The sequence below is a fragment of the Macrobrachium rosenbergii genome, chromosome 43, assembly GCF_040412425.1.
Source record: "Macrobrachium rosenbergii isolate ZJJX-2024 chromosome 43, ASM4041242v1, whole genome shotgun sequence".
NCBI lineage: Eukaryota > Metazoa > Arthropoda > Malacostraca > Decapoda > Palaemonidae > Macrobrachium > Macrobrachium rosenbergii.
Window position 1 is genome coordinate 46,676,581 of NC_089783.1, and position 125,432 is coordinate 46,802,012.

General features: G+C 37.4%; 3 protein-coding genes across 4 annotated transcripts; all 3 read left to right on the forward strand.

Moving 5' to 3' along the window:
• The first annotated feature begins 18,865 nt into the window (after positions 1-18,865).
• LOC136828861 (polypeptide N-acetylgalactosaminyltransferase 10-like) lies at positions 18,866-73,472 on the forward strand. Its single transcript, XM_067087139.1, has 12 exons — positions 18,866-19,189; positions 52,626-52,870; positions 58,014-58,189; positions 59,347-59,535; positions 62,095-62,272; positions 64,003-64,120; positions 64,680-64,790; positions 65,819-65,929; positions 66,479-66,589; positions 67,854-67,949; positions 70,519-70,665; positions 71,179-73,472. The coding sequence occupies exons 1-12, from the start codon at positions 18,881-18,883 to the stop codon at positions 71,359-71,361; spliced, it is 1,974 nt and encodes a 657-aa protein (XP_066943240.1). The 5' UTR covers positions 18,866-18,880; the 3' UTR covers positions 71,362-73,472.
• An 8,169-nt stretch (positions 73,473-81,641) lies between these two features.
• LOC136828862 (uncharacterized) lies at positions 81,642-93,788 on the forward strand. The gene is made up of 6 exons (XM_067087140.1): positions 81,642-81,930; positions 85,611-88,551; positions 88,745-88,890; positions 89,646-89,799; positions 90,293-90,484; positions 91,616-93,788. Exons 2-6 carry the CDS (start codon positions 85,982-85,984, stop codon positions 91,677-91,679), a joined length of 3,126 nt encoding a protein of 1,041 aa, XP_066943241.1. The 5' UTR covers positions 81,642-81,930; positions 85,611-85,981; the 3' UTR covers positions 91,680-93,788.
• A 13,864-nt stretch (positions 93,789-107,652) lies between these two features.
• LOC136828532 (uncharacterized) lies at positions 107,653-124,993 on the forward strand. Of its 2 annotated transcripts, none has more exons than XM_067086556.1 (5): positions 107,653-107,832; positions 115,365-115,665; positions 118,012-118,153; positions 119,380-119,551; positions 123,129-123,431. In XM_067086556.1, exons 1-5 carry the CDS (start codon positions 107,785-107,787, stop codon positions 123,342-123,344), a joined length of 879 nt encoding a protein of 292 aa, XP_066942657.1. In that variant the 5' UTR covers positions 107,653-107,784; the 3' UTR covers positions 123,345-123,431. The 2 variants fall into 2 exon arrangements, with proteins under 2 accessions (XP_066942657.1, XP_066942658.1); XM_067086557.1 differs by lacking the exon at positions 107,653-107,832 and adding an exon at positions 110,349-110,410 and having other exon boundaries at positions 115,354-115,665; positions 123,129-124,993.
• Positions 124,994-125,432: the final 439 nt, after the last annotated feature.

Here is a 125,432-nt window from a genome sequence, read left to right on the forward strand (position 1 = left end):
TAGCTGTTGCTACGAGAGGATTCAATAGTTTCGTTCACAATCCGTTTTCTAAAAAAAAAAAAAAAAAAATGCGACAGAAGCCAAAGTAATTTACTAAATCTTATAAATTCACAAAACTCACTATATAATTTTAAAGATATTTCCAAGCAAGCAAAACAAAACAAAAATTTTTGGGCGAGTAAGATTCCTATGCAACTGCTTTCTTCTAACGTTGATTTTTTTATGTAGGCTACCCGTAATGATGGAATGCATTAGCAATAAACATCAACGTGTAAAAACTCATTGCCTAAATTTTAAAAAGACGATGGATAAGGACATAAGCTTGTGCATTAAAATAATTATTAGCATAGAGTTTTGTAATTTCTAATGTTCATTTGTAATAATGAAAGATTTTGCTGAAAACAGAGACAACTTTTAAGGATTTTGGTTAGCTTGTTATAACGTTCGCTCATTTTAAAATACGCTGGGCTTATACCAGCTCGTTCTTACGATAACGAAACGAATAGATAAATGGAAACTGAAGCTAAAATAGCACACTAACATGTAATCGACTCAAATCTTCAAATTGGAAAATGGAGTAAACTTGAGTTGAATAATTAAGAATATTTATAAATATGGTTTTTTCATTATGAAAAGTTAAACTGAATCAGTGACCCTTATATAGCGTTCATTTTCACACTATAATTTTCGCATATAAACACTAAACCTCTTTTAAAATATTTCCTTTCTAAATGTCCTTGATTCTGGAGAGCCCCAAAAATCTCGATAGGAATATATCTGTCATCAATAGATAGCGAAAAAGATATTGAGAGAGAGAGAGAGAGAGAGAGAGAGAGAGAGAGAGAGAGAGAGAGAGAGAGAGAGAGAGAGAGAGAGAGAGAGAGAGAGAGAGAGAGAGAGAGAGAGATTTGGTTATTACCTAAGTTACCCATTATATTACCATTTTCTATTACTCCTAGTGCTATCGCTTATAGAAAATGAAAATCTTCTTTAAGAAAGACTAATAATTTTATATACGGCGTTTGGGAAAATTTTCCATTGCATTTTAAAGCTTCATCCTTTATCGGGAGATTTCCCCAATCCATGGCACATGAACATCTTTATTTGGTAACCTTTCTTTCACACTAATTTAGCAATATCGTTGTTCTCCAGATCATTGACATAAGCAGCACAGGGAGCGGTCAGTAGTTGGAAAGGTGACCAGGAACAAGACACCGAGTCTCATTTGAGCAGGATTGGATCACAATTCTAAGAGAGGCCTACACAGTGTGAGGTTGCTGTACTAAATCCAGATCCCCTTTACACAATAACCTTATATTTCGTTCACAGATAACATGAAAAATATTCGTATTTACAAAACAATTAATCATCATTTGCAAAACATCGGACATCTGACAAATGATTTAGCCCTAAACAATATTCTGTAATGTTATGTCTCCCTCCTATTGAATTAAATCACAAATTTTAATTTTAGTTCTAGTTAAATAATACAACGATTCCTATATGGTCTACCTAGTTGGCTCTCCAGTTTATAACATAAGGTTATTAAGACATGTAGGTGTGCTAGGGTTCTTTATGGCTTAGGACTAGACTTCTTAGATAATCTTTTTTTATGCCTTCTCTTTATCTGTTTCGGGCTTCTTATCTGTATAGGAGGGTCATTTTCCATACTGACTGCTGTCCTCGCTCGTGAGCCTAGCTTTGCACAAAGAACTATGCCGCTTCTTGCAAAGTTTATAACAAGCAACGGAAAAGTAATCACAGGCTGCGTTTTACCACAACCATGGTAAAAAAAAAATTAGTATATATGTAGTTATTTGATTTAAGTGGGTTACTATTCTTCGTAATGTATGTTAACTTCTTTGGGAGTACGGGTCGCAAATTTTATTGTGGTTAACAGTACAGTTCTAAGTTCGCATCGAGTGAATTCCAAAAGCTAGCAAAAAAATTAATGTTTCAAACATGTACAATCCTCTTCATTGCCATAATCAGTCAACATTTTTACATTTTCTCACCTCATTATCATATAATTATGATGATGTCACGAAGTAAGGTTATAGAATAAAAGCCAAGCTTAATAAGCTTAGTAACCTTTATGTGAGAAAACTAACCTTTAGAAGGTTAAATGACACCTTTTCGGAAAGATAACAGCTTGATGCGTGTAGTAGACTGGGCCATGAAAGTTTATGACATCATTATCGTGATATTATGACGTCACTTTACATCTGGAAACAGACATTTATTGTGTTCATGTCTCACACCAACCTCACCTAATCACAGTGGCGGATTTAGGGGGGCGGTCCCCCTTCAGTTATGAATGGCGCCCCTAAGAGTGGATTATTATAATTATCAAACATCAGTGCCAGCAAAAATCAAAACTTATAATAATATGTGAATGATCTAAATTTCAGTTTTGTTCAATAGGTATTCTCTAACTACTGAAACTGGGATGTAATGTATATCCCAATTTCAATCAGTCAGTAGAGATCTGTAACTGGTTTCTATCTAACAAGAATTATTGGTTACAGGAATATATAAATAAAGATAATGCCACGAAGGGGCATTGCCTTTATGAATATATATACACGTGTATGTATGTATATGTTACAGTCAACACGCGTAATCAGTCATTACGCGTAATGACTGAAATTTCAGTCATCATGCGTAATGCACTTAGGGACATTTGATCCCTCCAGGAGCTAGTACTAAACACGGCGAAATACATTTGACCCCCCAGGGACTAGTACTAAACCCGGCGAAACAGTGTAGGTGACTCACTGTTTCGCCATGTTTGATACTAGCTCCTGGAGGGATCAAATGTCCCCTAAGTGCATTACGCGTGATGACTGAAATTTCAGTCATTACGCGTAATGACTGATTATTCATGTTGACTGTAACACACACACACATATATATATATATATATATATATATATATATATATATATATATATATGTGTGTGTGTGTGTGTGTGTGTGTGTGTGTGTGTATAGATAGATAGATAGATAGATAGATAACATTCCCCAATGCCGACTGGCCTGTATCGAAACTTAATAACATGCAGTACACAAACGCCCACTAGCATACATTCCACAAACCTTGTCTGTGCGTGTATAGATTAGCGCTCATGGTATTTTCCGTATTTGCCCCGAACAATTATATAAAGGGAAAAGGAATGCCAGACCCGCTACTTCAATTAGAAGAGCAATTACCGAGGTATTTTTAGAGACATTCATCAAAGGAAGTCGTGTATAGTCTTATAGCGCGTCCTTGTAATTTCAGTGGATCGATGAACAATGACTTTTATCATTTCAATATCCTTTCGATTCCGCTTTGGATGTTTTTTTTTATCTCTGTCCTCTAATCAATATGGAATAGTTATTGGTAATGTCTATTTGAAATTTCACAAGTATACGGAGGAATAATCAAGAACAAAGAGAAAAGTCTCTCCGATATTTGCAAGATATTTGCTGTGGGTCAATTTAGTTTTGTGTTTTTCTTTGTTTACCTGGCGTTCTGCCCATACTTAAAATTTTAAACTTCATAATTCATAGTACCTTATATGAATAATCCAGCTTCGTACCTTTCGCTTTAATGCCTGAACTTCATTAGCATAGAGAAAAATACAAGGCATTTTAGACGAGAAATATAAACAAGAGTGCCTCGTAGACAATTATGGTGAAGGTATTTAAAAATACAGTACAAAATAACATTTTGTATGTTTACATTTGTTAAATTTTCCTAATATTCTTGATAAGAAATGTTGTTATTTATTTGTCAAAGATTTTTAGCAGAAATGCAAAGCCGTGACCGTTTTCTTTCGTGAAAGGTCCAGTGTATGTGTGTGTGTGTTTGTGTGTGTGTTTGTGTGTGTGTGTGTGTGAAGGCAAGAATTGTCAGGTTTGTGGTGGTATGTACTGGAAGAATATTTAGTAAAAATGTTTCTCACAATATAATCATAGACGAACGCGCTCATACATAACATTTATGTGCATATAATTATGTTAGAAGTATTATGATTGCATGTGTGAGCAAATGGATGTATTTACATAACACTTATATAAGACTGTTTACGCAAGTGTTCATGTGCTAATCATGAGAGAGAGAGAGAGAGAGAGAGAGAGAGAGAGAGAGAGAGAGAGAGAGAGAGAGAGAATTATATTACATATCGATAAAGGATTTACATTTAAAACTGAAATGTACAAAAGAAATTCAAATGACCTCCCTTGCAGTAAACATAGAGAATTTTTGTGCTTGCCATACGTAATGTTATCCCTCCTATCAATTATTCTAGTAACAGCAACAAAGAGTGAAGCGAACAGAGTGAAAAAGAATTCAGCATCGTAAATCAATACAGAGCCGCTCACCCATTCACGCAAATACACCCACACACACACACACACACACACACACTTCTCTTACTCATGCGAAGTCGAGAGACCGGGTCTGCTCGCGCACCTTGTGGTTGTGGAGGTGGACATCTACCGTTATAAACATGCCTGAATAAAAAAAAACTCTCGATGATTATTTGAGAGCGACCTTTAGAAAGAAGATCCAGATTCGCCAAAAGAGGCCACTGGAGGGAAGACGTCTGAGAGAGAGAGAGAGAGAGAGAGAGAGAGAGAGAGAGAGAGAGAGAGAGAGAGAGAGAGAGAGAGAGAGAGAGAGAGAGAGCGTTACACTGTTTAGCCCAGACTAATTCCGTGGGGAGTGGCTTTGTAACTTTGAGATACAGCACAACACGAAATCTATGGATTTATTGGAGCCGTTTCAAAGACAACCGTCTGCTACTACTACTACTACTACTACTACTACTACTACTACTACTACGGGATGTTATTGGAGCCGTTCTAAAGATGAATACCGTCTATTACTACTACTACTACTATTACGCTCTGCCGACATGACCAACAACATTGTCACTTGTCGGAGATTCCACAGCACCGTTTTTGCTTGACTCACCACAAAGTTTACGTCCCCCATTTACATACAATAATGTTCGTTACTGAACGCTTTGTGTATGTGCTACTCTCATATAAGCCCAGTCGCCTATACAAAAATGTAAAAGAGATAATAACTTAAATGTAAATTGTAGAATAAATATTATTAGATGTAAAATTAAATTTTCTAAATATGTCTTATCAAGATGCTGTAACATGAACACCTTCTTTACAGATGAATTTGTAAATACATTGTAAATAGTGCATATTATCGACATGTAAGGATTATTGTAATACTGTTTTCAAATCAATAAAAGAAAAAAGAAAAAATACAACAATGTAAATATAAAAATACATTCGTATTTTGCTTACGAATATATGAATATATATATATATATATATATATATATATATATATATATATATATATATATATATATATATAATAATCATATATAATGTAAATAATATATATATATATATATATATATATATATATATATATATATATATATATATATATATATATACATATATATATATATATATATAATCGACTAAAACTGAGGTTCTTAGTTGTATTTTATTAATGCCTACTTTCCCTTATTCTACCGTCAGCCTATGTTACTAAATCATATAACTAATGCACTTGTAATACATATAGTCTCTCTCTCCATATATACTTATGTAATGAGAGATATGATATAATACAAGTGCATTACTTATATGATTTTGTAGGTGAGGCTGACGGTAGAATAAGGGGAAAGTCGGCATTAAGGCATTAATAAGATATATAACTAAGAATCTCAGTTTTAATCGATACGCACTAATGAGAGGAAAGAGTAACTGGAACAAGCAATCAACATAAGTAGATATGAGAGAGAGAGAGAGACCAAAGTCAGTTTTAGATAGACCCATATATCACTAACCTTGTTGCAATAGCTCCGAAGACGTAGGCTGAACACGATGACAAGGGTAGTTTTTCATCACAGAGACTGTGACAAGAGTAGAGAGAAGAGATTTTTTCGAGAGGTGTCTTCTAAAAAATTATTAAAAGTTGGTAATGTTTAATTTAAAAGAAATTCAATAATACTTAGGGAAGAAACTGCTTAGAATTTGGTTTTGAATTACTGTGTTAACAAAGACCAAGAGAAAATATCCAACAGATTAGGTGCTGGAGGTAGGTCTAATCCATGGCTGGTCAAAACAAACAGGAGACGAAAACATTAGTTCAGAAGCAGCTATATTAATTACAATGTGACGTTCAATAGTGAAAAAAATAAAATGAGTAATGTAGCTAACGGTATTGAAAGACAACGCTACGGAGAGTAGTGTATGCTAACACAAAAGAAGTTCTAGAGAGTAGTGCATGCTGATGGAAAAGAAGTTCTGAAAAGTGGCATAGCTAATGAAAAAGTTCTAGGGAGTAGTGTATGCTAACGAAAAAGAGGTTCTAAAGAGCAACGTATGCTGATGGAAGAGAAGTTCTGAAAAGTGGCATAGCTAATGAAAAAGACGTTTTACGGGAAAGTTATGCTAACGAAAAAGTAAATCTGCACAGTAACTGCTGGATAGTGAAAATGTTCTGAAGAGTAATGTTGTACCAAGCTGCAGTTTCTGAGTGTACAGCTTTGCATCATGGCGTGAAGAATTTTGTCTGTGAAGAAGGTGTCTTTAAAGGTCGTAAATGCAAAATCTAGAAGAAAGGTAGAATATTCTGGGTTTGTATAGGCACAAAATGTGGTTCAGTTGAACAGACCTCAAAGACTGCGTGTGTTCAAGCGAGGTGGCGTCAGCCATCAATAACATGTCCTAGAATATAACAGGCACTGGAAATTATTCTTGCCAACTAGCTTGCTGCAGAAAAGTGAAAAGGCATTATTTGACTGAGTTCATTGCTTGCTCACAACATCCTAGAATTCATTATGTCTAGTTCTTAGGACGGAACCAAGGCATCTGAATATATTCAGATGTAGTAAACAAAAGCACAAAGGAAAACCTCACATTATAACAGTCACAGGATTATGAAAATCGATAATCAGGCAGTAAAGTATAGATCATAATTCTAAAACAATAAGAAGAAAAGAGAAAATAGAAAAGAAACCCTCAAAAATTGGTCTAAGGGAGAACAAGGAAAGCCACGAAACAGGGATCAGTCATCTACAATGAAACAATGGTAAGTCGGAAATGACAGTGAGTCCCCGATTGAGAAGGGAGGGATGAAACAATTGTATTGATATTATTAAAACATCATTATAAAAATAATGATATTAAACTGAATAATTTTTTTTACTTTCTTGGGGCCGGTTTGAAGGATTTTTTTTTTTTTATGAGATTGAGAAGTGATCACTGGAGCAGGTTAAAGTTAAATAAGCTGAACAGCCGACAAGAGACTAAAGGAAACAGATGGAAAATAAAAGGAAGGAGGGACTCAGCCTTTAATATTGCTTAGGAGAGGCTACGTAAGAGACATTGTAGGCAGTACCAACCTATATGTTTAAACTGATTATTATGTAGCACGTATAAAACAAAGATGATTGGCACAAGAGATAAGAAATTATCCGAGAAAACAGTACAACTTAGGCCTACGAGTTGATCTGAAGGTGATGTTAAATCTTCAGTAAGGATATCAGAGGAAATCTATCAGGAAATAGAGGATGGTAAACACAGCTGTATTCCACATTGCTCGTAGAGCGTCCGTAAAAGAAGATTCCTTGCAAGGATTAATGAAAATGTAAAAAATAAGGCCATTTGAATGTCCTAGATTAAAAAGCAATGAGATACCGCTGCTGCAACCGATTAGGTAACATCGGAAAGCAAAAAAAAAAAAAAAAAGTCCAGGGTACAGATGTTCACTTTCATTACTGTTATTCGATGAAAACTAACAGAATTTTAAGTATAATAATTATACATGGGTCTAATTTTGTATAATTCCCTCTACTCGGTGCTAGTGGAGACCTTTTTAGAATATGGATCTCCGTTTTAGTGTATACTAATGTTGTCATTGAAAGGGTGATTAGGTGAAAAAATTCAAATTGAACCAAAACAAAAACAAAAAGACGATTCCACTCATAAAGACAAGGAATTCTTAACAACAGATGTGCTTACACAAATGATTAAAGATGCCATTATGCTGTTGTCTAGTCAAACACAAGATGGCCGGGTGTTGGGGAGTAGGAGTGAAACAGCCGATCCAATAGATGAGTGTTGATGTAATCTGTAGGTTATCAGTTCAAATTCATGATTCTAGGTTTTCTATTCTCGCATAATTATTGATTACAATGTCTATCTGATACTCTCATCTGTTCAACTTGATAATGTTTTTAGCACCTGTTAAATTTCACGATTATTTTAGCGTTATTACCTCAAAAGGTCTGCTCTACTGAAGGATAACTGGACTTTTCTTCCAGGGAACTGACTCTCAATTAATGCAAAATTGAGGAATAGAGTATATTTTCAAGAACAATTTCTGGCATCGCGTCTACTTCTTCAGTGTGGAGGTGTTATGTAAAGAAACTGGGAGTAAAATATACTCTGTTCCCATAATTTGTGGATTTTCATTGTCAGCTTATATAGACCTTATAGGCCTACTTTATGGGGCAAAAGTATAAAGTTACTGAGAAAACAGAATATAGAGAAGGCTATAACAGTAAACAAATGAGATGTTTATTAAAGTTAATCTGAACTGAACTGTAAAGAAAAGAATAGCCAGTCAGAGTGAGAGTGAGAAGTATAAATACTTTCATGCTCAGTGTTCAAGATGGAAACGGTTAAATTTTCCTTGCTTTTCAAACCAAGAAGAGGGCACTTCTTGCCAGCAATGTTTAGTATTCTCCTGGAGAATTTTCCAGGACACCAGATTTAATGAGGAATGGTACGACTTCGCAATTTCATGATTTTTGGGGCCTCAGGTAAACAGTCATATGAATACCATATAATATATCCTAACTCTTCACAACACTTCCTCACTAAAGATGTGTCGTTTTTAGGAGCCATAACACCTAGACCACATTTTAAGCCGAACAATTCCCTTTCTAGACTGTCTTGTTCGTGCACAAGTTCCACTTCGTTGTCAATCGTTGGGTGCCTTCTAAAAACTGGAATAATTTCTGTTATATTCCATCACAGGATACGTAATCATGTGCCTCATGCAAATCTTATCATGTTTTACAAGTCTGTGTAACTGACTTAAATGGGACGCTTGATCAACGCAGTTGCTCAATATCTCCTTCTTTTAAAATATACAGTTTTTCCTACTACCATGATTACCACCATCTATCCATACTCTTCACCTGTAATTCAGGCTTACCAGGCAAAATAATAGTACTACTGTGCTACTTCTGCTACTATTAATAAAAGAAGTAATAGGAATGTTAAATACACACACGTATTTTACTTAGACAATAAACGTTTATTAATGCAATGATGTTCCTGGATGAAGTTACAGAAAAAGACATCTGGCAACAAAACGTTACAATCTATAGGCACATCGTATATGAAACAACCATGTCAAACTCGGGTACGTGGATACGACAATCAGCGGAATTATTCTAAGTGTTTTTCGAACCTAAAACACTGAAGCATTGATGCCCCATTAGGAGGGAACTTATCTTAGAAAAACTTTAGACTGATGGCTAAAAACACATTACCTTGAATTTGAGGGCAGCATACGGCCTACGCTTAAGAAGCTCGTTCCCCTGAAGTAGGTGGACTATTTGATAAATCCTTTTATTTATTGAACAAACGCAAAATGTTTTACGTAACCACTGGTCTCTTGATTATAGATATGCACTGACCTCAGAGAGAAAAAGAAGTTTTTCACCCGAAAAGGATTTGAATCTCGGAAAATTCTCACTTTATAAGGAGAAACAGTAAGGAAAAAACATTCTCAGAAATAAGTGACTAGAAATCCTTTATATCCACGGAACTGATTTCAGCGTAAACGCTCACTATAGCAGGGACTAAATGCCGTCTATCTAAAATACGCAGTTCATTGGTACTACGAGAAACTGACGTATCAGTTATTAAAGAGCACCCCATTTCAAGTCATTTTCAAAAGAGGAAGCTGACTTGAAGCTGTAGTATTACTTCTAAACAGTTCAGCTCTCTGAACAGACGAACAAATTACGGAAGCGACCGAACATTTTTGAGAGATGCTATATGCTAATGGCGTCGGAGTGGGGGGTTTGATTGTATGGGCGTTGTTAATGAAAAGGAAGGTGTGTTTAAAGAAAAAGCTCATCTCGATGGGATGCGTTTTAAGAAAGAAGTCGAAGACAATTTTTTTTTACGAGGGAAATCAAACAAGTGGAGTTGTTTTATTCATAAGGCGACAATTCATTCGAATCTTTCTTTTCGTTTATGCATTCAGTTCTTCATCTGTTTTTTTGGAGGAATCACAAACAAAGTCAGCGTATAATAATCGATAGTCTTACGATATTGCGATAAGGGCAAGAGTGTTCACAAATGCCCAAAATTTAAAATGACATTTGAATCCGTGTTCTATTGTTCGAATCCGTTTTCTTAATAGCAATGAAGCCTACTGTAGAAACGTGAATATAAAAGAAATGAACAGAAACTACTGGAATAAGCTTTCAGCATTTAACACGTAGGTTAATTAAGAAATGTCAAGGAGACTGCAGACGTCCGCCAAGGTTGACCTAATCTTTGCTAAGCTAACTTAACCTAAAGAGCCTCGTATCGATGTAGGCCTAGGACGCATTCGGTACGATGTAGGCACAGTATTAGGGCATCTTCTGCTCTTAAGTACTTAAGGCAGTGAAGAGGGAGAGAGTAAGTGGTTAGACAGCATGACAGAAATAACCATAAAATAAATGAGATGAAGTACAAAGCTCTAAAGGTGGCTCTGGCAGAAAACCCTGCAGTTGCACTGAAAAGTAAGGGTTGATGAAGCTGTATCGGTTATATGAGAGAGTAGAAGATACGCTGGCGAAAGGATGTTTGCATTTGAAGTCTAAGGAGGAAAGAAGAGAACGAGATTTATAAAGATATGAGAAAGGAGAATGTATATTAGAGGTGTTAGAACAAAAGGAACTTGACAGATATGGAGAAGGAAGTAAAGAAATATCCAGCTGAGAGAGAGAGAGAGAGAGAGAGAGAGAGAGAGAGAGAGAGAGAGAGAGAGAGAGAGAGAGAGAGAGAGAGAGAGAGAGAGAGTATGGGATGGAGGGTAACATACCACTGATCGATCTTCAGTAGCTGTATGAACTTCAAGTCGTAATGCTACGGAAGTTATTCTATCAAGGAGCCTTACCCTTGATTCAGCAGTTAAATGCTGAATAAGTTGTCTAGTGACCCCTTTTTACATAATTCCGCTTTACGGTTAGAATATACAAATTATATATATATATATATATATATATATATATATATATATATATATATATATATACATACATATATATATATATATATATATATATATATATATATATATATATATATATATATATATATATGACTGTGAAATATTTTCTGTTAAAACGGAATTCCACCACATATAAGGAACCATAAAAACGCCAAAATGTCGAAATTAAAGGCTATATTTCAGAGACTCTTTTCGCCTCAGACAAATAGTGAATCCACATTTTTTTTTTTTATGGGCTCCTTATATTTAATGGAATTCTGGTTTAACAGAAAATATTTCACAGTCATTTTTAGCCCATTATGGAATACATGTATATGTACAGGTATGTGTATATACATATATGTACATTTATATTTGTATGCACATAGACACACACACATATATATATACAGTATATATATATATATATATATATATATATATATATATATATATATATATATATATATGCGTTTATATATATGAGAGATGTGAGAGAGAGAGAGAGAGAGAGAGAGAGAGAGAGAGAGAGAAAGAGTTTCGAAACAAGATATAACCTTGAATTTCCTTTAACCACTGTGTCGTTACTCAGAATACATCCAGCAAATCCGGGTCACTACAAACGAAACAGCCGGATGAAGGTTAGCAGCGCTGACTAGCAAAATAAACCCAGTGGTCTATAATAATTCAACTTCACCAATGCTAATCGTCTAAACATAAGCTCTAATAATTAGAGGTCAGCAGTTTGTCGTTTGTAGTAAGCAAGCCCATAGAAAATCACATAATTTAGCGGACATATTTTGAACTCTGGGGTACCAAGGAACGTGCAGTGTCAAAGAACAGGCAGCCAAGTAAATTCTTCGAAACTCTCCGCTGATCGATAGGAAAAATTAACCCGAAGTATTATGCCTCTGCCTTGGCGTAATCAGCAACAGGTATACGAGAATCACGCCCCTTGAGGGCTTTACCTACACACACAACGCTTGAGAAAATAACTTTACTATTCGGTAAGTTCGTACATCGCTGATTCAAGTTTGAAAAGGAACGCGCCCGCGCCATCTGAAGCCCTGGAGTGTTTATCCATAGTGGATCCGATTTCATGGGTCTAATGATATCGCTCTGTCAGCGGGAGACGTCAGCATTTTTTTTTTATGTTGCAAAAGGCAATAACACTTGCTTTCTGCTGACGTGAATGACTAAGTGCGGCTTGCAAATATGTGGTTCCAGGGATCTCAGACCTAATACTGCATCCCTTCCAAAAGAAGTTAATTATTTAATCGCAAAATGTTTCTTTTTCAGCAGGAAAGCTATATATATATATATATATATATATATATATATATATATATATATATATATATATATATATATATATATATATTATGTATATATAATGTGTGTTTTACTTAGGATATAGGCTATATAGTAAATACAATTATCGGGAGAAGAAAAGTAAAGGAAATGGCAAAAGCAAACATGTAATGTTTAAGGTACATCGTCTTCATAGAGAATGTCTGAGGGATTAGACCGAGTCGTCTATAATAATTCAAGGTCACTAATGCTTAATGTCTCTAAATGTCCTAATAATTGGAAGTCAGTAGTTTGCTGTTAAAAAGACCATAGAAAATCTCATAATCTGCGAACGTTTGAACGCCGGGGTACGAATGAACGCTGCCGTATCAAAGAAGCACAAGCAACTAAGAAAATTCCTCGAAATACTCCGCTGATCGATAGGAAGAAATAACCCGAAGTATTATGCCTCTGTCTTGGAGTAATCAGCAACAGGTATACGAGAATCACTCCCCTTGAGCTTTACTACACACACAATGCTTGAGAAAATAACTTTACCATTCGGTAGGTTCGTACATCGCTGATTCAAGTTTGAAAAGGAACGCTCGCGCCACATGAAGCCCTGGAGTGTTTATCCATAGTGGATCCGATTTCATGGGTCTAATGATATCGCTCCGTCAGCGGGAGACAGTCGGCCTTTTTTTTCTTATGTGGCGAAAGGCAATAACTTTTGAATTAATAAGTGGATTTTGCGGATAATTGGTGTCAGGGATTTCAGACTTAATACCGTATCCCTTCCAAAAGAAATATTAATTTTTTTAGAAAATATATATATATATATATATATATATATATATATATATATATATATATTTCATATATATCTGTGTGTGTGTTTTCTTTAGTCCTTTTTTAAAAATTTGCTTTCTTTTTATTAAATTGCATAGAAGATTATTAGTCAAAGACATGATCCGTATTATTTTTCTCCTTTGACACATATTCTTTATATATAATGTACGCTTATTGCCATCATATGTTTTATGTTTAGTATCACTATGACCTTTCTTTGCGTGTGGGTGTGTGTATGTGTATTCCTGTGCCACGTAATTTTCGTTTCTGCTAAACTGCATACCAGTTAATATATTGTTTTCCTATTTGCTTCCTTAACTTTAACGATTACTAATGACAGGAATGTTGCAGACCCTAAGTGTATTAACAAGATATATTTACGGATGGATGATGAGTTATAACATGTAGACAGAAAATTGACAAGTGTAAGCAAGATGATGATTCTGAAAGCTCAAAGAGAAATGTCTGTATACTTTACCTTCAGTAGTGTTACTCTTTCTTTTTTCAGTCCGTCACCCCACACTACCCCATCCTCAGATCTCTCTCTCTCTCTCTCTCTCTCTCTCTCTCTCTCTCTCATGATATTTGACATACAAGAGTACTAAGAAGCAGATATGATAAAAAATTTCCGCTGATTTATCCCAAACTCTCTTCACTGTTGCCAACTTCTGTCAGTCTTGTTGTGGTACTACGGGGGTGACGTCATATCCTCTTCCTGTCGTTCCCTTCTTTGTTGCTGGCTGATGTATGGTCACTGGGTCTTTAAATTCTATGTGCACATGGCAACTTGCACCTGGAGAATGCTGGCATATTAGGAAGCAATTCGTAGGGAAACTGAAACAGTTTCCGCTATCTCAGGAATTGTGGAAACAACCTAAGGCTGGATAGCTTAGTGTATAGCCTTTATACCATAAACACACGAAAGCATTGTGAGTTGTCTGCAAGTGTTACCATGTACAGTATGTTTAGGAGACTATTCGTAAAAAACTGCTTTGCTTCCTCACCCTCCAACTGTTTTTGCTACGTCAGCGTACATAGTATTAACTATAGTTTCTACAAATATCACTTGCCTCAGCTTTCGTCCGTAAATAATGATATATTTTATGACCAAGGTACAAGCCACAAGTGTGCAGTGCCGATGTGTTGGGTCACTGGCCACGTAATTTTTACGTGCCAAGTAGAAATCTGCGTAAACTTTAAATTTTTCATCCAGTCTTTGCTCTTGTCTATTGTATACTCTGTATCACATCATAGCACAGTCCACGTGTGGCTTGGAATTAATCGTATATCAATATTTACTGAACGAAAGCTACGACAAGTGATACTTGTTAAAGTTTTAGTTAACGCTATTTATCCAGGTGCTACCGGTGCTGGAGGCTGAGGAAGCAAAACAACTTTAAAGAAAGTCTCATACCTACAGGGTGTCCATAAAGTCAGGGTTCAATTTAAATTACTTGCAGCTTGGTAACTATACATGATAGAATTTATCCGTAAGAAGGATAAGAAAGCTTGACGTGTCTAGTTTTTCTGCTATTCTGAAGTTTTACTCATTATTTGCTTTATCGAATATTTTCACAACTTCTGAAACTTCTTCAGAACTGCTGTTGACCCATGGCTTCACTAGAAGAGAAAGTAAACTGTGTTCTTTGGTTGGCTGAGGTAAAATGTACTCTCGCTGTCCAGAGAACGTTTACAACCCAGTACAGTAAAGAAGCACCACACGGGAGCTACATAGCCATCAAAAAAATGCATAATCTGCATTAATTCTTCCAATGAACTTATGACAGAAAGTAAATCGTGTATGATGATCCTCTTCTAGCAACATTTGATGCATTTGGAATCTGAACGCTTTTATTTTAATTATTTTTCGCAGAATCTTATGCACAGTAGATTTTGAAAGCCTCATCTCCAAAGATTTTAGTCTTAGACGCATTTTCGGACTTCTTTCAAAAGATTGTTCTATAGATGCTACGCTTCCTTCATCAACAAATGGTCTACCAGACCGTGGTTTATCAGTAACAGAGGCTGTTTTTTTTTTTTTTTATTGCTTCATCCACCTGGCTATGCAATTCGTGTGTGGTGCTTCTTTAATGTACTGGGTTGTAAACCTTCTTTGGACAGCAACAGTACATTTTAGCTCAGCCTACCAAAGATAGCAGATTACTTTCTCCTCTAGTGAAGCCATGGGTCAACAACATTACTGAAAAAGAAATCTCAGATATTGTGAAAAATATCTTTGATAAAACAAATAATAAATAAAATTTCAGAAAAAAATAGACACATCAAGCTCTCTTATCCTTTGTAAGATGAATTCCATCATGTATAGTTACGAAGCTACAAGTTTTCTAAATTGCACCATGGCTTTATGGATATCTTGTACATTATACACATGGAAACACACTTTCGGACGACTCACAATTGCCTTCGAGCACTTATGGTTTGCGAAGTGCACACTAGCTTACCCAACCTAGGAGTGTATCCTCCATTCCGTAAAATCTGTCCTAATCACACGTCGAAAATATAACGAGTGTTAAGGTGAATGACATTTCTGTTCTTTATGTTAAAAATGTTTATCTGCATAATGGTCGTTTGGTTGTTATAAAACAAATTTAAGTAACCAAGGTTTGCCTCAAATTCATGACGTCCAGACGGTCCCGTTGCGGTACAGATCTATTTAAGACACCACGTCTCCTTTCCTGTATCTGTCTAGACTTCTGTGAATATACTCTTCAGGGAGAATACGTTCTTGCGTTGAAGAAACGTCGCGGACAACTTGTCGCACAAGCATAACAAACAGGTTAAATACAAGTCAACGATATTGGTAGTCCAAACCAATGCTTCATACGAATGTCTATAGCTTCTGCCAAATATTCGTTTTCCACGTAAGGCAGCTTATTTGTTTTCATACACACACACACACACGTATATATAGTGCATATATACATGTTTATAAAAGAGTGTGTGTAAGTCCGCTTGTGTATATATGCGTAAGCATGCCGTTCCTTTTCAACATACTCCCTGAGAAATTTATACATCAGTCGTATCAAACACTTATAGCTGATATTCTACATTTCAATATTCTCGAAACTTCGTCATTCTCGTATCTTTTTCGTCAGTGTTTTCTGCGCTAAATAATACTGATTTCTCACCATATTTAGTACCAACTGTCCACGTGAAATCTTTTAGTAACGCTTTTGTCAAAGTGTCAAAGAAATTGATTGAGCAAATAAGTGTTCTTTGTGGACAAACTGTGGGGAATAATCCCTTTATTGTACAAAAAGTACAGCGCTATTTAGAGAGCTAACATCGTCAGAAAGTGCCATTTTGTATGTCACCTCTGTATTGTCTCAACTTTTTTTTGTACTTTTTAATTCTCAGCTATTATTAACGTTGTTATTTATACTGAGTAGACATTATTGTAGAAAAAGGCAAAGTGACAAAATCCTGCATGGCAACTTTCCACACACATATATTAAATTAAATCCTTTTTGTTTTCTTCATATTTAGTAATAGTTTAAAACTATGTATCTATTGGACATTCTTCCTCATTCGAGAAGTATGAATACAGATCATAGCCTGAATTTTCGAAGGTAATATTGCTATCACAAGAAAACGGCATGGAATTAGGAATTAACTTAGCTACCGAGCACAGGTGTATAGGCCCTCGATATCTGTTGACGTTATAGTACGACCCACTGATTAAATAAAAATTTTTAGACATCGGTAGGACCCGTGCAAAGGGAAAGACCGCATCTTTTACACGTTTTCCTAACATTGTTTCACACCGCCCTTCGATGCTATATCATGCTAATGACTTGTCCTATATCGCCTGCATCATTCTAACTCAGTCTGACCTAATGCTCTCATTAGCTAGGCCTAGTCTCTCCTTCTAGACAATTCATCTGCTGAGGAATAAACTATTACCGAATCTTAACTCTACATTGCAACTGACGAGCAATTCAGACAAGTAATGAAGCGTTGCTCCTACTTTATTCCTGAGTTTGCGCACAGGGTTCTGAATACTCGTGCAGTGACCCTAAAAGCCGATCTGGGGAAACTTATTTGGTTTGCAGATTTATGTGGACCTCATGTACCTGCTTTCTTCACGGACAGCGAACAGAGATCGATACCGAGCTGGACAGGCAAGGCTTGTTGTCCAAGTCTGCCTACTATTCCATTTACGTCACCGAGTGAAATCGTAAGACACATATGAAAAGGAAGAAGGATAAATGCAACGATGATAATCACGCGAACAGAACTATTTTCTTATGATGTAGGGTATAAATTAATTTTTTTTTTTGCCTCATTTGTGAAACCTTTCATAAACACATATATATGTTGTCACAAACAACTATATTTAAAATGGACACGAGACTAGAAATGGTCAAGGTGGAGCGGGACCTGGGGTCGTAGACCGATAAAAAACAGCTAAACATGAAAATTTTCTGGGGAAGAAGAGACTGACTATCGAAGCCTTAAGAAAAGATTTTTAATTTTTGATACCTCAAATAACTCTAATCAGTTGGTAAATACGGCATATCTATGGACATTTAAGGTCTGAGAAAATGTATTTGAAGATAAGGTATGGTTACATGACAGCGAAATAGCGCTAACGTAAAACGAATCGTGCTTTTAAATAAGATTAGTCTATATTCGAAAATAGGGTTACGATAATTATTGCATCTGAAAAAATAGACCAGGTTACGTACCGGCGAAATATATATGTAAATAGACCGCCCAAATTCGACAGCATTGTTATACTGATTAATATCTCTTCAAAAATGAGGTCTACTTGCACGGTGTCACCGAGTACAAACAAACATTCGGACACTTCTAAAGAAATCACATAACCCGATCTCGTTTAATATTTCATTAACGCATCTGGGTTAGCAAGTGAAGATTGGCTAAGTCTTTCAATTTCAAATTAATGACTAATTACGTTAGATAACGGAAAATTCATTACGAAAACCAAGCTGTGATTGGAAGTACGTGGTTGGCTTACGTGGCTCGGTATTGCATCTTGTAGTATTACTGAAAGCCCTTTGAGCTGTTATCATAGCTTTTCTTAGAACTTTATTTCTGAATGAACTGCATTTATCTCTTATCTCTAACTTCGTTAGATCAATACGATCTCAAGGTAACTTTGGCTGTGGGCGAGCTTTCGAAACCTTTACAAAATGTAAATCTTTGGATCTCCATTTATATTGCTTTCCTTACTTTAAAATCACCGTCATTAAAACAAACTGTTCATCATATCTAAGTAAAAGATTAAAGAGATTAGAGAACGAACGTTTACCCCGTTCACGCCAACAAAGTCACAGGTCAATTACTGGTTACACAGGTGTGCCGCTGTGGTCCCTTCTCGTACGTCTGGCAGAAAAGTTGCTGGGGCGGGAGGGAGTGACGGCAGCCCCCGAGGAGGAGGATCCTTCTATGGGAGGAGTACAGTACGTCTCTTATCATCGGACTGGCAGTAAACAAATCGTACCGTTTCCCGAGACGTTAGTGCAAGTTAGTTACTCATTAGCCATGAGAGTGTTAAGAAGGCACGTCTTTCGCAATCTGTATATCTTGTTCCTGTTGCTCTTGTTTTGTTATTATTTACACAAATCCCACCCGACGAATTTGGGAGAGGAAGACGACTGGGAGCACGTCAAGAAGAAATTGGTCTCCGAGGCTGACATACAAAATGCTGCCGCCGATGATACCCGAAACGAAGATAACCAAGTTATTAACAAATTGGTAAGTTGCGTTGGAGTCATGTTCCCGTCTTATCAGTTTTTGAACTTGCCATTTTTTTTGTATACATGACACTTCACTCCACTTTTCTGTATGCTGTTGTTTTTGTGTACTTTAAACTTCATTCCACTTTTCTGTGTACGGAAAGACTCGGTTTGCAATTCGTATAACTTTATCTGATTATTAGGTGTATAATTTGCAATTGTTTTGTAATAATTTTGCACGTACATGGGCCAAGTGCTGTATATGTAAAACGAGAGAGAGAGAGAGAGAGAGAGAGAGAGAGAGAGAGAGAGAGAGAGAGAATAAAAGTGTTTACTCTTGTAGTAAAGTAAAGGTCTGGCTTCTTTGACCGAGTAACCGGTTTCATCCGAAATTAATTAAACAGTAATTGAACCGTTGCAATGCACCCCCAGGACGAATGCTGCATTCGTAACATAACTTACGATTACCTTTGGTCTGGATAAATGATTGTTTTTCATAAGCATGATCCTTACTGACGGCAAATTAAGCGTTTCTACAGACGCTTCACTGTATCATATGAGAAAGTGAGACTATGCTAGAAAAGAAAACTATGGGGCGAATGAAAATATGTGAAAAGTAGAGTTCACATTTCATAAACCTTAAGTTATTAAATGACAACATGTGAAATAAGTATGGCGATGTTTTTCCTCTCGTCAAATCTAAATAAGAATTACTGTACAAGACGCAAATTGATTGATGTGATAAGTACCGGCCGCATGGGGAGTTGAAACTGCCCCCTAACTAACATGATGCATCGGGTACATTTCTCGGTATCATTATCTCTGTTATCTTTTTATTCAAAGAAAGATTCCACTCTGCGTTATCGACGTTTCTACGACAGAACGAAGACGAGATGAAATTGCTTGCTGTTGAATAATAATATGAATTGACTTTTTTTTGACGAAAAATAGACCTATAAGACTACCTGCAGGATAGCAGCTCGCACATTTTGAGAATCGCCGTTGAATTTAACGCATGTTTGCAGAACGGAAGAATTTAATGGACAGAATAGAAAACCCAGTCCCGCGTTGTCACAAGAGCGATGAAATAACAGAAGTCAGTCGTGTCCGTCCACCTGTTGTGGCAGAGTCCAATAGCGACAGTTTCTAATTTAAACTTTTCCCCTTCTTAATAACCGATGCGTTACGAATGATGTAGTGGAGAGAGAGAGAGAGAGAGAGAGAGAGAGAGAGAGAGAGAGAGAGTCGGACAGAAGCCGTCCCGCTTGCAGTGTCTGAAGTGACAGACAGCCTCATTAAGGAATCTCCAGAGATATGGCTGTAAATTGACATTCTTCTAGGTCGTCATTGAATTTTATTGGGAGGTTCCTTTACCAGTTACACTCAGAATAATAATAATAATAATAATAATAATAATAATACTTATTATTATTATTATTATTATTTAGCAGTAAATAACTTTAAACTAACAGGATATTCATAAACGGAAAATATTCATTGCTGTTACCATACTCGTCTAATTATCTTTTCTGAACTAACTCGCATTTCTTCACGCCCATTTCATAGACCGGCTGGCTCATTATTTCATGCCAGTAGGGAGGAAAATTATAACAACGAATTATCGATTAGTTGGCAAGATTGTTAGGCGATAATGGTAGGCGCTTGATTTATGAGAGGAGTAGAGTTAGGGAAGTAGTGCTCATGCCATGCGTTTGACAATAGTGGCATTGAGGAGTTGCAAATGAATACTTTTTGATTCATTTCGCTTGTTTTTTAAAACCACGAATTAAGTATTTTGTAAATTCAAACCTTGCAGGCTAAAGCAACATTAAAATGGTCAGTTTTTTCTTGTTAATTTTTAGTCTCTGGTGAGCAAGGAGACTAAAAAATGAAAAAAGAAAACTGAAAAATATAGAACTTTGCGTCGCCACGTTACCTCAGTGACTCAATTTGCCACGTGTGAAAAAAAATTGCCCACGTAGGCTGCACATTGTTGTTGGCTAGCAAACACTCGTTGGCGGGTTAGCATTCATCGTGTACCTGAATGTATATGGTACAAAGCTATTCGTTATTTTATTAATTTCTTAAAATATGATAAAATATATTGTCATAGAAGACTAAATATATATATGACATGTAAATCATATAGCACATGTACCACAGTGTTTCTTATTCCCTGTGGTACTTGTGCGCACAAGTATTATATATATAATGTATATATACATATATACATTATATACTAACTATATATATATATATATATATATATATATATATATATATATATATATATACACACTGTATATATTAAGAAATCACAAAGGTATGCACGTGATTCTGTTTATTAGCTGAAACCACAGGAAAAGCTTGAAAATAAGCGGCAGTGTCAAGTACTTTTGCGTAATTAGCACATCTTCGAGGCACAAAGGTGTGTTAATTACACGAAAATACATGGCAATCTGTCGTTTGTTTTCAAGCTTTGACTTGGCTTTCAATGTGATGTATATATATATATATATATATATATATATATATATATATATATATATATATATACTTAATAGTGAAAGTTTTCAAAATACGAAGAAATCGACAAGAGGGCATTGTGTCCAGTATATACTATGCACACACGCGCGCATATATATGTTATATATATATGTATATATATATATATATATATATATATATATATATATATATATATATATATATATATATATATATATATATATATAAAGAGAAGGCATCGTGCTTACCCCATACAAAAATGGGAAAAAAGCACGTTAAAAGAAGAAGAAGAAGATATATATATATATATATATATATATATATATATATATATATATATATATATATATATATATATATATATATATAATGGGTGTGAGTGCGTGTGAAGTTTCTGTGTATATTACGTTGCTAATGACTCTCCCGAAATTATTACAAAAAAATTGCCCCTCACTTCATTAATCCATACGATGCATTAATCAGTCTTTTGACATCATTAATCCATACGATGCATTAATCAGTCTTTTGACATTAGTGATTAACTTCAGAGTTGTAGCCATGAAGATGAATAAGAAAAAGATTACTGCCAGGCCTTCAGTGAGACCCAGCAAAGCAACCGCTGGGATCAAAGTTCATGTTGCAGGTTAGGCAAAATGACTTGTGCTTGTGTAGTCGGTCGGGCGTAAAGCAATCCCATTTATCTCGTAATTGCGCGGTGATCTTTGTTCTCGAGTCTTCGGCAGAGGGTTCTGTTGCTTGTTCCAAGAACCAGCAATTGGGACTAGGCTAGGTATTTGGAGCTTGGCGTGGTAACGGGGTTTCAGTACTGATAGTACTATTTCAAATTCTGCTGTTTATTTCAAGTATATATCCCCGAGGGGCTAGTACTAAACACGGCGAAACACATTTGATCCCCGAGGGGCTAGTACTAAACACGGCGAAACACATTTGATCCCTGAGGGGCTAGTACTAAACACGGCAAAACAGTGTAGATGAATCACTGTTTCGCCGTGTTTAGTACTAGCCCCTCGGCGATGAAATGCCCCTAAGTGAATAGGTGATTTCACGAATTCCCTGAAAATGTCAGGGATTTCGTGAAATCCCTGGTTTCAGTGTTGTGCTGTAACACATATATATGTATATTTATGTTTGTATGTATATATATATACATATACATACATACATATATGTGTGTTCGCGTGCGTAGTATGTCAGTAGCTTTGTATGCTTTTCAACATTGATGTATTTCCCTAACGCAGAGAGGCTTCGGGGAACTGTCGAACTTTGGTCATTACTGCACTCATACTGTACCTGCTCATCATGGATAAACCTCTTTTTCACAACAACATCACGTTACACCGTGTTGTGAACCCACTCAACCCGCCCACACACACTGTGCTAATCGCCTCTGTCCTTCACGTGTCTTGTGCTTCCTGGATATTATGCAACTTTCGATTACGTTTTACTTCCCGTCTGTTCAGCACTGTTATTATCCTTTCCCCATTTTAACACTTCCAAATTTTATGCTCTTTTAACCGACTTATCATCGTCAATTCTTATTTACAATACCAAACCAACTTAACATCATCCATTCTTTTTTACAATACTAAACCAACTGAACATCATCCAGTCTTTTTTACGATTCTGATCCAACTTATCATCCATTCTTTTTTACAATACTAAACCAATTTATTGTCATCCCGTCTGTATTATAGTACTAAACCAATTTTTTTATCAGTATTTTTTTACAATAAACCAACTTATCATCATCCATTCTTTTTTACTATACTAAACCAACTTAACATCATCCATTCTTTTTTACAATACTAATCCAACTTATCATCCATTCTTTTTATTCTTTTTTCATCCCATTAGTACTAAACCAATTTTTTATAATTTTTACATCCAACTCATTTTTTTTTACAATACTAAATCCAACTTATCATCATCACAATTCTTTTTACATTAACTTTATAATCATTCTTTTTTGCAAATCATCTTAAACCAACTTATCATCATCCATTAATTTTTTTTACAGATTTAAACCAACTTATCTTCATCCATTCTCATTTACAAAGCTAAAACATCTCAAAACACTGATCCAGTCTTTCCCATACACTAACCTTCTTACAGACCTCCCCCCTCCCCCCAAGAGGGGCGGGGGCGGTGGCAACCAGAGAGATAATATCTCCTAACCCCTCTCCCGAAACTTCTAAAAGTCGAAGATGTGGACGAATGGGAAGGGGTAAAACCTTTCTTTCAAGGAAGAAGAAGCATCTGGAGGAACATTGGGCATAGATTAATGCCCTTTTTAATCTTTTAATCTTTTTTGAATCTTGTGTAATGAAGCTTGACAGTTTCTTTTATTCCTTCCTCATGAGAAAAGTCAGGTTACGTCTCGTGACTGTATAGCGAGTGGCTCTTGAATATCAGTGATTATGTCAGGTGATTATGTTAGTAATGGAGACCAGAGAAATGGAGGTACTCCCTTGACACGTGGTCTGATCGATGGCATTGGATAAATAGCCTAAGAGGATTATCTCATTGCCACTCATGAATGTTAATGATTGTAGCGATACTGAATAAGTAGACAAATATGTAGAGATCCCGAATAAAAGTATAAATAATAGTGAATAGATGAAGAGATAATCTGGACATTTAGTTAATACGGTATATCGTAATTTTTGGTAGTGTCAATGATTCCACGTTTGGTGGTCCGTTGTCGTGTTTCTACTCATCAATATATATTCCAACACCGGCTTTGAAAACCTAATGTATAATAGCGTGAATAATGTTATGAGAAAAGACTTCAATCTCTCATGAAATGTCATCTTATTATATAAATCATTTTTCATGTTGCTGGAAAATGCTTCTTAGACCTCCATATGGGTTTATGTAGGCCTATGTGTCCTCAGTAATTACTTACGCCTTCTTGAATATATCCGTTGTCTGATCTGTTGAACCGTATTTGAAAACGTTGTATATAAATATTTCCGTTGGTATGTTTCCGCTGAACTTAAATTAGTTTCTTTTTGTGGGTAGTAGGTAATGCAAGGGGTTGAAATGTAAGCTTTAACGGCAATTTCCATTGGGTCGTGACTCCTGAATTAAACATCAGTGTGAGTGAACCATCATTAGTGGATTTTTTGTCGTCCCACGTGGCTTTCGAGTAAATGCTAGGATTTTCTAATTCTGCTGTATAAAAACTGAAGCTTTTAATGTGGCCAGTGCCTAGAGATAATTAAATATTACTTATCTGCTTAATATTTTGATATTACTATTCTTTCGTTCCAAGTAATGTTCAACTTGTTTCAGTATAATGATTGGAGAAGGAACCTAATTATAAGGTATATTGCATGTTGATTCTTAATATATTTCTACGTTCGTTCTTCAGGCAGACCAGAATAAACTCTTGGCTTCGTGCGATACATGTAGAAAACAGACATATCAAGGAAGACATACCACAATTAGAACTATGTCCTAAGCAACATTCCCTGGAAGACAAGCCCACCCTAAGATCAAAATCATAAGACATAACGAGGAAGACTTGCCTCTCTGAGACAAAGACTCAACTTTTTAAATTTGGATATATCGATACCATGCTAATATCTATTGTCTTTGCTCTGCCATTTCAAAGGAACGACTCGAAAATCAACATGATCCGTAATTAATTATTATGTGGGGAGAGACTTGCGACCCTTGGCACCTGTGTGGGTGCTAGTGTGGCTTGTTGTCTATATATGCCTCACCTACTCTAATGATGCTAGTACTAAACATGGCGGAAGCTCCTTGCAACGCCGTGTTTATTACTAGCTCCTCGGGGTCAAAGTATTATATACATCCATTTCTACATTGCATGGTCGACAAGTTATATCAATAAACGATATCTTCGTGCGACCGTCCACTTTACATTTACCATACGGCGTTTAGTACCAGCGCCTCGGAGTTGGTGGCGCGTAGACAACAAGCCAAAGTAGCACCCCAGTATGTTTACCATTGTTGGTCTATCGACTAAATTTATACTTCTGGAGAAGACCTGACGCCCACCAACTCACCTAGGCGTAAGGCCCATTCCTTTTGGACCTGATAGCTGTCGTAGTACGTGGACATATCATGGCGATAGTTTACCTGGAGAACAAGTGAAATTTATAGTTAGAATCAACATTCAAAGAACCCGAATAAAATGGCCTCTGTACAATCAAGTAGAATGCTTACCACCCACATTAATCCAAATCTATTGTTTATTAACGTAAAACTACTAGTGGCCGCTTCTATGGTGATAGACTGAAATCTGCTCACTTATCTTTTGCTGACAAAAGATATATATATATATATATATATATATATATATATATATATATATATATATATATATATATATATATATATATATATACAGTATATAGCTGGTTAGCGACGAGAATAAGAAACCATTCGCTTCTTTATCAGAGCCTACCGTATAATTCGTAACTTCATAATTCTCCTTCATCTGAGAGAGAGAGAGAGAGAGAGAGAGAGAGAGAGAGAGAGAGACTAAAACGGATACCGAACACATACCAGGTCGGTAGTCGCACATGCAGTAAGCCACCTGGCGTTTTAGCTTTTGTATTTCCGCTTAAAAGCTTTCGATGTCATTATTTAGAGTTCGTTTCCTGGTTTCTGCTGAAACCTGTTGCCGGCTGTGCACGAAATCCCCTAATTTTGTTTTTCTTTGCTCCAGACTAGATTTATGTGAAGGCATTTCAATATGATTTTTGTATATTTTTTGTCAGATTTTCCGTGAGCTTATACTTTTTATATTTTAACAAAGTTTTCTTTTACGCACCAAGTAATTACAAGATTGTTGAATCGATCACGAAAAGATTTATTCGTAATGGATTTGTGTTCCACAAGTTTCGTGCAAGTAGTTAATCAAAGTTTTAGTGTTTTAATGTATACGTTTCATATGGCTGCACAAAATGTAATATTTACGGACTGTTTTCAGTGCGTCCTATGTCCCTTGTTTTGTTTCCCTTTCAGGTGTCGAAGGGGAGGTCATGTTTAAGTAAACAGTCTCATGTTTTTTTTGGTGTGGAGGGCGAGTTTGCCATATTTGTGTGCGTGCGTGTGTATGGAGTTTAAGTTCAGTTTTTCCTCCTCGTCATCCTCCCATTTAGTCTCATATTTTCCTCATTTACCCATTTTCCTCATATCCTCCCATTTATTTTATTCTATCCGAGCATCATCTTTTCTACAGTATTTTACCTTTCGATAGGGACGGCCATTATTATCTTTTAACCCTTTCCTCTTCATGTCTTTATTCGCCTTCCTTGTGCCTCCTCCTCCTCCCCTCCTCGGCTTCTTTCCCATTCCCTCGGTCGTTTTTCTCTGCTTTCTGCTCGCTTGACATGAGCGACCATTAGGGACTAGAGGTTCCAACACTTTTCCTCACTGATAAAGCTTATCTGTTTCTCCCTCCAGCAGCGGCATCGCAGTGTCGATGACGGGAAATTATCTTTGGGTTGTTTATTACTCCTTTTCTCCGCTACGCCTGTCTCCGCTTGTGATTTTCTATATATAAGCTCAGGGAACCTACGGCTTTTAAAGCACTCTGGTCGCCTGTATTGGAAAGGTGGGAAGTTGCAGGTTTTCAGTAGTGTGGTAGTCCCGTCAGTGCACCTCACGAGGTGCACTGTAGGCATTACTTAAGGTTCTGCAGCGTCCCTTCGGCTCCTAGCAGTCACTCCTTTCATTCGTTTTACTGGTCCGCCATTCATATTCTCTTTCTCCCATCTTGCTATGCACACTCTCTTAACAATTGCTTGATAGTTCAACAGTGAGGATTTCCTCCTGTTACGCCTTTCAAATCTTTCCACTCTACTTTCCCTTTCAGCGCTGAATGACCTCATATGTCCCAGTGCTTGGCCTTTGGCCTAAATTCATTATTCCATTCCATTCCATTCAACAGCTTCCAGAGTTCTGAGCCTTGCTGATAATTATGGATCAGTTGTTTAAATGTGTCCAGGATACTGTTTCTGAGCTTTCCCACGGCAGAATATTGGGTATGGGAGAGAATTTTACAAAAATCAGCAGGTAAATGAAGTAATTGTTTAATTCAGGTGTTAAAACCCTCATGAGCAGGAGATCTGATTAGGCTAAGATTTGTAAGCTTTTACGTATTCGTGAAATTACACGAAGATATCTGAAATGCTTTTAAATTTTATATGTAAAACCTCTGTTATACTTATACATACATACATACATACATACATACATACATACACATACATACGTGTATATCTGAATCACGAAAATATGGAACGTGATGAATATTTAAATGAAGACAAAATCCACGAAGGAAAGAGAAACAATGGAGTGCTGCGAGGCCTTTCGACTGTCGTCCTTTACTTACTCCATTGTTCCTCTTTCCTTCGTGGATTTTGTCCTTATTTATACATACATACATGTATACATTCATACAAAGGCTATATACATACATATATATGTACATACATGCAAAGGCTATATACATACATATAGCCGTACATACATGCAAAGGCTATATACATACATGTATACGTACATACACGCTAAGGCTGTATACATACATGCATACAGAGGCTATATACATATCCTACATACATACATACATACATACATACATACATACATACATACATACATACAAAGGCTATATACATACATACATATATACACATACGTGCAAAGGCTATATACATACATACTGTACATACCTACGTACATACATACATACATACAATCAAGTATTGTGTTATTACTGTAAAAAAATCAAAGGTATAGGGCCTATTTATACATATATCTCACTGGGAATTCAGTTACGCTGGTATTGACGGCTTTCGTGACACTGCATTCTTTGTGCAGAGAGGCGTATCCGATATGGTCTTGAAAAAGGGATACAGAGACGACGCTGTTTCTACCCGGAATATCTTATAAGGAAGCCTTGTCATTCCTGATTGCGTGGAGGTCGCTGATGACCGGCGAGTACAGTGCTGGAGGCGATCGTGTTGAAGCGTCGATGTAGGGGAAGCATTACAGAACGTGTACAGTTTGAAGCAATACGTAGCGTGTACATTTTTATGCACACATATTAGTGCTTAAGTTGAGCTAGGCAATTATCAGCAGGTGTGTACAAATATAATATATATAATATTATATATATATATATATATATATGTGTGTGTATATATATATATATGTATAAATTATATATATTTTCCTTAGAAAAGTGCATTATTATTTATGTAAATAATTCTCTCTCTCTCTCTCTCTCTCTCTCTCTCTCTCTCTCTCTCTCTCTCTCTCTCTCTCTCTCTCTCTCTGAGATACATATTATGAATTATTTACATTAATAATAATGCACTTTTCTAAAGATGACTAGGGAAAATCATTCAGGAAAATCTTGTCCTAGGTTAATGTTTACTCTCTCTCTCTCTCTCTCTCTCTCTCTCTCTCTCTCTCTCTCTCTCTCTCTCTCTCTCTCTTTATAAGTACGTGATAACGGGAATATGGGCAGTATGCACTTTTATAATGATAGTTCAAGTGACGTAACAATCATCCACGGACAAGATGGATGCAAAGCAAATACATTCGCCGAGAAGTTATGATCAAGTTACCGATTCCACAAATAACTGAAGCCCTCGATAGAAAACTTGCTGTTTGTTTATTGATTGATCACACAGGAGATATCGACACAACGACATTTGGTTTTGAGAACGCAATGCATAGATTGATGAGATGGGGTAATTAAAATGCTTTTATGCTTCTCTGTGTGATTGGTTCCTGTTCCACGATCGACGAAAGTATGAATTGGTTCCGTTTTTCTAATTAATGCAAGAACAGGTTGTATAGGTTTCATTTGACTTGCTGTTGACCAAAGATGAACTTATAAATTGTATGAATCATTGATTAAGTTGGTAATGGCCCAGGAGTTTTTTTCTATTTCTAGCCGTTCTTGATTTATGGATAAAATAATTAGATGATTTTGATTTTTTTTTTTTAGCCTAAAGACGTCATATATTTTAATATTGGAATCATTGGGTTAAAATATTTGTAAATCAATTTATACTTCATTCAAGAGAGGATTGAAAACTTGATTTTCACAAAGAATAAAATACTTTTATTATTTCCGTTTCATTATTTTTATTAGATTTTATGTTGTAAATTTTTTACTTATATGTATATTCGGTCTCATTCACGAATGACCTTGATTTGATTGCCAGTACCCGTAAGGGGGGCGGGGGGCGGTAGCGCCTTCAGTGCAACTCACGCGGCGCACTGTAGTCATTACTCAGGACCCACTTAAGGTTCTTTTCAGTTTCCCTTCCTGCGCTGAATAACTTCATAGGTCCCAGCGCTTGGCCTTTGCCATTCCACAAAAGAAATCACTAAGTTTCGGATGTTAGGTGAGATGATGTTGGAATGGTTTATGTCACAGTCAGCCGAGCTCCTGTGGGAACCTGAGGAGTTAGAGGACCCAGGCCTGCTTCGAGGCTGGGCTTGAGTGGAGGTTTACGGGTTGGTTTCGAGCAAGAGCCCGTGCTGACATACGGGCAGCTTAATTTAGTCTGATTGACTGATGACAGGAGATTTGTGGCAGAACTTACTGATGCATTTTGCGTCATGCAATGTTGCAGACAAACGAATTATATATAATATATATACTAGCTGACCAACCCGGCGCTGTCCGGGAAAAATCTGAATGAAAAAACAATAAACTCTCTCTCTCTCTCTCTCTCTCTCTCTCTCTCTCTCTCTCTCTCTCTCTCTCTCTCTCTCTCTCTCTCTCTCTCTCTGTCCTCCATTAATATTAAGATAGTTGCTTCAGTTGCATCGCCCAGCATTTTTGACATTTTATATTTCACCCCTTCTTACCCCAGTTCCTATCGGGGCTGAATTTGGAATTGAAGAGTATCGGGAGTGTCTCTATTCATCCAAGCGATCTCGAAAACTATGGATTAGACTAATGTCTGTTATTTTTAACATTTTATTTTTCACCCCCTTCTCACCCCCTCGTCCTACTGGTGCTGAACTTGGACAGAGAGGGCATCGGGAGTTTCGCTATTCATCTCAGTGACCTCAAAAACTATGGATTAGACACTAATATCTGTAGTTTTAGGTTATTTTTAATCATGTCACCACCTTCTCACCCTTTCCCACCCCTTCCCACCCCCTTCCTATCAGGACTGGACTTGGACTTAAAGGGCGTTAGGAGTGTCACTATTCTAATCAGCGATCTCAAAAACTATGGATTAGACACTAATATCTGTCGTTTTCGGTTATTTTTACATCACCCCTTCCCACCCCTATTCCTATCAGGGCTGAGCTTGGACTTGAAGTGCATCAGGAATGTCACTATTCATCTCAGCGACCTCGAAAACTATGGATTAGACACTAATATCTGTCGTTTCAATTATTTTTACATGTCACCCCTTCCTACCCCTTTTCACCCACCCCCCTCTTCCTATCAGGGCTGAACTTGGACTTGAAGGGCATCGGGAATGTTACTATTAATCTCAGCAACCTTGAAAACTATGGATTAGACACTAATAATATCTGTTGTTTTCTGTAATTTTTACAATTCACCCCCTTCCCACAACCCCCTTTTGGTACGAGCGATGCCTTACCCACACAGTTCTTTCCCAGATGGTAAGTCATATGCATAACAAGTTTGGTTGAAATTGCTCAATGCATTTCTGAGTGTATGTGGAACACACACACACAACACTCACACATACATACATCCACTTATATATATATATATATATATATATATATATATATATATATATATATATATATATATATATATATATATATATATATATATATACATATATATATATATATATATATATATATATATATATATATATATATATATATATATATATATATTTATTTAATAAAGGGTAATTTGTGAAATGAGCAATTCGCTCAGGAACATTTGATCCCTCTCTAGGGCTAGTACTAAACATGGTGAAACAGTGATTCATCTACACTGTTTTGCCGTGTTTAGTACTAGCCCCTGGGGGTCAAATGTATTATGCCATGTTTAGTACTAGTTCCTGAAGAATCAAATGTCCCTAAGTGCATTTAATCCCCCAGGGCCTAGTACAAAACACAGCAAAACACATTTGACGCCCCCTGGGGGTTAGTGCGAAACTGTGTAGATAAAGCACTGTTTCGCTGTGTTTAGTACTAGCCCTTGGTGATCAAATGTTTCTAAGTGAATTGGTCATTTCACATTTTTCCTAGGGATTTCGTGAAATCCCTGATTTTACACATTAATTGTAACATTATACAGTATATATATATACACACACACACACACACACACACACACACATATATATATATATATATATATATATATATATATATATATATAATATATATATAATACTAAAAAATCATAAAAAATATGAACGTGATTTGTTATCAGCTGAAGCCAAAGGAACATCTTGAAATGAAACGACAGACTGCCAAATACTTGCGTGTAATTAACGCATCTTTGTAACACCTTTTGGCCCGAAAATTTGTTAATTACACGAAGGTACTAGGCACTCTGTGTTTTCTGTCCACGCTTTTATTGTGGCTTCAACTGATGTTATAAATATATATATATATATATATATATATATATATATATATATATATATATATATATATATATATATATATATATATAAACTTGCCACTTTTTAACCGGATGTGTATGTATTTGTTCGAATTCTACCACTGGCTTCAGAATATCATCGTTTCTTCATTTTGACCTTACGCTTAGTATTGAAAAACGTATCGAAAAAGTGCAAGAGTGTTAGCATGTAAAAGGTCAGTGTATTGTGGTTTTTACACACATATATACATATGTGCGTGTGTGTGTATGTATGTATGTATATATCATGAATCGTTGTTATCGTTATGTCGTATTTTATCAGATCTTTCGCAGGTGTTCGTGAGGCATTATCAGTAGCCTACGTCATCCATTTGTATTCTGTTAATAACCAGCTAGGTGATGTAAAAGGAAAATAGTTTGTTTTGTTATATTTTTGTAGTCGTAAACTCTATTGTAAATGTATATCATTTCACCCTGTTTGAGCATCCTCGTTCATCGTTGTCTGCTGTTAATATATTTGTGTTCGACGTGCATCACTTACAAACACATATTAACTTTATCACATACACAATTGTTCTGTGCATTAGTAGAATTACTAAAAGGACCTCATTCAAACTGGATGGTATCTAATGGGTACAATGTGGACTGTTTGTCCAAGAAAGCTTGTAACTTTTTCCGAATAAATACTCCATTAGATACCATCCAGTTTGAATGAGGTCCTTTTAGTAATACAAACACACACACACACACACACACACACACACACACACACACACACACACACACACACATATATATATATATATATATATATATATATATATATATATATATTTTATTTATTCGTATGGGTATTTGGTAATTCGCCTCTTGGGAAAGAGGCGTCAGAACTGTACAGTTATCCGATTCCTTAGCAAGGCCCTTGAGTCAGTTTGCTAGCCCTTTGATTTTTTCTAAGTAATTTTGGGCATGAATTTTTCCAAACTTTGAAATGGTAATATTAAGCGACATACATCGGGTGCGTTGATGACTATATGGTTAAGTAAATGAGTTATTGAGGACGATAAAAGGATTTTATGATGGAAGCGGGGCCTCGCTTTTGAATACGTAGGTGGGGAGTGACTTGTTTGGTGTGAAAGTGTTTTGCTAGGCTCGTAGATAGCTCCTAGCGTGCTGCCCACCAGACTACCCAGCTATAAGTGAATCTGATGGTGTCAAGAATAATGACGTTGGGGTAGCAACCTCATTCCTACATGGGCTTGCCCCAATAGTGGGGTAGTGCCGTCAGTGCACCTCTTACGGTGCAATGTAGGCATTACTGAAGGTACTTTGCAGGGTCCCTTCGGCCCCTAGCTGCAACTACTTTCATTTACTGTACCTCCATCCATGTTCTCTTTCTTCCATCTTACTTCCCACCCTTTCCTAAGAATTGCTTCATTGTGCAACTGCGAGGTTTTCCTCCTGTTACACCTTTCAAATCTTTTTACTGTCAATTTCCCTTTCATCGCTGAATGGCCTAATTTGCCCAAGTGCTTGGCATGTAGGCCTATGCTTAAAATTTATAAATCAGTTATATAGGCTTGCTGAGAAATCGGAAGCAATGAACTGAATGTCTTGAAAGGTTTCAAGTTGAACGAGGTGGTTAACCCTCAAGATGTTTGAGGATTCCTCAAAGTGTCTTTTGTTCTTAAGACCTCTCTTCGACCCGTTTCTGAAGGACAAGAAGACTCGAGTGATCATCTGAGATTTTTAGGAAGTAGCATATATTGGTTCAACTGTGTACGAAGGTGAGACCTGACTTTTTTTTTTTAAGAGCTTGCAGATGTTTGTCCACCTGCGTAGGAAAATGCGATCTGAGTTTTTCAAGGAGAAGAAGTATATACTTGCGTAGGAAGATGCGATGTGTGTTTTTTCAAGGAGAAGTATTTACTTGTATAGGAAGATGCAATCTGTGTTTTTCCAAGGAGAAGTATGCACTTTTGTAGGAAGAAGCGACTTGAGTTTTTTATGAAGAAGAAGTAGCACTATATGCTTGTGTAGGAAGAAGCGACTTGAGTTTTTTTTATGAAGAAGAAGTAGCACATACAAGTGCACCTCTGTAGGGAGAGTAGCAGTGAGTTTATAAGAAGAAGAAGAAGAAGGAAATCAAAATTTTCTTGTTAAGGAGGCAAGTGATCCTTGTGTGTTCAGTGATTCTTAAGCTCGGTTTATGCGTGTACCCTCACGTATTTCGCCTGGCCCTTTGTCATTCTGTTTTAAGAAAGGTTGATTCTCATCCCTGTAGAAAGTAACTGTCACGTTTCCGTGTTGTCGCGTTAATATTTACTTTCTGAGTTCCTGTGTTCTAATCATTTTTATGTCAGTCGTTTTTCATGGCATTTCTGTAATGATTTTTGTTAAGTTTTTAAGGCTAACTTTGGCACATCACCATAACATCAGTATCCCCGTGATGGGGGAGTGCCATCTGCGCAATTAATGCAGCGCACTGCAGGGATTACTTAAAGTTCTTCGCAGCGCACTGTAGGGATTACTTAAAGTTCTTCGCTGCCCACTGTAGGGATTACTTAAAGTTCTTCGCAGCGCACTGTAGGGATTACTTAAAGTTCTTCGCTGCCCACTGTAGGGATTATTTAATTCTTCATCCACTTTAGCGCAGTGCCCACTGTAGATTAGCCTACTAAAGTTCTTCGCAGCGCACTTTTACTTAAAGTTCTTTGCAAGTTCTTAGGGATTACAGCGCACTTTGTATGGATTACTTAAAGTTCTTAGCAGCGCACTGTAGGGATTACTAAAAGTTCTTCGTAACACACATCGCAGTGCACTTACTTAAAAAGTTCTTCGCAGCGCCTGGTAGGGATTAGTTAAAGTTCTTCGCAGCGCCTGTAGGGATAACTTAAAGTTCTTAGCAGCGCAATCTAGGGATTACTAAAAGTTCTTTGCAGTGTACTATAGGGATTACTTAAGGTTCTTTGCACCGTCCCTATGGCCCCTAGCTGCAAACCCTTTCATTCCTTTTACTGTAACGCCGTTCATATTATCTCTCCTCCATCTTACTTTCCACCCTCTCCTAACAGTTGTTTCATAATGCAACTGTGAGGTTTTCCTCCTGTTACATCTTTTAATTAAAACCACCTTACTCGCAATTTCCCTTTCAACGCTGAATGCCCTTATAGGTCCCAGTGGCTTGGCTTTTCGCCTAGATTTTATATTCTAATTCCAGTCCATAACATCATTACTGTATGATAACCTGTTTTTCTTCATTTCATGTTTATGTGAAATTTATTCATAAAAATATTAGCAATATTAAAATATGTCTGATAAAAAATCTTGAATGCAACGTATACACCCTGATGTAAATATCATTAGCAATCACTTTTCATCTGTCTGGCTTTACACTCGTGTTCAGCTCTTCGTTGGGTGAGTCGGTAGAGTTGCGGACTGTCATTCGATGGGCCGGAGTTCAATTCCCCGGCCGGCTGATGAAGAGTTAGAGGAATTTATTTCCGGTGATAGAAATTCATTTCTCACCATAATTCCACAATAACCGGTTCCCGTTGCTAGTTCTCAGCCACGTAAAATAAGTCTAATCCTTCGGGCCAGCCCTAGGAGAGCTTAATCAGCTCAGTGGTCTGGTAAAACTAAGGTACACTTAACCTTTTTACAATCGTGACAAGAACCTAAGAATGAAATACCGTGAATGGGTTTTTTTTCTAAGCCTGTGTAAATGAAGAGTAACAGAGGATAATAAACAACGTGTATACTGTGTTTGCGCGGAAACGGAAAGAAACTGTATCTTTCTTAACTAGTATCTTGATGCGTTGTTCATATCATCTCGTACGGGCTGCCTTTGGGTAAAGGATATTCATAATGTACAAGCCTCCTAAGGCAAGACAAAGAAGCAGTTTTTCAGTAAATTGCAGTAAATTTCATTTATATATATATATATATATATATATATATATATATATATATATATATATATATATATATATATATATATATATATATATATATATATGTATGTATGGCACTCTTCCTTATCTACAGAATCTGGCCTGCGATGTCGTAAGAAAAAATGTAAAAGTAAATACATATACATGCATACATACATACAGTACATATACATATACTGTACATGTATTTTTTTCTTTTACATTTATACACTTGATCATGATGGCCGTCTCAGGGCATCGCAGGCCACAGTCTGTAGATAAGGAAGACTGACATTTTCTTTTCTGTCGCTCCCCTTTCTAAGTCCGAGTGATACCGGTGCTCTTTCATATCAGGAATGGTGTCAGAACTCACCCTCCTTTAGTATCTTCCAGTAAACTAGCGATTTTACAGACTCAGCTACGCGCTTCTTATCAGAGACTTGAGATAGTAGGTAATCCTTCAGTTAGATTGGGGTCACAAGGAAAATAATCCTTAGATGTTTTTCATCTTGAGCTTAAATACTAAAGGGTTCTGTAGAGCCTTGCGAGCTTCACCGTACTGTCCGCATACCCAATCAATTTGCCTAGCGTTTTTCTGCATGCCCGGTCAGTTACCCTTTACTAGTTTTCCGTCCGCACGGCCGCTCAGTTACCTTTCACTAGCTTCCCGTCCGCATGCCAGGTCAAGGCAGGTCGATTTCGGAAATGAAGTCTCGCGCTGAGTTTCTGTGTGTGTGTGTGTGTGTGTGTGTGTGTGTTTGTGTGTCTTGTCCTTAGAAATCGTCGTTAGCTAAATTAGCCCGAGTCTGCCGTTTGCTTCCGTTCTTTAGAATTGAATGTGATCGTATGCTTCTTCTGAAAATTTCTGTAGTGACTGCATGGACCAGAAACGCCAGTCTTTCATTTTCACGGGTTTATACTTCACTGGAATCTTTATTTAATAGACAAGCAACGTAGGTCTTCGAACACAAGTGGGCGCATTATTGCAACCAAAAATGGAGTCGCACGAATCTCTGTAACTTTGTTTTCCGATTTGTGTTTTGTTTTTATATTTCAGAAAAAAAGAGGATTTTGCGGAACGCCATTTGCTTGGGAAGAAGTAATTCTAATCTCTAAAGCTATGGGTCTTTTTTTTTTTACGTCACATTCAATTACCGTTCCTTCTCTTTTAATTGGCAATTAAGGCTTTTTCGTTTTCGCGAAAATAAGAGTTTTATTCGGCTCTGATTTTTTGTATTTGTATTTTTGTGTGTGTGTGTGTGTGTGTGTGAGAGAGAGAGAGAGAGAGAGAGAGAGAGAGAGAGAGAGAGAGAGAGAGAGAGAGAGATTGGAGTTCCGAATAATGTAATTTTCCATTAAACACCGTTTCAGTTGTAGTTAAATCGCAATAGACATTAATATTAAAAGTTCACTGATACTGAAAACTTGAGGTTCCCTTTGACCTGAAGACAAGGCTAATAAATGTGACTTAATACTTGTCCGCTCAAAATTATGCAGATGTTAATCAGTCACAAAAATTGTCACATGCAGACATACTGCTAAAATGAAAATTATTTTGTGCCCTATGATAGTTATAACGTTCGTTATTTTCATGTTCATTTAATTATAAATCGCTTATAATTGCTGTATTTTTAAATGTGCCAATAAGAGGGTAGTTATTTTTGTTACATTCATAAGGAACGGGAAGGAAAATGAATAACCCTTAAGCACGAAGGACCCTGTAGACCTATCGTTTAAAGGAAGGAATATTAAGGCTGGGAAACACAGAGGCCAGAAGAGAATTCTGAAACATGGTGATCCCAGCGTTTAGAATAACACGCTCCGTGTCGTAGGGTAACACACAAAAGAACCCGTCCCCGTTACGAACAGTCTCGGATCAAACAAAATGTGGCAACGACTTCACATAGCCTACAAAGGCAAATAGCCTAATCAAATGTATCCGTTAAAATTAGACAGTCTGCTCAATCGATTGCTAGCTTTAGGTAGTTTACTCGTGATCGTCACTCCTTTGTGGCTTTGACAGTGTTCCTGCCGGAGGTTTCTTTTTTTTTTTTTGTCTCTTTTTTTCATTTGTTTTACTTGTTGAGTCTCTGAATTCTTTGAAGTGTGTTCGTTTTAACCTGATTAAATTGATTTACAGGAAGTCTCTCTCTCTCTCTCTCTCTCTCTCTCTCTCTCTCTCTCTCTCTCTCTCTCTCTCTCTCTCTCTCTCCCTGTGTGCATGTAGGCTACTTAGCTCATTGTACATTCCGCATGATTACGCTTCCATATTTACGCATTTACTAAAACAACGCATGGAAGTGCGATAAAATTGCACGAAAGGAATGCACGGCATATAAATCAAGGACACGACGCTGATGTTATCGATCAGGTCGCCGGAGGAAAAGGACCCACAAAAAGCCTGGGACATAAAACGTTCCTCCTAAGTAACCAGATTATTGATCTGCGGACGAATGTGGGTCGGCTCAAAGGTGTGTGTGTGTGTGTGTGTGTGTATATGCTAGCCTTTTGTATGGTGACATCCATCTTGGCTTAAGGCGGCACTTGTCACATCATTCGCTGGTTTTAAAAGTCATCGCTGGAAATTAATCACCCGGTTTGTTTCATTAGAGTAATATGGGATCAGGTAGAATGCCATTGGTATTATCGACCGTAGTTTGTAAGGGTGCATCCACACTGCTGCGAAACATGTTGTAAACACACGGGAACTTATCCCACATTCGTCACAGACAGGTTGAAAACAAGTTACTGGGATCATTTGCCGGCTAGATTTTGTTTGGTTGTTTTGGAGGCATAGCTGGAAAATAGTGGCCCAGTTGCTTTGGAGGCATAGCTGGAAAATAGTGGCCCAGTTGCTTTGGAGGCATAGCTGGAAATAGTGGCCCAGTTGCTTTGGAGGCATAACTGGAAAATAGTGGCCCAGTTGCTTTGGAGGCATAACTGGAAAATAGTGGCCCAGTTGCTTTGGAGGCATAGCTGGAAAATAATGGCCCAGTTGCTTTGGAGGCATAGCTGGAAAATAGTGGCCCATTTGTTTTGGAGGCATAGCTGGAAAATAGTGACCCAGTTGCTTTGGAGGCATAGCTGGAAAATAGTGGCCCATTTGCTTTGGAGGCATAGCTGGAAAATAGTGACCCAGTTGCTTTGGAGGCATAGCTGGAAAATAGTGGCCCATTTGCTTTGGAGGCATAGCTGGAAAATAGTGACCCAGTTGCTTTGGAGGCATAGCTGGAAAATAGTGGCCCGGTTGCTTTGGAGACATAGCTGGAAAATAATGGCCCAGTTAATTTGATTATAGTATAAAGGAAAAATTACGGAATCAGGTAGATGACCATGGTAATGTTGGCAGTGGTGTGTAAGGGTGTGTTCGCACTGAAGCAAAACATGTTGTAAACACAGTGGGAACTATCCCATGTCTGTCACAAACAAGCTGAAAACAAGTTGGTGAAAATATTTTGCTGGCTGATTTCATTTGATTGCTTTGAAGATGTCTCTGGAAACCAAATAGATGACCATGGTAGTTACATCGGTATCTTGGTAAGATGCATCCACACTGCAGTAAAATATGTCGTAACCACGTCGGAAACTTGTCGCATTTATATTACAGACAATGTTGGAAGCAAGTCAAGAATCCTGGATAATCGCATGAAGCAGTGGTTAGGTCTACCAACAAATCACTGACTTGTGTTCAGCCTGTTTGTGATGTGTAAGGATGCGTCCACATGTAAAACATGTTTTAAACACACATCAGGAACTTATTGCAAATATATCACAAACATGATGAAAACACGTTAACAACTGTGAGTGGAAAACGAACCTTTTGGGAAGTGCTGGATAATCGCATGGACCTGTGGTCAATAAAGTAAGTATATCTTAGTTTTACCAGACCACTGACCTGATTAGACTTATTTTACGTGGCTGAGAACCAGTTGGTTACTTAGCAACGGGAACTACAGCTTATTGTGGAATCTGAACCACATTATAGCGAGAAGTGAATTTCTATCACCAGAAATAAATTCCTCTAACTCTTCATTAGTCGGCCGGAGACTCGAACTCGGGCCTAGCGAGTGCTAGCCCACAACTCTACCGACTCTCCCAACGAAGAGCTACCTGTGGTCAGGACCAGGACGACCAACGAGTCGCCGACTTGTATTCGGCCTGTTTGTGATGTGTCTGATGACAAGCTGATGTATGTTTATGAAGTGTATTATTATAGTGTGGACGAACCCTAACACCACATCAGTCAGGTGTGATCCATTCTGTTGCGAAAAAGGCCTAATCAACTCACAGAAGGTATGCGATTCGATTTAGTTAGTGGATCTTAAGTGAAAAGTTTTCCTAGTTTATTTATTTGTTGCACCTCTCTCTCTCTCTCTCTCTCTCTCTCTCTCTCTCTCTCTCTCTCTCTCTCTCTCTCTCTCTCTCTCTCATATGTATAGATAAGGTTTAAGGTAGCATCGCTACTCTGGAAACAGGATATTTAAATAATCAGACTGCATTTGGAGACAAAAAAAAAACTCGGCCATAAATCGAGGAAACGCGTATTACCCTAATGGTATCTCTAGATGATCTAAATTACTGAAATAATAATAATAATAATAATAATAATAATAATAATAATAATAATAATAATAATAATAATAATAATCTGCTGGATAAGTAAACGTACGGAAAATGGATATCTATCACATTGTCACAAATATGTCATCTTTTTGACAGATGAACTTTAAACTGTATTATTACCAGACTTTGAAGAGGTCTCTAGACTGTAGGCCTAAATGGCTGGAAAATGCAATGTGTTAGTGAGTACTTTAACCATTGAAAGCGCGCTATTGTAAACTCGGTTCCAAAATTGTACGAGACGGGGCAGTGCAAGCATATCTAAGATGACTTGCATCATGAACTCTCCGGGCAGGCATTCACATTCCTGGAATTCCATGGACGTGCCAGACACATGCCAGATTTTATTTTGTGTTGCCAGAGGTTTCTTGTACACCTTAATTAATTAATTAATTTATTTATTTTATTTATTTGTTTGCTCTGCAAATTTTACGAAGTTTTATGTCAGAGGAGATAAAACGAAATATTATCAAGAGTGAAATCCCCCGGGCGGGGCAGCCCTGTGTATGACATTTTCACAGTACTGGGTGCCATCCAAGCACTGCATCCCTTAAGATAGGTTTTGTTCGGTGCGATTATCGCTCAACGATGATCACTCAGGGATTAACGATTATCGTCAAACGATTTTTAGGGCACTAATTTGCTTGTTTTTTTAATTTGGCTGTTTTGCTTTGAACGATTGACGGTAGACTTGCAGTCAGTCGTTCGAAGCAAATCAGCCCGATTAAAAAGCAAGCAAATTAGTGCTTTAAAAATCGTTTGACGATCATCGTTAATCCATGAACGATCATCGTTGAGCGATAATCGCACCGAGCAAGACCTACCTTAATGGGGCCAGAGCTGTCAGTGCGTCCCACGTGGTACACTGTAGGCATTGCTAAAATTTCTTTGTAGCTTCCCTTCGGCCTTTAGCTGCGCCCACTTTTTAGCTTTATCCTTTGCCCCCTTTCCCACTTTCTTTCTTCCTCCTTGCTGTCCAGCCACTCCAACCCCCTTCTTCCACTGTCTGAAGCACTGGACGGCTGATAGTGATTTATGGCCAGATTTTCACAAGTGAAACCAGTCCTAGACATTGCATGCGTGTTTGGAATCAAAATCTGTTTGCAAAATTCATCAGCAAAGTTGCGTTGTAGCCTTTGGCGTTATCAGGTGATTGTAGGTTGTAGCAGCTGCAGTTGTCTTCTGTATTATTCTAGGTAGCCTAACTCGAGCATCTCCAAGCACTGAGTTATTATCATTATTCAGAAGATTAACCCTATTCAGATGGGACAAGCCCACCACAGGCTTCCATAGAACATGGGGTTCATTCGGAGGGAGTAACAGAATGTAGTGGGAATAGCCTAAGTAAATAAACAGGTAAATAGAAATATAAGTAAATTGTTAAACTACAAGGAGAACTGTATTAGGGTAGATGGTCGCCTTATCCATTATTGGAATGCTCAGGGCTAATATTGTAATTACTTGGAGGAATTTTAGCATCCTTGAATTTATTTCTGCATAAAATACGGGGTAGATTTGGATAGTGGTTGACAGTGTCTGGATTTTCAGGTTGAACGATTTCATGAAATGACTGACCGGCAGCAAGACTGCCATTGGAAATACAATGTAATATAATGAATATCAGGAGCAATAACCCCTCCAAAAAAGAAAACGAACAAAGGGAAGTTATTAAAAAAGAAAGGATAGACAACTTCCCCATTTTTCCTTTAATTTATAGGTCTGTATGGTATGAATGCAGCTTATTACTTGTAATGTCTAGCTTTGGGAGAGAGAGAGAGAGAGAGAGAGAGAGAGAGAGAGAGAGAGAGAGAGAGGGAAATTCTCTAAATACCTTCCTTTCATTCACAAGTGTGGTTTCAAAATGACCACAGACAATGTAATTGTAATGTCTAGCTTGAGGAGAATGAGAGAGAGAGAGAGAGAGAGAGAGAGAGAGAGAGAGAGAGAGAGAGAGTTCTCTATTCTTCCTTTCATTCAGAGAAATGACCACAGACAATGTAATTGTAATGTCTAGAGAGAATGAGAGAGAGAGAGAGAGAGAGAGAGAGAGAGAGAGAGAGAGAGAGAGAGAGAGAGAGTTCTGTGTCTTCACTTTAATTCACAAGTTTGTTTCAAAATGACTGCAGTTAATAGACAGTGTAATTGTAAAATCTAGTCTGGAGAGAGAGAGAGAGAGAGAGAGAGAGAGAGAGAGAGAGAGAGAGAGAGAGAGAGAGAGAGTTCTCTGTCCTTTCTTTAATTCACAAGTTTGTTTCAAAATGACTGCAGTTTATAGACAGTGTAATTGTAAAATCTAGTCTGGAGAGAGAGAGAGAGAGAGAGAGAGAGAGAGAGAGAGAGAGAGAGAGAGAGAGAGAGAGAGACCCACGAGTAGAACACGTGTCATGCCAACCTCACTGACTGAACTAGAAAGTGACAAAATTTTTCAAAACCAACGATAAAAGTAGTTGGCCAAAATAGTGGAAAAAACTACATAAAAAAATTCTTTTTTAATCAGCAATAAAAATAACTTGCTGGAATAATGAAAAACAACTACGATAAAAATTTTCAACACCAATGATAAAATAACTAGCCAAAATAATAAAAAATACGTAAAAAATTGTCAATACCAACGATAAAAATGACTGACCAAAATTATGAAAAAATACTATGCTAAAATTTTCAAAACCAACGATAAAAATAACTGGCCAAATTAGCAAAACAAACACACACACACACACACACACACACACACATATATATATATTATATATATGTATGTGTGTGTGTGGTGTGATTTGAGTTAAAATTTATGACTCGACATTCATGACTGGATGGCTGTGATACTTCGCGTCATCGTGTATTGAAATGACATACTGACGTTATCATTAACAGATTAGATATACTAATTGTAATAAGTTTATCAACGATCATTGATTGGGTTATAAATTTGTGAAACCGTAGCCGTTTTACGGCTGGCAATAAGTTAAATTTCGATCTATTTCTGTTAAATGTGGTCACCGGCCACATATACTTGAATATAATAATAATAATAATAATAATAATAATAATAATAATAATAATAATAATAATAATAGTATGTATCGGTCAGAGGAAAACACCATCAGCTTCCTAAAAGATACAATGCGCAACTGGAATACAGTGCTTGCAAGATCTGGAATAAGACTAGGCAGAGGTTTGCATCAGGAGAGGAATCTTTTGAGGCGAATCACTGTCCCCACTACTCTTTGTAGTAGCCCTGATTCCCATGACAAAAGTAGTGCAGAAGATGGATGCTGGGTACCAACTCAAGAAAGGAGGCAACAGAATTAACCATCTGGTGTTCATGGACGACATCAATAAGAGCATCAAGGAAATAGATATCCTAATCCAGACTTTAAGGATTGTATCCGGGGACGTGAGGATGGAGTTTGCAATAGAAAAATGCGCTTTGGTCAACATACAAGAAGGCAAAGTGACAAGGACAGAAGGGATAAAGCTACCAGACGGGAATAGCATCACACACATGGATGAGACAGGATACAAATACCTGGGAATAATAGAAGGAGAGGATATAAAACACCAAGAGATGAAGGACGCGATCAGGAAAGAATATGTGCAGAGACTTAAGGCGATACTCAAGTCAAAGCTCAACGCCGGAAACTTGACGAAAGCCATAAACACAAGGGCAGTACCAGTAATCAGATACCGCGCAGGAGTAGTGGAGTGGACGAAGGCTGAACTCCACAGCATAGACCAGAAAACTAGGAAACACATGACAATACACTACACCCAAGAGCAAATACAGACAGACTAACTATACATAACACGAAAGGAAGGAGGGAGAGGGCTACTAAGCATAGGGGACTGCATCAACGTCGAGAGCAGAGCGCTGGGGCAATATCTGAAAACCAGTGAAGATGAGTGGCTAAGGAGTGCATGGGAAGACGTGATAAAAGTAGACGAAGACCCAGAAATATACGGAGACAGAAGAATGAAAAACAGAACAGAGAACTGGCACAACAAACTAATGCACGGACAGTACATGAGACAGACTATAGAACTGGCCAGCTATGAAACATGGCAATGGCTACAGAGGGGAAAACTCAAAAAGGGAACAGAAGGAATGCTAACAGTGGCACAAGATCAGGCCCTATGAACCAGATATGTCCAAAGAACAATAGATGGAAATAACATCTCACCCATATGCAGGAAGTGCAATATGAAAGATGAGACCATAAACCACATAGCAAGCGAATGTCCGGCGCTTGCACAGAACCAGTACAAAAAGAGGCATGATTCAGTAGCAAAAGCCCTCCACTGGAGCCTGTGCAAGAAGCACCAGCTAGCTTGCAATAATAAGTGGTACGAACACCAACTTGAGGGAATGATAGAAAACGGTCAGACAAAGATCCTCTGGGACTATGGTATCAGAACAGATAGGGTGATACGTGCCAATAGACCAGACGTGACGTTGATTGAGAAAATCAAGAAGAAAGTATCATTCACTGATGTCGTAAAAAACATTGATAAGTATCAAGACCTGAAAATGGAAATAAGAAGGATATGGGATATGTATCAAGACCTGACAATAGAAATAAGAAGGATATGGGATATGCCAGTGGAAACTGTACCCGTAATCATAGGAACACTAGGCACGATCCCAAGATCCCTGAGAAGGAACCTAGGAATACTAGATGCCTAAGTAGCTCCAGGACTCATGCAAAAGAATGTGCTACAAGAAACAGCGCACATAGTGAGAAAAGTGTTGGACTCCTAAGGAGGCAGGATGCAACCCGGAATCCCACACTATAAAAACCATCCAGTCGAGTAGGATGACTGTGATAGACCAAAAACTAAAAAAAAAAAAAAATAATAATAATAATAATAATATCCTTTATTTCAACTAAGGATAAATGCAGAGATAAACAGCTTGGCAACACAGTGCACAATATTAGGTTACAAGGGATAAGAATTTATGATAATAAGCGGCTGCTACCAATCAGTTGCTTAGTGGAACAACAACAACAATAATAATAATAATAATAATAATAATAATAATAATAACAGCTTCCTATTAATTACTTTAAAAAGCTGTGATATAGAGCCTGCAAATTGAATTCAGTTGGAGCCACTGATTTGTAAACTCTTTTGATATCATTATGAATGGATGTAATTTTTAACAAGATCACAGACTCGCATTCCTAGCTCTTTTAAATGACATTTTCTTTGGGTTTTTGGAAAAGACACATTAAACTCCCGTCATCAAATGTTTTAAAACGCCAACGTGTTCTGTGGTTTATGAAAGGCTACGTGTCCGATCTGAGCACCTGTATATTTTGTATGCCGTAACACCTGCCCGAGCAAATGTGCTAGACTCTGTCGCGTTGACACATGTTAATGTTCGGTTACGCCTTCCTGCCAGTTTGTTTGTTTGTCTTATTCTTTTGACAGTTTTGTTGAAAGAGTTGTTATTCTTGGGGTGATATTGAACGGACTGAAGCCAATAATAATAATAATAATAATAATAATAATAATATGAAGGAGTAGAAAACAGGACTTATTAAAAAGGATGGCTGTATTATGCGAATTTATCTTATATAAATCTTTTCTATCCTCATGATTCGCTTTTCAGGCTCAGCGATGTTAGTCAGTAACTGGCCGATATTCATGTTGGAAAAGGACAGTGTGCGGAATGTTGGAAGTCTTTTATTACAATATTCAATCAGAAATCGTTCGTCTGGGTTCAAGTTCTATTGTAGGTACCGTCGACATGTTTCGACCAGCTCGTTGGTCATCCTCTGGACGTGGTTGCAGGAGGTCTGAAGAAATGCAGCATGTGCAGCAGGGGCGGGGGGGATAGGATAGGGTGGGGTGCTCGGGTTGGTATTTATAGGGGAGGTCATGATCGGTGCTGAATTATGATTGGCTGCCCGGGGCATGTACCCTCGGGCGGAAGCCAAGTTCTGTTTTTGTCTTGCGTACATTATTCCTTTTGAACCCAGACGTTTTGATTGAATATTGTAATAAAAGACTTCCAATATTCCGCACTGTCCTTTTCCAACATGAATATCGGCCAACTGACTAACATCGCTGAGCCTGAAAAATCAATAGAAAGACACTATATAAGATAAATTCATAATAATAATAATAATAATAATAATATCCTGACGACGTTTTGGTGCCATTTACTAAGGTAGATTGACACAAGGGGTACATACAGTGAATATTTTTACCCGAAAATATTCATTGTTTACAAAAAATGCCCCCCCCACTGCTTTGTAAAACCGCTTTCGGATATAAATATTCAATGCATAAATTGTTTTATGCATATGCCCTAGGTGCATACACTCCCATCTCCGTAGAGGGGTAGTGCCATCAGTTCAACTCACGCGGTGCACTGTAAGCATTGATTAAGGATCTTTGCAGCGTCCATTCGGCCCCTAGTTGCAACCCCTTTCATTCCTTTTACTGTACCTCCGTTCATATTCTCTTCCTTCCATCTGACTTCCACCCTCTCCTAACAGTTGATTCCTAGTGCAACTGCAAGGTTTTCCTCCTGTTACACCTTTCAGACCTTTTACCGTCAATTTCCGCTTCACGGCGAAATGACCTCATCGTTCCCAGCGCTTGGCCTTTGGCCTAAATTCTATAGTCTCTCTCTTGGTAAATGGTAGAGTGGGCTTCCGAAACATCGAGATAATAAATCGGATAACTGCTTTATAATAATAATAATAATAATAATAATAATAATAATAATAATAATAATAATAATAATAATAATAATAATAAGTTTTATATGGCAGGAGGAAATTCAGTCTCCATAATTCCACCGACTTTAGGACATGCTACGCATGGAACATCAGCATTAACTGATAGTAGCAGCGATGATTATGCTAATGCCTTTGTCAATGCTCACAAATGTTGGATAGATAACAGAGCAGAAACGATGGCGACAGCACGGTATACCGTCAGCGGTAATAATGTAGTCAAGCGTAGGCATGACTGAATACGCCTGTCATTCCCGAAAGGTGTTGCGTACCATTGCCCAAAATTAGGCCTACTTATCGTGACGTCCGAACGGTAATTCGGAGAATGCCGAGTGGTATGTTAATCAATCGCCATTAACTCCATTTCTGTCTGTTACTGATATAAAGACTGTGGTATGTACAGTAGTACTACGCTGCTCATTTGTTGATGAATGGTGACACACACACGCAAAAGAGCCTTTTGATAACAAAAGTACCTCTCCATTCATACGAGGTTTGTTCCCTCCGTAGGGGGATAGTGACGTCAGTGCACCTCACGCGGTGCTCTGTAGGCATTACTGAAGGTTCTTTGCAGCTTCACTTCGGCCCCTAGGTGCGACCCCTTTCATTCCTTTTTACTGTACCTCCCTTCATATTCTCTTTCTTTCAACTTACTTTCCACCCTCCCCTAACAGTTGTTTCATAGTGAAACTGCGAGGGCTTCCTCTTGTTACACCTTTCAAATCTTTTACTGTCAATTTCCGTTTCAGCCCTGAATGACCTCATAGTCCCAGCACTTGGCCTTTTGCCTAAACTCTCTATTCAAGCCAAGTTTAGCCAAGCTATATCCAAGCAATCTAGTTCTTGTGTATAACGTTCATCGTGGGAGTTAAAGCTTGGCTGTGTACTTATAATCTTCATGTTGCTTCGAAGTAATATTAGGCAACAGTGTAACAATATTCGTAGTTTCATTGTGTCACGGGCTAAAAAAAAACGTTTGTTTGTTCATCTAGGAAATCTTCGTACACCATTTACATTCCTGGCATTCCTTTCCAATGTTTTCACATCGAAACGACAATGTTTGGATTTCATGCATCTCCATTTGCAATGGCAGAGTGACATTGAAATCGTTAAGGTGATAACTGCTATTGGCAAATATCTCCAAGGAATCTGAGAAGCGTCGGTCCCTGTGCCAGTTATTTACAAAACGAATAACGCGTAGTACGTTTAGTAATTCTTAAAAACATAGTTTCCTAACCTATAATCAACATATCTTAAAAAAAAAAAAAAGATGCTCATTTCAGTTAAATTGAACTTTAATGTAAATCCGGGAGAGTCCATTAAAACCATCCCTTCGGGTGTTGCTATATGATATGCCCCGCCGGGAGGCAGTGCCGCCATTGCACCTCATCCGGTGCACTGTAGGCATTACTTAGGCTTCTTGCAGCATCCCTTCGGCCCCTAGCTGCAACCCCTTTCGTTCTTTTTTTTTATTGTACCTACGTTCGTATTCGCTTTGATATATCTTTCTTTCCACCCTCTCCTATCAGTTGTTTCACAGTGCAACTGCTTTGAGGTTTTCCTCCTGTTGCACCTTTCAAACCTTTCTACTCTTAATTTTCCCTTTCAGGGCTGAATGACCCCATAGATCCCAGCGCCTGGCCTCAGGCCTAAATCCTATATTCTATTCTACATGCTATGAAATTTTTGCCCCCTTTCAACTACAATGTTCAGGGATCTTTAAAGTAAAATAATAAGTTTTATATGTCATTCGACGTGGGATATTTATTGTTATCATTATTGTTGGTAATTTAATTGGAAATGTGAGAATTTTAACACGATTTTAAGCAGTATCTTTTACACTCAAATCCGAGAATACTTAGGTCTAGGTTTCAGTCACAGCAGTTAGAATTTGTAATTAGAGAATAGCGTGCCATTTGAAGTGGACACCACGAATTTGTTTCACGTTGTTGAACAAACTGACAAACAACAGCCCGATTGGTGGGTTACGTAAGCGTCTAAGCAGATAATACGAGGTGCGTTTTTGTCGACTTACAGAACGGTAATTAATCTTCTACTTAACTTCTACAAGTCTCTTTCACTCTTGAGATGTACCATAGGTTTCTTTCTCTCTTGAGGTGTACCACACTCTTTTCCCTCTTGATATGCACCACAATTATCTTTCCCTTTTGAGATGTACCACAATTCTCTTTCCCTCTTGAGATATACCACAACTCTCGTTCCTGAGATGTACCACAACTTTCTCTCTTGAGATGTACCACAACTCTTTCTCTTGAGATGTACCACAACTCTTTCTCTTGAGATGTACCACAACTCTTTCTCTTGAGATGTACCACAATTCTCTTTCCCTCTTGAGATGTACCACAACTTTCTTTCTCCCTTGAGACGTACCACAACTCTTTCTCTTAAGATGTACCACCACTCTTTTTCCCTTTTGAGATGTACCACAAAACTTTCCTTTTTGAGATGTACCAGAACTCTCGTTCCCTCTTGAGATGTACCACAACTTTCTTTCTCTCTTGATATGTACCACAACTCTATTTCCCTCTTGAGGTGCACCACAGTTCTCTTTCCCTCTTGATATGTACCATAACTCTCTTTCCTTTGAGATGTACCACAACTATTTTTCCCTTTTGAGATCTACCACTACTCGTTCCTTTTTGAGATGTACCACAACTCTCGTTCCCTCTTGGGATGTACCATAACTTTATTTTTCTCTTGAGAAGTACCACAACTCTTTCTCTTGAAATGTACCACGACTCTCATTCCCTCTTGAGATGCACCACAGCTCTCTGTCCCTCTTGAGATGCACCACAGCTCTCTGTCCCTCTTATTGTGGATTTAAAATTCTACCAACTGTGTGACATCAAAACAATGGCCTATCCTGTGTTTGTCCTTTTCCAGGAATCGTCCGGGTGTCCATGTGTATTCCCCTTAGAGGGGTTAGTGCCACCAGTGCACCTCACACGGTGTACTGTAGGCATTACTCATAGTTCTTTGCAGCGTCCCTTCGACCCCCAGCTGCAACACCTTTCATTCCTTATACTGTACCTCCGTTCATATTTTCTTTTTTCCATCTTACTTTCCACCCTCTCCTACAGTTGTTTCAAATTGTAACTGCGATGTTTTCCTCCTGTTATACACCTTTAAAACCTCCTTTTCTCTCAGTTTGCCTTTCAGCGCTGAATGACCTCAGTCCGAGCGCTTGGCGTTTGGCCGAAATCTTATATTCTAATCTAATCCAAGTGTATGTGTATGTGTGAAAGAGTGTGTATTGTATGTGAATGTGCACTTGCAAAAGTTCCAGTTGTACGTGAAGCGAGGGACACATAGTAATGTTAATTGGCAATTTGTCGATTAACTGCCTCCATTCCCCGACTGTCATTAACGTTGGATTGCCTGCCGGTTATCGTTTACTCGTCATGGTTCTCATTAAATTTATAGCCCTGTCGTCCACAGTGATGTTTCATGGTCTTTCTCTTCTGACGTCCCCGTGGGTTTATGTCCTCTGCTTTATCGTGGGAAATTCAGTTTGAAGGATATTCTTGAAATAGCATATATTTAAACCCAGGGTGAAATCCACGTACAAATATCCTGCGCAGCTTTTCCAAAAACACACAGAAATATGACAAGCTTCGAAGAAGTAATTTGTAGCTACACTTTGCCGTCCGCTTTAATCTTACCTTGCTCTTGCATTCGTGGAAACCATTAACCCTTTAAAAGCCGAGCGGTCTAAACTCCTACTTCTCTCTGATTCAGTGTAAATTTGATTGATTTGTGAAATTCTCCGTAAGACTTCTGGCATAGAAAGATGAATGCTCTATGATAGTTTTGAAATAATGGTGCAAAAAGAAAAATCACCTGGCTGGGAAGCACACCTGTTGTATATCCTTTCTGGCACAGAAGGGGTGAATGAGCTTTTACTGGCCAACCTATTTGCATTAGCATCATTTCACTTTTTTCCACGTAATATGATTCACTTTCTGACTAGCCTTAACATACTTTGGCTCATCTTGCTAAGTATTCTACATTTTTTTTTTTTTGTAAGGAGTTACTGACTTATTGCACGTCTGCCCTTTGAAGTCTTCCAATACAGTCGATGAGGTTTTCAGGCAGTTTGTTAGTACATTTTATACCTTGTTTTATTTCCATGTTTTAGCGCACTCAGTTCGCTTTTAAAGGAGGCTTAGATAAAGCGTTCTCATGCATTCCAGATTTTCCTGATTTGGCACTACTTTTACAGAACTCCGCCTGCCTCTCTTGCAGCGAAGAGCGCAGAGTATCATGCTCCTATTCACCTTGAGTTTATAATATTTCACATCACTTCTTCTGCCACTTGTCGGGCCTTAATCATGCGAATATCACTGGAAACATTTTCCACACAGGAATTCTTTTTCATTCTTTCACTAGTTACTGTCATGGATCATAACTATATATATTAAGCAAGCATCTATCATTACACCTGCCATTTATTTCCTCCATGTCCTATGAACTTGTACTGGTAGCATAAGCTGTCTCGAACTTCCACCTGTTTCTTTGATGGCATGATATTCACTTTTCTTAGACTTGTTTTTTCTCCAAAATAGGCAGACATTTTGTTTTTATGCTGGCATATAAAATTCTTCGTAGTGGGAGAAACTTTGAATCACTTAGGCCTTAGTTTCCGTTTCAGCTCTGTAACAGAGAGAAGGACAAGTACAGCCTCAAGGTTTGCTAGTTTCAGTGCTTACAAAATTGCCTATGACGGAAGATATGATAGGGAAAATAATAAGGGCCGTTTCAGGCAAGGCATATACAGTATGAGAATTTAGTATTCCTTACATTCCGGGTGTTGATCATTCTTGAATGTAAAGACTTAGCACAGGTGGAACTACAAAAGATCGGTGAACGCACTGGTCTAGCATACTGCATGGTCTGCACGCTGAAAATATATTTTGATCAGAATAAATAATTTATTTTTGCAGTCTGTCCCAGTATCAGTACTGAAACTGAATCTCTTTTACCTTTCAGGGACCGAAATTCCCGGACACGGGGATTATACCGGGAATGCCGCAGAAGAAGAAAGATTGGCACAACTATACCCAGATGGCCATTGAGAGTGCCCGCAAAGGCCCAGGCGAGCAGGGGGCTGGTCACAAGCTCAGACCTGACCAGGACAAGGAGAAAAGTGAGCTGTTTGAAACAAATGGCTTCAACGCTTTGCTAAGCGATCAGCTGTCCCTAGAGCGGTCACTCAGAGACATTAGGGATCCAAAGTAAGTAGCCAGAATTGAGTATATAAAGTTTTGAATATGCTGGAAACATAGCCATAGTCACAATAGTAGTTTGAAGTTTCAGTGGTTGCTTCCCTCAGCTAAGCAAAGGAATCTTGCAGGAATACGAATTAACCAAATACAGGGTGACAATTTTTAGAATATCGCAGGACTAGAGAATAAGAGAATTATTGGAATTGGTAAGAGAAGAACTAGATAGAAAAGGCCGAAGAGTGTTGCTTTTCCCTAAGGTGGACACTGTACACCTTTTAAGACAGAAGAGAGGAGGAAGACACATTTACAGCAGTTGAGAACTTATACAGCAAAGGGCCAGATGCTAGCCCTTCTTTGGCTGAGTCGGTTGAGCTTCGGACTGTCACTCGATGGGCCGGAGTTCAATTCCCCCGGCCGGCTGATGAAGAGTTAGAGGAATTTATTTCTGGTGATAGAAATTCATTTCTCGCTATAATGTCGTTCGGATTCCACAATAAGCCCGTTGCTAGTGGTTCTAGCCACGTAAAATAAGTCTGATCCTTCGGGCCAGCCCTAGAGAGCTGTTAATCAGCTCAGTGGTCTGGTAAAACTAAACTATACTTAACTTAAAGGGCCAGATTTGTTTTTCTCTGATTAGCAGAAAACAAGATCAGGACATTAGGCTCGCTTGTAGTAAGGTAATATTTATTCCCTTGAGTTGAAGAAGTACAGTGAATTGTAGCAGATATTAAAAAGAGAGGCTCAGAGGATACCTGAGCTTCTGATTCCTAGACTTGGGGCTAAGTGCATGAGTAGTCAAACCAGCGGTTAGCTGAAGATCGTCACCACGCTATGTGGTGTTATAGTTGCCATGGGTTCGAAAACCTGGGGGTATGACCTTATCATCATTGTTAATGGCACCAGACCTAAGCCTCAGATTTTTGAAAGTCAAAGAGAAATACTTGAATGGCAGCCTGCCTTAGACTCAAAGTATCATACTCGGAGCTGCGAAGAATTGGAAGGGAATATAAAATTGAGGCTAAAGGCCAAGAGCTGGGGCCTACGAGGTCATTCAGTGCTGAAAGTTAAACTGAGAGCAGAAAGGTTTTAAATGTGCAACAGGAGGAGGAAGACCTCGCAGTTGCACTATGAAACAGTTGTTAGGAGAGATTGGAAAGTAAGATGGAGGAGTATGACAGGAGCTATTGTAATAAGAATGGAAGGGGTTGCAGCTAGGGGCCGAAGGGACGCCGCGAAAAACCTGAAGTAATGCCTTCAGTGCTCCGCGTGGCGTTTTGGGCGAGTGGGATTTGCCGTGCGGGTTCGTGTAAGTTTCACGAAACTATAAAAACCCGGTTTTTGCTCTTGCGCTGGCATTTAAATAAATTGTTTAACAAGAAAATTATACCAGTCATAATTGTTATTTTTTTCGAGTAATATCTCGCATTTAAAAGTCGATCGATTACAAATTATCAAAGGGAATAATATACCTGAAATTAAGATTAAAAGTATCTTTGTACTAGTGAGAGAGTTCAAGCCCGACTAAGTTGAGTTTTGACGTGTGCCGAATACTGATATGAGTGCTCCGTACATTCTCTTCTCTCTCTCTCTCTCTCTCTCTCTCTCTCTCTCTCTCTCTCTCTCTCTCCTCTCCCCCTTCGTGCACTTATGAAAATTTTCAGGTTGTTGGACTTTTGGTGTATACAGAATATTTTCCGTATGACATTTCATACATTAAGATATACATTGCACTCGGCTGAATAAACTTTGTTTGCTTTCATTATTTTTAAACAAATGTAAATTCTTTAACTCCTCAGGTCTCAGCTTGTAATATTTCAAACATTTAATGGTTATAATCCCTGTTTTTATTTTTATTTTTTCTTACTAGAGAATCGTTTATATATCTGCCACATTACTCTGGTGTCTGTGTGGTACCTACACTGAAGGAATGCAAATGAAAGAGGAAATAGTTTCTTTAAATATGTCAGTCGCGCTATATGTAATGAATACATTCCGGGAGTACAATCGATCAATAGCAAAACGAAAGTAATGTATAGTCTACAGTTGTATGTTGCTGAACACTGAATTGCGTCATCTATATTTTTTTTTCACAAACTCCGAGAAAAAAAGACTTTTGCGTCATCTTATATTTTTTGTCACAAACCCCAAGAAAAAGAGACTTTTAATTGTATAAGTGCATACGTTTAGTAGGATGAGTGAATGGCTACGGAAATTTATAAACCTAATGTATTGTTGAATAACAAGTATAAGAATAACAAGTATAAAAATAACAAGTATAAGAAAAAGAAATGCCCGCGTAAGGAGGTAGCGTCATTAGTACACCTCACGTGGTGCACTGTAGGCATTATTTAAGGGTCTTAGCAGCGTCCTCACGGCCCCTAGCTGCAACCTCTTTTATTCCTTTTACTGTACCTCCGTTCATATTCTCTCTCTTCCATCTGGCTTTCCACCCTCTCCTAAAAATTGTTTCATATAGAACTGCGAGGTTTTCCGTCCTGTTAAACCTTTCAAACCTTCTTACTGTTAATTTCCCTTCCAGCGCTGAATGACCTCATAGGTCCCAGAGATTGGCCTTTGGCTTAGATTCTGTATTCTTCTCTACTAAGACTTTCATAGAGGATCAAGTCGTGTTATGATCTTGAGTATGAAGAGATGAAGAATCTGATCCGAAGAGTCGCTCATGCCGAATGTATTCACCTTTTCCACTTGTACGAGAATTCCCTCTCATTACCGTTTAGAAAGATATACACGAGAATCTCATTTTGTTGATTTTTTTTTTTATTTCTGTCCTGTCTGTTTCGTAATCTTTCGGGTGGCTCAGTTCGTAATTTTATATGTTAATCTGCTCACGCTCTTTGGCGAAATACTCGTACGAATGAACAGGTGTTCCCACAGATGGTTCCCGACAGTATTTTTTGGGGGTACTCTTAAATATTAAGCCTTGAAAGTCGTTTTACATCCAGTTCACTATACCTCGGGAATTGGATGTTATACAATACTTGTGGCTTGATATTTGTGTTTATAAAAATGTGACGGGACATGTGGCAAAAATTCACACACATACACACACACACACACACACACACATATACATATATATATATATATATATATATATATATATATATATATATATATATATATATATACATATATATATACATATATATATTTATATGTATATGTTTATATGTTTATATATATCTAATATATATATATATATGTATATATATATATATATGTGTGTGTGTGTGTGTGTGTGTGTGTGTGTGTGTGTTGTATGTCAACATTCAGCCGTTCTCCCTAATAGGAAAAACAGCACAGCCACACTCATACTTCAGCTGCTGAATTGTGCATGAAACGGTCCGCAACTTTAGCCGGTTCCTACGCCTACAAATTTATGTATATCAAAGCTCGTTGAACTTCCCACAAGCCTCCACTCCCACACTTACGACCTGCCAGTCACCTTGATCTTGCCCACACTCGCTATTACTGGATATTCGGGCTCATCATTTTTTTTTTATCTGTCCATTATTTTTCAGGTCTTCCTCTTGTGTTTCCTCCTCATAATTCCGACTTGTATACACTTTGCAAACCATTCGTCCTCCATTCTTTCCACACGACCAAACCATCTCCTAAAATTTTGAGCCATTTTTCAACCTCTGTTTATTTTCACTTTTGTCATCCAATCAGTTCTCAGGTCAAATCTGTTATGGCAGTAACTCATCGTAATAGTTGCAGCCTTTCTATTTATGTTTGCCATCCACTCTTCACCTCTGTAGTTACTATAAGATTCCTTTCAATCGTTTGGACACATCCTTCTGCCATCTTTGCATCTCCTATTGTGTGGTATACTTCTCTCATCTTGGAATCATATTATATATTTACTCCTAAATACCTATAATCAAATCCTCCTCTTCTGTTCTCCTGTTCACTGATTCCGTTCTGTTCACTGATGCATTTTCATGCATTCCATTAACTTTCTCTTTTTGCAAACACTTCGAAACTTCTTCACTAGTCTCTGAACTTTGCGTCATCTTCAGTCAGTACTGTATCTGCCAACAGCAACCATTCCACCCCATTCACGACCGGTTTCATTTTATCACCTCACAACTTTGTGAACTTAGGTCTAATTTCCTTCCTTGACTTCTGACATTACTCCATCCGTCAAGATATAAAAACAGGCTTGGAGACCAAACTCACCTTTCTCTCAGACCCACTTTTACATGAAGCTTGTCACTCCCCCGTCAGAGGTACCAGTCTTGTGAAACGTCACGAAGAATAATCTGTGACGTGTCTTTCCTTGCTGATTTTTCTTTTAATTTTTTTTTTAATCTGCATGATTTTTCATTGTGCTCAACTATATATGAGAGTGTTATTCCATTTTGCATGTATTGAGCCTTGATAATGAATGGTTGAAACAGCTGTAGGCAGAAGAGAATAAAATGAATCAACAAAGCAACGACCCCGTAGGGGATAGTGCCGTCAGTGCGCCTCATGCGGTGCACTGTAGGCATTACTTAAGGTTTTTTTGCAGCGTCCTTTCAGTCCCTAGCTACAACTCCCTTTCATTCCTTTTACTGTACCTTCGTTCATATTCCCTTTCCTCCATCGTACTTCCATCATCTCCTACCAATTGGTCCATGGTGCAACTGCGAGATTTTCCCCCTGGCACACCTTTAAAACCTTGTCGCCCAGAATTTCCCTTTCCGTGCTGATTGACCTCTCAGGTCCCAGCGCTTGGCGCGTTTGCCTTAAATTCTACAGTGTATTCTAACACAGCAATGATTCTTGTCTTGTCCTTCAGGTTCTAGCCCTTGAGGATAAGGGGAGACTTATAAATAGTAGGCGAAACATGTGCATCGTTATTCAGTAAGAATTGCTCACAAGAAAAATTGTGCTCTTAAAGCGTATGTATATATATATATGTATATATATATATAATGTATATATGTATATATATATATATATATATGTGTGTATATATTTGTGTATAAATTGTATATATATATATATATATATATATATATATATATATATATATATATATATATATATATATATATATTTATATATATTCGGTATATAATTTTCCGTTGAAAGTATCCGAATAGTATCGAATTATCGAGCCCTTGCTTCGCCTCGTCCTCAGGTGCAAAGATTTCCTGTACAGCGAAAAGCTCCCGACCGTGAGCGTCGTCATCCCCTTCTTCGAGGAGCACTGGACGACTCTCCTGAGGACGGTGGTGTCCGTGGTGAACAGGTCGCCGAAGGAACTCCTGAAAGAGATCATCCTGGTGGACGACGGAAGCTTCATGCCGAGCAAAGGTAATCCCTGGGACGTTTCACGTGCGCGCGCAGATGTCGAGCTTGATGCCATTAGGCGCCGATACGTAGAATTAGATCCTCTTTCCCTGTTTCTCTCGTGATCGTCAGTATGTAGAATTATATCATCTTGGCCTCTTTCTAGGTTATGGGTTATTCTTTTCGGTATCTTTAAGTTTTTTCAAAATTCAGAATGACTTCTACTTTTTCTATTTTTTTCTTGTATTTTCTTCTCATCAACATCTATCAGGTTTGACACATTTTTCCTTCTTATTTTTGTTGTTAGATTCCCATTTTCTTCTCATCAACATATTTCTCTTCTTGTTATCAGGTGATTGACACATTTTCCTTCTTATTCTTTGTTGTTAGATGATTAACCCATTTTCCTTATTGCTTGTTATCAGATGATTATCACCTTTTCCTTCTTTTTCTTTGTTATCAGATGATTAATGAATTTCCCTTTTTATTCTTTGTTATTAGATGATCAACACATTTTCCTTCTTATTCTTTGTTATCAGATGATTAACTCCTTTTCCTTCTTATTCTCTGTCATCAGATGATTAACACATTTTCCTTATTGCTTGTTATCAGATGATTATCACCTTTTCCTTCTTTTCTTTGTTATCAGATGATTAATGCATTTCCCTTCTTATTCTGTGTTATCAGATGATTAACACATTTTCCTTCTTATTCTTTGTTATCAGATGATTAACACATTTTCCTTCATATTCTTTGTTATCAGTTGATTAACACATTTTCCTTCTTGTTCCTTGTTATCAGATGAATAAGACATTTTCCTTATTGCTTGTTATTAGATGATTAACACCTTTTCCTTCTTATTCTTTGTTGTTAGATGAGTAACGTATTTTGATTCTTATTCTTTGTTATCAGATGATTAATGCATTTCCCTTCTTATTCTTTGTTATCAGATGATTAATGCATTTGCCTTCTTATTCTCTGATATCAGATGATTAACACCTTTTCCTTCTTATTCTTTGTTATGGGATGATTAATGCATTTCCCTTCTTATTCTGTGTTATCAGATCATTAAGACATTTCCCTTTCATTACTTGTTATCAGAGGATTACCACCTATCCCTTTTCCAAACAGTCCTTTATCAGATGATTAAGGCATTTCCCCATCATATTCCCTCCCTGCAGAGTTCCTACGAGCACCCCTAGACGCATGGCTGAAGGCGCACGTTCCATTCGGCAAGGTCATCCGTCTCCCTGAACGAGTGGGTCTCATCATAGCCCGTCAGGAGGGTTGTAAAGTGGCCACAGGAGACGTCATTGTGGTGCTCGACTCCCACTGCGAAGTCATGACCAACTGGTTGCCCCCGCTTCTTGGTAAGGCCGCCATCTGGCTGAATCTTTCAGAATGATTCTGTGTTGTGGTTTTAGGGGAATGTATTAACGCCTGTAAAAGAATTTTTCTTGCCACTGGTCAGGAATGTAAATTGGAAAGTATTAAAATCTGTTCAAGAACTTGTGTTGCCACTGGTCGAGAATATAATGCGGAAAGTTTAACATCTATCAACTTCTGTAAAAGAATTTTTGTTGCCACCGGTCAAGAATATAATGGGGAAAGCAATAATACCTATTAAAGAACTTACGTTTTCCCAGGTCAAGGATATAATGTGGAAGGTAATAGCATCTGTTAAAGAACTTACGTTGCCACTGGGCAAGAATGTAATGCGGAAAGTATGAACACCTATCAAAGAACTTATGTTGCCACTGGTCAAGAATATAATGCGGAAAAGTATTAACACCTATTAAAGAACTTACGTTGTCACAGGTCAAGAACATAATGTGAAAAGTATTAATATCTAGTAAATATCTTATATTGCCTCTTGTCAAGAATAATGATCAAACTAGCTGCTTTTGATGCTGATTTTTAAACAAGTTGACCTAACAGATCAGGAAATAAGCACTAAGAACAGCGTATAATAGTAAGAAATAGCTTTAATGTTAATAAACGATACAAAATCAGTACAGAAACCTAAACATTACCACCAAAAGTGAAAACTGAACCATTCTCACGTCCCGTTCAAGAGATACTCGCTAATCAGGTGCGGTTTTGGTGTTCACCTAAAGGAATTACGTTGAATAAAGTTTCAGTGGCTGACGTCTATTAAAGTCTCAAGGCACGGATGGTCAGCCACAGAACTTTCAGTCGTTGCATTAGGCGACCGCTCGTCCGAAAATGATGAGATCATTTGGATCTTATTCGTCACGAGTGATTTTAAAACAAAGCAGTAACTTTTATCTAAGGCTGTGTGTTTGAGTCCTTTAGCAGATGGAAAAGATTTGCGATCATTTCCAAGAGCTTTAACATATTTGTGTACTTAGCACTCGTCACTTGCCACTAATCCTAGGCCATTCGAACTCTAGGACATTTAAATACTAATTCTATGATATTTAAATGCTAATTCTAGGACTTTTAAATAATAACTATGGGACATTTACATGCAAATTATAGGACATTTAAATACTAATTCTTGGACATATAATCTAAATACTAATTCTAGGACATTTAAATACTAATTATAGGAAATTTAATCTAAATACTAATTCTAGAGCATTTACTCTAAGTACTAATTCTAGGAACATTTAAATACTAATTATAGGAAATTTAATCATAATACTAATTCTAGAACATTTACTCTAAGTACTAATTCTAGGGCTTTTACTCTAAATGCTAATTCTAGGACATTTACTCTAAATACTAATTCAAGGACGTTTAAATATTAATTCTAGGAAATTTAATCTAGATACTCATTTTAGGGCATTTAGATACAAATTCTAGGACATTTGCCCTACTAATTCTAGGACATTTTCTCTATTTCTCTAAATACTAATTCAAGGACATCTATATACTAATTCTAGGAAATTTAATCTAGATACTCATTCTATGGCATTTAGATACAAATTCTAGGACTTTTGCTCTACTAATTCTGGGACATTTACTCTAAATACTAATTCAAGGACGTTTAAATACTAATTCTAGGAAATTTAATCAAGATACTCATTTTAGAGCATTTAAATACAAATATTGGGACATTTGCTTTACTAATCCTAGGATATTTACTATAAATACTAATTCCAAGAAATGTAATCTAGATACTGAATCTGGATTACTGATTTGAAAAATCATGAAACTTGAGGGTCACTTATGTTCTAGGTAACGAATGAAACTAAGATGCAGTTTTTAGATTAAATGTCCTAGAATTTGTATTTAAATTAAATGTCCTAGAATTAGTATTTAGATTAAATGCCCGAGAAACAGTGCATTAATAGTGTAAAGTGTTTGGGCATTATTGCAAATCTTGACAGAAATTAGAATGCGCTAATATTGTAAACCATAAGAAAGTGTTTTGAAGTATGGTTGCTTGGGGTTTCATTCGGTACGAATCTGTTATTCATGACCATACTTGTACTTGGGGAGAAAGCTTTATTTATGCGTAAGTAACTTTTCAAGTATTGTTCAATACGTGTCTGGAAAGTCAAGTTGGGGTTTATGAAGCCTACTGGAGAAAATATAACGGTGTTAATTAGTAATGGTAAAATTGTCATTCAAGGGAAACTTGTGTGAATTTAATGAATTATATTTGCTGGCTCAAAAAATTGTTGAGTGAATTCACCCCTGTGTATACGAGGTTATATATGAGTACCATGTAAAAAGAATTACTTCATGCCTTTATATGAATTTTTTTGGCTGTCTCAACAAATTGTTGGATGTAGTCAATCCTCATTTTTTACGAGATCTGAGTCACATATAACATCAATTACTCCATGCCTTTCTTATACTCGTATGAATGTTTTTGCTGTCTGAAAAAATTGTTGAATACAGTCAGCCCCATATTTATAAAAGGTTATCCAAGAATTACTTTATGCATTTTTTCACAGATCCCATTGTGGAAAACTACCGGACGGCCGTGTGTCCTCTTATCGACGTGATTGACCAGGAGACCTTTGGATACCATATTCAAGACAACGGTGGAAGGGGAGCCTTTGACTGGAAGCTCTTCTACAAGAGAATCCCCCTGGGCCCCAAGGACAGAGATAAACTGCCAGAACCATTTGAGTAAGTTTGGCTAAGAACTTTCATTTTTTTTTATGCTGTTTTCATATCTATTCATTTCATTAAAGAAGTATAGTATTGTTTTTTGGACTCAGTCATTAGGCGATTCAGTTATTTTCGCTCAGGTGGCTCAAGTTTGTGTATTAATATGTATTCATTTCACCAAGATGTTTAAGGCAGTCAAAAATGTATGTTTGATAAAATGTGGATTTTCAGTTATCATTTTCTTGTCCGTTGCGTTTTCAGTATTAAAGAAATACTGTATTTATGAAACTCAGGAATTTTTCTCGTTCAAATACGCGTCTATAGGCGAAGCTTTGTGACAGTGAGAACAGAGATTAATATTTTATGTCATGTTTATTTTATTTGCTATCATTGGGAATATTCTTGGGATTTTAAATCATATTTATTTTATTTGCTGTAATAGGGAATATTCTTGGGATTTTAAGTCATGTTTATTTTATTTGCTGTAATAGGGAATATTCTTGGGATTTTGAGTGATATTTATTTTATTTGCTATTATAGGAAACATTATTGGTTACCATGCATTTCCTTTGAAAACGAGTTGGCTTTTGTCGTAAGAGCTACAGGTTATGAAGTTGTTATATCATTTCATTTGTGTCAAAGTACACACATGACTCAGGTTATAAATCCAGCCTCGAAATATATAACTTGTTTTCCTGGAGCGGCATTGTAGAGGGAGTGAGGCAAAATCAAGGCTCAGTAATAATGGTTTTGTGTAGTGACAGCCATTTCACCTTTGGCTACTTTATTAGCGAGACCCATAGAATGAAGGGAAATGATTCATAATTACTTCCCAAGTTAAACTAGTATTACAAGATTAGAATTACAGAATCTTCGTGGTATTGTCATGAACTAATGTTGGCCTTTTAATAACCATGAAAATGTACTCAATTTTGTATATATTGTATATATTGTATACAGTATTGAGTATACACTGTGTTCTTGGACTTCTGTGGTGTTAGTTGTTTATTTGAACATTTTAATTTTTATGGTTTCTACCGTCATTCTTTGTCTTCTTCGACCTTTCCTGTAGCTTCTTCTTTTCCAAAAAACATTTGTACAGCACGCAGGATATGTTATTTCTTAACGTGATTTTTTATGACCTAGTTTGGCTTTTACCCGGTGACTGAAATTATACCAATATAGTTCGTATGATATCTGATTTTTTTTTATATTCTTTGCATGACCAATATTCATTATATCTTAGTCACCAAGTACAGTTCTATTATTTTTGCTTGAAGGTGTTTTGAATAGAACTTTGCAAAAATTATCCTTTTTTCTTTCACATAGCCTTTCCTTGCAGTGATTCTTTAAGACTTGTCTTTCTTTTTTTTTTTTTTGTTCCTTGCTTAAATCCTCAGCTGAAACCCCTTATGGACAGAATCAATAGACTGGAAACCTGGGGGGGGGGGTGCTCCAAAGGGGAAATCAGGCAGCAGAAAGAGACAAGTTATAGGAAAAGGTAAAGAGAAATGATTATCAGGGAACAGAAAATAAAACCAGATACACTTGAAAGTAAGGAGACGTCAGCAGAGGGCAGAGGATATCACAATTTCATAAGGCAAACTATTCCATATCTTAGTTGTACCCGAGATAAAACTCTTAGCAAACCGTGGAATTTCATTCTTTGACGTCTACCAAATGTAGTGTTGGTCAGTTGTCGACAACTGTCACTTTTCTGAACTGAAAACTGTTTTTTTTATTCTCAGGAATCCTGTCATGAATGGCGGACTGTTCGCAATAAGCCGTACCTTTTTCTGGGAGCTTGGAGGCTATGACCCCGGTTTAGCTATCTGGGGCGGAGAGCAGTATGACCTCTCCTTCAAGGTGAGTGGCATGGCATGGGAAAGAAATTTCCAGTGGTCAGAACTTCGTGAAAATCCGTCTGGGACATGCTGTGTCTTTCCATTACATGCAGTGAATATAGAACATTGTCTTACGATGCTGTGAATATTTTGTCTTAGGAAATGGTGCTGTGAAGACGTCTTCTTTATCCATTAATTACGATCATGTATCGCACCTATCAACGCAACAAGAGTCTCATGTATATACTTGTATGTAGAATTTCCTGGCCTTTTCGCCTATATATATTTTATCACTGTATGTACATTATGTCTCTTGTTATTGTTATTTGAATGACTGTTAAGAAACAAATTGCTCTCACTCGGCGTGCGGGTCACGGAGACCTGGGGTCGGGCACCACGTTTCCGTCCGCACGCTGCTGTGTATACCTTATGCCCAGGTCATCGTTTTACGGGCTGCTCTAGGAGCAAGAGCCCGTGCTGGCACAAGGCCAGCTAAATCTAAAACAACATAAGAGATCAATCAGTACCCAGTTCTGTCTTCTTTAACCTCACAGTGTTACTAAGATGCGCTTCTTTTTCAGATTTGGCAATGTGGTGGTCGAATGTTAGACGCGCCCTGCTCTCGAGTGGGTCACGTATTCCGACACGCTCCGAAGGGAAGGCCATCGGTCAAAGGGGACTATCTTAGTAAGGTCAGATAGTTGTGACAGTTTGATGCATGAAATGCTCCTAGTGATTTTCTTCTGTTTCTGTTAATGTCTCATTCATATGTATCTATGTTCGATTTACAATACAGTACTCTATCAGTTTTGTGTCGGTCTCAGTCCGGAGCCAAATTACTGTTGCTTGTATTTCGAAGACTGTACATTGAGGTTTACTTAAAATCAGGTAAATCTTGGGCCTAATCGAGTTGAGAGAATGGCTTTTAGAACAGTTTAGAGTTTTTTTCTTGAAGTCCTGTTGTGAATAACCACATTGCAGAAAAAGTCTCTTACCCGAAATGAAGTCTGATATTTGTTCTGTATTGGAGGAGATCCCTACTGTTATTGTGGTCAAAATTCTGTTCCTTCCTACTTCAGAGTTATATGAGATTGACGAAATATGTTCTCGAAGTACACTTTTAATGACGTTTTATAATGAATATTCTCGCAAGAATAAATGCAGAATGAAAAACCGTAAGCTGTCAAAAGGAGTAAGGACAGAGGAAGACATGACAAGATTAGAGTTTGTGATACTAGTCCAAATTGAAGTTTCAGAGTACATAATGAATATATAAAGTTTGTTTAGAGATACAGTATAACACTGGTTTTATTGCAGAAGTGGTATACCTGAAAAAAAAAAACATACTTTTATCAGTTAATGTTAAAGTCAAATTTATTTCACGGGATGGCCATTTTTTGAGGCTGGAATTTCATTTTTCCAGTAGGATTATTTGATCTGTTGATGACTTTGATGCTAAAAAGATGATGCCTTCAGCCTTTCATAGGCTGTTTTCTGAAAGACTGACATTTCTCCAGGCGAGTATCGTCATTTATACTTAGCGTTTCTTAATGTTGAGAATCAGATCCCCAAGTTCCTTTTGTTGCAGGTTACATGAGCATGTGCAAGTTCACACAATATGAAAAAAAAAAATTGTCTATTTGGACAAAACAGATATGGTATTGCGAGACACCTTTCCATCCGGTTAAGAACGCCGTCTAATGTTTTGTCTGTTTTGCAGAATTATAAAAGAGTTGCTGTGGTGTGGATGGACGAATATGCTGAATCCCTTTACAGGAAAAATCCACATTTGCGGGAGGTTGATGCTGGCGACGTATCAAGGGAACTAGAGGTGAATAAAAGTTTTACAGAATAAATGTTTCACGGTATATTTTGTGTAGAAAGTGTACTGAGTAGACTTACTTATACGCACGTTGGTGATGATTGCATGAATTCAAAAGTTTTTAAAAATTTTACAGTATATTTAATGTAGAAACTGTACTCGGTAGACTTATATGTATATTGATGATGATTGTGTGAGTTGAAAAGTTTCGCAGTATATTTAGTGTAGAAACTGTGCTCAGTAGACTTACATGTTGATGATGGTATGAATTCAAAAGTTTTATAGTATATTCAGTGTAGAAACTGTTCTCAGTAGACTTACTTAAATGTTGATGATGGTATGAATTCAAAAGTTTCACAGTATATTTAATGTACAAAATGTATTCAGTAGACTTACTTATATGTACATTAAGGATGATTGTATGAATTTAAAAGTTTTACAGAATATTTAATATAGAAACTGTATTCAGTAGACATACTTATATACACATTGATAATGGCTGTATGAACTTGGCTGCCATACAACTGGATTAATAACCCAAATGACATTTTCTTGCAGATACGCAAAAGACTGAAATGCAAAAGTTTCAAGTGGTTTCTAACGGAAGTAGCACCTGATCTACTTGAGAAGTACCCGCCAGTTGAGCCACCAGACTTTGGTAATGGCACTGTAAGTACATGAAGCTGACAGTACCTAAGATTGTGTGTGGCTAAGGCACAAATAATATTGTATTATTATTATTATTATTATTATTATTATTATTATTATTATTATTATTATTATTGTTAGGCAGGGCAGCCGATCGAGGCTATGGTCTACCCCAACGCCAAATCAAAGTTCTTCAGAAGAAGGCATCGTGCTTACCCCATATAAAAAAATGGGAAAACGCACGTTAAACGAAGAAGAAGAATTATTCTAAGGAAATAGACCCTCTCTTAAACAGGTCTTATTAAAAAGGTTGGCTGTATTATGCAAATTTATCTTATACAGGATCTGTTCTATTTTCCTAACAATTCGCTTTCCAGGCTCAGCGATGTTGGTCAGCAACTGGCTAATATTCATATTGGAAAAAGATAGTATTATTATTATTATTATTATTATTATTATTATTATTATTATTATTATTATTATTATTATTATTATTCAGAAGATGAACCCTGTTCATTTGGAACAAGCCCACACGGGCCATTGACTTGAAATTCAAGCTTCCAAAGAATATGGTGTCCATTCGAAAGAAGTAACAGAAAATAAAGGGAAATACTGGGAGAAGAGATCAGTTATTAGAATAGCAGATAAATTAACATATTAATAAATAAATAAAAATGTCAGTAAATGATTAAAATACAAGAAGAATTGTATCAAGGTAGTAATGCATTGCATCTTCACTTGAACTTCTGAAGTTCCAGTTGCACATCCTCTACTAGGAATAGTTTCATTTGGCTACTATCACTATCCATTCTTTGTAAGTATACCTTAGTTTAACCAGACCACTGAGCTGATTAACAGCTCTCCTAGGGCTGGCCCGAAGGATTAGACTTATTTTACGTGGCTAAGAACCAGTTGGTTACCTAGCAGCGGGAACTATAGCTTATTGTGGAGTCCGAACCACATTATAGCGAGAAATGAATTTTTATCACCAGAAATAAATTACTCTAATTCTTCATTGGCCGGCTGGAGACTCGAACGCGGGCCCAGCAAAGTGCTAGCCGAGGGCGATATCGACCCATCCAGAAATAAATTCCTCTAATTCTTCATTGGCCGGCTGGAGACTCGAACGCGGGCCCAGCAGAGTGCTAGCCGAGGACGATATCGACCCATCCAATGAGGAACTATCCCATTCTTTGTAAATATATGTAACTTACCGTATCTGTCTAATTCTCTGACGATCATTTTAATATAGTGATGATTAATGTGTATTTATTTTTCTTCCAAGATAAAAAGTGTGTCATCACCATCTTTATGTATGGATAATGGTGGGAAGGAGTATGGAGACGTTATCCTTTATCCATGCCATGGGGGCTACTCTCAGGTAAGCGTCACAGGGTGTTCTGTTTTTTTATCATTTAATGGTCACTGCAATAATGTAGATTAAAAAGAAATAGTTTCGACTCTTCTAGCAGTTCATATTATTGCATTATTACATTATTTTCTATTTGTGTAGTAAAGTTTGGTGAATAAAACCCAAGTTTGTTTTTTGTCTGATGATGCATTTTCCCCCCAGAATTCCCTTTTTCCTTTATAGTCTAGGATTCCATGTATTGTACCAAGATAAACTTTAACAGGAAGAAACGTAGACTGATGTAGAATACTGTAAATTTTGAGTAGGAACAAATCGATATGTCTCAGTTTGATCAGATGCCCTTGGCACTGCTTTGACGTTGTTAACCATAAGACACTTATTTTGAACTCTGTTGCAGTATAGAAAATTGAAAATTTCTCTTCATGAAAGTTACGAACAGCATCAAAGGAAAGGGCTGTAATGTTATCTCGATTGAGGCTTGTGTAACGCAAAGTAGATTGTTGTGAGCCAATTCAGTAGTGAGGGGTTAGGAAGAAGGTGGAGAAAGAGCCTTTGCAAAGAGTAATAACATGGAAGCAGGAAAAACAAAGGGGCCAAAAAGGAATATCGAGGAAAGTGACAGCAAATATAATATACAAAAATTGGTCGTTGGAAATAGCTGAAAGAAGGCATACAAAAGATGATAAGAAAATTTTATGGGGTAACATTGGGTAAGGCTTACACAAACACACACACGCGGATGGTGGTGGGATGAAGATGTGCAAATGGTAACTGAAGAGAGGAAGAGAGCCTTCGAGCCTTGTCAGAGGATAGACAGGGAAGAGGATGGAGATGTTTGTAATGAAAAGATAAGACAAAAGACAAGTGGAAATGTTAAAGAGGCATTGAGAGGAATGGAATCAGAATCTCAGCACAGCAGAGGTGAGGATGAAATATTCAGGGTTGCAAAGTGGCTAAGGAAAGATGGAAAAGATGTAAAATAGGCAAAATTTGTAAAATATAAAAAAGGAGAAACTAATGTCAGTATTGTGAAACCCTTCTGGATGATGAACATTAGTTGTAGGGTGTAACCACACCAGAGGGATCAGTATGGAACGTAACAGATGAAGAGGTTAAAGTGGGCCTCGAGATGGGAAAACTCGAGGACTATCCGGAATAACAGATGACTGGACTGGCTAGAATCGATGAGAACAAAAACAGGGGAAGAGCTAAGACTCAAAGAACAGGGAAAGAGCCTCAGTAATTTCATAAGAAGGAAAATGGTATGCAATGGAATGTGAGAGTTATAGAGGAAGAATACTTGAGTATGTTAAAACATTGTAAAAGGTGCCGAAGAAAAGATGATGAAGTGTTGAAGTCAATACTTGTCAGATTTTATGCCAGAATCTCTTGGCACAAGCAGTCTTTATAATGAGGCAGTTGTGGGAAATGTTCCATGCAAAGAAGAAGAGATTATTCGACATTTCTGGATCTTGAAAAGGCAGAGGGTACTGATGTCTCTGCCATAACAGCAGATTTATGGAGGCAGTGGTGGGTAGTATCAGAAGAAGTTGAGGTGAATGTTGGTATCCAAGGCAAGGATCAGCGCCGAGCCCTTTTTGCTGTGTAATAGAAGAAGAAGCTAAAGAGAAGTGCAGAAAAAGGATCCCCATGGAGCTGCTTTATGCAGGTGGCCTAGTCCTAACAGCAGAATCTGAGAATGATATATTAGGAAACGTTTAAAATGTGAAAGAGTGCAGTGGAAAGGGCAGAACAAAAAGTCAGCATAAGCAAAACAGAGCTTTTGGTGACTAGAAAGAAAGAAAATAAAAAAAAAATTATGTCAGGAAAGTGTCCATGTGGAGGTTGTGGAAAAGTTGTGGGGATGAACTCTTTATTGTGTATCAAATTAGCAGGTGTTGCCACAAGAGGTGCTCAGGATTACATAATATACTGGGAGAGAGATTTCCAATGATGGAAATGCACTACAACAACAAATTTGGAAGAGGGTGAACCTAAGAACCCTAAGAAAAGGTAAGGGATTTGGTTATCATGCAGACACACTAAACTATGTAGTAGATGTTGAGAGAGTAGTAAGCGAGGGCAGCAGCTGCTATGTGGATGAAATGGAGAGATACAGCTAGACTAGTGGTAAATAAGTGTCCCACTGGTATAGATAGCAAAGACCTACTACTCCTTGCAGCAGAAACATTGAAACTGCATGGAGGATATTTTGAAAGGATGTGACCAAAGGACGTCAAGAATCATGGCCAAAATACGATAGGAATAAGGAATTAGTGTAGAGACTGAGATATCAGAGTGTGGTGGTTTTGGATAGGCGATGAGAAGGGAGGAGAAACAGTAGTTCAGCGGTAGATATGAGAATAGCAGGATAAAGACCTGTAGGAAGGCTTAGGAAATCATGGAGGAAAGGGGGAGATAAAGACAGAGACTTGAATTCAGGCAGAAATTGCACATGATAGAGAAGAGCGGAAAGAACTTGTTTACGTATGGGAGAAGCTGACGAAACGAAGGCTTATGGTGTTAAGAATTTTATTCAAGTTCCTTATCCCATTAAAACTTTGCCCGCCTTTTGCAGTACTTTTCTCTGTGCTGGAGGAAAACCATAAGGATCCACAGTGAACAGTTCTGCTGGGCTGTTCCCCCATCCACGGGGAGGCCACCCAGCATGACCAATTGTCGAAACTCTGAACATGTTCCTTCCATGACCTGGAGATATGACCCGGTATGTATGAGGTCCCTCACTGTTATCCATATACTAATTATAGGTTTAGAATAATTGTGCTTTGTCATAAGGATATATCTAGAGACTTGCGGTGGTCCATGTATAAATCAACTGGACATATAAATTGATTTATGTTTGTTATTTTCTCATTATACATTTATTTTTAACTCTTATTTTTGTGCGTACAATAGACCTTGGAGGGAAGGTGATATGCCAATTATCAGTGCATAAATAACCAATAATTAACAAGTATCTTTGGATCTTCATTTTAATGGATAAAATCATGTATAATATCATGCTTCTTAATAGTTGGCAATGTTGCAGTGGCTTTTCAAACCACTTCGGTACTTCTGCCCTTTTGAAATGACATTTTTAGGAGGTTCTTTCCAAAATCTTTAAAAACTGCTCATATATTCTTAGACCATTGTCAGAAATGTTCAGTTTTTGTTGTAATTTTGTCATCTTCATATCTGGAATTACCCATGAAAATCTATATCTTTTTTTTATCTCCAGGAAACTCAGGTGATACAAAGTGAAAGCCCCCAATGGTGTGTAGAAGCCGTGGCTGAATCACAGTCCCTTAAAATGGCTGTCTGTGATCCTAACAAGAAGGAGCAGAAGTGGGAGTTTGCTTTTGTTAACAAGAAAAAAATTGCCGAAGAATTCCCTCCATTTGGTAACAGGGAAGCACTATGATCTGACATCATTAATAGTAAAGATACAAAATCAGTTTGTATGACTTGTTTACTGAAGTGCAGAATACTGTGTTCTAGTTGACAAAATTGAGATAAGGAAGTATTTAATTCCTAAAATTTGAAGAAAGTGCCGTGGAAGTTAATATTTGCCTTAATTTGTTTTAGGAAATTTGGAAACTATAAATGTTCTTTGTAACTAAAGACATGGATTGAATGAATGTCTTGCTAGTAGAATGAGTGTGACATCCCCAAGACTGCTGATAGAAAGAAGCCTTTTATATAGGAAATCCTGGCTGCTTTTAAGTTGTTAAAAAGGAGTCACATAGATTTTATAACTGAATCCATTCCTACAAATTGCAGAAGCTATTTTGGTAACGTCTTTTCTCTTTCTTATCTTCATATAATGGCATTTAATTCTGAGGAAGGTTGCCTTGCAAGTCAGTGACTTATTTCATGTGGATATTTGTTTGTTTTGAATAATGATGACATAAATTTTCCTGTACCTTCAGGCTGTGACATTCTCTTCATGCTCTTGTTTTCCACTGATTTGTATAGTCCTTGCTTTTATAATGATGGGGTGTCTGTCGTTTCTTGCAGAGTTGGACTGTGCTATTGTATCTTCTCTCTCTCATCCTTAAGTTTCATCTTCTGAATAATAATAATAATAATGATAGGTCTGAATGGAAGAAGACATTCAAGAGTATCCTTAATATTAGCGTTCATGATAAAGAAAATACCGTAATATGTTTTAGGAAGGCAAAGAAGTATTTTTAACGGTAGAGATGAATGCATACACTGTTTAGAATTAATTCTTTAATGCTTTTTAAAGAAAATGTATGAAATGGGGTCTACCTGCATTCCCCAATTGATCAGAAGGGACTAAGCATAAATTGTTGGCTGTTACGCAATTTTAACTTCATGGAGATAATTTTTAGCACAAACATATGGGCATTGTCTAATTGTCAGTACACGCTAGATTCTATAAAGGTGTCCTTCCAGTTAGTGCAAGTGACCAAGAGATACAGTAATCTTACTTTAATTTGTTTCGCTCGTCATTTGAAAGATGAATATATTTATATGAAGTACTGTATTGTTGCTCCAGAAGCTAGGCATTCGAGAAAGGATGAATGGCTATATTTATTTGTATGTGTGTTTGGTAGTAATTTATAAATGGAGTAGTTATACTTATTTATGAGCATGTATATGTTACAGTAGGTGACGAGATATGTGCTCGAACTTTTCTTACAGTAATTGACTTTCTTGGGTCTACAGTACTTTGATTCATTTAGTGATATGCCGTCTAGTCAGAGTAGTACTTTAAATATACAATGTTGGAATAATGGTTGTGCAATTTTTTCCCAGAAAACACTGATTCCTTCGTTTTGTTGGATCACCTTGAAAGCTATACAGATGGTGACATAATTTGTTCCACTTTTCTCCTCCAATCTTGTGCTTTACTGCGCGTTGAAACGTGTTAAATTCAGTTTGCATAACTGATTGCGAAGTTATCAGTAGTGCACATGACTGTTGTGGTTAATAATTCGACTTGTGTTTTATTTTAGGAAAGAGAATGGGTGCAGGATGTAATGAGGACTTTTGACGTGAATCTTCTGGATAGTGTTAATTCTTGTAGGAGTATAATGTCACCTTATCAAAATGATTCTTTTTATGGCTTATTCTTTTTGTTGTTCACCTTTGATTAAAAAGCAAAGTAAATGTAAATATTTCAGTTAAAATCTCTAAGAACACTCTTTATTGAGGGTGATAGTGCTCACATGATTTTGTTTTCAATGCAATATTTAATCTTGAGTTCATAAGCATAGCTTGTCCTATTTCTTTTGTTGATTCACTCACGAAGTTTAAAGAAGGCTGTCCTTCTCCACTGGTGAAATTAACTGTTTAGGATGATTAATGTGAGATGTTTGAGACTGAATAAGTAAACTGTTGGTTATTCAGTCCTTAAGTTTCAGAGTCTGTTTCTTTTTTCCTGATTGTTGGCTGGTGTTTGTGATACATAAACCTTAGGATGAATTACTTTGTCCTATTGCAATCATTGCTGTGATTTATTGTACAGTTTTGTGTGTTTGATAGTAAAATTTATTTTGATTGTCAGATCTTCATTGTTTAACCTTTGCGAAGTGGAAGCTAGAATTTGTAAAGATAGATTGAATTTACCTCCTCAGAGAAAAGTTACAACACAGCTTTGTGCGAATTGTGAAGTGCAGTGTCAAACTACAGCGTTCTTGTACAGTTAGAAAAGAAATGTTATCTGCTGTGAGGACTCCCTTCAAGTTCAGACCCTTGCAGATGAAGCCTCTAAACCGTCTTGTTTCCCTCATTCTTGACGGTCGTTCCCAGGAAAACTCGTAATGAACAGAGGAACAGTACATTTACTAGGATCGCTAAATATATCTAGAAGTTAAATGACCTGTCGTCCACTTCTTCCTCGATATCCTTCAGTGTTCTGTGCCTGGTCGACATAGAGAGGGGATTGAAGTTTTCAGATTTGAGTTGCCTTATTCTCAAGACCCAGTCAAGGACAGTAAACATACACCTGCTGTTTTGGCACTGGCTGCAGCAGTGGTTGTGATACCTTGAATGATGTCTGCTACATCACTCAGTGCTGCTGCTAGGAGAGATGCAAGATCGTTGGTAGCAACATTTACACATGAATTGCATATTCAACAATTGGGGAATGATGAGCAGGGCATCAGTCAGTGTCCAGGTGTAATAAGAAATGAACCGTGCTGTACTGGAATCTGTTTTCACATGACTTTGTGCAATTTTTCTGAGAACTGTGATTTTCTTGTAAATTATCAAATGAGTTGTGAACAATGGTATTGTGATTTGAAGTGAATAGGTAACTGTCTGATGTATTAAATTGTTTGTAGTCCTAAATGCCTTGGAAATATCTCTGTCAAGTGTAGTGTAATAGTGAAGTGAGGCTTTCAAGCTTAAGGTGGGCAAGAACTTGCCTCTTGGAGTGTAGAACCAATCCAGGTGATGTCTAAATGTCATCCCAAAAAGAAAGAGATCTGTTTTTGCTGAAAGACAGAGTCTTATTTAGCTGCTGAGAGGGTTACTAAGAAATATGATCCAGTCGCGGAGAAGAGATAGAGATTCTTATTCTGGCTTCAGTACAGTACATGAATGGGAAGGCAGGGCCAGCAAATCCACCCAGATGAGAATGGCCAAGGCCTTATTTTTGTTTGTCAATCTCAAAGGTTGAGTTGTTGGCCCAGATTACAAAGGGACATTTGTGGGAGATCATTGCTGGTACAAGGTCTAAAAGGTGAGGCATTGTTTGTTTTCTGATAACATCAAAAAGGTTATAAAGTAACAGACCTCTGACTGTGGTCAGCGGGTGTAGCAAGTCTTAAACAGTGATGGGATAGACCCCTTCTGGACGATATTACAGAATTAGACTTGTTCCTGGTGGAGAGAAGAATGCACCAGGGTTCAAGGCTGGTAAGTACTGTATCAAACTTGCTCTCTTTTCCGATTCTGAAGATAGTTTGAAGATGATATCCGTTTTGAGTTACCATGCAGAGGATACATGGGCAGTCAATAAATTTACAGAGGAACAACTTCATATAATATGGAAATCCAGCTTGAGGGCATGGATAATGACAGCCATCAACCACAGCAATGTGGCTGGCTGTTTCACCCAACTTGCTGCAGTACATTAGACAGAATAACATTCTGAACTGGTTCCTCCTCACTGTACATAATGCAATACTCAGTCGTCCCAAAGTCACAATTAGTAGGCAATAGTAAGGTGTTGTTTTTGTCTATTAGTGCCAACTCTCTCATCCAGCTTGTGAACCAAGGAGTCATCTCTACTTTTAGGTCCTACTATCTGGAACATAAATTTGTAAATTTGCTCCAGTTTCTCGATGGTAACCTTGATAAGACAGTGAAGGAGTATTTGCATTACATAGAAGATTTGACCTGAATGAATCAATGACTTCACTGATTTCCCTTCTGTTGAAAACCTCCAAATGTATGTGAGGTTGTCCTGTGATAATGGGCTCAGGGGTTAGATGAAGTTTCCAAGTTGCCTGTCTTGGTGAGCTAGTCACTAAAGGACATGAACAGGTGTGATTCAGCACATCCACTCTGATGCTAATGACAATGGCATTATTTATTTATTTTTTGCCAATCTCAAGGATCAAGTTAAAACCACAATTACAAACAGGTGTTTATTTAGTCATTGGACGTATAAGAACTTTAAGAGGTAAGCTGATAATTGCTCTTTATAAAGAACCGAAGCTGCAAGTTCTAAGTTGGAGGCTGCCAAGGTTTACCTGTAGATCTTGAAGCAATAAAATCATGTCAGTGGTTACGGTACTAAAAATGTCTTGAGCATGGTTGACTGTTCTATGTAGGAAGAAGTAGACAATCCTTTTGGCACAAAGGAAGAAGGCTGAACTAGGGTTCAAGACTGTTTAGGACTACGTCACCTTTGCATTGTTTCTCAAGGATATTTGAAGCTCATGTCCCTTGCTTTATCCAGAGAATCCAAGAGCACTGAATGAAATTATCAAGAAGCAGCCTTGAGCCATCTTGGAGTCCATGTTTCACAAATCCTTGAGCAGTAATATTCCAAACAGGTTCCATGTTCTTGTAAGTAATGTTCATTCATCCTAAGACCATGGCATGATCATAGTGAGGTGGTGTTTTTGCCTTTTAATACTGTTCATTTATCTTGCCTTTGGACCAGGGAATCATCTTCGTATATTAGGGCTCAGTATTAGTGGCATACATTTAAGAGTTTAGCCCAGTTTATTGCCACCATTGACAGGATGGTGAAGGAGTGTGCGGAGGAATTTCAAAATGAAGGATTCAGCTGAGTTCATTGTTGGTGCCTGGGATTAGATTCATCAATCTCGAATGAACATTCTGGAGGAAGATATGGTAAGAGCATCCTTAAGGACACTGTGAAGGTGTTGCACAAGGATGACTTAAATAAGACGAATGAAGAGCATATTGCCGAGCTGTTCAATAATCACACTGAGCTGCTGTCCATCTAAGAGTTGATGGTGAGCCAACAGGAACATGCAGCTGATTGTTGGTTTCCAGAACATGCAGCTGATTGTTGGTTTCCAGAACATGCAGGTGATTGTTGGTTTCCAGAACATGCAGCTGATTGTTGGTTTCCAGGTGAGAAGAGGAAGAGACTCCTAAGATGGTAGGCATCAAGACCAGGCTATCCTTTCGTGGTTATGACAATGCCACTAATTTTATTTAGATCAATCCTCAAGCTGCTTTCGGATCTATGGTTCTTGATGTGGAGGAGATAGTAAAGGAAATGACATGCATGGCTGTTAATAATTTCATCTTTCTTCTACCCTAATGCCAGCCATTAGTCCCTAATTGTCCATCTCTTCCACTCCTATGCATTGTTTCTCCTTTACCTTTAATATCAGCACAAGGAACCTTTCTTCATTCATCCTATCCATGTCCATCCTCTCTGCAACTGCAGTTGTATCCAGGACATTGCATCTCCTTCCGCTCTTCATCCAGTTTGGGTTACCCACAAAATGTAGCAGTCCTATTCCCCATCCCTTGTCATCAGAGCTGAGCTTTTGATGATGATGTTGAATCTCATAAAACTGTAAGGGGAGTAGGGAAGTGTTGATGACATCACCTGGACGTCAGATTATGGTGAGTACTAAATATTTCTTTTAAAGCATTCTTAGTCTGCCTTTTTTGAGATTCGTATTTTATTTGAAATCATTTGTAAAATATTTTAAGTATATTTAGTTATATTTGGCACCAAAAATATGATGGGATGGGTCAGTTACAGTCACTCTGTAATGTAAGCCCACAAGAAATGCTGTTAGGGATACAATAATCTCCCTTAATGACTGGTCATGCTAGTATGTCGTACAGTTGTATAGGCAGGGTCAACTGTTTTGTATTGTTGAAGAATGGATCTACTATGCTCTCCTGATATCCTGCTATAGAGGCTTCTGTGATACATTTTTAGCTGATATTGCTGAGGTAGGGTGAATCATTAAGCTCTATGGATTTCTCCCTCATTCCCTTCTGTTTAGAGGGAAGATTCCTATGACCAACATTCATTACCTTATTTAAGCTTATGTTTTTAGTTTCGTGTGTTTGTTTTGATTTCTGTTTGCTGATAGGATTACCAAAAGGTTACCTGTGGATTCACACAAAAATTGTACAAAAGGAAGGAGTTGTAACTAATAGCAATGGGGAGAAGTGAGACATTTAACATTTTGGGAGAAAAAACATATTAGTAGGGGTAAGGGAGGGATTGCTTAACTCTAGCAGAGTCTCCAGAAACTTTTGTTTCCATTTATATTTAGTCATGTTTGTTTGCCAGGGTCCATTGGTTACCATCCTCAAATTCCTGGGCTGATGATATTAGTCACTTTTAACTGGTGGTTTTAAGGAAACCATGGTCAGCAACCTCTGAGGCTCCTATGGCTGCATTCCCAGTCATGTTTGAAGGTGAAGGGTCTTCTTGATTTTCATATGCAGCACTTTTACTTAGAATATTGTTTTGGATATCCATGAGCTGCTGCCTCTAAATTTCAGTTTCTCCAACTTCTGGAACCCTACAGGCTTTCTCTGATGGTCCATGGGTTTTAAACTAAATGGCAAACTACTACAGAGGTCACTTGATGGCTGCCCCTAGGGTTCCATGGAGTCTGTTCTTATACTGTTGGTGGTACTTTCCAAGACTTCTTGGCTTCTGTTTTTGGAACTCATGTGCTGCTGGTTCGTTATTATTTGGTCCTAACTGCAGGGTTCCAACAAAAATGTAATTCTGTAACCTAGTGAAATTTAGGCAAAATATATGAACCCTTGTCACGTGTTGCTAAGGCTCAATACAGTGGCCATCAGGTAATTTCCCTCTGCAGCTGTGGTTTCAAAGGTCAAAAGCACAGAATTATTTTTATCAAGTACACTTATTCCTTTCACTTCCTTTCCAAAATTTATGTGCTGTATGTAGAAGAAAAAAAAAAAAAGACGTGTTGTCCAGAAATAAGAAGACTCGGTTTTCAGGTTATTAAATACTTGCTCATTTCCAACAGCCAGTTTTGTGTATTTTCAAGGTTTGTTGCTCTTAAAAAGGACCTAGTTACAGTCAAAATCACTGGTTTTGAATCGATGGGTCCACAATGGAACTACAATACTTCAGATTTTAGATAAATGATGTAAGTAAAAATAAAATGGGACTAGTTCGAAAACAGTTGCGTCTTCAACCTTTGAGACTAGTTCCGCACTCTCGCTTAGCTAAGTAACAGAGTTCCACTCTAGTTTTAGAAATGCCCAGAAAAGAAACTGCCAAATAATAAGTAAGAACATTGCTGGACATTTTAGGACAGAACTGTTTACGAGTGGGATGGCAATAAGAGAGCTTATAATTAAGGCATTAATTAAATACTGAGTGATAAAAAGGGTCAGAAAATATACGAAACAGTGATGTGCTGCTCTCAGCGAATACGTAGTTCTGAAGATGACATTGGAAGTTCTGGAAGAGGCCAAAAATAGGAAGAAATCTTTGCATGTCTCCCTGGGAAAGGGTATAACAGCTGGGTGAAGACGCTGGCAATGTGCAGGAGCCAGTTAGAACGCAAACGCTACGAGGAACCGGGCGGGAAAATAAATTTCGGACACATTTTCTTTTGAGCAATGTAGGCATCACTCAAGGATCTTTGCATCGTCCCTTCGGCTCCTAGCTGCAACCGTTTTCGTTCCTTTTACTGTAGCTCCGTTCATATTCTCTTTCTTTCATCTTACTTTCCATCCTCTCCTAACAATTGTTTCACAGTGCAACTGCGAGGTTTTCCCCCTGTTACCCCTTTAAAACCTCCCTTACTCCTAGTTTTCCTTTTAGGGACTGAATGACCTCATAGGTCCCAGGCTTGGCCATTGGTCTAAATTTTGTACATCCTTCCCTTCCTTTGAACGTATGGTGCTCAAAGTGACGAGCGTATGGTGCGTGCATCAAATTGAAGACGCATCTTTGTGACGGTGGTGGCCGTTGTGGATTAAGCTGGTTTAGGTCTTAAATATTTATAAGTGTGAAAATTATTAGGAGCCCTGATGTGGACTCTCCCATTTAACCGAGATGATTCCTGATAATGAGAACGGCGTGCGAGATTGACATAAAGATTTTAAAGTTTAATGAGGGTACTGAGAGAGAAACTATGCAGTAAGTGACGTTCGAGATTTGGAATTATATATATATATATATATATATATATATATATATATATATATATATATATATATATATATATATATATATATATATATATGTGTGTATATATATATATGTATATATATATATATATATATATATGTATATATATATATATATATATATATATATATATATATATATATATATATATATATATATAAATCTATATATATATATATATGCATAATACAGAAATTATTAAGGTACATATAAGAAGAAATATTGAAATATATATATATATATATATATATATATATATATATATATATATATATATATATATATATATATATATATATATATATATATTGTTGTCATAAACTGGGTCCTTGGTGTAGGGGGAAGAAGTGGAACAAGTTATTATTATAGACTGCCTTCGCACCAAGGGGGCCCCAAGTTTATGAATAAAAGGAGAACTACTGGAAACTCACCTTAGAATCTTCCTGGATTTACATAAATAATGAAGGTCGCCATTTGGAATTAGAATTCTTTTACAATTAAAAAAGAGGTTTATTTACAGAGAATGGGGCAAATATGCGAGACCAAAGAAAAGATGCAACAATTTACAGAACATAAATTACATACCATAGATCAATAATGCAGTAATTTACAAATAAGCAATGTAAATATGAGGGGCCACAGATACAACAATCCCCGTTATGACAAATGACTCTGTTACGTTAAAAATGCATCAATTCACAGACAGTAATACATTGGAAGGGGTGAACTCCAGGGCAATGGCAATCAGTTAATTAAGATGATTCTGTGTGGGCAACGGATTCTTGCGATCAGGCTGCGACCAGGAATGGTTACAGATTTGGATGGCAGTCATGCAACGGTCGGGCACAGATTTGCGGACTGGACAGGATGAGATGGCTCCTGTAAGAGAGGTCAGGAGTTAGTACAACCATGGGGGAGAAAGGAAACCTCCCTTGCTATTAATTAAACAACAAATCTCTGCACAGGGGAGGAATCAAACACTTATATCACTTAAACTAATTTGCCCGTAATTTACACTATGGAGGGGATATTTGAATACTTATCACTGAATCATGTTAGGCTGACTTCGCAGCAAGTCATGCGGTGCTGGGGAAACGGAACGCGTACTCCACTTGTTGTTTGGTTCAAAGCCTCAGCCCAAGTCAATCTGGAAAAGTCATACAGCCAGCAAAAGAGTGAAGGAAAAGTGGTCTTAAGATAAAGTACTTAGAGAGAGGTTAAGTTCCTATCTCTCTCACAGCCTGGCTACGTCCCCATGTCCAGAACGGCCTAGCTACTCCCATATCGCGTGATGGGGGTGAGGGGGGGGTCACTATTGTCCACCCCAGGTCAGCTGAGGAGGGAGGCTATCGCTACCTGAGTGAAAAACAGGCGCTAACCGCTTTTCTCTAGTTCAAAATACGCTTGGTCCTACCTCGACCGCCATGTTTTCATGGCTCTACAGTCAAATGAAAGGTGAAAATGCTTCCCTGAATAAATTACTCACTGGCTGCCAGACAAGGGGGCGATAAATTCTTAAGAATATATATATATATATATATATATATATATATATATATATATATATATATATATATATATAGATATATTTCTTCTTTTAACATTGGTTGTTTTCCAATCTGTATATATATATATATATATATATATATATATATATATATATATATATATATATATATATATATATATATATATATATATATCAGTGGGATTAATAAGGTCGAAAAGAATATATACTGTATGTATATATATATATATATATATATATATATATATATATATATATATATACAGTGTATATTCATATATATACATATATATACATATATTAACAGTAAATGATTTTCATAGAGCAAGCAACTCGTACTGGTTCAGAAAATATTTCTGAAATTAACTGACATTTTTATTTTGAGATTCCAGAGACATTTACAGTTTTACAGAAAATGAGAAGAAAAACAGGTTAACAATATATTATGTAGTACAAACTGTTACATATAACAAATAATAAAAAAAAGTAGAGAACCACTGTACGCATACATAAAACGTGATTTGGCAACGTTGCAGGCTTCGGTGTAGGACGTTGCAGTGATAAGATTAGACCGTGCGTTTCTACCCACGCTCAGTGTTGATCTTGCTGTAGTTTTCAATAAGACGTTCGTTTCACGAAAGGGATGGGATTACATCAATTGTGTTCGAAGAACGCACAATTTACCGTTCATCAAGGTATAAGGTGGTAAACTCAGAGGAGGGAACTTTCTACCCTTCATCGTTCATCAAGGTATAAGATGGTAAACTCAGAGGAGAGAACTTTCTACCCTTCGTATCTCGGTAAGCAGGTTAACTGTTTCTAAAATTTTCCTCTTTCGTTATGATTTCATTGTATATCGTTGAATGTGCCATAAAAGCTATAAAAAGTTGTTTGTGACGTTTGAAACGTTGACTTTGAATCTACGTAGCCATGTTTAGAAATGTCTACATTGACAAAGTCTCTCTTCTTGTGTTGGACACTGAGTATCTTGCACGTTTCTCCATGTAAAATTATATGCCGTAGGAGTGGGGTTGGTAGTGCTGTCAGTGTACCGCATGCAGTGCACTGTAGACATTACTTAAGGTTCTTTGCAGCGTCCCTTCCAGTGGCGTCATTTCTCATTTTTTTGTGGGTGGGGCAAAGGTTTAGAACTTATGGTATGGGTGGGGTGGAGAGTGAACCGAGCCCTATCAGCTGGATGTGGGTGGGGGGGGGGGCCGAGAAATGTTTGGAAATTTGTGCACATTTCGGAGCATTTTGAAGCCGTATAAGAGCTGTATTAAGTTAATAAAGCAGCAAACAGGTGTACCACACCCACCCACATAATGTTATTATTATTAATATACTATTATTAGTATTTATTTCAAACGCTAGGGGGCAAGCCAAGTCTTGGGGGGACCATCGGTGTCTTGGGTTGGGCGGGGAGGAGCAAGTGACCCCAGCCACCCCCAAATGACGCCCCTGGTCCCTTCGGCCCCTAGCTGCAACCCCTTTCATTCCTATTACTGTAACTCCGTTCATAATCTCTTCTTACTTTCCACCCTCTCTAACAATTGTTTCAGAGTGCAGCTGCGAGCTCTTCCTCCTGTTACACCTTTCAAACCTTTTTACTGTCAGTTTCGCTTTCAGCGTTGAATGACCTCATAGGTCCCAGCGCTTGGCCTCTGGCCTAACTTCTATAGTCTTTTGTATTCTCCGTATAAAATAACTTGAAGATTTCTTTGCGAGATTTGCGTGTACCGTGTAGCTGGCCACCTAAAATGAAAAGAGGGGGTTATTTTCAAGACACCAAGGCGTGAGATTTCGGCGGTCCACACAAGGCCTCCTGAGCCCTTTTACATCATGCCATAGGGCAGGGGGTCGTTCTGGCGCAAACCAGTTTAAACCAGCCGTCAGCACTCACGTTCGGTGACGGAAAAGGTTACAATTGCATGCGTTTGTTTTGTTTTGTTATTTGCCGGATTATACCTTTCGAATCTATTCATTATGGTGAATAAACGACCACTATCTTTGCACATGCTCCCACTCCATGCCATCACCGTTGATTTTCTTTCGTTGATATTAATGCTAGAATTTTCTCTCCATCAGAATTACTTCGCAAAGACAATGAAAGTAAAGTTCTGTTATAAATCTTTCATAGAGAGTAATGCTCAGAATTTTTTGTCTCGAACAGAATTGGTTTGCAGAAGATAGTGAAAGTAAAGTTTTCTTGTAAATCTTTCATAGATAGTAATGTTCAGAATTTTTGTCTCAAACAGAATTGGTTCGCAGAAGATAGTGAAAGTAAAGTTTTCTTGTAAATCTTTCATAGATAGCAATGCTCAGAATTTTTTTTTCTCAATTCACGAAAGAGATTGAAAGTACAGTTCTGTTATAAATCTTATTTCAGACGTAACTTGACATTATTAGTGTCAAAGAGAAACAATGAAAATCACACAGCTGAGCAAATATGTATATAGTCATCAGGCCATCACTTGTGGTCACGCTCGTTTGCCTTTGTTCGCTTTCCTGTACATGATGATGTTCACGAGAAGTGCAAAATTTACCTGTTGATTAAACGTCATTGTTTGCGAGGTCTTTTTTTTTTTTTTTTTACAGAAAACGGAAAAGTTTCGAGGCTTCATGCTTCTTTTTCAGGCTGGTGTCTGTTTAGACGAAAATGAAAACTCATTATAATATATATATATATATATATATATATATATATATATATATATATATATATATATATATATATATATACATTATATATATATACACACACACATATATATATATATATATATATATATATATATATATATATATATATATATATATATATATATATATATATATATATATATGTATATATATATGTGTGTGTGTGTGTGTGTCTTATATATATATTATATATATACATACATACATACTATACTATACATACACTAAGCCATTTCCACTGACAGGAAAGGGGGGCGGGGGGAGTTGGCCTCCAGAAAAATAAATGCGACACTTACTGTCAAATTCACACTGTCATTTTAAATCACGGAAGAACCCACTGCAGAAAATACACAACGTAAACACCTACACAGCAGGTTTATCAGCAGTGCGTCAAACCCCACTGCACACGCGCAGCTTCACCACCTTTACCCTGTGCACACACTAACTGTCCCTTGATATGAGGGCTCTTACTCGCCAGTTCCTGCTTCCTACGATTTATCTACCATTTTTTAGATCCTCTCCTCCTTCTGCCTAGCCCTCCTGAAACATACTTATTTAACCAGGTTATAATGTCACATTCTCTCCACATGACTGAACATCTGATAGCACATTTATCCATCCTTTCACCTGTCCTGACCTTTTTACCATTTTTGTGGACCATTGCAGTTCTTACTTCTGCCATTCTTGTGCTAAATGCGTCATACAGACTATCGATCTTAACAGTCTAGACCTATTTCCTGTCATTCTTATTTAAAATCTACACTTCACTTCCATACTTGGCTACCTTGGCTCCCAAAGAATACCCAAAATCCCTTCCTCAGTATTTTGCCTACCTGCTACCTCCCACGCTTCACCTGTTCAGTGATTCACCCTTTAACTCATCATACCATCTCCCGTCATGTTTACTCCCAAATACCTATACTAATAAACTACTTTCATGCAACCACCTACCACAGTAACATTCATCGCTCCAGCTCTCTGTAGAGTATGCAGTCTCGCTGCACTGTCCCCAATCAGAACTGCGTAATCTGCAAGCGTCAGCTAGTCCATACATCATTCATTTTCGTATCCAACAACTTTGTACCTGCAGCATTGGCCTTTCTGTGATGCCTCAGAGTTTTCACATTACTAAATCCATAACAATATTGAATAGTTGCAGAGACATAGCACCTACTTGTCTCAGGTTCATTTTTACACTGATCCAGTCTCTCTTGCATCTACGTACTCCAACGCAGGCTTTGCTTCCTCATAAAAACTTTTATTAATTGCTCCTTTACTGTCCAATTTCGCACGTAATTGTTGTACAACCAACACTGGTCCATGCTGTTCCCCTCCCATCGGTCCTATCTTTCATCTGCCATACTTCCTCAACCAGAATCCTGCCATAAATCTTCAATGGTATACCAAATAAAGTTATGCTCTTATAATTCATATACTCTCCTCTGTCACCTTTACGTTTATACAAAAGAACAATGATTACTCTGATCTATTCCTTTGGAGTCTTTCCCTTATTCAGACAAACCTTACATATCCTGGTCAGCCTTTTGTCAAACTTTCACCATGAAATCAAATCATATTACTTGTAATCCCATCTTTTTATTCTCCAGTCTGACAAACATTCTCAAGCTTACGTGAGCCTCTTTCACTTTTGTTTCATTGAAGAGTTGTTCGATATATATGAAATGTTCAAATTTTAAAAAGTGGAAAATTGCTGTTTATACTTGAAACCCACATTTTTCTTAATTACTGTGAAATTTTTTTTTTTTTTTTTTTACAGGAAGTGTATAAATTCACTGAACGAGAATGGCGGCCCCAGCCATCCTGCTTTCAAGGAAGATCTCAACCTTCATATTGCCAACCCTTGTGAAGAAGACTGTGAGGCGTCCTTACCTGCAAAAATGAATTTCTAGACGTGAAGTAGATTTAAGACAGAAGCAAGTAAACCTCCCAGTGGAAAATCAGTTACGCAATTCAAATCATATCTCACTACCAGTGTCTATAGTGAGTTATGACAACGGTCACATAAATCAGTAACTCCAAGTGCAATTGTTTGTGAAAGATCTGGCTTTGTGCAAGTTTTACCACCGTTTTTGCCAGCCAACCTGCAGTTTTAGCAAATTGATCTGTGTACTTTTTATGGTATAGGTTATGGCTGCTAAGTGCCCGTTTTCAAGGGAAACCTATAATGGGTTTCTTTTGAGAATCATCTTAGATGAAGTGGGATGTAAGCTACTGAGAGAGATCTTTGAGATTGCTTGTAAACAAGAGGGAATAACCAAGCCTTTGCTTCCTGAGAATGATATAAACTCCTGGATTAGTCATTTGAAAGATCTATTAGCTGATGATTATTCCTCATGTGAAGACTTGGGGATAGACAACAAGCTTCATTGCATCTCATCAGAAATTAAAATAGTGAAGAATGACAAATCTCTGTATGAAACCAAGATCGTAGGAATCAAGAATCTCATTCAAGAATTAAATGAGAGTGTAAGCAAAAGGTTTTGCGATGTTGGGAAAGAGTTTAAGAGTCTGAAAGCGGGCAGTTGGTTTGAGAATCCTTTCAAATTCAATGAGAACGAATTTAAGAAATCATTTGACATCTGCGAGAAGGAACGATGCAAGATTTTTCCAGGGTGGAAAATCAAGGATACATTAGAATGGTATTTGCAAAAGCTGAAAGATTTTAGGAATGATGAAGTTTGTCACAAAGAACTTTCTATTCCAGACAGTGAAAGTGAAAAACTCATCAATGATATTGAGAACTATATCCATAAATCATGGATGCGAGCTAAAGAAAGATTTTCCCTCGAGGAGGATTTGGTACAAAACAAACTTAAAGCTTTGAAAGAAGATATTGAAAGGCTGAGAACTGAACCTTTGAACGTTACCCAAGAGGAATTCTACAAATTTGTTACGAACTTTGGAAGACGAGAGTCCTTTGAGGTGCTGAAGACTCTGAGTTACGTAGTCTTGAGTCCCAGCAAACGTGTCAAGGTCTCGGAGATTTTCATTTGTCCTGAGATATTGAGTCTTACTGATGGGGATATAGTTTCGTTAGAGAGTTTATTTGCCGAGAAGAAAACCACTCTTATAGAGGGAGTGTCTGGAATGGGTAAATCAACACTGCTGAAATTTTTAGTCTATGAATGGCTCTCTATAAATGACGCAGAAGGTTACTGTGGTGATTATGACATAGTCATTCCAATCAATTTTCGAGGATGCTCGGAAAGTCTGTCTGACTCCCTGACTGGGGTCGTCCGTTCCTATTTGCCAAACACATTTAAGAAATTCCAAGGAGAAGATGAAATGATGGACTGGATTCTGAAGGTAAAGGTTCTTATTGTTTTCAATAGATTAGATCTAAGAAATCCCAGTTGCAAGAAACTTTTTTATGATATTCAAGATCTGAACAAAGTGGCAAACTTCACTATTATCTGTACTGCTAACCCAGGGAAAATGACTGAGGATTTAAAAAGCATGTTTACGAAACATTTAGAAATAAGAGGCTTGCCTGAGAAGAACTTGGAGGATTTTTTCAAGAAGTACCAGTTAGCTGTACACGGCGGAGTTGACGAACACACCTTCAGAAGGATGCTCCCTTTTGTAAAAGATCAGTTTAGACTGCCGCTAAACCTGGCCCACTTTTCATTATATCTAGCAACTGATTCGACATCAGTGAACTGTTGTGTTACGATATGCGACACCCTCTACAGTTTTTATGAAATTAAGAAAGAAAGGCTGATTATGAAACTGGTCCAATATCTTTTAGTGTCTCAAGTTAGCAAGTCCTCGCTGCAAGAACGGATCTCAAAACTCATGCTAGTTTTGAAGGAGGCGGCTTTTGAAAATTTGAAAATGGAAAGCTTGTGCTTGAGTGATGCTGCAATAAAGAGACTAAGTGAACTTTGTGAATGTCTAGAACTGCCTGTGGAAGAGATACTTTGTGCCTTTCTTGCACCGGAAACCTGCACTGAGGGTAAAAAGAACACAGTTAAATGGTATTTCCTTAACAAAGAACAGAAAAGGTTCTTAGCTGGCCTCCACGTCCACGATCTGATTTCAGGAAAGCATGAATTCGGGAGAGTCACACCTATTCTTACTGAGATGATAAAGTATTTTATTGAGTACCAGGTGCCTTGTCACAGGTTTTCAAGTGTTCTAAAGTCAACATTAGGAACACTTACCGAATCATATTCCCTGTCAGTCTCAAAAGTATTGCAAGATCTGAGGATATCGAGTCCGCAGGAATATCTTAATATGCTTGTTATTTTAACTGGAATTTTCCATAGAGCTGGGAACGATGTAAGTGGAAGTATGTTTAGTGAAACCGTCAACCTGTTACTGGGGTCGGGTAACCTTACCAAAGATAGTTGGGCAAAGATCTTCAATAATATATATTTCCATGAAAACTCCATAGAGATGATATATAAGAATCCCAGTGTTGCCAAAGGATTGACAGAATGCCAAACGACAAAGGCTAGCTGCGAGGAAATGTTAATGTATGGCAAATGGTTCAGAGAAGGCTGCCTACCTGAGACAGAGGACACTGATCCCCAAAAGAGCTTGTCTGAAACTTCAGGTTTTAAAGAACTACTGAAAGTTCTCATCGGAAACCAATATAACATTGACCAGCTCCTAGATTACCTTTATCGTCACCCAGGATTTCCTCTTAGCAACGCCTACTTTCAGAAGCTTGTTGTGCAGCGATTGGCTGATGGGTGAGTGTGGTATCTAAAATGGTTTTTATTACACAAGTGCCAATACGAAAGCCAGGGATTACTATTCAATAGTAATTTGTTACTACCTGCGTCGCCATTGGATAGTTTTCTATTTTCATGAAAGTAGTATGTTCATTGAGTTATTTTCTCTTGATTCTTGTTCACTGAAAACGGCTGTTTTCCTATTCAACAGAAGTCTAAAAAGCTACAAGGGTCCACTCATTCCAGAGGTGAAGATTCCGGGAAACGTTGAACGTCTGTCTGTTAGTATTGGTTGTTCCGAGTCATTCACACCACTTACATGCTTCTTAGAATCATCTCATGATGTCAAATATCTTGGTAAGTTATTCTCTTAGACGTTAGTTTTACTGGTTCACGTAACAGAACTGTATTCAAGCTATCATTTTATCACTGATTGGTAGAAGTTCTGAAGACTTCTGACATTAGGGAGCATTTGCTACTGTGAACAAATGCGTTACAAGTCCCGTATCTTTCATGTAACAATAAGGATATGCCACAGTGCAAAATCATTTTACAAAGTGCAGTTGCAAACCACAACACATTTGAAGCTTTAAGCTTTCATTTCATGTTAAAAGTCTACTCCATAATATTATGACGTGCAGTAGTTGGTGACCAAAAAACTAGGAACCTATTAGACCCTGTCTGATCCTTAGCTGCCAGCTTTTAGAAACATTTTCACTATACCAGGCACCTAAGGAAATTATGAATTACTGATTTATGAAATTTAGGCTGTCAAGCCAAGCACTGGGGGTACTTTCGGCCATTCAGCGCTTACTACAATGAAAAGAGAGAGCTGGAGTGGCTGGCCAGTTAGATAAAACGATCCAGAAAGTAAAGTAGATGAATTACAAGGATCTAAAGGAGGAACGGAGAGAAAGCCTTACAGTTGCACCAATGAGTATTAAGAGGGCTTGACAGCAAGTTGGAAGAAAGGAAGAGAGAATGGGGGTAAAGTGAAAGACTCAAAAGTGGTGCAGATAGGGGCTATAGAGATGTTGACACCAAGGGATCTAAGGCAATTATGGAATTTATGAGTAATAAATGGGTTGGAATTAATGTCCTTTCCTATCCAGAAATCTGCGTGAATGTAGAGAAGATAGATCCCACTTGCCTGAGACGCCTGGCCTCCCCTTCAGTTGAATGCTTTCTGCTGTACTTACCTGACGTCAAAGGCAGCACTGTAGCAAAGGTTTTAGATATCACCTACAAATTACAGCCACAGAACAAGTAAGTACATACTTCGTGAGGTAATCTACCTCTGGTCTTACGTGAAACTATTATATATTATTATTATTATTATTATTATTATTATTATTATTATTATTATTATTATTATTATTATTATTATTATTATTATATGTATTCACTCTCATAGAGCAATTATAGAGTCTGTTTATTTGACTGGTACGTACATAGCACAAGCTTCTGTAGAAGATAATGTCCATTTGTGCCAAGATAGATAGCGGAAGTATGCATGTAGCAAATTTTCTAGAGAAAGATTGTTCGCTAGTGATAAAAACAGGAAAGTGGCCATCAGTGTACCTTCAGACAAGAAACTTTTTGACTCAAGATTCCTTGAGGTCATGGCCAGTTGCCAAGGCATAACCCAAGAACGTTCTTCGAAGTGGCCCATGTGGCGAGTAGATTTATTATTATTATATATATATATTTTTTGCCTTAGATTATGCCACTGATCCCTTCCATTATTTGATCCTTTCAGAGCCTTACGAATTTACTTTCCAAGGTGCATACTAGAAGAAAAGGACTTTGGGCTTCTTCTTGAAGGGCTCCAGAAGCAAAAGAGTCAAAAGTATCGTGAAGTATGCTTCCCTTTACGCTACGAGAAAACAGAAAGAAACCGTAGAAGGAAGAGTCAAGAGAACCAGTGCAACGTTCTGTTCCGTTTCAGAAAGTAAGTGATCAGTACTGAGGAAATACGGATTTTCTGTGTTCTATACCTCTCTTCACGGGGGGTGTTCTGGTGGCCTCTTGCCATCAGAGAAGCTTGGAATTCCCGTCTGCTTAAATGTGGCCCTTCATTTTGCTCGTGTTAAAGAAAATCCACCCTTTTTCTCTAGAGAACCAATTGTCTGGGCAAGGAATCTTCTTCCCATATATTGGAAGATAAATAATCAGAAACTTTATGAGAATAATTTTTGGTAGGCAAGGCGTCTTTGCCCCGTATATATAAGTATAAAAAATCAGAAACCTTGATATTTTGTTATTACTCTTAGTGTAGAATGTAAACGTGGCTACACAGTATTCTGTAGGGAATCTTTTCAGATCAGTTTAATGTGTAATTTTTCTAATTTTTTAAGGAATCTAAGGTCTTTGTGTGTGCGTGTATATATATGTGTATAATTATATATATATATATATATATATATATATATATATGTATAATATATATATATATATATATATATATATATATATATATATATATATATATATATATATATATATATATATATATATATATTCTGCTGTTGGCAGTTTATTCCGGTCCCTCGCACTCAGTTAGCATAATAACTTGAGAAACGGTTTATTCAACACATTAATCTTTCTAAGGAGATTATACGACCAAGAAAGGAAAACTGGACTTCAGTTCGGGCATAATAGGAATGAAAGTAGTGTATAATATAATAAAAGGGTTCTTAACAAGTCTTCAGGGGTGAAGGTGGTGGCACCACACCAATTCTCTTGGCCCCAGCAGGGGCAGATACCAATTTAGACCTGGATGGACTGCTGGCCGTTAGGAGCAATCCCCGTGCCTTGCAAATGTGACCCAACACAGCGCCATTCAGCCACTTATGCAAGATGGGCAATGGGGTAGACAGACACACACACACACACACACACACACACACATATATATATATATATATATATATATATATACAGTATATATAGTGTAAAATTTTATAACATTGCACAGCACTTTAGAAATGGTCGTATAAGTTTGTCAACGAGAAAGACCAAATTCTTTGATTATACAATTATATCTATTACTGTTTGAAATGGCTAATTCAGCCGTTAACAGTTTTCAGGACTGGGAATCGACGAGGTCGTTTGAACAGACCCCAGAGGCAACGCCGACGGAGTGACGTTGCGTCCGGATGCATAAAGTCAATCCAGGCCCCACAATCAATCCTGCATTCCATTTCAAGCGAGAGCAGTGACTACGTAGCAAACGAAGCCCTGAAAAGTACTCAGACAACTGGTTTTATTATTATTTGAATCCGGTCACTTTAAATTTGTCAGTGAGTTAATTTTTGTACATACAACTATTGTCTTATTTTGTAACATTTACTGTCAGTAGTATAAATTCCATTTATTATTCTGTCATCATGAACGCCCTATTTAATTTCCGTAATTATTTTTATCTGTAAGATAGTTCCTCATTGGCAGGGTGGGTATCGTTCTGAGCTGGCACTCTGCTGGTCCCGCGTTCGATTCTCCGACCGGCCAATGAAGAATTAGAGGAATTTATTTCTGGTGATAGGAATTAATTTCTCGTTATAATGTGGTTCGGATTCCACAATAAGCTGTAGGTCCCGTTGCTAGGTAACCAATTGGTTCTTAGCTAGGTAAAATAAATCTAATCCTTCGAGCCAGCCCTAGGAGAGCTGTTAATCAGCTCAGTGGTCTGGTTAAACTAAGGTATACTTAACCTATTTATAAGATTTACTGTCAGTATTAAATATTCATTTATTATTATGTCATCCTGAGCTCCATTTTAATTTCTGTAACTATTTTCATCAAGTTCCAACCCCCTTCGTGTTCATCGGGTGCCCCTACACGGTAAATATTATTGACCAAATATACCGGATATTGTCAAAACCATTGGACAGCTAGGGGGAAAGTTGAAGGGTTGTTCAATAGTACTGAAACAATCTAAGTTGACAATAACGGGTCTCTCGCTTGAGGGTGGTACTGACAATACACCTCACTTTTCACCTTGCTACTGCAATGACGACATATCCGGAGCTAGCCAACGTTTCAAGGAGGCAGAGGGGGTTTTTCATAAGGAATTGGATGCCATCCCTCTGGGAGGCGAGAGCAGAGGAGTACAGCAACAGAAACGGAAGGACTATGCAATATTGCTGGGGAGATACAGACACACGCCCAGATGCTACCCTTCAAGATGTAAAGAAGCTTCATTCGCCGAGAACAAACTTTCGGAAAGAACTGAAGATAAGGGATTCAAAGAAGAATGGCGCAGGCTTTGGTGAAGTCTATGAATCGGCATTATGTCACTTTCAGGAAATGTTATTTCTACGAGACCAGAAAATTCCTGCTGAGTCGATTAATACCACAGATGATAATGAGGATTCTTACTTTACATAACAAGGAATCTGACTTCATAATTCATCATGATTCTGTAGCAAGGGTTCTGACCTCACAGTTCATCATGGTTATATAGCAAAGATACTGACTTCATAATTCATGATTACATAGCAAGGATTCTGACTTCATAATTCAGGTTATATAGTAAGGATTCTGACTTCATAAATCATCATGATTATATAGAAATTATATAACTATACTGTTTTGATGGGATAGCAACATACAAAATACAACAAATATAACAGAATTAATTAAATATATTAAGAAATATAAGAGAATGAACAACTAAATCTTAAGTCTGATAACAGATTTCGTAGGTATATTCATTTCTCCTCTTGCACTAGTTGTTCATCCAACGACGCTTTCTTTGATTTTTCTTCTTTAAGCAAAACAACAAGGCTACTTATAGAAGCACTATCTAATGCAGACACCTTGCTCACATGAAGTCTAGTAGAGAACTAGATATTGGTCTGAGGGCAAAAGGTTGACTCAGTAAGTATTGAGACTATCTTACTGACGTCAGTACTACTGTATGTATCGTGTAGGGGCACCCTAAGTTAGACTAAATTTCTGCTTTTGTTTTGTAGTTGGTGTTAATTTATCTTGATAATTTTGCTGTTTCCTTTTACGTTCGTTTTGCATTAGTCGTCATTTTTGTTTTAACATTTTGCAGTTTATCCTTATTTACGTGTAATAATTGCATTCAAAAGTTGTTTTACTGTGAAATTTAATTTAGTCTGACATTTTATGTATATTTATTGTTGATTTTTATTTCCCTTGCATTTTTGTTGCCGTCTTGTTCTTATAATAAAACTAAATAATGTAATAAAACTAATAATGTAGAAAAATAAAAATTCAAGTTTAAATTATTTTTTTCACGAAACCCTCGGTAGATTACATATAGTACATTAAACTGAAATTGCATTTGTAAAATAGTCTATGAATTTTGAAAACTGCAGGGACATAGGGAGAGGACCAACACGTTATACACATTGATGTAAAATTATGACATTTTGACAATTTTCTGCCGAATTGAGAGCCTTATTAGATTCCCGCTCGCTGTTGTAGGAAGGCTCGACAATTGACACGGAGTCGAGAGAAAATGGATAGGCTGAGCAAGTAGTGCTCACACGCATAAATTCAAAGCTTATGATTATTTCCCCAAAGCACAACATTTGTTTCAAAACTCAGGTGAGATATACAACAGCATGAGTTAATGATAATAAGGGTCAGTTGCCTGCTGGTTAATTGATCTTGAAAAACGCGAAGAATTTTTTTTTTTCCTCGGAGTCAGCCTATGGCCTGATAAGTAGCTTTTCTCTCGCCTTTAGGTTGTCTTTTCATACAGACATGATGTGTTTCTGTATGTTGTTTGTTTATTAATTGCCTCGTAAACAAAATGTATTGCATCTGGTGCTGGAAGCCAAGTAAACAACCTCGTGTTTATTGGAGTATAAGTATGCAGCTGTTTATCTGCAGGTTTTTTTTCATTTCTCAAGCTATTTAGTCGTTAACAAAAATCAATATTTCCAATTTGTTTCATCTGTACTGCGTTATCTCCACTCTTCGGCTATATATGTAGCTATTTACCATTATTTAAAAATGAAACGAAATGAAAACACGAAGTTGAGAATTCAGGTTTTCGTCACACTAAACGACCCTTCTGATATGGTAAACCGCTTCGTTCTTTGTTTCCTTCTCTCCATCGTCCATGCGAGTAACTGATCGAGAGTCCATGTCTCAAGGAAGTCGAGCCGGCTGTTAAGTATTTGGCGTGAAGACGTCGGTTGTGTTTCTTCGTCGTTCAAGTTCTCCTGCTGTCTGCGTCTTTGTTACATCTGTGTTCGTATTTTATTTTGCGCTTTGTCACGACAAGTGGACTTGGTGTTTATAAGGTAAGTAATTGTATCTCCTTTGTTGGAAGGTTTTCAAATCATTTAACTTAAAAGGCTAGTTGCAGCCAGGCGACAGGGTTAGTGTGAATCTTCAGACTTGCTGCGGTTGTTCTGATGCCAGGAATTTCGTCGTTTTGCCGTGTCAGAGGACCATGAAAAACATCTCTCCTTTAATGGCATTTAGTGCTTTTTATTTTTTTGTGGAGCATATTTGCAAGCCTGAGTGTAGGTTTTCTATTTATTGGCATTAATTTCGTGGGAAAACTTCGTGTTGAATATTCCAATTAACATAGCTATATGGCTTCATAAATATAGTACGCAATTGTTTCAACAGCTGCTTGTATTTCAGGTTAGTGTTTCATAGAACCAGTTACGAAGTCAGTTTGGGAATGTGAAATGTGGTTGAATTTGTAGAAATTGACTGGTTTTGAAGATGTCTAATGGTGAAGTAGGATGTAAGGATCGAGTCAAGATAAAGTAAGTTCAATTTGTTTGTTAGCACATAGACTGAAGTTTTTGTTGGCAGTATTTCTTAGCTTGTAAATAGCCCAAAGTAGGAAGAATGATTTTGATTAACCCCTTTTAACCAGTGAGTTGACTAATTTATGAACATGGTCACTAGGTGTTTGACATAGGCTACTGAATGGAGGAGGAATATTTAAAGGTAGCGTAGGCCAATTAAGGGATTACTCTCAAGTTTTATCTTAAATGGCCATATGGTAATTAGGTTGGTCAGGCGTTAATTTTTAAATACTAGCATTTTAGTGTTGAATGGAGAATGTTGAAAGATAGCTTATTAGTTATGGCATTCAGTATCCTAAATTAACTTTAATCTTGAACCCCCAAGATAGTTTGGCATTAACTTTAAGTATATACATTAGGGTCCAGTGTTGGAGAATTAAACTGTCGAATTAGTTTTGGCTTTGATCTTAGATTTTAATCTTAAATACCCAGGGAGTAATTAGATTAGTTGTAAAGCATTAATTTTAAAGGAATATTAGGCTTTGATTAGGTTAGTTGATAGGCTATTTTAGTGATTTGGTGGATTATTGAGGTGGTGTTGAAGGGAGAAAGACTAGTCTAGCAAATTACATTTGGCTTGGTCTGGGTCAATTTTTATCAAGTACAGATAGTAATTAGGCTAGTTGTAAGGCATTAATTTTGATAGGCTTTGATTAGGTTAAACTTTAGTTTTAGGTTCTATGATTAGTTTAAGCATAAATTTTAAGAAATATTAGGTTTTATGATTAGGCTAGTTATTTGGCATTTAAAGTAATAGGCTCTGATTAGGTATTTCATTAATTTTAAGTGATACTAGAGTTTAGTGTTGGAGAATTAAAGACTGCTTAGGCTAATAATTTGGCTGTCAAAATACCAAAAGAGTATTTAGGTTAGTTTTAAGGCTTTAATTTTAAGTAAACTACAGTATCTAGTAAAGTGGGGCCACCTTTGTCATGGGTGGCTGTGCTGCTCTTGGCAAAGGTGGCCCAAGGACTGTACATGGTAGACGATAGTCTACCATGTACAGAACCGCTTTACCAAATTTTCTTTTCAGGTTCTGTTCTTAAATTTTAGCTATACTAAGTCTTGTGGTATCAAGGCTTCATGAGGCATGCATAGTGTCTTGTGGGGACAAGACTTTCATGAGGCGTGCTTAGTGTCTTGTGGGGACAAGACTTTCGTGAGGTCAAGACTGCTTAGTGTCTTGTGGGGACAAGACTTTCATGAGGCGTGCTTAGTGTCTTGTGGGGACAAGACTTTCATGAGGCGTGCATAGTGTCTTGTGGGGACAAGACTTTCATGAGGCGTGCATAGTGTCTTGTGGGGACAAGACTTTCATGAGGCGTGCATAGTGTCTTGTGGGGCAAAGACTTTCATGAGGCGTGCATAGTGTCTTGTGGGGACAAGACTTTCATGAGGCATGCATAGTGTCTTGTGGGGACAAGACTTTCATGAGGCATGCATAGTGTCTTGTGGGGACAAGACTTTCGTGAGGCATGCATAGTGTCTTGTGGGGACAAGACTTTTATGAGGCATGCATAGTGTCTTGTGGGGACAAGACTTTTATGAGGCATGCATAGTGTCTTGTGGGGACAAGACTTTTATGAGGCATGCATAGTGTCTTGTGACAAGACTTTTATGAGGCATGCATAGTGTCTTGTGGGGACAAGACTTTTATGAGGCATGCATAGTGTCTTGTGGGGACAAGACTTTTAAGATGCATAGTGTCTTGTGGGGACAAGACTTTCGTGAGGCATGCATAGTGTCTTGTGGGGACAAGACTTTCGTGAGGCATGCATAGTGTCTTGTGGGGACAAGACTTTCGTGAGGCATGCATAGTGTCTTGTGGGGACAAGACTTTCGTGAGGCATGCATAGTGTCTTGTGGGGACAAGACTTTCGTGAGGTGTCTTGTGGGGACAAGACTTTCGTGAGGCATGCATAGTGTCTTGTGGGGACAAGACTTTCGTGAGGCATGCTTAGTGTCTTGTGGGGACAAGACTTTCGTGAGGCATGCTTAGTGTCTTGTGGGGACAAGACTGTCATGCTGTGTCTTGGGGACAAGACTTTCACGAGGCATGCTTAGTGTCTTGTGGGGGACAAGACTTTCGTGAGGCATGCTTAGTGTCTTGTGGGGACAAGACTTTCGTGAGGCATGCTTAGTGTCTTGTGGGGACAAGACTTTCGTGAGGCATGCTTAGTGTCTTGTGGGGACAAGACTTTCGTGAGGCATGCATAGTGTCTTGTGGGGGACAAGACTTTCATGAGGCATGCATAGTGTCTTGTGGGGGACAAGACTTTTATGAGGCATGCATAGTGTCTTGTGGGGACAAGACTTTTTATGAGGCATGCATAGTGTCTTGTGGGGGACAAGACTTTTATCACATGCATAGTGTCTTGTGGGGGACAAGACTTTTTTGAGTGCATAGTGTCTTGTGGGGGACTTTTAAGAGGCATGCATAGTGTCTTGGGGACAAGACTTTTATGAGGCATGCATAGTGTCTTGTGGGGACAAGACTTTTATGAGGCATGCATAGTGTCTTGTGGGGACAAGACTTTTATGAGGCATGCATAGTGTCTTGTGGGGGACAAGACTTTTAGTGTGTCTTGTGGGGACAAGACTTTTATGAGGCATGCATAGTGTCTTGTGGGGACAAGACTTTTATGAGGCATGCAGTGTCTTGTGGGGGACAAGACTTTTATGCATAGTGTCTTGTGGGGGACAAGACTTTCACGAGGCATGCATAGTGTCTTGTGGGGGACAAGACTTTCACGAGGCATGCATAGTGTCTTGTGGGGGACAAGACTTTCACGAGGCATGCATAGTGTCTTGTGGGGGACAAGACTTTTATGAGGCATGCATAGTGTCTTGTGGGGGACAAGACTTTTATGAGGCATGCATAGTGTCTTGTGGGGGACAAGACTTTTATGAGGCATGCATAGTGTCTTGTGGGGGACAAGACTTTGAAGGGTTAATTCATTTGGTAATGTTCTGTTGGATAAGTATTGAAGGTCTGGTTAATTTGTATTATGAAATTATTTTTGTTGCCTAAACTCAATTTTCAGCATGACAACTTGATGAAACTTGAATGCCTTTTTGTTATCGCTCCTGACACTGGCTTGGTTGATTAAAGGTCTCCAAAAGTTTCTTGTGCATGATTAGATAAATAGAACTGTTGACGTGTAAGTTTTTCAGACAGTTTCATATGTTTCTGTAATTAGATGGTGTAAATTTAATTTTAACAGATGCTACTGACAACCTAATGACTAGTAATTTTTTCAAGCAGTCTGTGACTCGATCAGGTTGTCATTCCTTTTGTGCTTTTGTCAACTAGGTGGTTATTGGTAGGGTTTTGTTATAATAGACTGCCATCTTTTAAACCCTTTTTGTTTATGCACTATTGAAGTGTTTTGAATGTTTTAATGTTAACTGGTGGCCACTGTAGGGAATATAAAAGCTTAGTTAGGCAAGGCAGGATGGTTTAAGGGCCTCCAGTTTAATGTTGATGAAAGGAAAGGCTTTTTCAGATTGTCTAATAGGGAAGGTTAGGTTTGGATGAGTGTCCCCAGTTAGAATGCATTTCCATAGTTCAGTTTAGGATAGTAACACCTGGTTTTATGGGGCCCCTATAGTATAGGAAGGCTAGGTTTACAGGTGTAATCCATATAGGAACAAAGCTCTCCTCACTTAGTTGACAAGGTTCCCTAGGTTTAATTAGTAAGTAAAAATGCATCACATCAGTTCTGCAAATACAGTGCTTATTTTGTGAACATCGTTTTGGGAGATGTTATAGCTTAAGAAAGCACTCCTATTGACATATGCAATCCTTTTAAATGTAGCCTATACTATGCAATCCTTTTAAATGTAGCCTATATACTATAATAAAGTTCTAGGGTTTTTGTTTATAAGGCTAACCATCTCTGCACAAGTATTGTGCAATTGTCAGCCAGGTAGAGCTTTTATGCAAAGTGACTTGAACATTTATGTTGGCAGATTAAGGTCTGAAAGTTGTGGCAGTTGAGGTAGTTATAGTATTGCCAGGTTTTGTCCAGTGGCTCACATCAATCTGTGCCATCACTTGTGATGGCAACCTAATGATGCCAAAAGGCCTGCTTACTCTCAGCCATCCAAGCAACTTCCGGTAGGTTAGTTTATCAGGAGATGAAGTTCCATATACTGTAGTTTCATAATGAGTATTTTCTTAAAGTTGAGGTGGCGGCTTCATTAGTAGGTTGATAGTTCATCCATATTGAAGTGAAGCTTAGAGGATGAATTTAAATGGCTTTGACAGGAAATTGACTTAATTATGGGTTTGTATGAACTGGCTTGAAAGATGATGAGTCCCTCCATAACAGGTAAAACAAGCTTCATAGTTAAGCTGTGATCTTATCTGTAAGTAGAAAATGACTATGGCCTTTTCTGGGTATTTTAATGAACCTTTACATAGTTGACAACTTGGAGTTAATGGAAAGTAGGTAGGATCCTGGATTTGCTTTGAACTTGATGCTGGCTGGAGTTTTATTAAAACCATGTGATAACCATGTGATTTATCTATTGAGAAATGAGTTTGTGGTTAATGCTTTGATTTTCAGATAAAAAGTACTGTATAGTATGTAGTACAGTAAAGTGATAATGAATTTGACGTTAAGGGTGAGAAATTTGTCCTGCAAGAATGTTTGTTCTTGTAGCAGTTTGTGAATAGACTGTGGATGTTATTTCCACATAAACCTAAGAAACAGTTGGGAGGTACTGTAATTTGTGCTACAACACTTGTGCTTCAAAATGTCTTCGGGTAACTGTAAGTTTGTCACAATTATATGATTTTAAGTTTATAGTGATCTTAAGATAACTGTTGAAATGACGTAAATATAGCTGAAGTTAGTTTTTTTTTGAAGTACAGTGCTGTAAAGATTTTTTAAACCCTACTTGCTTTGCAATAGTACTTAATATTTACCATTAGATATTGCCAGCTTATTAATTACATAAATGAGAAATTGCATTTACCATTAGCTATTGCCAGCTTATTAATTACATAAATGAGAAATTGCATTATTTACTATTAGATATTGCCAGCTATTAGTAATTACATAACTTTGAGAAATTGCTTAAGTCTTTAACTGCTTTAACTAAGCAAAATTACATAAATTTGAGAAATTGCCTCTTATTAATCTACTATTAACTGCTTTTAACAGAACTATGTAAACTTAACTCCAAGAATTTTCTACCGAGCATCAACAAATTCAGTGCTCCCCAATGTGAATTACATTCCGATGCGAATTTCAACAAGACCAGGCAGTCCTCCAGTGTCAGTATGTCGAGCAGTCCTCCAGGGATGTATGAAGCTCAGTTGCAGTGCAGTCCTCCAGTGTCAGTATGTCGAGCAGTCTTCTAGGGATGTATAAAGCTCAGTTGCAGCGCAGTCCTCCAATGTCAGGATGTCGAGCAGTCCTCCAGGGATGTATAAAGCTCAGTTGCAGCGAAGACTTTCAAAGTGTAGGTCTAGAGGTTTTTGGTAATTATAAACCACACCTGTAAATTCCTCTGATTTATCCTTGGCATGCTGTAGTATCTGGTGAGATTGGTGTAATAAATGAGGTTAACTGCAACATTTGGTTAATATTTTTTTGCCTAAACTGAGGCGGTTGTGAATTAAGTTCAGGTTGATTACTGCAGGTATCGAATAATTTTCCCGGGGTTGAAATTAAATTTTACATAATGTCAGTGACCCAGTTAAAAATTACTTCGGGCACTTGTGATCCTTGAAGCCTGAAAAGTCAGAAAACTGATCCTTTCAAGTGTGAATTTAACTTTCGTTAGTACAAGCAACCTTAATCGGAAATTGTGGCGAGGGAAATAAATGAGGCATCTGAAGTATGTGGTTTTTAAATTATACTTCGCAGACAATAGGTTGATTACTGAACTTAAAAGTAAACTGGAAGATAACGGGTATTTTTCAGGGTACTGGGATTCCAATTCTAAACATACCAGATATTAAGCCCCTGAACTTTTCAATCTATCATTGGAGGCCTAAGGATTTTTCAAATACATCTGTCTTATAAGTTTTAAAAATTTTAAATTTTCGATTATTGGAAATGGTTTGGTAAGAATAGCCTTTTATTTCCGTGACATTAGTTATTCACAAGTCTCGAATTTAGCCGGTACCACAGTTCTGAGATAGCTGCTGGTTTTTGTTTTGGCCTTAAATTTGAGCTGGCCATTGCTTAGTAGAGCAGTTTGAATGCTGAGTTATAAAGGAACTTCGTCATAGGTCGACTGGAGAATCATGAGAGTATTCGTTGATTTACTTAAGTACTGAACTAAAGGAAACTAGAACCTTTAAATGATGTATGTGTAATTACCATATCTCTTAACTTATCGATTTCTGAAACTTTTCTCACTGAACCTAAAGGTCCAAGTGAACCACTTGAAATGTCCACAGCTGGATTCGAATCTGCTCTTCAAACTGATTAAATGAGAATTGTTCGAGATAATGGTTAGGTTAAACATTAGTTTGGGTGTAAACAGACCTGCGTTCCACTTCACGTAAAAGGGTCGACCTGCGGGGATGTTTGGTGTTTGTGGCTGAAGTTTCCCCTAACATTGCAGTTTTAAGTTCCCACTGAAAATTTTGAATCTTTGGGTCTTGCCATTCTCTCTACGTTAGTCCTCAAACTCGTGAATGATATTTTGGTTTCTTTACCAAATGGGATGGAATAAGAGAAGCATGTCATATTTGGTAGTACTCATACAAGTGAAGGGTTTTTTCACTATTTTACCGAAAGTGATGGGAAAAGGAAAGGCATGGCATATTTCAACTTGAGACTTAAGGTAGCATTACTAGTAGCTCCTATTGTCAAATGATAATTGCAAGTTTAGATTTCTAAGTTTATGCTCGAATGATGAGAATATAGGTTTAAAGAGCTCGTAACCGTTAAACCGAACCCAGATTTGTGGTAGTTCATTAAAGATAAGGGTGCAGCTTCTGTCAGTGTTGCTTAATTTCAGGTTAATAATTACAGTATTGTACTGTACCAAAATAATCAAAGGTCGAATCTGCTGTTGATGAATTTCTACTGAAACCTTCCCGGTTGAAGGCTGTTAATTTTTATAATTGAAGTTCAGAAGCCCTGAACCTGGATGCTTTGAGACCTTGAATTTTGGTATATCTGGTATTTAACTGACCTTATAACAGTTTAAACTTAAAAAATTCAAGATATCCCTCCAACAGCTACACTAAGCTGATCTTAACTTTGGAGATAATACAGTAATGCCTTGCTTCTTCTGAGACGGGAGCTAGGCCAACGTGGGGCCAAGTAAAAGTTTCAAGTTGAGAGGTAACTGTAACGACTTTTTAGCGAAGACCTATGCCACAACTTGTGAAGTTAAGAGTAAAAATTGTTTATTCACGAACAGCCCCGTCATTAAAGTTTTTCTTAGTGAAGTAGAAGCTGCCATGGTGCATACTATTTTGGTCTAAAATGTAAGACAGAACACGACTAGATCCCATAAACACGTATTCTCACTGTTATTAGAGAAGCTTTGGGCAAAGGCTTTTGTTTGTCCCTTTACCTGGCAGACCCCAGTTGATTATACCGGAAAATCTTGACCGCGGGTTAAGCTTTGGACCTAGAAGCTGAATGCCCCCAGTCCAATCTTCTTGCAGGCATACTGTGGCCTTAATTACGTAGCTAAAAAGTGATCTTAGTTCATTGTTTTGTGGTACCGCGTTTAAGCTGCTCTTGTGTGGGGGATCTGAGTGGATTGGAGTCTTTCTAAAAACCTAATGCCTGGATTTGACAAAGGTTTGAAAGTTTGATTTAGTTTAATATAGGAAAAGTAGCGTTTTATTAAGAATGTGATATATTACGATATTTAAAATCTGATTGATTGTGATTTATTGTAAAATGCCGGACTTAGTTTGTGCGGTCGTGAGGTAGCAACAACCAGTTAGTAGGCCAAAGTACTGGTCTCCTTAGGGGGTTGGTTCCGTCAGTGCACCCCATGCAGTGTACTGTAGGCATTACTTGAGGTTCGTTGTAGCGTGCCTTCGGCCCCTAGTTGCAGCTCCTTTCATTCCTTTTGCTGTAACTCTATTCATATTCTTTCTTATTGATATCTTTCTTCCCACTCTCCTGTCAATTGTTTCATTGTACAACTTTACGAAGGTTTTCTTCCTATTAACCTTTCAAAACCTTTCTATTCTTAATTTCCTTTTCAACGCTGAATGACCTCATAGGTCCCAGCTCCTGGCCTTTTGCCCGAATTCTATCTTCCATTCCATTCCAAAGTACTGATAATTTACGAGAATCTACAAAGAATCCTTGGAGTTAAAAAGCCACGTCAAGTTTTAGGAACCTTGTTGCCTAATTTAGTGCAGTTCATCTATAGATACAGTTTAGAGAGATTTAGATATGAACCTCATTTTCCAGTACGTAGTGTTTTAAATTTTTTGCTTTGCCCTTCTCCTACATCAGTCTTGACAGTTGTTAAAATTCTGGCGTAATTTGACTCCAGGTTTTATTTTAAATTTTTTTGGTCTAATCTTGTCACCAGGCGAGTTTTGCAAAAAAAAAAAACATGAAATAGCCTTAATATTATACAAATACGCTCTTTTGTATAGACAATGGTTAGAATATTTATTCACTTGTGCGAACTAAATTTAGAGGCTACAAATACTGGAAGTACTTTAGCAACAAAGTTGAACCTTTGCATTTTACACAACTTATATAAATAATGAGATCTCCACAGTTACATAATATAATTATTTTTAATTATTTTTTATATACCTGCACTGATCACTTTGTGAGAAGTATACCCAGAACGAATATGAAGTAAGACATTTGCCCATCAAATTGAGCACCTTGGATCCTGTAGCTCCTAACATAGGTCAGATTTATAGACAATCATTTTTAACTTAGTTTACACCTAAGCACACAGCCAAGGCAAGCTTTTCCATGGAAGTTATAAGAATTTGTCTATGTTCAGTAGAGAGAGATTTGTGACTTATTCTTCTAGACAACATCGGTAGGGCTAGTTTAGACTAAGCGATGTCATTAAGGTAGCGTACTACAGATAATCATTTTATACGTCGAATTTAACCGCAGTCGTAAACGAGGGTATCTTTACTTTTGTCTTGTCTTTTTTTTTTTTTATCCATACAAAGCTGATGATTATCACATTTCCAAGTTTTACGATAGCCGTGATGCTATGAGCGTTATCTGTAAGGATGTATATCCACAGGTGTGCATTGTACATACATATACATATATAAGTATATATATATATTATATATATACACACACATATATATATATATATATATATATATATATATATATATATATATATATATATATACACACAAACCCAGGTCTTAATAGGTTCTAGGTAAATTCCACCACGGAAAATTCCACCATGGTAAATTCCACCACCACAACATTTTTAATAGAGAAAAGAAGAAATTTTAGCTCATTTTATTCTGACAGAATAAGAAATAACAGCGAGTACATTAAAAAAAAAGTCATGAAAAAAGCTAATTTTCTTTAAAAAAAATTCTCTGAAGACAAATTGAGTGGAATATACTTCTTAAAAATTGCAGAGGGTTTTAATTTTGATAATCTTGCACTAGCTTCTTCAGTCGTGCGTCAATAAATTTGATAGGTCTTTTTTCTTGTTGAGTCTCCGTGTTGAATGTGCGCTATTTTTGTCTGGCTTAATCCTTCCTCCACCTTACCACGGCCATATGCTTTCCCAATAACCCAGTGTGTTTCAGAACTGTTCCACGTAGCTTGCAGACAATATAAAAGTTATCGTCGGATGATGTCAAGAATAGCGAACCTACTCGCAGCTGGGTTCGCTATTCTTTACAAGAAGATTATTGGGTTCGTTATTCTTTACATGGGAATAATCGGGTTCGCTGTTCTAGACATGAACACTTCGGTACCAGACGTTTGATCCTCCCAGAGGCTAGTACTAAACAAGGCAAAATACATTTGACCCACCAAGGGCTAGTACTAAACACCGCGAAACAGTGTAGATGAATCACTGTTTTGCCGTGTTTAGTACTAGCCGTCATGTGGAATTGGAGTTCGGACCAGAAAGGGTTGGCTATTCTTTCCATGGGGATCATTGGGTTCGTTGTTCTTGACATGGAGTCGTTGGGTTCGCTAATCTTCACATGATCCTTATCGTCGAGGCTCCTTTTCTTGTGGACAATAAACACATGCCTATTCCTGGTCCCATACTGAGAAAATGTCTTTCCGCACTGTCTGTATCTACAAGGTTTGATACCAGCGTGATTAGAAGAGTGTAATTTCAATGTCAACTTCCAATTGAATAACTTTCCACAAGTAAGACATTTGAAACGGCTTTCAAGGTTTTTGCCTGTGATGATTCACTGTTGGTACTAGGAGTCCGTCTGGTGGATATCCTGTGATCAGCTCCTGGCCTGATTTTTGTCAACGGGAGTCACGTCACAGCAGTGAGTTGTCATTGTTTTGGTCACCCAACTAAGTCTGATCGTGACGTTTAAAATGCAGATTTACTCTGAAAATAAAGTTAGCATTAATACGGGAATTACCCTGGAATGAAGATCTTGAGTTATATACAGTCTGGTCTAGAAACAAAATTCATTTCACAAAACAAATAAAATTTGTTCACAAAACAATATTTGTTACCAGATGTAAAAATCATCATGAATCTTCATAAAAACATTTGAGCTCAATGGCTGTTTAGTTTCCTTCTGTGATGCCCTACGTTTTCTCCTTACATTACAGTAGTTTCCTAAAGCTTACAAATCTCATTATAAAAATTAAGTATATTTGTCAGTGGCAAATGGGTGTGTAAGTCAAATGTTTGTTATGGACGTTAAACGAGTAATTTGAAAATAAAGGGAAAAACTGGTTTGCACAGAACTAGAAGCTAACGACAGAATTGGTTGAGAGGTTAGGTGTGCTAAGTGTGATACAAAGGTATTACATTTAAATTCTTCAAAGATAAAGTCATCCGTACAAAACAAATGTAACTCCACTAACAGCATAATGATTTTATTTTATACCATCACGTCTGTAAGTTAAACGAAAACCTATTAGAAATGACACAGCCATAAAACGTTCGATAATTCCTCTGTATTCTTTAGTCTAGACCATGCTTTCAACCGTGCTGAATTAACAAACATTCATTATGATTTTTTGCTAAATATCCGTCAGGCTATACCAAGGCGATGAATCTAGATCAGGACGGTGGCAGTTAAAGTCATACAGGAACTATCACAAACCAAGAACACAACGGGCAATTCTCAGTGGGTCTTCACACTGTCTAGCAGACACGAAAGCCGCGTTTTCTTTGTCTTCGGACACTTGACAGTTTTGACGCTGTTTACAGAGGTTCTTTGCTAAAGAAGACAAGGTTTCCGTAATTGTTTGGTATTTTATTGAAGTTTTTGAAAGATTTTTTATACAATACTGTACGTTCATAACAGATTACCAGTGTAACTGACGATGTTAAGTTGTTAGGGCCTAATTGGTATATACAATTTAGTGACTCGTAGGAAACTATTTTACTCTCTCTCTCTCTCTCTCTCTCTCTCTCTCTCTCTCTCTCTATCTAATATTATATATATATATATATATATATATATATATATATATATATATATGTGTGTGTGTGTGTGTCATTGTAATTTCAGCTTCATATTCGTGAAGCAAGCGAAGATTTATTTGGTTCATGAAACAGCCAAAAGTGTGCCTAAGTTTGATTCTTATTATAACAATTTCCTTATTACCATTCCATTATTTCGTAACTAATCCCAAATCTCTCGGTTTTACTTGTCTTCAGTTTGTCTCGCCTGCATTAAAAAAAATATTGCAAACCAAATTAAAAATATTTTTGTTGAGACAAATATAAACGCACCATGATATTTTTCTTATGTTCAATATGTTACTATTTCAAAATACACTGTCACAACCAGGCCTAAGGTTTTACTTATTACTCGTTCTTTGATTAATTTCTAAACTCATGACCATATACACGTAGTAGGACCAGTTCTTTAAGGGGGCTGAATTACCTCCTGCTCGAATTTTACTTTTAATATAAATGAATAATGCCGTATGCGTTTTTGATTTGGTATTTTTATTTTCGCTGTGCTTGAAAAGTAATATACTCTAAATGTAATCACTTGAAAATTGAAACTTCCATTAATAGTATATTACCGTAGGGAAATGAATAAGTTGTCAGAATACATAATAATGACATCTAAAGTATTCGTTAAATAATGTCAGTATGAACCTTTGCATAAAAAAACAAACATACTCACCATGACATTTACTAAAAATGCAGTGATGAATACTATTTAACTTTTGTACAGGTTGCCTCCCAATATTCAATAATGCATGGTTGGATGTCTCAACTCTCCCATTGTATATTGCAGATATGTCGTTAATGAAGATGACCTTTTCCGTTGACTACGATGGTTGCTGTTCAGAAGTGGGGCGATGTGGAATTCAAAGAATGGGAAGTAAGTACTTAACGACTTAAGCAGTAGTTTTAGGCTCACAACCCGTTTAAAGGTATTGATATAAAGTTTGTTCTGCCTTATTTTCCTTACGAAAGTAGAAATTGCCAACAGCAATGTAATTCATTTGCTAGTACGATCAGTATTTTTGCCAAATATTTAAGAATAATTATTGTGCTTCTACCATTAAACCTCTATCTCATCTCAATGACAGCCTTATCTAGCGCCATAAAAAATTACATGTCTTGCTCTCTGCCCCCGGAGGGCGTTAGTGCCGTCAGTGTACCTCACTCGGTGCACTGTAGGCATCACTTGACGTTCTTTAGAGCGTCTCGTCGGTCCCTAGATGTAACTCCTTTCATTCATTTTACTGTAGCTCCGTTTATATTCTCTCTTTCCACCATTTCCTAACAATTGTTTCTTAGTGCAACTGCTAGGTTTTCCTTCAAATAAGCCTTTAAAACCATGTACTCTTAATTTCTCTTTCAGTGCTGAATGATCTCATAGGTCCCAGTGCTTGGCCTTTGGCCCAGATTTTATATTCAATTCTATTACTTTCTGCTTGTCTGGCATAGTATCTTCTCAACCTTAGCTTTTCTCTATTAGTGCCAACAGTCTCATAGTTGGCTTTCTTTTCCTGTGGAGACATTGTTGCGCCTGATGTATGTTGGTTAATTTTGTCTGAAGTTGGCTGTGCATTTTTTCCAAAGCTACGAAATTTTCTTCAGCCCTGATATGTTAAACCGTCAAGTGTTACTACATTGTCTATAGTGACACGTTCCTGCCCTTTTATGCAATGAAAGTTCGTCAAGAACACTTAAGAAAAGGCTGTTAGTTGAAGAGGGCATGTGCGGTGACTCTTGAGCCAAGGAAATAAAGCTTTCATAGATATTTCTGAAACTTGCACTGTCACAATGAAATGTATAAACTAGTTACAGTTAACTATCACATGATTGATGGTTTGTTTCAATTATCGTGAATAATTCATCATTTAATGTAGATTCCTGTTTCCTAGAAGGAGACGATTTAATGTAAAACTTACCGTGAGAAGTTTTCATGAATCTTGACTTGTGATACAAAATAATCTGAAGCTGAAGGAGAACCAATGTCTGATAGGCCTACTACAGCGTAAGGCCGTTGGAGGTCCTTGAAAAAAGTCAGTTTAAGGTAATTTTTAGTCATATATTTTTCGACTCTCTTTTGTGTACACACACACACATGCATATATATACGCACACATATGTATATATATATATATATATATATATATATATATATATATATATATATATATATATATATATATATATATATATATATATATATATATATATATATATATATATATATATGTGTGTGTGTGTGTGTGTGTGTGTGTGTGTGTGTGCGTGTGTGTGCGCACTGTAGGCATTACTTAAAGTTCTTTGCAGCGTCCCCTCGGCTCTTAGTTGCAACCCCTTTCATTCCTGTTACCGTACCTTCGTTCATAATCTGTTTCTTTGTTCTTACTTTCCACTCTCTCCTAACATCATTAGATTCATAGTGCAACAGCGAGGTTTTCCTCTTGTTACACCTTTCAAACCTTTTTACTGTTAATTTCAGTTTCATCACTGAATGACCTCATAGGTCCCAGCGGTTGGCCTTCGGCCTAAATTCTATATTCTAATCTAATCCACAAAGCACTGTGTATGAGAATGACTGATTTGGCGTTAAAGTGAGTCTAAGATGAGGGTGAATGAATTCTCCATGGATCTTTGATACATTTTTGGAAGCAGTGATGGAAGAAGTCAAATACAGGACACCTGATGTAAATGCAGAGTTAGTGTGTTGGAAATTCATGAACAGAGTGTGGATAGGCTGATGCTTGCGCATCAAACAAAACAATAGAAGGAAGCTGGGTGCGGAAACTGTCATAATGGCACTTATCAAAGTAAGGATCGAAGCTATTCTTCCATGAAAACACAAGAAAGTATTTTAATGCTTCCGTAAACATTTCTGGGAGCAGCTATGGCATACAGAATGCAACGAACAAATGGCAAAAAGATGGCAATGACAAAATTTATTGGGCTGAGTAAAATTTTACACCCATGCACATCATTGTATTGGTTGTAACTGCAGGGAAGCATAAAAACGGTAGAGTGACTAGCTGTAAAACCTTTACCTATTTGCAAAAGTAAAAAAATAAATAAATAAAATAAAATTAGTAATCAAAATGAATCATTATAATCATTCTGCAAATGGTCGCCTATAACATGAGTGAAACTACTCAGCAACTGACCAGGTACAAAACTTGACACCTTTGTCGTAGAAACAATGATTAGCGTGAGGGTAAGTCGTAGTCACGCTGCAGAAGATTACCCTGAACAAAATCGAAGTCCATTAACCCTGCTCAGTACTGATTGATGCCCAGTCAATGACCACAAGGCAAGGGGCAGGGTTCTCAAGGAGAGACGAAACCAAATATCGATGGATGAGTGCCAGTGGAGTTTAAAAAGCGCAAGCACTCACTGTGGGGGTTCAGTTGCTCAGTTCCTTGCAAACTGATACGGTAGCTGGAAGGCTCTCCAAGATTCGTGACCAAGTAAGTCGAAAGTTTGTGTTATTTTTGTTTTCCTTATATATATTCTCAATGCTTTGTGTTTATATGCGAAATGTAATCATTGTTACCAGCATTCTCAGGTTATACTTGTCAAAATTTTTTTCGTTTTATTTTATGTCTAAAGTACCTAAAATTTCTTTCATCGGTATTACTTTGCTTTCCTTCCTTTTCTTAAAAAGTCTTTGAAATTGTGCATCAGTTTACATTCGAACTGGTAATCGTCGGTCTGTCTATCCAAGATCCAAGGACAATGGATCTTGCGTCCATCAATCTTAGAGTTGTGAGGGAAACTTTTTTTTGGGGGGATATTGGGGGAAACCATATGAGTACGTTAGACCAAGGTGCAAAAGGGTCTTGGATAACGGAACTGGCAATACTGATCCGTTTCCACATGATTATTCACTGTCCACAAGCCAGCAGCAATTTACACAGAATTTGGAAGTTGTTGCCGGCAAGTGAGGGATTAGCATTATTCTCAAAAGGTGTCCATCGTCTTCCCAAGGGCGAAGCGTGCCAGAGACCACAAGCTAACCTGCTCTGTACATCCAGCAAATAAAGGTCTGAGAAACCTCGAATTACAGGAATGAGTTTTCGGAGAATGAAAAAATGAGGTTTGGGACCGAAAATCCTTATGAGAAACAGGTTAACATTGTCAATTCTGTGACCTGAATCATCTTACTACTCAGACCATTATTGATCTTCTCCGTTCACACTGTAGAGCTGCAACAGAGTTTCCAGAGCAAGAATGCTACTGAGCTCACTAGCAGCTTCCGACCTCAGTCTGGTAGTGATCACCTACTGATTAGTTAGTTGATGATCCAGTAAGCCACATTTCCACACCACTGACTTCCACGCTTGCCTAAATTTTAAATTCATTCAGCCATCGGTAAAATCTAACGTATATAAAACAATATATGCTTCCCTTCACAGTCTAAAGGTCATTTCCCATAAACATATCTTATCAAGTTAATCACAATCACTTTTTACGTTTATTAAAACGATTTTAGATAGCTTCAAGTTGTCTTAATTAGACGGAAACCTAAAGCGGTCATTCTGAGGTCGTCTTCATTCGACGTGTCAATCGAGACATCATTTGATCGACTTCTGCTTCATGATTTGGCGTAAACAACCATTCTTTGATGGCACTTTATTCAGTCATTTTTATATAAACATATATATAAGTATGCAAATGACCGAGAATATAGGTCAGTGAATCATATAATATAAGAAAATAATATACCTGACCACATTAAACCCCTAAAGAGAGCGTGGAAATTTTTTCCACACTTGGTGTGGCAGACCGTAAAATGAAGACCCCACTTCTGCTCACGATCATCTTGTGCGTCAAAACTTCCACGCCGGAGGCCATATTTCCACGTTTCGGCAGCACTGAGTTGATCAGAGGGAATTAGAATTTTGAAAGTTAAGTCACTGGAAGATCAACAATCTGATGCTTTAAACACAGTTGACCTGGTGTTGTAATCAACATTTGCCTACACACACACACATATATACATGTATATTTATGTCACAAATATTAAGCCACAAATATCGTTAATTTACTATTCATTTTACCTCCGGAATAGCGTGAACACACGGAGAATTACATCAGACAAACATTTATTCATCAGTGGGATTCGAACCACTGCCGGGTTTAGAAATAACGATCTATAGTGACTTTTGACCACTGTAGGCTTAGTGGTCAAAAGTCACTGTGTAACGTTTTTCTAAACCAGGCAGCGGTTCGAATCCCACTGGTTATGAGGCACGTAATGATATTAAATGATATTCCAGCTTATATGAATCAATGTATGTGTGTGAGTATGTGTGTGTGTGTGTGTGTGTGTGTGTGTGTGTGAGAGAGAGAGAGAGAGAGAGAGAGAGAGAATTAAAGAGATTTTGTGTATGTGTTTAGTGTTAGTCCATCTGATGGCATGATTGTTTTCACTAATAAGAAAAAATATTGCGCTGTTCACCTGTCCACATCTTTTAAATTTTTACGTTATCGATTACTTTTTCCATTGATTTTCCGTTGGCTAACATAAAAAGTGTCACATGACTTATATGGGATGTAATATACATATCGTTAATATTGCCTGCGGACTTCTTTATAAGTGGTTTTTCATTGTATAAGTTTTACTGTAACAGAAAACTATTCAGATAGCTTTGTCTGTCCGTCCGCACTTTGTCTGTCTGTCCTCAGATCTTAAAAACTGCTGAGGCTAGAGGGCTGCAAATTGGTATGTTGATCATCGACCCTCCAATCATCGAACATACCAAATTTAAGCCCTCTAGTTTTTGTTTTATTTAAGGTTAAAGTTAGCCATTGATCATACTTCTGGCACCACTATAGGTACCAACAACACAGGCCACCACCGGACCGTGACTGAGTTTCATGGGCTGTGGCTGAAAGTTTCATACAGCACTATACGCTGCACAGAAAAACTCGATTGCGCCGAAGTTTCTTCAGCGCATAATTACATGTTTACTATTGTTCTTAAATGTCATATCATCATGTCAAAAATTCTCAAGGAGATTGATTATCTCTCTAAGGTGACAGAAGCAGGAAATTTGTGTTTTATGTTTCCCTGTTATTTTTAGCATCAAAGGTACTCGTTGCTGCTTTCAATGCACCGTCTAATACAAAATCCCAAGTACACATCATCAATTTGCTTACGACTAGTAAATGTAACTGGAAACTGATTTTACTTGATTTGCCGTGACCAGAATACAAATGTCTATATGCGGGAATATCGGTGGGTGTTCTGAACACCGCATATTTAGACCCATTGGAGCTTCTGTATATCAGGCAATCCAAAAAGGAAGGCTACCGTCATTCTCCTTTTATAATTAATTTTATTGATGGGACCATTTTATTTAACAACGGAGGTATATATATTTTCGTTCCTTGGCCAAATACATGTATCCTCAACATATCCTAGCCAATACACATTATGTCGTAAACATATTTTAACCATTTTACATTATGTGGAACAAATTTGCCAGTTCAAATGGCATTGTTGTGAACTGGTAGCAATTACTTATTGTAACAAAAGAGCCACAGATTTAAAAGATTGTTCCATTTCAATTTACCTGGAGAAATTTACTAAAACGATCGTAAGTGAGCAATTTTTCCTTTCTAATTTAGCCAAGATTAACTGAGTGCTTTTTCACGGTCTCAAAGTAAAGAAATTGCTTACTTAATTCAACCTCTTGACATTAATGCAAAATGCTCTTAATGTGAGTCAAGTTATGGTAATGGCTGTTTAAGTACAGCTCTCACGGTACTATAATAAACATTTTACCTACACACTCGCACAAAATGCTGCTCGTAGAATGCGTACTCAGCCTTTGCTGCTCATTAACAGGCTTAGAAAAGACTTTTCATTAGAATGTTCTATTTACGATCTTCGATGAAGGATTACTGGCGTTGTACTACCCTGCGTGGGAAAATTGGTCTGGTAATTTACAATATTTTTGGTGCACTACTTACCACATTCTCTCATGAGTGGTTATAGCTTAAGCTTTGCAATTTTTGCTTTCTGAATTTACTAACTGACTTCTTATTAACTTAAGGTTTTATGTTGATAACTTACATTTCTATTTAGGACGTGGGAAAGTTGGTTTGGGTAATCCTAATATTTTTGGTGTATCGCAAACCACTTCTCTCATGAGTGGTCATAGCATAACTGTTTTCAGACTTTTTTTAAGAATATTTATTTGACCTGTTATTAATTCAGACCCGAGGTTTTACGTTAATAGCTTTCAGTAATGCTTAATGCTGTATTCTAAGTCTTTTACCTTCTTACATTTTTATTTAAGAATTTTTCACCCGTTTACTGTCAATGGGTATCTAGAAAGTATAGAAGCCTGCTGTTGGACAAAATAAAAATTAATTATTCGAATATTATTATTATTATTATTATTATTATTATTATTATTATTATTATTATTATTATTATTATTATTATTATTATTCGTAATTCCGAGTTATTTATTTCGCCAGTGCTATCATAGTTTATGATTCTGGAGAAAATTTTCTTTATTATAGTCGTATTCCTATGTAATCATAATTAATTACTTGTTAGATCTATAACATAAGTACAAATCTGAAAACGAATTTGAATACCACTAATGTATTTTGTTATTCAAAAATCGAACCACTGGTCACAATGATTTTATAGTATATTGTAGAAATCACCAAATAAAAAAAATAAAAAAAATCCCACTGTCATAGCATCCTAAAATGGACCAGGTAATGGTTTTAACCAAATTAGACTCACGAAGGCGTGGGAAAGGATATGATTTTGAAAACTCATTAAGAAAAAATTATGGTTTCGTGCAAGTCAGTTGTTCCGAGTACTTATGGCTTATCATTTATGACCTAGCAGCTCCCTCGTCTGAGAATGGCACTTATGATTGATTTTCTACTAAAGGCTCGCTGAAATCAGCCGATTCGAGCAAACTAACTTCAGAGCTAATTAGTCTCCCATGTAAAAACACATTTGGAAAAAAGATTTATGTCTTTGCTGTTCTCCTTTATAGAAGGAACACCGAGCTTTTAAAGGTTCCAGTTTTCATTTAATTAATGCCTGGTCGTGAGTGCTTGCATCTAGCTAAATTTAGATGAGCATTGCTGTTACTATTTACAGTTAATAATTTTCTAAGCGAGATTGTATTCACACGCACATACGAGTATACATACATTATACACACACACTCACACGTGTGTGTGTGTGTATGATGTGAGTATACATACATCATACACATGGTGTTTAATTAGTATAGGGATCTCACGCAAAAATGTTTTGTTTCAAACACGTTGACAGTTCAGAGCTTCTGCCTGGAAATGAAAGAATCAAAGCCTTGTAGGAATCCTGCTCCTTTGAGGAATCGATCGGCCAAACTGAATAATAAAATTCCAGTCTTCTTTCAGGTTCCGCAGAAGTCAGCCATGAATGGAAGAGATAAGAAACCCCTTGAAAAATTGTCACCTCAGGTTTGTTTCGCCGTTATCATTTCTTCGGGACTGATAGCGGCTGAAGCTCTGATGGTACCTCATCACTACCCAGCCAGCAAGTGCATCGGTATTGGCCAGGTGCGTGTACCCACCAGAGATGCCTACCTACCAGATGCCAACTATACGGCTTTCTCCGCGCAGGCGCACCAGGTCGTATCGGAGATCGTCTGTGCAGCTCAGACTTTCACCCACAAGGCCGTCAGCTATTCTTACCAAGGTCAGTAGGCCTATCAGTTCCCTCGCGCATTTTTCCTTCGGCGTCGCTTATCCCCAAGGCGTTGTGGGGTGCTCTTAACATGTTATGTACTTTGTAAATGAGTTGTTTAAGTTTTGTTTCCCGTGTCGCCTTAACAGTATCGACGCTCTATTTTTAGCAAATGAATTAAAACAGGTGATTATATGGTTTCTTTCCATGTAGATTAGTTATTTTCATTATATGCTTTCTTTCCTTGTAGATTAGTTATTTTTATTTGGTTTATCCAGTCTCATTGATTATTTCCAAATTCCATTTTCAAGAAAGGATTAAAAGCAGTTTTATACAGTTCATAATTCTAGCTTCGTTTATTTTCTCGTCAGGATGCTTACACAACAAATATCAAGGTTATCTCTCGTATAATTGTCCTTACTACAAAATTTCCCATTTTCTTTCATAAATATATTTTCCATTAGAAAAAATTGCTTACACGCAAGTTACTGAGTTCTGCTTCTACCGTAACTTATTTCCATTAATTGTTTTCGTTACTTTTGTTTAAAGAGCTACTCGATACAGTGCATTCAGCATTGTTCTCTAAATCGGTCACCATTCTGAGAATTTCTGTAAAGTGAATAAGGATAACAATTCCCGTTCATAATTATAATTATTGTTCAATAGTTCTCACTCACGCACAAGTTTGATTATTACTTCACCAGAGAATTACTTTTCTTCGAGCATTGATGTCAAGTTAGATATAGCGTTAGGAGGCAAAGAAATGGGAATATCTTTATCTTGAATATTCTGGCACATACTGCTAGAAATGTAATTGCCGGAAATAATTCCATTGCATTACAACAGCATCTTCATCGCCGAGAGATTTTCATACCATCCTGGGAATACTTTCACTGCGTTGATTTTCAGTGTAAAAGGGTGCTATGAGAGGGAATATTTAATGTCATTAAAGGTTTAGAGACATGTTCTATTTTATTAGCTTTTTCTCTCGTTCCATTCTGTAGAATAATTATATATACACATATATATGTGTGTGTGTTTATATATGCATATATATATACGTATGTATGTACATACATACATACATACATACATACATACATATATATTTAATATATTGTTGAATATCCAATTAACTATACCTTGTGAATAACGTACACCAAAAGGGAAATTATAAGTGTTTCGTCACGGGGGGGGAGGGGGGCTGATGGTGAGTCGAACCTCTGCTTGGTTTAGAAACAACGATGTACAGTGACTTTTGACGGCTGAGCCTTCATGAGAGGCAGAAGCTGATAGTGACTTTGCTTTACATATGGGATCCTAACTACAAGAGCTGACTTTGACGGCCATTATGTTCAGCACAGTCGATGTCAACTTAATCTCTCTTGAAAGCTCAGCAGTCGTAAGTCACTTGGGATCGTTGTTTCCAAACCAGGCAGCGGTTTGAATCCCCACTTGGGACAAAGCACTTATCGCCGTTATGATTCCCCTTGGGTGTAAGTTATTCCCAAGGTGTAGTGAGTTGGATATTAGACGGGATTTGGTAAGTTTTATGAGGAGAGAGAGAGAGAGAGAGAGAGAGAGAGAGAGAGAGAGAGAGAGAGAGAGAGAGAGAGAGAGAATGCTGGAAGGTGGAGTGGAAGACATATCGTAATGGAAGAGCCTCAATATCCAAGAAATACAACAGTATTTCCATGATAAAGGTGAGTGGCGTAGTGCATTTATTGGGATGGTTATCATGCTGCTGATAAACTGTCTTTGTAGTTATATGAAGGGGCTTATGTTATTGAGGCTTTCTTCTCCAGTCATAGGATGACTTAAGCTTTGACTGTTGGCTCATGTTTCTCTGGAGCTGTTTCTCGTTATGGGAAACGACTTATTGGTGATATATATATATATATATATATATATATATATATATATATATATATATATATATATATATATATACTTATAAATTCTCCTGCGTATTTTTCCAAGTTTAGCGAATTTGATATTAAACGAAAATTTTCAGCTTAATGTTCGTATATATATATATATATATATATATATATATATATATATATATATATATATATATATATAGTTACCGCATATGTAATAATATGTAATATTGGCTGATATTTCCTGTTCATCAAAGTGATCTAGGCAGTTTAGATGAGCATTTTCACTCTACAGATGGAATGGCCAAAAAAAACCTGCCTTTTTTGAGATTTATTGTAATTCTCTCCCTGTTCAGGGGCTTGAATATATATACTGCCGCCCTATTTTTAGTATTTTTAGTCGTTTTTCTTCTTAAGGGAACAGAAGATTACTAATCCAGAGTATTTTTTCTCCATCTTTCCTTCCGCACAACAGATGGCGTTTGTACGGTCTACGGTGTACATGAACGGGTGTACCATGAAGGCGTTTTCTTTGTTCAGTCAAGTGCACGTCCGGCCAAGGAACTTGAAGAAGTTGCTCATTTGAAGAACACTTATGCAGTTCCACATTACGCAAAGTGAGTAGTCACCTGAATACCTAGAAGCCAATTATGATTTCACCTCACCCAATACCCTGTGCAAATTGCGGTCTGTTCTGGAAGCATATTTTGTCTCTGGAAGTTTTCTTTGGAAGCAGACATTTGTATCTTGTATAACACACATTCCCTCTGTTGAGACGGACCAGGAACGTATTAAGTTCCGATTCTCTTTCAAACAAACTCTTGAATTTTCCTTTGGAAAGATTACTCTGTTTTCGTGGTAGCATATTGACGTAAAATGTGCATGCATGTCACGACCAATAGTTCTCATGTCGACCTTTACTTTAGCATTTTAGCTGACGACGTTGCAGCTATGTGAGTAATGTACAGACCTGGAAGTAGCCAGAAGAACGCATGCTCTCAGCCCAAGCTCTTAGAAACAAACAGCAGGCCCATTGGTTTGCTCACAACTAGGCCAACCCCTTTTGCACCCAGGACGAGAATCCTCGCACATTCCCAGTGGTTGCTGTGCTTATTAAACCTGGCCAGCAGTCTCTTTTCACTGTGATGTTGCATGGAATCAAATAGGCGTTTTCATTACATGTTTTTATTATTATTATTATTATTATTATTATTATTATTATTATTATTATTATTATTATTATTATTATTATTATTATTTAGAAGACAAGCTTATAGGGTCATTTATTTGCAATTCAAGCCTCCAAAGAATATGGTGTTCATTTGAAAGAAATTACACAAGACAATAGGAAATACAGAAAGAAGGGCCCAGTTCTTAGGAAAAAAAAAGACAATTTAATTTATAAATTTAATAATAAGTAAATAGGTAAAAGTACACAATTTCTTACTGACATTTTTGCATCAGTTTAATTCCTATATTTTAAGGATGTAATGAATCTCATTGAGTGACTAAACCAGAATTTGTCACAGACGACCGGATAACCTCCTTGTTTTTGGCTACTGAAACTTACCGTATGTTCCAGCATTTTGAAAACGAAGATGACAAAATCTAAACTAATTTACCTATCCTTGAAGAAGAGCATTGATTAATCATGGCTTTCGACTTCATTTTTACAATGGCTTGCGTACTGCCAGTGTTGAATCAGTATTCCTTAAACTACTTAAATATTGGTGCGGTTGGGTTAAACTAACTCATAGACAAGGAACCTCCATGTAACATGTTTTAAAGTATTTTATGTTTAAAAGCGTGCAGGTAATTATATCTTCTTCACTTTCTTCAACAGTTGGAGAAAAGAGATGGCCGTCGATGGAAGGATTGACAATAGCATGTACCATTCAGATAGTGGCTTAACAACTCCATGGTGGATTGTTGATCTCGGGGAGGTACGAACCATTCATCAAGTCCAGATCTTCACGAGGCAAGATTGTTGCTCTGAGAGACTTCATGATGTTGAGGTAAGCAAAACAAGGCTTAATGAGAGAAGAGATTCTTCTCTTTCATTTGAGATGTATACCTTGACACGTTAGTCACACATCATGCACATCGCAAACAATATATATATATACACATATATGAATATATATAATATATATATATATATATATATATATATATATATATATATATATATATATATATATATATATATATATATATATATATATTAGTTTAAAGCCACTGGGAAAGTTCAAATTGAAACGACAGAGTGCCAAGTACTTCCGTGTATTTTAACACATCTTTGTGCCCCGAAGATGTGTTGAAATACACGAAAGTACTTGGCACTCTTCTGTGGTTTCATTTGAACTTTCCCAGTGGCTTCAGCTAATAAACAAAATCACGCGCTTACTTTTGTGATTTCTTAGTATATATATATATATATATATATATATATATATATATATATATATATATATATATATATATATATATATATATATATATATAATGACTTCTAGAAATTATTTTACGTTTTCCTTTTTTAATGTGGAATATTTCCCCTCGCAATTTCTCTAGAACCCTTCCCGCCACACCTGCGGTAAGTGAGCACATTTCAACCTGCTTCCCATTGGGCCAAAGATTATACACACACTAGGAGCAGGCAGTATCACCTGCTTCAGTGGTCGACGCGACGGTTCGAATCCCTCGGGCCAGTTGGGTGGAGGAATAAATGTCGAGAGGGCGACATTATTGTTAGGGGAGCAGTAGTACTTGCCATGATACCAAGCATGTGCAGTTGCATATCTGGTTCCACCCCTGTTATGCTGCCATTTGTTGAATGAACTAATTCTAGACCTACTAATGCAGAGGTGGACGGTTCGTGTCCCCAAGGAAGAAGGTTATCATGATCCTCTTTTTACAGTTCATACTTCCTGATTGCGTGTACATTACCTTGGACCTTATGGCGAGGAGAACTTAACTTGTTCATTGAGTAGTGCCCAACATACCTGTGAATTTCACACAACTTCCCGACCTATCAGCGCTCGAATTGCATACATTTCATTTGACTTACCCCTTCACCGTGGGATACGATGGAAATGAACACAAGTACGCAGTACTTAGGTTCTAATTTCTTTTATGACCTTTGCGTCCGAATTGGTAATGCCTTGGACTCTCACTCGAAAGACCAGGGTTCGCTCCTGTTGTGAGTTAGAAATTTATTTCTGTGAAATGTTTTCCCATCTGTTCATTTTCATCATATCCAACGGTGAAGGGGTAAGTTGATGAAATGTTAGCAGTTTGAGCGCTGATGGGTTGGGAAGTTGGGTGAAATTCGCTGGTATTTTGGGCGACAGGCGCCTGCCTGGGAAAAACCTCAGTAGTGCTTAGGTTCCAACTTATTTTTGACCTTTGCGTCCAAATTGCTAATGTCCTGGACTCTCACTCGAAAGACCAGGGTTTGGTCCTGCTGTGAGTCAGACATTCATGTCTGTGAAACAGATTCCCATGTGTTCAATTCCATATATATATATATATATATATATATATATATATATATATATATATATATATATATATATATATATATATATATATATAATTTATATACACATGCAAACATAATATATATATATATATATATATATATATATATATATATATATATATATATATTATGTATATATATAATTTATATACACACACAAACATAATATATATATATATATATATATATATATATATATATATATATATATATATATATATATATATATATATTTACATATATTATACATTTTATGTTTGTGTATGTGTAATATATGTATATATATATATATATCTCATTTGGTCCTTAATTATTTTATTCGCAACCTGTCGAATCACAAGGTGTCATTTTCAAGTAGAAAGACATGAGAACTATAATAAAATTAACATTAAAAGTGTTATGTTTTGGTTCTGTTACACTTAGTCTTAATCTTATCTTTTATAATGTAATATTTCTTATATTTGTATTTTGAAGCTTTTAACATTAATTTTATTGTTGTTCCCGTCTCATTTTAGCTTGAAAATGAAACCTTGTGTTTCGAAACGTCACAAATAAATGTGTTTTAAGGGACTTACTTCCTCCTTCAACTGTCCTCTCTCTTTTCTCTCACTCTCTCTCTCACTGTATATATATATATATATATATATATATATATATATATATATATATATATATATATATATATATATATATATATATATATATAATATATTTTTTTTTATGTTGATTTATCTATTGCTCTTACTGTCGCTGCAACTGACTGGAGATCAACATGTATATAACGAGGAAAGTTTACTGTGAAGGGGATTTCAATTTGGGAAAGGACTCAGTAGAGAAATTCTGGGATTTAAGTTAATTACATGTATTTACGTTAATCAGAAGAGTAATTTACGCAGAGCCATATACACTGGGCTCTTGCCACTTATCGCGTTAAGTGTTGTAAGAACTTGATAGATAGAGGGCCAAATAGCAATATTAAGATAACCAAGGGTTTAATTGATGGGCTTGGTTGCTGGAATTGGGTACAATGGAACAGATGGTGAAAACAGCGTTACCCGACCTTTCTGCAAATGTGGAGAAAGGGCGCATTAATACTCGATAAATTAAAACACAGTCTAAACTGTACAAAGGGAAATTGCCGAAGGCTCAAGGAGGGTGACGTCAGCATATGATCAGGCAATTTACTGATTAACATTGACGATTGGCGTCGACAATGAACCAACGAGTCGTAGCACACGGAAACGAAAGGAATGGAAATGAAAACAAGAACAAAAGAATGGACCGGAGAACCTTCTAACCAGACTTTACCTTAACCTCTGAGTGGAGACTGCGTGAATCAACATCAGTGGAGCCACTATCAGTCTGACTTCTCAAGGGGTACTCAGATAGGCTCTTGGACTGGTTAAGGCTCTCGGCCAGAACAAAGGGAGTTGGGAGTCAAGGGCGATACATGCTCCTGCTATTGTGGTTCGTCTGAGTCTCTCTCCCTTGACCTCTGTCCTGGCCTTATATGACCTCCCCAAAATGCCGACTTTCAGCGCCTCGACCGTTTCAGGTGAGAGAGTTCGCTGGTGCGTGAATACCCATCGGTTCACGTGTGTCCCAAGGACACGGCGCTATCTGGAATAAAAGATCTTCGGCCAGCAGATCATAAAGATAAATTTAGAGTGACGCTTTGGTGAGGCATAGGAGGAGTACAGTGGAAGGGTGCTCTGGACCTTGATTCAAGCTTAAAAAACAACGAGTAGCAGAAGGCTCGTCTCCTTGGCCTCGGAATGTGACTTGTCAAAAGGAAAACATTGCGAAATGAGAAGCATTAATAAATACTTCTAGCAATATATATATATATATATATATATATATATATATATATATATATATATATATATATATATATATATTTATATTTATATGATGTGTGTGTATGCATGCATTCATGTATGTATATTATATTTATGACATCATCTTTGGTAATTTTGAATGACTGGTCTTTTAATTCTGTCTTCTGTCTTCTACTTGTCTATCTACCTACCTCATTCTCGTTTCAGGTCCGTGTTGGCCGAGTACTCCGGGTGAATGGTGACCTAATTCCATTTACCCTGATGTCCACCTATGGTGGCCCTTACAACATCACCGAAGGCCACATCATCTGCACCAGTCTTACGGGTGTCACTGGTAGATTCCTCAGCCTTCAGAAAATTAGCAGTGACCAAGATCATCTCCAACTTTCGGAAGTCAAGGTCTATGCTACAAAGCTGATCTAACATTCTCTCTCTCTCTCTTCTCTCTCTCTCTCTTTCTGGCTAGAATGTTGGCTACTATCCTCTGTCGATGATGTGTTCTCCTGATTGAGCATTTTTGCTCGTTCAATGATGTGTGTTTGGATTATTGTCTGCAAATATTTTGCATGCACTTCTTGAAACAAGGCATTCTATAAGGCGTTAGCTTCTGCTGTGATTGTGGAACTCGGAGATCACTGCCTCTCGATATGAGGATACTTATCATTTTAAACTGCAATATCAGAAGGTGGTATCAGTCTTGGTTCATTGGCAAGTAAAAAAAAAAGAGCAAGGAAAAGGTAGCAGGGAACAATAATTTCTCTTGGCTAAGATGTGTCTGGAGAAAGCAGTGCTCAGTATAAACCATCCTTAGAAAGAAGAGGTATGGTTCCCTCTACACCTAAATACAGAAGTGTAGATGTTAGGACATAGCAAAATAAGTAGTACTGCATTCCTGTTAGCTATTATTATTATTGACACCAAGTACAGTAGGCCCTTTTCAACAACCAGCGAGGGCCAGTGTGGGCGTAGTAGATCGACGGCGTAACCACGGGTTCTCCCCTTGGTTTGCTGTTCGCCAATTTTTTATACGGGAGTTGTTAAGCAGCAAGTCTTCAGTAGGATCCCCAGACCAGCTGTATACGTACGGTGCATCCATGACACCTTCATCAATGTCGCCGACGAAAATGGATTGAAGACACTCGGGTGCACCTTTAAGAAGGAATCAGTTCTCCACTTCACGTAAGAGGGAAGTGTTAATGGCACCATTCCCGTTTCCTCAAGGCTTTCGCATGCAGGTCCCCCGTAAAACCATTGGTATCGGGCTCTGCCTCAACGGTAGCAGTGAATGCCCAGGAAAATTCAAATCCTCGGTCATGAATGCCTATGTTCGTTGTGCCCGCTCACACCTCACACTCCTCTTCTTGGAATACCGCTTCCACTGACCTCGAACACGTTGCCCAAACCCTGGTTGATAACTGGTACTCTGTAGGGTTGCCAGGATGGCGAAAAATGCTGTCAACATGTGGTGTCATCAGGAGACCCACGACCCTCGTGAAGATGGGAAGTACCGTTAGGTTGTTCTACAGGGGCCACATGAACACTTGAGTATAAGAAAGATGAGGCAGCACTGACGAACGTCACCAGCTCCCATGTAAAACCCACCGGTGCAGACAAAAAAGTCAACCTTGTGATCTACTACAAGGATTGGACGACTGCCCGGTATCTCATGCTTGCGATAATCTCATGAAAAGGAGAGGAATGGTTTACCAAATATTGTGCCCTGAGAATGGATGCTGCCATTTGTACATTGTTATGACTAAGACTCACCCCTCCAAGAGGATTCTCATTCTCCTACAAGAAGGGCCAGTATTCCAGCACTACATGAGGGACCATTATGACCTGGCCCCCAACTGCTGGCAGATTGTAAGGAGCACAAAAATCCTAGAAGGCAACAACGACCATCTTCCTCTAATGCTTGAGTACTTTGAATGTAGACTTGCTTCCTGACAGTCAGTATGCATACAGGACGCAATTAAACACTTTTGAGTTTAGGTTTAATGATACTTTTCACCTAATTATCCATAAGATCCTTGTGTTTCCTAAATAAAATAAATAGCTTAATGTAATTATGGTATATGCATTTGCGTTTAAAAGTTTTCCTATGTCTTAGGTATTGCTTAAGTAATGATTCTATTTGGACTTTCTATTGTGAGACTCTTCTTCAGGTGATCACAATGTCACAATAATGACTGAAAACAGGTCCTTCAAGAGGCAATACTCTTCCCGCCCCCACCAGGGTAAAATTATTCTTAATATAATTTTCCTTTTACCATCTGTGTTTAGAGCTGACTACTGCACAGTCACTCACCAGGAACTAACATTCAGAGCCCTGGAAGTAAGCTTTTTAATTTTACTTTATATCTTTACCTTAAACCTATGCACTGTATATCACTGTCTTCCTTCCTCTGCCCGGAAAACCTTTAAAATTAACACATCTGTACTGCATCGCAAGTAACAGCCATATCAACACTAATTGACCTTAGAGACCCTTTTGCTAAACAACTTTGTCAC

Bases quoted from the DNA above. Each gene is read 5' to 3' on its own strand.
- LOC136828861 (XM_067087139.1), top strand. From the start codon at position 18,881: ATGGGAGGAGTACAGTACGTCTCTTATCATCGGACTGGCAGTAAACAA. The intron at 58,190-59,346 runs GTAATCCCTGGG...CCCTCCCTGCAG, and splicing joins AAGCTTCATGCCGAGCAAAG to AGTTCCTACGAGCACCCCTA. The intron at 65,930-66,478 runs GTGAATAAAAGT...ATTTTCTTGCAG, and splicing joins ACGTATCAAGGGAACTAGAG to ATACGCAAAAGACTGAAATG.
- LOC136828862 (XM_067087140.1), top strand. From the start codon at position 85,982: ATGGCTGCTAAGTGCCCGTTTTCAAGGGAAACCTATAATGGGTTTCTT. The intron at 88,552-88,744 runs GTGAGTGTGGTA...CCTATTCAACAG, and splicing joins GTGCAGCGATTGGCTGATGG to AAGTCTAAAAAGCTACAAGG. The intron at 90,485-91,615 runs GTAAGTGATCAG...AGCCGTTAACAG, and splicing joins GTTCTGTTCCGTTTCAGAAA to TTTTCAGGACTGGGAATCGA.
- LOC136828532 (XM_067086556.1), top strand. From the start codon at position 107,785: ATGGTTGCTGTTCAGAAGTGGGGCGATGTGGAATTCAAAGAATGGGAA. The intron at 115,666-118,011 runs GTCAGTAGGCCT...TCCGCACAACAG, and splicing joins CGTCAGCTATTCTTACCAAG to ATGGCGTTTGTACGGTCTAC. The intron at 118,154-119,379 runs GTGAGTAGTCAC...TTTCTTCAACAG, and splicing joins GCAGTTCCACATTACGCAAA to TTGGAGAAAAGAGATGGCCG.